General features: G+C 50.4%; 1 protein-coding gene and 1 long non-coding RNA gene across 9 annotated transcripts; one reads left to right on the forward strand and one right to left on the reverse strand.

Annotated features, from left to right (window-relative positions):
• Nucleotides 1-15529: 15529 nt before the first annotated feature.
• TEX2 (testis expressed 2) lies at nt 15530-68285 on the reverse strand. 2 transcript variants are annotated; one of them, XM_089666946.1, is made up of 12 exons: nt 68142-68285; nt 45554-47153; nt 41757-41957; nt 41015-41318; nt 40685-40932; nt 39250-39387; nt 33659-33758; nt 33353-33485; nt 25348-25461; nt 25022-25231; nt 23174-23294; nt 15530-19298 (listed from the first exon to the last, which is right to left on the reverse strand). In XM_089666946.1, the coding sequence occupies exons 2-12, from the start codon at nt 47126-47128 to the stop codon at nt 19182-19184; spliced, it is 3261 nt and encodes a 1086-aa protein (XP_089523072.1). In that variant the 5' UTR covers nt 47129-47153; nt 68142-68285; the 3' UTR covers nt 15530-19181. The 2 variants fall into 2 exon arrangements, with proteins under 2 accessions (XP_089523072.1, XP_089523071.1); XM_089666945.1 differs by having other exon boundaries at nt 25348-25467.
• A 6899-nt stretch (nt 68286-75184) lies between these two features.
• On the forward strand, nt 75185-81940 carry LOC149428917 (uncharacterized). Of its 7 annotated transcripts, none has more exons than XR_016310669.1 (4): nt 75185-76872; nt 77258-78972; nt 79288-80827; nt 81108-81940. It is a non-coding gene; the product is annotated as an uncharacterized LOC149428917 (long non-coding RNA). The 7 variants fall into 7 exon arrangements; XR_016310672.1 differs by having other exon boundaries at nt 77258-78832; nt 79463-80827; XR_016310670.1 differs by having other exon boundaries at nt 77258-78447; nt 78588-80827.
• The last annotated feature ends 28868 nt before the right edge of the window (nt 81941-110808 follow it).

Raw genomic sequence — 110808 nt, forward strand, 5'->3', positions numbered from 1 at the left:
CCCTATCGTTGCCATACTCCCCCAACTGATCCATACTGCGTCCATATCGTTTCCATACCTCCTCCATCTTATCCATACGTCTCCCATCGCTTCCATATCTTATCCATACTTCTTCTCTATCTTCTCCCCACACCCCTCCCCCCAACCCCACCATACCAACCAACACAACCCACACACCCCAACACCCACAACACCAACCCAACCCCACCCCAACCACCACCCAACCCCACCCCAACCACACCAAACACCACCCAACCCCACCAACAACTACCCAACCCCTCCCCATCCACCACCCTACCCCACCAAAATACCACCCAACCCCTCCCTATCCTCCACCCAACCCCACCAACTACCACCCAACCCCCCCCAACCCCCACCCATCCCCACCAACTACCACCCAACCCCACCAACAACCACCCAACCCCACCCTAACCACCACCCAATCCCCACCAACATCCTCCCAACCCCTCCCCAAATCTCCTCACATCTCCACCCCTACCTCCTCCCATGTCCTTACACCTACCATCCCGACAATCTTCCTACCATCCCCTCCCATCCTCCACCTACACCCCTTCCCCTCATTCCTCCACCCTATCTCCCCATCCCCACCAACCACCTCCTACACCCCTAACTCCTACCCACTCTTCATCTACCTCCACCCTTCCCCACCCCATCCTCCTACCATACTCCTCCATCATCCTCCATTCTCCTCCCCGTACCTCTACCCTTCCCCTCCCCATCCACATACCAATCGCCTCACATTCCTCCTACATTACCCTCACATTTAGCACATCCGCTCACATTCCCCTCATTCCTCCTACATTATTTTCACATTCCCTTCATTCTTAAATTCCCCTCACATTACCCTGACATTCCCCTCACATTCCTACATTCTTCTCACATTCCTCCTACATTCCCCTCATATTCTCTTCACATTCCCCTTACATTCTCCTCACATTCCCCTCATATTCTCTTCACATTCCGCTCACATTCCCTCATTCCTCCTATATTCCCCTCACATTCTTCCAACATCACCCTCACATTCCTCCAACATTTCCCTCATTCCTCCTACATTCTCCTTACATTTTCCTCACAGTCCCCTCCCATTCCTCCTACATTCTCCTCATATACTCCTCATATTCTCACATTCTTCTTACATTCTCCTCACATTCCTCCTACATTCTACTCACATTCCTCCAACAGTCTCGTCACATTCCTCCTACATTCTACTCATATTCTCACATTCCCCCTACATTTTCACATTCTTCCTACATGTCCACATTCTCGTCACATTCCTCCTACATTCTCACATTCCTCCTACATTCTACACATATTCTCCTCACATTCCTCCTACATTCCCTTCACATTCTTCTCACATTCCTCTTCCATTCACCTCACATTCCCCTCACATTTTCCTCCCCTCATTCTTCCTACATTCTCCTCACAATCACCTCACATTCCTCTTACATTCTCCTCACATTCCTCCTACATTCTTTTCATATATTCCTCACATTCCTCCTACATTCTCCTGATGTTCCTATTACATTCTCCGCACATTCCTCCTATATTCCCCTCACATTCCTCCTATATTCTCCACACATTCCTCCTACTTTCCCCTTACGTTCTCCTCACATTCCCTCACATTTCTCCTACATTCTTATTCCTCCTACATCTCCTCCATTCACTCATTCTTCCTACATTCCCCTTACATTTCTCCTACATTCCTCTCACATTCACCTCATTCTTCCTACATTCCCCTCACATTTCTCCTACATTCACCTCACATTCCTCCTACATTCTCCTCACATTCCTTCCACTTTCTCCTCACATTCACCTCATTCTTCCTACATTCCCCTCAAATTCCTTCTACATTCTCACATTCCTCCTACATTCCCCTCACATTCTCCTCATTCTTCCTACATTCCTCTTACATTCTCATTTCCTCCTCCATTCACCTCACATTCCTCCTACATTCTCTTTATATTCCTCCTACATTCCCCTCACATTCCGCTTACATTCTCCTCATTCTTCCTACATTCCCCTCACATTCCTCTTACATTCTCCTCACTTCCTCCTACATTCTCCTCACATTCACCTCATTCCTCCTACATTCCTCCTACATTCTCTTTATATTCCTCCTACATTCCCCTCACATTCTCCTCACTTCCTCCTACATTCTCCTCACATTCACCTCATTCCCCCTACATTCCCCTCACATTCCCCTTCCATTCTCCTCACATTCCTCCTACATTCCCCTTAGATTTTCCTCACATTCCCCTCATTCTTCCTAGATTCTCCTCACAATCACCTCACATTCCTCCTACATTCTCCTCACATCCTCATATATTCCTCACATTCCTCCTACATTCTCCTGATGTTCCTCTTACATTCTCCGCACATTCCTCCTACATTCCCCTCACATTCCTCCTATATTCTCCTCACATTCCCCTCACATTTCTCCTACACCTCATTCCTACATTCACCTCATTCTTCCTACATTCCCCTTACATTTCTCCTACATTCCTCTCACATTCACCTCATTCTTCCTACATTCCCCTCACTATTCTCTTTACATTCACCTCACATTCCTCCTACATTCTCCTCACATTCCTCCCACGTTCTCCTCACATTCACCTCATTCTTCCTACATTCCTCTCAAATTCCTTCTACATTCTCCTCACATTCCTCCTACATTCTCCTCACATTCACCTAATTCCTCCTACATTCCCCTCACATTCCTCCTACATTCTCTTTATATTCCTCCTACATTCCCCTCACATTCTCATTCTTCCTACATTCCCCTCACATTCCTCTTACATTCTCATTTCCTCCTACATTCTCCTCACATTTCTCCTACATGCCCCTCACATTCCGCTTACATTCTCCTCATTCCTCTTACATTCTCCTCACGTCCTCCTACATTCTCCTCACATTCACCTCTTTCCTCCTACATTCTATTTATATTCCTCCTACATTCCCCTCACATTCCTCTTACATTCTCCTCATTCTTCCTACATTCCTCTTACATTCTCCTCACTTCCTCCTACATTCTTCGCACATTCACCTCATTCCTCTTCCATTCTCATCACATTCCCCTCACATTCCTCTTACATTCTCCTCACATTCCTCTTACATTTTCCTCACATTCCCCTCGTTCTTCCTAGATTCTCCTCACAATCACCTCACATTCCTCCTACATTCTCCTCACATCCCTCCTATATTCTCACATTCCTCCTACATTCTCCTCATATACTCCTCACATTCCTCCTACATTCTCCTGATGTTCCTCTTACATTCTCTGCACATTCCTCTTACATTCCCCTCAAATTCCTCCTATATTCTCCTCACATTCCTCCTACTTTACCCTTACGTTCTCCTACATTCTCCTCATTCCTCCTACATTCACCTCATTCTTCCTACATTCCCCTTACATTTCTCCTGCATTCCTCCTACATTCTCACATTCACCTCATTCTCCCTACATTCCCCTCACTATTCTCCTTACATTCACCTCACATTCCTCCTACATTCTCCTCGCATTCCTCCCACATTCTCCTCATTCTTCCTACATTCCCCTCACATTCCTCTTACATTCTTCTCACATTCACCTCATTCCCCCTACATTCCCCTCACATTCCTACTACATTCCCCTCACATTCCTCCTACATTCCCCTCACATTCCTCTTACATTTTCCTCACATTCCCCTCATTCTTCCTAGATTCTCCTCACAATCACCTCACATTCCTCTTACATTCTCCTCACATTCCTCCTACATTCTCCTCACATCCCTCCTACATTCTCATATTCTTCTCACATTCCTCCTACATTATCCTCATATACTCCTCACATTCCTCCTACATTCTCCTGATGTTCCTTTTACATTCTCTGCACATTCCTCCTACATTCACCTCATTCTCCCTACATTCCCCTCACTATTCTCCTTACATTCACCTCATATTCCTCCCACATTCTCCTCACGTTCACCTCATTCTTCCTACATTCCCCTCAAATTCCTTCTACATTCTCCTCACATTCACCTAATTCCTCCTACATTCCCCTCACATTCCTCCTACATTCTCTTTATATTCCTCCTACATTCTCCTCACATTCCTCTTACATTCTCCTCATTCTTCCTACATTCCCCTCACATTCCTCTTAAATTCTCACTTCCTCCTACATTCACCTCATTCCTCCTACATTCTCACATTTCTCCTACATGCCCCTCACATTCCTCCTACATTCTCTTTATATTCCTCCTACATTCCCCTCACATTCCTCTTACACTCGTCTCATTCTTCCTACATTCCCCTCACATTCCTCTTACATTCACTTCCTTTATACATTCTCCTCACATTCACCTCATTCCTCCTACATTCCTCCTACATTCTCCTCATTCTTCCTACATTCCCCTCACATTCCTCTTACATTCTCCTCACTTCCTACATTCTCCTCACATTCACCGCATTCCCCCTACATTCCTACTACATTCCTCTTACATTCATCTTCCATTCTGCTCACATTCCTCCTACATTCTCCTCACATTCACCTAATTCCTCCTACATTCCCCTCACATTCCTCCTACATTTTCTTTATATTCCTCCTCACATTCTCCTCATTCTTCCTACATTCCCCTCACATTCCTCTTAAATTCTCACTTCCTCCTACATTCACCTCATTCCTCCTACATTCCCCTCACATTCCTCCTACATTCTCTTCATTTCCTCCTACATTCCTCTTACATTCCCCTCACATTCCTCTTACATTCCTCTTACATTCCTCTTATTCCTCTTACATTCTCCTCACTTCCTCCTACATTCTCCTCACATTCACCTCATTCCTCCTACATTCCCTTCACATTCCTCCTACATTCTCTTTATATTCCTCCTACATTCCCCTCACATTCTCCTCACTTCCTCCTACATTCTCACATTCACCTCATTCCCCCTACATTCCCCTTCCATTCTCCTCACATTCCTCCTACATTCCCCTTACATTTTCCTCACATTCCCCTCATTCTTCCTAGATTCTCCTCACAATCACCTCACATTCCTCCTACATTCTCACATCCTCATATATTCCTCACATTCCTCCTACATTCTCCTGATGTTCCTCTTACATTCTCCGCACATTCCTCCTACATTCCCCTCACATTCCTCCTATATTCTCCTCACATTCCCCTCAAATTTCTCCTACATTCTCCTCATTCCTCCTACATTCTCCTCACATTCCTCCTACATTCACCTCATTCTTCCTACATTCCCCTTACATTTCTCCTACATTCCTCTCACATTCACCTCATTCTTCCTACATTCCCCTCACTATTCTCCTTACATTCACCTCACATTCCTCCTACATTCTCCTCACATTCCTCCCACTTTCTCCTCACATTCACCTCATTCTTCCTACATTCCCCTTAAATTCCTTCTACATTCTCCTCACATTCACCTAATTCCTCCTACATTCCCCTCACATTCCTCCTACATTCTCCTCACATTCCTCCCACTTTCTCCTCACATTCACCTCATTCTTCCTACATTCCCCTCAAATTCCTTCTACATTCTCCTCACATTCACCTAATTCCTCCTACATTCCCCTCACATTCCTCCTACATTCTCTTTATATTCCTCCTACATTCTCCTCACATTCCTCTTACATTCTCCTCATTCTTCCTACATTCCCCTCACATTCCTCTTAAATTCTCACTTCCTCCTACATTCACCTCATTCCTCCTACATTCTCACATTTCTCCTACATGCCCCTCACATTCCTCCTACATTCTCTTTATATTCCTCCTACATTCCCCTCACATTCCTCTTACACTCGTCTCATTCTTCCTACATTCCCCTCACATTCCTCTTACATTCACTTCCTTCTATACATTCTCCTCACATTCACCTCATTCCTCCTACATTCCCCTCACATTCCTCCTACATTCTCCTCATTCTTCCTACATTCCCCTCACATTCCTCTTACATTCTCCTCACTTCCTACATTCTCCTCACATTCACCTCATTCCCCCTACATTCCTACTACATTCCTCTCACATTCATCTTCCATTCTGCTCACATTCCTCCTACATTCTCCTCACATTCACCTAATTCCTCCTACATTCCCCTCACATTCCTCCTACATTTTCTTTATATTCCTCCTCACATTCTCCTCATTCTTCCTACATTCCCCTCACATTCCTCTTAAATTCTCACTTCCTCCTACATTCACCTCATTCCTCCTACATTCCCCTCACATTCCTCCTACATTCTCTTCATTTCCTCCTACATTCTCCTCACATTCCTCTTACATTCCCCTCACATTCCTCTTATTCCTTTTACATTCTCCTCACTTCCTCCTACATTCTCCTCACATTCACCTCATTCCTCCTACATTCCCTTCACATTCCTCCTACATTCTCTTTATATTCCTACATTCCCCTCATATTCTCCTCACTTCCTCCTACATTCTCACATTCACCTCATTCCCCCTACATTCCCCTTCCATTCTCCTCACATTCCTCCTACATTCCCCTTACATTTTCCTCACATTCCCCTCATTCTCCTAGATTCTCCTCACAATCACCTCACATTCCTCCTACATTCTCCTCACATACTCATATATTCCTCACATTCCTCCTACATTCTCCTGATGTTCCTCTTACATTCTCCGCACATTCCTCCTACATTCCCCTCACATTCCTCCTATATTCTCCTCACATTCCCCTCACATTTCTCCTACATTCTCCTCATTCCTCCTACATTCTCCTCACATTCCTCCTACATTCACCTCATTCTTCCTACATTCCCCTTACATTTCTCCTACACTCCTCTCACATTCACCTCATTCTTCCTACATTCCCCTCACTATTCTCCTTACATTCACCTCACATTCCTCCTACATTCTCCTCACATTCACCTCATTCTTCCTACATTCCTCTCAAATTCCTTCTACATTCTCCTCACATTCCTCCTACATTCTCCTCACATTCACCTAATTCCTCCTACATTCCCCTCACATTCCTCCTACATTCTCTTTATATTCCTCCTACATTCCCCTCACATTCTCATTCTTCCTACATTCCCCTCACATTCCTCTTACATTCTCATTTCCTCCTACATTCACCTCATTCCTCCTACATTCTCACATTTCTCCTACATGCCCCTCACATTCCGCTTACATTCTCCTCACTCCTCTTACATTTTCCTCACGTCCTCCTACATTCTCCTCACATTCACCTCATTCCTCCTACATTCTATTTATATTCCTCCCATATTCCCCTCACATTCCTCTTACATTCTCCTCATTCTTCCTACATTCCTCTTACATTCTCCTCACTTCCTCCTACATTCTCCTCACATTCACCTCATTCCTCTTCCATTCTCATCACATTCCTCCTACATTCCCCTCACATTCTCCTCACATTCCTCTTACATTTTCCTCGCATTCCCCTCGTTCTTCCTAGATTCTCCTCACAATCACCTCACATTCCTCCTACATTCTCCTCACATCCCTCCTACATTCTCACATTCCTCTTACATTCTCCTCATATACTCCTCACATTCCTCCTACATTCTCCTGATGTTCCTCTTACATTCTCTGCACATTCCTCTTACATTCCCCTCAAATTCCTCCTATATTCTCCTCACATTCCTCCTACTTTACCCTTACGTTCTTCTCACATTTCTCCTACATTCTCCTCATTCCTCCTACATTCACCTCATTCTTCCTACATTCCCCTTACATTTCTCCTGCATTCCTCCTACATTCTCACATTCACCTCATTCTCCCTACATTCCCCTCACTATTCTCCTTACATTCCCCTCACATTCCTCTTACATTCTCCTCACATTCACCTCATTCCCCTAACATTCCCCTCACATTCCTCTTCCATTCTCCTCACATTCCCCTCACATTCCTCTTACATTTTCCTCACATTCCCCTCATTCTTCCTAGATTCTCCTCACAATCACCTCACATTCCTCTTACATTCTCATCACATCCCTCCTACATTCTCATATTCTTTTCACATTCCTCTTACATTCCTCCTACATTATCCTCATATACTCCTCACATTCCTCCTACATTCTCCTGATGTTCCTTTTACATTCTCTGCACATTCCTCCTACATTCACCTCATTCTCCCTACATTCCCCTCACTATTCTCCTTACATTCACCTCATATTCCTCCCACATTATCCTCATATACTCCTCACATTCCTCCTACATTCTCCTGATGTTCCTTTTACATTCTCTGCACATTCCTCCTACATTTTTCTCACATTCCTCCTACATTCACCTCATTCTTCCTACATTCCCCTCAAATTCCTTCTACATTCTCCTCACATTCACCTAATTCCTCCTACATTCCCCTCACATTCCTCCTACATTCTCTTTATATTCCTCCTACATTCCCCTCACATTCCTCTTACACTCGTCTCATTCTTCCTACATTCCCCTCACATTCCTCTTACATTCACTTCCTTCTATACATTCTCCTCACATTCACCTCATTCCTCCTACATTCTTCCTACATTCCCCTCACATTCCTCTTACATTCTCCTCACTTCCTCCTACATTCTCCTCACATTCACCTCATTCCCCCTACATTCCCCTCACATTCCTACTACTTTCCTCTCACATTCATCTTCCATTCTGCTCACATTCACCTAATTCTTCCTACATTCCCCTCACATTCCTCCTACATTTTCTTTATATTCCTCCTCACATTCTCCTCATTCTTCCTACATTCCCCTCACATTCCTCTTAAATTCTCACTTCCTCCTACATTCACCTCATTCCTCCTACATTCCCCTCACATTCCTCCTACATTCTCTTCATATTCCTCCTACATTCTCCTCACATTCCTCTTACATTCCCCTCACATTCCTCTTATTCCTCTTACATTCGCCTCACATTCCTCCTACATTCCCCTCACATTTAGCTCACATTCTCCCTACATTCCCCTCATATTCTCTTCACATTCCGCTCACATTCCCCTCATTCCTCCTACATTATTTTCACATTCCCCTCATTCTTCCTACATTCCCCTCACATTCCTCTTACATTCTCCTCACAGTCCTCTTACATTCCCCTCACATTCCTCTTACATTCTCCTCACATTCTCCTTACATTCTCCTCACATTCCTCCTACATTACCCCCACATTTAGCTCACATTCTCCTCACATTCCCCTCATATTCTCTTCACATTCCACTCACATTCCCCTCATTCCTCCTACATTATTTTCACATTCCCCTCACATTCCTCTTACATTCTCTTCACAGTCCTCTTACATTCCCCTCACATTCCTACAGTCTTCTCACATTCCTCCTACATTCCCCTCATATTCTCTTCACATTCTCCTCACATTCCTCCTACATTACCCTCACATTTAGCTCACATTCTCCCTACATTCCCCTCATATTCTCTTCACATTCCGCTCACATTCCCCTCATTCCTCCTACATTCCCCTCACATTCTTCCTACATCACCCTCACATTCCTCCTACATTCCCCTCCCATTCCTCCAACATTTCCCTCATTCCTCCTACATTCTCCTTACATTTTCCTCACAGTCCCCTCCCATTCGCCTTACATTCCTCCTACATTCTCCTCATATACTCTTCACATTCTCCTCATATTCCTCTTACATTCTCGTCACATTCCTCCTACATTCTCCTCATATTCTCCTCAAATTCTCGTCACATTCCTCCTACATTCTACTCATATTCTCACATTCCCCCTACATTCTCCTCACATTTCTCCTACATTCTACTCATTCTCACATTCCTACTCACATTAACCTCACATTCCTCCTACATACTCTTCACATTCTTCTCACATTCCCCTCACATTCCTCTTACATTTTTCTCACATTCCCCTCATTCTTCCTACATTCTCCTCACATTCCTCCTACATTCTCCTCACATCCCTCCTACATTCTTATATTCTTCTCACATTCCTCCTACATTCTCCTCATATTCTCCTCAAATTCTCGTCACATTCCTCCTACATTCTACTCATATTCTCACATTCCCCCTACATTCTTCTCACATTTCTCCTACATTCTACTCATTCTCACATTCCTACTCACATTAACCTCACATTCCTCCTACATACTCTTCACATTCTTCTCACATTCCCCTCACATTCCTCTTACATTTTTCTCACATTCCCCTCATTCTTCCTACATTCTCCTCACATTCCTCCTACATTCTCCTCACATTCCTCCTACATTCTTATATTCTTCTCACATTCCTCTTACATTCTCCTCACATTCCTCCTACATTCTCCTCATATACTCCTCACATTCCTCCTACATTCTCCTGATGTTCCTCTTATATTCTCACATTCCTCCTACTTTCCCCTCACATTCCTCCTACCTTCCCCTTATGTTCTCCTCACATTCCCCTCACATTTTCCTCACATTCCTCCTACATTCTCCTCACATTTTCCTCACATTCCTCCTACATTCTCCTCATATTCCTCCTATATTCTCACATTCTCCTCACATTCCTCCTACATTCTCTTCACATGCCCCTCACCTCACATCTCCTTCTGATGTGCTGTCTCCTGGAGCACTGTGCTGTGACTGGTGAAATCTCCTCCTGATGGGCTCTTCTCCTGAAGCACTGTGCTGTGACTGGTGAAATCTCCTCCTGATGGGCTCTTCTCCTGGAGCACTGTGCTGTGACTGGTGAAATCTCCTCCTGATGGGCTCTTCTCCTGGAGCACTGTGCTGTGACTGGTGAAATCTCTTCCTGATGGGCTGTCTCCTGAGGCACTGTGCTGTGACTGGTGAAATCTCCTCCTGATGGGCTGTCTCCTGGGATCAGGATGCCCCATGATGGTAAGACAATCACATTCCATTCATATAGTAGAACATAGAAAAGTGTGTCAGCATGGTCACATGTACTGGAAGGTGACAACCCTTCATCACAGTGGGGGATGGTTGTCACTCAGGAAGACATTCACAGTTGGGTCACCATCAGTTCTTGTAAAAGATGTAAAACAAATCTAACCCCAGGAGTAATGACGGGGTGTCCACACCCACCCAGTGATGGCATATGATTGGACAGTGTGTGTGCAGACCCCATCTTCATCAGTGATTGGTGTCAGTGCCGTCCTGTAGGGGGGTGTCCCCCGTGTCATGTGACATAATATCCTCTCATTGTGTGATCAGTGATATCAGTGATTGGTGTCAGTGCCATCCTGTAGGGGGTGTCCCCCGTGTCATGTGACATAATACACTCTCATTGCGTGATCAGTGATTGGTGTCAGTGCCGTCCTGTAGGGGGGTGTCCCCCATGTCATGTGACATAATACACTCTCATTGCGTGATCAGTGATATGTGTCAGTGCCGTCCTGTAGGGGGGTGTCCCCCGTGTCATGTGACATAATACACTCTCATTGCGTGATCAGTGATATGTGTCAGTGCCGTCCTGTAGGGGGGTGTCCCCCATGTCATGTGACATAATACACTCTCATTGCGTGATCAGTGATATGTGTCAGTGCCGTCCTGTAGGGGGGTGTCCCCCGTGTCATGTGACATAATACACTCTCATTGCGTGATCAGTGATATGTGTCAGTGCCGTCCTGTAGGGGGGTGTCCCCCGTGTCATGTGACATAATACACTCTCATTGCGTGATCAGTGATGTGTGTCAGTGCCGTCCTGTAGGGGGGTGTCCCCCATGTCATGTGACATAATACACTCTCATTGCGTGATCAGTGATATGTGTCAGTGCCGTCCTGTAGGGGGTGTCCCCCGTGTCATGTGACATAATACACTCTCATTGCGTGATCAGTGATATGTGTCAGTGCCGTCCTGTAGGGGGGTGTCCCCCGTGTCATGTGACATAATACACTCTCATTGCGTGATCAGTGATTGGTGTCAGTGTCGTCCTGTAGGGGGGTGTCCCCCGTGTCATGTGACATGATACACTCTCATTGCGTGATCAGTGATTGGCAGGGTGGATTTGATGTAAATCCCTAGTCAGTAAGGCTGGATGTAAATCCTAGTTTTCTACATAAAGACTAATTCTTCTGGTATAACTTTAATATATAAGTAGATGAAGATTTTTAGAATAACAACTTTTCATATTAGTTTTTTTATCCCCAGTTTAATAGGTTAATCATTCATATTTGGACAACTTTTCTGTTGTACTTCGGAAGGAGAAAAATAATCATTACCTTAATAATAACAATTTAAATAGATTTATTCACCTGAAACAATAAGATTACAGCATCTGTTATTTGCGTAAACATCCGTGTTTGGTAACTATTTTGGCTAAACAAAATATATATATTGTCAGAAACGTAGACTGTCAGCCCCTCCCTCCTCACACTGTCGGCTCCTCCCTCCTCACTGTCAGCCCCTCCCTCCTCACTGTCGGCCCCTCCCTCCTCACTGTCGGCCCCTCCCTTCTCACACTGTCGGCTCCTCCCTCCTCACTGTCGGCCCCTCCCTCCTCACTGTCGGCCCCTTCCTCCTCACACTTAGTTTCACTTTCTTCTTGTGCAGATCTATTCCACTCCAAACAATCAGAAAAATATTGTTTCTATTCTATTCACTGAACTTCTTGCACCTTAGCACTGACAGGGCTGATTCTGTATTCATAGGTTTGTAGAAGTTAGGATTGAGGTCTTTTTCTTAACTCTCTTCATGTTATAACATTTTTGCTGTGAAGAAGAGGCCTGTGATCTCCGCTGAGTCAAATTCAGTTTTGAGAACTGCAAAGTAAACCAAGCATCTGTGATAATATCTTGTAGGCCAGTGGTTCTCAACCTGTGGGTCGTGACCCCTTTGGGGGTCGAACGACCCTTTCACAGGGGTCACCTAAGACCATCGGGAAAACACATATTTCCCATGTGTAAAGAGCATCTACTGTGTGGAAAGCAGCTACTCTGTAGAAAGCAGCTACTGTGTGGAAAGCAGCTACTCTGTAGAAAGCAGCTACTCTGTAGAAAGCAGCAGTATTGGAGGTAAAATGACACTTCATGAATTATAATTACTGGGTAAATAATTTTATTGTTGGGGGTCACCACAACATGAGGAACTGTATTAAAGGGTCATGGAATTAGGAAGGTTGAGAACCGCTGTTGTAGGCAGAGAAACTGCCCAATAATCTTACAGAAACCTCTGGAGAGCGGGACATTGTGAATGGATTCATGGAATTTATTTACCAAAAAAATTAAACATATACAGCCTTATTCTACATAATTAAAAAACGAATCTTTATTTCATGATGGAATAACCTTTGGATGGTAATATATTTTCCTCAAAAAGCATTTTATTTAAAAAAATCCGATTTAAATAAAAAAAATCCGATTTTTTTAATTTTTTTTAAAAAAATCATTGATTTTTATCCACCCTGGACATGCTACACTCTCATTGCGTGATCAGTGATTGGTGTCAGTGCCATCCTGTAGGGGGGTGTCCCCCATGTTATGTGACATGATACACTCTCATTGCGTGATCAGTGATTGGTGTCAGTGCCGTCCTGTAGGGGGGTGTCCCCCGTGTCATGTGACATGATACACTCTCATTGCGTGATCAGTGATTGGTGTCAGTGCCGTCCTGTAAGGGGTGTCCCCCCGTGTCATGTGACATGATACACTCTCATTGCGTGATCAGTGATTGGTGTCAGTGCCATCCTGTCACTGATCTGTACAGCCGTTGTGTCTGTCGGCCTGTCACTGATCTGTACAGCTGTTATGTCTGTCAGCCTGTCACTGATCTGTACAGCTCTTGTGTCTGTCACTGATCTGTACAGCCATTGTATCTGTCAGCCTGTCACTGATCTGTACAGTCGTTGTGTCGGTTGGCCTGTCACTGATCTGTACAGTCGTTGTGTTGGTTGGCCTGTCACTGATCTGTACAGCCGTTGTGTCGGTTGGCCTGTCACTGATCTGTACAGCCATTGTATCTGTGAGCCTGTCACTGATCTGTACAGCCATTGTATCTGTGAGCCTGTCACTGATCTGTACAGCTGTTGTGTCTGTCACTGATCTGTACAGCCATTGTATGTCAGACTGTCACTGATCTGTACAGCCATTGTATGTCAGACTGTCACTGATCTGTACAGCCATTGTATCTGTGAGCCTGTCACTGATCTGTACAGCTGTTATGTCTGTCACTGATCTGTACAGCCATTGTATGTCAGCCTGTCACTGATCTGTACAGCCATTGTATCTGTCAGCCTGTCACTGATCTGTACAGCCATTGTATCTGTCAGCCTGTCACTGATCTGTACAGCTGTTATGTCGGTCAGCCTGTCACTGATCTGTACAGCCATTGCATGTCAGTCTGTCACTGATCTGTACAGCCATTGTATCTGTCAGCCTATCACTGATCTGTACAGCCGTTGTGTCGGTTGGCCTGTCACTGATCTGTACAGCCGTTGTGTCAGTCAGCCTGTCCCTGATCTGTACAGCCGTTGTGTCGGTTGGCCTATCACTGATCTGTACAGCCGTTGTGTCGGTTGGCCTATCACTGATCTGTACAGCCGTTGTGTCAGTTGGCCTGTCACTGATCTGTACAGCCGTTGTGTCGGTTGGCCTGTCACTGATCTGTACAGCCGTTGTGCCAGTTGGCCTGTCACTGATCTGTACAGCCATTGTATCTGTCAGCCTGTCACTGATCTGTATAGTTGTTGTGTCTGTCAGCCTGTCACTGATTTGTACAGCCGTACGCTAACACCTCTGACTGCTGTGCACAGAAGCGTGCAGTCCTTGCTGGCCATGTGAATGAGGCCTATAACCCCAGATAGGTGCACTGCCTGCATTGTACTACACTGTGCACCTGCGTCATTTATCACAGCATGTCCCCAAGCAGCACAGCGCTCTGTGATTGGGCGTTCACACTGCTCACAGCCCACCTCCGGATTGTCTGTTTCCAGCAATGCATGTCCCCTCATCTTACACAGATTTCCCTTCCCTCGTCGTACACCGACACTCCCCCCTCGTCTTACGCAGATTTCCCTTCCCTCGTCGTACACAGACACTCCCCCCTCGTCCTACGCAGATTTCCTTTCCCTCTTACGCAGACACTCCCCCCTCGTCGTAGGCAGATTTTCCTTCCCTCGTCGTACGCAGATTTCCTTTCCCTCGTATGCAGACACTCCCCCCTCGTCTTACGCAGATTTCCTTCCCTCGTACACAGATTTCCTTTCCCTCGTATGCAGACACTCCCCCCTCGTCTTACGCAGATTTCCCGCCCCTCGTAGTACGCAGACACTCGCCCCTTGTCGTGCGCAGACACTCGCCCCTCGTAGAACACAGACACTTGATCCTCATCGTGCGCACTCACCCCTCGTCGTGCGCAGACAATCGCCCCTCGTCATACACAGATTTCCCTTCCCTCGTAGTACGCAGACATTCGCCCCTCGTCTTGTGCACAGACACTCACCCCTCATTGTAGTTGTCCCCCCTCACTGTATGTAGATTCCTCCCCTCATTGTACGCAGATATACACAACCCAACCCCCCCCATTGTACACATACGTCCCCCCCATCATGAAATGAAGACCGGGAGACCCTGGGTGCAGAATGGAGATTTTTATTTAATAAAACAGCGAAGCAGATTGTGGTTACCACAACACTGTGATTAAGTGCAGTGTGAGAGCGGGCTGTGAATGGGGTGCAGAGACGGCGCACACTCAATGACATGCACAACAGAGTACACATGAACACTGACACAGACCCTACAGCAGCAGAGTGATCGAGAACTAAAGACAACGCATGGCCCCGGGAGGAAGGACAGCTTCCAGCCAGAGCTTCTTCATCATGTATTCATCTTGTGCCATCTCCTGGGTTTACTGTACACTCAGAGACCCCTGGGGGCTCCCACCCGTACCCCTCACCCCCCTTCACTGATATGTCACATTAAAAACATTTAAAATGTGCACCTCCCTGCAATACCAGAGATCTGCAGCCATTCATTCTCACCACTAGAAGGTGCTGCTGTCCAACTCCAGGAACTCAGCCACTTTGTACCCTGGACTGGGTTAGTAGGGGTTCAGTTGAATGAGGTGCATGTCACCTGTGGACCTGCATATTTACTGAGCAGCGGGAGGATAGCTATCACTGTAGTCCTGGCACTCTGATGCTGGACCTTCTGATCTCAGCTACGGCAGCTGCTGAGCCCACCTCTCCCCTCCTTCTACCCAATCACAGAGTGTCTTGTATTACCTCTGTGAACAGACATCAGAGGGGAGGGGTGGGCAGAGTGAGAAGAGTTTATGTTCTGAGTTTTGAAACCTCCATGAAGCTTTTTTTGGGTGACCCTCTGGTGATCCTATATTCTAGAGCTGTCCCCAGAACAGGAGGTGAGGAGACACCCGTCCCATAGGGGAATTCCCAGCACAGGGGGGATCAGGATACACAGAGGGCAAAAGAAACCATCAGGGGTCACCCCAAATTACATGCACTATAAAGAATGAGCAGTTCCCTCCACTCACCAGTCTCACTTTGTCCCCTCTTCTGATCCCTGCCGCGCCCCCTTCACATTGTCCATGGAGGAGTACACTCCTCTTACCCCTGGGTTGTCCCCAGCAAGGCAGAGGCAGATTGTTAGCTTTTCTGCCGAACAATGCAATAAATACAGGAAAATAGCTGTTGTAAATTAGTTTTCTTTTATCCCAGAATACATTGGGCTCAGGGTGAGCACAGACAGTCACATATTTCAGTACTCCAGCGGGGGAGCCCCTCAGAGATCTCTGCAGTGTACAGCCAACCCTGCAATAGGAGCCCCTCACAGGGGAGGGTGGCTCCATGTCAGCCCATCAGACACAGAAAAGACCAGAAATAATCGCACATAGAAAGTCACAAGATCCAGGCAAGACGCTTCAAATTAGAAAACACTAAAAAAGTGACAAAATAATGGATAAAATGATTCTCCCGCCTGACATGTAACCCAATGTCAGCCAATCAGCGCAAATCAACTTGGCAATTTCACCAGAACTCAAAGCTGTAAAAAAATAAGGTCTTCTATGGATGGGAGTCATGGTGGGGTGTGGGGGGCGTCTGTGATGGGCGGTACATGTGGCACCCAGTATGACCTCCGACCTCCCGCTCCTGTACCACACACTTTGAGACTGTGATTGTACGTCACTAGATAAAGCATTGGATGCTCTCTCTGTACACAGATACAATAAATAAAAAAGGTTCATTATTACAGAACATTCCTCTCTCATTAGTCCTATTTGTCCTTCATTGGATAAATAACAGTAAAATCTTCTCTACAATTGGGTTGTAGTACAGTCACATGACCTGCAGGGGGTGCTGTGAGCCATGGATTGGTCAGAAGAGACTCACCAGTGCATTTTGCTGGTGGGGAGACTGTACTGCAACTATTAAGACTGTAAAAGTGTGATCTAGAGTAGAAGGTCACAATAAACTCAACACTCTTCTAAGGCTCCTCCTCATGGAGAAGTCTATGGCTCCTGGTCATGGAGGAGTCTGCATTCTTCTAAGGCTACTGGTTATGGAGGAGTCTACACTCTTCTAAGGCTCCTGGTCATGGAGAAGTCTGCACTTTTCTAAGGCTCCTCTTAATGGAGAAGTCTGCACTCTTCCAAGGCTCCTCCTCATGGAAAAGTCTGTACTCTTCCAAGGCTCCTCCTCATGGAGAAGTCTACACTCTTCTAAGGCTCCTCCTCATGGAGAAGTCTATGGCTCCTGGTCATGGAGGAGTGTGCACTCTTCTAAGGCTCCTGGTCATGGAGGAGTCTGCATTCTTCTAAGGCTACTGGTCATGGAGTAGTCTACACTCTTCCAAGGCTCCTCCTTATGGAGAAGTCTACACTTTTCTAAGGCTCCTGGTCATGAAGGAGTCTGCACTCTTCTAAGGCTCCTGGTCATGGAGGAGTCTGCACTCTTCTAAGGCTCCTGGTCATGGAGGAGTCTGCACTCTTCTAAGGCTCCTGGTCATGGAGGAGTCTGCACTCTTCTAAGGCTCCTGGTCATGGAGGAGTCTGCACTCTTCTAAGGCTCCTGGTCATGGAGGAGTCTGCACTCTTCTAAGGCTCCTCCTCATGCAGAAGTCTGCACTCTTCCAAGGCTCCTCCTTATGGAGAAGTCTACACTTTTCTAAGGCTCCTGGTCATAGAGGAGTCTGCACTCTTCTAAGGCTCCTCCTCATGGAATAAGTCTGGGGTCATCCATCGTGGAGGACTTAGTGTGCCTGATCCCCTGGCTGTCACCAAGGCCACAGTTCTGGCTAGATCCCATAAGGTGAGTATGATGGCAGCCAGGGAACGGTAGCAGCGGGACATAATTTCTGTCATGACAGAATCATAAAGGATATCTAAACCGAGAACAACATACAATCAATATGACCTCTAGGGACTGGTGAGCTGCTATACATGACATGTTGTTGCTGGGTTATGCTTTATGTGTCACTAGTATGTAGAAAGTGCTTTTTATTCCTGTTAGTGTGGTGCCCTTCCATTGGTCCAGGCAGTGAGGAGGCAGGATTATCACTGCCTCATCTACTCTCCAGAGTAGGAGACCCTCCTAGTACTGTGTGTTTTATAGTCCCTCCTGATAGAGCAGGAACAGTGGTAGCGTATGGAAGGTATGGCGGTAAGACACAGACAGCCCACCTTCTGGATTGTATGGTTTGTGTCTGTATCTTCTCCAGGGTTAGGGTTACTTGCCAGGACTGAAGTGCAATAGGTGCATAGGCCTTTCTCACCAACCCCCCTGTATTCTGTATGTGAGCTCTGAGAAACCCCGGACAACACTGGCTGGGGAGTTGTGCCATCACCACATTCCTTTAGTGTTGGCATAAAACACATGGATACCCGGTCACATAGTCATCGGTGACTCCAGCAATGATGGTACCATCAATGTGTCGGCAGGAAGTTGGGAACAGGTGGGGTGGGGGGGGGGTCACTGAGAAGAGACATCACTTATCCCCTCCTCTAGCCTCAATCACAGATACAAACCATACTGTAGGCTCCAGTACCATCTTCCTAGAAAGATCCAGGAATTCTTTGACCACAGATAGTTTCTGCTGGGTGGCCTAGGATTGGCAATAAGGAATGTGTGATGTTTAGGAGGAACTCCGACACTCTGCAGTAATCCAGTATTGGGAACATCCCTGAGCGGGGGCACAGTGATGTACACAACACACTTTACAACAGAATAAAAAGGAAAAGTCTAATACTGTAAACAGCCACCACTTCACATTTCAAGGGGCCTCCACTGTTGTGGCTACTGCGTCTGAATCTCTGCTGGAACGCAAGTCCATAGCGGAGTGCATTATCGTCACATACACGTCGTCCATGTTTGGCATGACAAATATTTTCTGGGAAGAGAGAGAATATACATGAGGAATTATGGAAGGGGGGATGGGGGAGTGTGTGTAGATAGGAAGGAACTTTTTTCTTTTTTTTTGGAGGGGGAGGAGGGGGAGGAGGGGGAGGGGGGGGGAGGGGTAGAAAGAGAGGCAGACATGGAGAGTGTGAGGGATAGAGAGCAGGAGCAACAAGACAACAGAATGTTGCTGGTTGGTTGTTTTTTTACTCACTGTAAAATCCTTTTCATTTATTAAGGGACACAGGAACTTTTCACCTTCAGGTTATACTGCCGACTACAGGAGGATTGAACACTAGCATCCAGGAATGCCAGCCCAAGAGGAATGCAGGGTGTGACCCTAAAAATATGATTTTACTTTGAGTACAAACATCCAGTTTTCTTTCTTATCCATTGAGATGCGTGAGAAGTCTTTCGTGATTTCCAAAAGCATTCCAAGTGATTGGTGGTCAGCAGCTAGCAACTGTTAAGAGACTCAATGAAAAATATAAAAACTCGGGACTTTCAGGAGATCAAGAGCTGCCTGAAGGACTAAACTGCAGACAACAAGGAAAAGAAGCTCCTTCTGGAGAACTGTGGACAGACAGACTGCAAAATAGTGTCCTGGCTGAGGGAGGAATAAAGCTGTTTTAGGACAGAAGAAGCCTCTAGGCCTCAATTCACCAATCATAAACTCAAGGTGAACCAAGTTCTGTGCATGTAGGGGATGTCAGAGCAGATCCTCATGTCGCAGAGGTGTTAACTACCAAAGATGAACCCTTCAGGCTCAATTAGAGTAGAAGTACCTCCAAGGACTGTAAACAGTGATTCCTGAGAAACCATTGGTTCTGTCCCACAAAGACACAACCAACAGACAAGATGAAGGGCACGGGAACTCCCCATCGGGATGAAGTGCATGAGAACTCCCCATTGTGATGAAACACATGGAGACTTTCCATCGGGATGAAGCGCATGAGCATTCCCCATTGAGATGATGCCCACAGAAACTCTCCATCGGGATGATGCACACAGAAATTCTCCATCGGGATGATGCACACAGAAATTCTCCATCGGGATAAAGCACACGGGAACTCCCCATCGGGATAAAGCACACGGGAACTCCCCATCGGGATAAAGCACACGGGAACTCCCCATCGGGATAAAGCACACGGGAACTCCCCATCGGGATAAAGCACACGGGAACTCCCCATCGGGATAAAGCACACGGGAACTCCCCATCGGGATAAAGCACACGGGAACTCCCCATCGGGATAAAGCACACGGGAACTCCCCATCGGGATAAAGCACACGGGAACTCCCCATCGGGATAAAGCACACGGGAACTCCCCATCGGGATAAAGCACACGGGAACTCCCCATCGGGATGATGCACACTGAAATTCTCCATTGGGGATAAAGCACACGGGAACTCTCCATCGGGATGAACTGTGTGAGAACTCCCCATCGGGATGAAGTGCATGAGAACTCCCCATCGGGATGATGCAGACAGAAACTTTCCATCAGGATGATGCACATGAGCACTCCCCATTGTGATGAAGCACATGGAGACTTTCCATCGGGATGAAGCACATGAGCATTCCCCATTGGGATGAAGCACACAGAAACTCTCCATCGGGATAAAGCACACGGGAACTCCCCATCGGGATGAAGCACACAGAAACTCTCCATCGGGATAAAGCACACGGGAACTCTCCATCAGGAGGAAGCACATGGGAACTCCCCATCGGGTTGATGCACACAGAAATTCTCCATTGGGATAAAGCACACGGGAACTCTCCATGGGGATGAAGTGCATGAGAACTCCCCATCGGGATGATGCACACAGAAACTCTCCATCAGGATGAAGTGCATGACAACGCCCCATTGTGATGAAACACATGGGAACTTTCCATCGGGATGAAGCACACGGGAACTCCCCATTGGGTTGATGCACAGAGGAACTCTTTAGTGGGATGAAGTGCATGGGAACTCCCCATCGGGATGAAGCGCACAGAAACTCTCCATCAGGATGAAGCACATGCGCACTCCCCATTGGGATGAAGCACACAGAAACTCCCCGTTGGGATGAAGCGCATGAGCACTCCCCATTGGGATGAAGCACACAGAAACTCCCCGTTGGGATGAAGCACATGAGAACTCTCCAGCGGGATGAGAGCACAAGCACTCCTCATCGGGATGAAGCACACAGAAACTCCACATCAGGATAAAGCACATGGGAACTCCCCATCAGGATGAAGTGCAAAGGATCTCCCCATCGGGATGAAGCATATGAACACTCCCCATCGGGATGAAGCACACAGGAAATCCCCATCAGGATGAAGGGCATGGCAACTCCTCATACAAGGATTAGGAAGGGGAAGAAGGTGGATTTATCCACAAAAACTAGCAAGGAATACTGCAGACTTAGAATTTTGAAAACCAAGCTCAAGTCCCAACTAACCAATCTTAAAGCTTGCTGTGATATCCTCTCTAATATCCAGGGCACAGGTTTAGAGACATTTTTGACTCCCCAAACCCAACGATGTGTCACAGTCCATGAAGCATTGTCAGGAACCCTACCATGTCAGTGAAGAACATTGACCTAAGTCAATATTGGAGCACAATAAAATCACCAGAAAATCCTCCCTCAAGTCAGCAAAGCAGATGTGGAGGAAATGGTAGAGGAGGAAAGGCCTAGAACCAGGTGAAGAGAGTCACCAGAACATTTTCTGCTAGCCCCACAAGACTCCTGTACCTGGAGATTCTAAACCATCCAGCATCCTTCACCTGCAGTGCATCTGGTGTATGGGCTGCTCCTGTACATTCAGATGCAATCACAAAGCGTTTGGGAGGCTGTAACAGCAACCCCAGGTCAATAAGGCAGAGGACATGGCCCCACTTGGCAATGCCAGGGAGGACTCTGATGACGTGTTAGACTCTATAATCATCAGAGAACAGGATGCTAGATTACAGCTGTTTGCATCTTCAGTGGGTATGTAACAAATGTCCCCAAAACAATTTGCTAAGTGTGAACTGAGATCACCCAGTACAGCAGGACTTTCCCCTCTGGGTCCAGAAACAGGCATGCTGTGACCACACAGCGGTAAGGCAATTCAAGCTGAAGCAAGGCCTCAGGTACTCACAAAACCCAGACAGCTGGTGAGGGTCGATGCTCAGAGATGACCAAGGCCACTGTAGGTGGGCAACAGAAACAAACCAAGGATCATAGGTTCTCATGGCTCTCTAGCTGAATGGTGGGATAGAAAGCATTTGACACTCAATGCATGATTTTCAGGCTCATCCCCCAGTATTAATCCCTTCCGTGGTAGGAATCAGTGGGAAGTGGACATTTTAAAATGTTTCCAGTGTTCTGAACAAACGAGGTAGCTACAGTTGCTAGGCCAGAATGGCCGACTCACAGAGAGCGAATCTCAGAGACAGGACAAGTGCTGAGCCAGTGCCAGGACCTGGAAAGCATGACTAACTTGTTACCTGAATCGGGTAAGAAAAGTGCCTTATGCAGAAGAAGCCAGTGTCCAAAGGTGACTTCACTGCAATGTGCAGCTGAGTCTGGTGTGAGGATAGGCCACACCGGAAGCTGCCACAGCAGAGACCATCAGTAGCAGTGATATAGGGAAGAGTCTAAAAAGGTAGGATGGGCTCTTCGGGGCTGGCCTAATGTTTTTGCCAGTGTCCAATCCTGCAGGCGGCAGTAAAACCAAGAAGGTAAAAGAAAAAGAGAAAAAAAAATGAAATAAAAAGTAAATAAAGTGTGAACCCCAAATAGCAGTCAGGTAAGAATGCCGATCACCAAATGGAAGTGTGATTAGCTGTGCAGGAGAACGTCTCAGTCCACCTTGTCTATAACCAGCACATCATCCCCTCTAACCTGGAATTCCTGCTCCAGCTTCTTCTCAATCCACTCGGTCACATGACCCAATGTCACTTCTCGCTCCCCAAGTTTGGGTCGAGCTTTCAGTTCCAGGTGTGGTGGCTTCCGGAACCCATACCTGTGTGAAGACAAAAGATGGGATAAATCATGAAGTGGTCCAGCACTGTGTGCACCCAGAATACTAGTGTCCGGCACTGTGTGCACCCGGAATATCAGAGCCCAGCACTGTGTGCACCCGGAATAGCAGAGCCTAGCACTGTGTGCACCCGGAATAGCAGAGCCCAGCACTGTGTGCACCCGGAATAGCAGAGCCCAGCACTGTGTGCACCCGGAATAGCAGAGCCCAGCACTGTGTGCACCCGGAATAGCAGAGCCCAGCACTGTGTGCACCCGGAATACCAGAGCCCAGCACTGTGTGCACCCGGAATACCAGAGCCCAGCACTGTGTGCACCCGGAATACCAGAGCCCAGCACTGTGTGCACCCGGAATACCAGAGCCCAGCACTGTGTGCACCCGGAATAGCAGAGCCCAGCACTGTGTGCACCCGGAATAGCAGAGCCCAGCACTGTGTGCACCCGGAATAGCAGAGCCCAGCACTGTGTGCACCCGGAATACCAGAGCCCAGCACTGTGTGCACCCGGAATACCAGAGCCCAGCACTGTGTGCACCCGGAATACCAGAGCCCAGCACTGTGTGCACCCGGAATACCAGAGCCCAGCACTGTGTGCACCCGGAATCACAGAGTCCAGCACTGTGTGCACCCGGAATACCAGAGCCCAGCACTGTGTGCACCCGGAATCACAGAGTCCAGCACTGTGTGCACCCGGAATACCAGAGCCCAGCACTGTGTGCACCCGGAATCACAGAGTCCAGCACTGTGTGCACCCGGAATACCAGAGCCCAGCACTGTGTGCACCCGGAATCACAGAGCCCAGCACTGTGTGCACCCGGAATCACAGAGTCCAGCACTGTGTGCACCCGGAATAGCAGAGCCCAGCACTGTGTGCACCCGGAATAGCAGAGCCCAGCACTGTGTGCACCCGGAATCACAGAGTCCAGCACTGTGTGCACCCGGAATCACAGAGTCCAGCACTGTGTGCACCCGGAATACCAGAGCCCAGCACTGTGTGCACCCGGAATACCAGAGCCCAGCACTGTGTGCACCCGGAATCACAGAGTCCAGCACTGTGTGCACCCGGAATACCAGAGCCCAGCACTGTGTGCACCCGGAATCACAGAGTCCAGCACTGTGTGCACCCGGAATACCAGAGCCCAGCACTGTGTGCACCCGGAATCACAGAGCCCAGCACTGTGTGCACCCGGAAGCACAGAGTCCAGCACTGTGTGCACCCGGAATAGCAGAGCCCAGCACTGTGTGCACCCGGAATACCAGAGTCCAGCACTGTGTGCACCCGGAAGCACAGAGTCCAGCACTGTGTGCACCCGGAATAGCAGAGCCCAGCACTGTGTGCACCCGGAAGCACAGAGTCCAGCACTGTGTGCACCCGGAATAGCAGAGCCCAGCACTGTGTGCACCCGGAATACCACAGTACTATGTGTTGCTGCTATCCAGTTGGGCACATCAGTTTTCAGTCATAGAAAAATCTTCTAGATGAGAATGAGGTATAAGTAGGATGCATTTCCACACCCTGCCATGTCACACAGCTTTTGTATTCAATTTCATAAAAGGGAGATGCTTTCTGGAGGATGCCCACTCAAACTCAAGGAAAACCTACAACCTCTAAGCAGAGAGAACCATAGCAGTAGCTGGATCCTGACACTAACCACAAGGTATCAAAGAACCTCCACAATGTAGAACTGTCAGTGTCTCCAGAGGCACTTACCATATGCGGTCAGTAGGTGGGGGTGGAATGTTAATGGCGAGTGTCCCTCTGCACTCCTGGACTTCCACGGTGAGGAGCAGTGGAGTATTGGACACCTCTTCCATCTTCTTCTTGATAAACTCTGTCTCAGTGGCTTTCTGGAAATATTTGGACTTGGTGATCTTATCTACAAACCTCATGATCTTACTGGTGCGGTGAGGTCCCACATACCTGGCAGAAAATACAACAGATTATGCCAATAGCTGTACAAAGAGTTCTGAGGGGTCTGTGAGCTGAACAGGGCAGAAATGTGATGATTGGGAAGTGAGAGATGGGCAGGGTCTCACCCCTCTGCTCCAGGTTGTTGTTTGTCTCCTGATAAGTCGGGAGCATCCTCTTCATCTGAAGAACCAGCACTGGACGACTCCTCGTCACTGTCTGCCAGGTAGTACGCCCTAGGCCTGGCCCTGGTGGAGACAAGACAATCACTTTACTAAGCTGCATAACCTATTGTACAGACATGCCTGGTTGGATCTCACCAAAATGTAACATTCACAAACATCAATATAGCACTTTGATGGAATGAAATGAACATTTAACCACTTCAGCTCTGGGGAGGTTTTACCCCCTTCCTGAACCAGCCATGTTTTGCTATTCAGCACTGCACTATCATTTTTTCACACAAATAGAGCTTTCTTTTGGTGGTAAATCATTACTACTTTAGTTTTTATTTTTTATTATAGAAACCAAAAAAGACCAAACACTGGGGGAAAAAAAAAACATTTCTGCTATAAGACATATCCAATAAAAAAAAAAAAAACACACACAAATAAATAAAAAAATGTCTTCATAAATTCAGGACAAAATGTATTCTGCTCCATGTCTTTGGTTTAAAAAAAAAGTGTCTATTGATTGTTTAGTGTGAAAGATATAAACACCTACAAACTGGGATAAACACTGGCATTTGTACTTATTTATTCTTTTTATACTAGTAATGACAATGGTCAGTGACTTACAGTGGGACTGTGATAGTACGGCGGGCTGACACTAACGGACACTGGTGGGAACTGACTTGGACATCACCAGTGACACCAATACACTGATCAGTGATAATACTGTACACTGTCACTGTACTAAGGACACTGGCTGGGAAGGGGTTAACATCTCAGAGTAATCAAGGGGTTAAGTGTGTGCCTAACAATGTGTAATGTGTATATTGTGTGCTGTGTTTTAATAAAGATTGTTTTGTTTATTCTGCCTGCAAACAAAGAGACTGTTCCCTCTGTATAGAGCCCTGTGTTGTTTGTCACAGCTGATCAGCAGGTCCCAGTCACAAATCATTGGCTGGGACCCGCTATCAAAATCCTGCTGTGTCTAATCACTGCGGGAGTCAGCGGGGAGGACGTGCCTTGAACCTGGAAACAGACAGCGACATACAGGTATATCACTGCGCCTGTAGGAGCCGCCCATTAGCAGTACAATGCAGGATGGTGGTCCTAAAGAGGTTAATGACATTACAATGCAATTTATTTTTTTTATAATTTTTTTATTAGTTTTCATATTTCAACATAACGTCAAAACAAAAAAATATAACAATAAAAGTTACATTTTCCTTTAAACATACCCCCAAATAACCAGCCCCCCCATGTCCCACCCTCCCCCACCACCCACTACCCCCATCTCTTTACCCTTAGTTTCCTGTTCCTCCTCACTCCTGAATACCCTTCTCCTTCTTCCGATTTCACTTTCCCCTTTTTAGTTATACATATCCTCTCGTCTCCTCTTTCTATATTTCTCCCATTTTATTCAACATATTTATTTACTCTCTTAAACTTGTCCCATTTTTCCCACCTTTCTTGAAATCTCTCCATTTAGTCATCTTACATGTGGCAGAGTTCCTCCATTATTTTTATATATATATATATATATATATATATATATATATATATATATAAATATACAGTTGCAAGAAAAAGTATGTGAACCCCTTGGGATTACGTGGAGTTTTGCATGAATTGGGCATAAAATGTGCTCTGAACGTCATCTAAGTCACAACAATAGAAGAACACAGTCTGCTGAACATAATACTACACAAACATTAGATGTTGCCATGGTTTAATTGCACATAACATGTAAACATTCACAGCGCAGGGAGGAAAAAGTATGTGAGGCCCTAGCTTAATGACTTCTCCCAGAGCTAATTGGAGCCAGGAGTGAGCCAACCTTGACTCCAATCAGTGTGATGATATTGGATGTGTTGCTGACAGCTGTCCTGCCCTTAAAAAACACACACCTGTTTTGGGTTTACTGGTTTCAAGAAGCACTGTCTGAGGTGAACCATGCCTCGCAGAAAAGAGCTCTCAGAAGACCTACAATCAAGAATTGTTGACTTGCATGAAGCTGGAAAGGGTTACAAAAGTATCTCCAAAAGCCTTGATGTTCATGTGTCCACGGTAAGACAGACTGTCTACAAATGGAGAAAGTTTAGCACTGTTGCTACTCTCCCTAGGCGTCATCCTGTAAAAATGACTGCAAGAGCACAGCGCAGAATGCTGCATGAGGTAAAGAAGAATCCCAGAGTGTCAGCTAAAGACCTACAGAAATCTCCAGCACATGCTAACATTTTTGTTGACACATCTACAATAAGGAAAGCATTAAACAAGAATGGAGTACATGGGAGGACACCACGGAGGAAGCCATTGCTGTCCAAAAAGAAGATTGCAGCACGTTTGAAGTTTGCAAAAGAGCCCCTGGATGTGTCCACAGCACTACTGGCAGAATATACTGCGGACAGATGAAACCAAGATTGAGTTGTTTGGGAAGAACACACAACACTATGTGTGGAGAAAAAAAGGCACAGCACACCAACATCAAAACCTCATCCCTACTGTGAAACATGGCGGAGGGAGCATCGTGGTTTGGGGCTGCTTTGCTGCCTCAGGGCTGGACGGATTGTTGTCATTGATGGGAAAATGAATTCCAGAGTTTATCAAGACATTTTGCAGGAAAACGTACAACCATCTGTCCGCCAACTGAAGCTCCGCAGAGGATGGGTGATGCAACAGGACAATGATGACCCAAAGCATACAAGTCATTCAACAAAACAATGGCTGCAACAGCACAGAATACGCCTTCTGGAGTGGCCCAGTCAGAGTCCTGACCTCAACCCCATTGAAATGCTGTGGCATGACCTTAAGAGAGCGATTCACACCAGACATCCCAAGAATATTGCTACACTGAAACAGTTTTGTGAAGAGGAGTGGTCCAAAATGACTCCAGATCGTTGTGCAGGTCTGATCTGCAACTGCAGGAAACGTTTGGTTGAGGTTATTGCTGCCAAAAGGAGGGTCAACCAGTTATTAAGACCAGAGGTTCACATACTTTTTCCTCCCTGCACTGTGAATGTTTACATGTTATGTGCAATTAAACCATGGCAACATCTAATGTTTGTGTAGTATTATGTTCAGCAGACTGTGTTCTTCTATTGTTGTGACTTAGATGACGTTCAGAGCACATTTTATGCCCAATTCATGCAAAACGCCACGTAATCCCAAGGGGTTCACATACTTTTTCTTGCAACTGTATATATTTTTTTTTTCCCTACCTTACTTATCCAGTCTTTTAGTTTTGCTACCTCTTCTGCCTGTCAAAATGTGGGTATCAATCCTTTTGCTGCATTTATAAGGTGACATATCACAGAATTTGTATATTTTTCTATTGTAGTCTTGGTTTTATGGAATAGGAATACCCCTGGATCTTTCGGGATCTTAACCTCAGTTATCTCCTGGATTTGATAAATTACCCCCCAATATTTCTGGATTTTAGGACACTCCCACCATATATGTGCCATTGTGCCCTTGATTCCACATCCCCGCTAGCACATAGATGATTTATCTCCATATTGCTTATGTGCCTCACTCGGTATGATGTATCACCTAGCCAAACATTTGTAGTTCATTTCCACCACCTTCATATCTACAGTCCCATGTGCTAATCTAAACATTTTCTTTTTTTGTTGTTCTTCAAATGATATTATAAGGTCCATTTTCCATTCCTCTATATACATGAGGGGAGTGACTTCTGTTATTATAGTAAAAATTGTATACATTGGAGGGAGTACCATGCTTCCTTTCCCTGCATGTGCTAAACAATTGTTCAAATGAGTTCAAATCTGCTGTTGTCCTTAAGGGCTTAGGGAGCCTTGCCACAAAGTGTCTTAGTTGAAGATATCACCACTCATCTAACCAAGAAAACAGCTCTCTCTCATTTTTCAGCTCCTGAAGGGAGCAGCTTTCTACAACAATCATTATATATTTTAACTGTGCATCCCCTCTTCTTATCCAATTGCCTGAAATATTTTCTTTACCTAGTGGGAAACAAATCTGTAGCCACCAATGGCATCATCATGGAATTGAACTCCTGTCCCATTTGTTTGTGAATTACAGCCCAAATTCTTAATATATTTTGTGTACAAGTGCTTGTGCTTTCTGCCAACCTACGGTATTGATGTGGCAACCACACCATCCTATTTCAATTGTATCTCACTTAGTGTTTTTTCTATATTTATACCCAACTTTTCTCAAGTGTGTTATGTCCAATCAAAAGGTATGTGATAATAATACTGAGTGATAATATCTCTTAAAATCTGGCATGCCTAAACTCCCATTCCCCTTGTCAATACACAGCACTTCATAACTTATTCTCTGTTTTTTTTCCCCCACAAAATACCTCAATATCATTTTTTAAATTATTTTAAAGCACATTCCTGGAAGCTGTATAGGTAGCATATGAAATTTATATATGATTTTTGGGACAATTATCCTTTTTATCAAATTTATTCATCCTATCCAGAATGGAGGACCTTCCACTAATTTCCTCAATTCCTCCTTGATCTCAATTAATAATGAGATGTATTTTATTTTATATAAATTCTTTAAGGATGAGGTTCATTTTATTCCCAAATACTTTAAATTTCTTTTCTTCCATGGGAATGGAAATTCTCTTAGTAAAGATTTCTTCTCAGTTCTCGGGGCTTTAACATTTAGAATCTCAGATTTTGCCAGGTTCATTTTTAAATTTGTAGACTCTCCATAATATTTCATTATTTTCATTAAATTGTATAATGTCAGCCTAGGATTGACCACATAAAATAGCATGTCATCTGCATATGCTGCTACTTTACGTTCTGTCTCTCCTATCCAAATCCCTTGTATATCTCTGCTATTTCTTACAGCTGCCAAAAGAGGTTCTAAAGATAAAACAAACTACAAAGGCGAAAGCGGGCACCCCTGACTTGTCCCATTATACATCTTGAAGAATTCCGATTGACCTTTACTGCTGCAGAGGGTTGACTATATAGCTTCCTTTTCCAATCCCTCATTTTTGGGCCTATCCCCAGAACTTCCACTGTGTCTTAACATAAATCCCCAGTCCACCCTATCAAAAACCTCTGCATCTACTGATAAAATCAGTATGGGTGATTTTTCTCTCTTCTTTGTATAAGAAGCAGTGATCTCAGCCCATTGTCTCTTCCCTCATTACAATGCAATTTAATGAACACCCCAATAACTTTTTTCTGTTCTCCTCAACAAACCTGCCATAGAAGCAGCCAGACGGTGGTGGGATTTAAATGTAATAAAGACCATGTCACATTAGTGTCCTGTCAATGGTAGCCACCCACCAAAAACAGGACTGCAAATTAAAGCACTCACCTGCTTCTAAAACATTGTTACCTTGCTGCTCAAATTGCTACAGACTAAGCTGCAGAGCATCGGCACCTCGCCGAGCATCGGCACCCCGCCGGCTCGCCGAGCATCGGCACCCCGCTGGCTCACCTACATGAAGGAGATATGTAGCAGGAACAGCTGAGTGCACTCTTAGGGATCCTGTCATTGGTGAATTGCTGTCGGTGTCAGGACTGCTCATGTGACATTACCCATTATATCTGTGTAATGATCTATGTGAACCACCTTTTACACAGAATACGATCTGCATGTCTTATTGCTGTCAGTGATTTATTAAATGTGACCGTTGATGTTAGCATGTAATACACAGCAATGAGAAAACAACATGTGTAATGTCTTTTGTGATGTATGGAAAGAGTCGCCGTGACTGAGTGTTCCACATACTACATACAAAACATTAGGAGATGTCTCCTGTGCAGAGCATTGAGGGTAATGGCAGGTGTGATGGACCGTCTGGCACCAACCAGTGCCTCCTGCCTCCCAAACCCTTCCAGCACACTGATTGCTAATCCCAGCCCTTTACCCCAAGCATCGTACACAGACAAAATGTTGAGGTAAAACCAAAGGCATACCTAACTGTTTATTAAAACCCAGATACATACTTTATACCCCCAGGAGGACACTCCCCTCCAGGAGATATTAGCATAGATAAGACATACAACCAGTAACAACATGACAATGCAACCTTTAAACATGCATTTAATTACCAGCTAGGCACCTAGACAACTATCAGTCTGGCTAGTAGTCTCAGGAATCCCCCGCTAGCCCGCCTCCATTGTATGTGCTGGAAAACATGTCCACAACAACTCTTGATTAGCCAGAGGGTGCCCACTAGAATAGCCAGAAACAGTTCAAATGCCCTGAATACTTGAAGTACATGATATCGCTCATCTCTAAATGTTCCACCTTAGATCCAGCTTGGATCTAGGTTACCAAGCGGCAAATCTTCAGCTGAAAGAGGTCCAGCCAGGGCAAGATAATATGCCCAAGAAAAGTTCTGTATCGCCAGCTGGTGAAGCTGCATCTGCACAATCCATCCAACACAATGTTCCCACAGATGCACTACTCTTCAGGGGACTTCCAGCATAAACCTAGTAGATACTTCCAGCCAGTCAAACAGTGTCAAGCTCTCCTCCATGCTCTGACTGGGAGAAGCAGACAAAATCCACAATCTCATCCATGTGCCATAATTGGGGTAGAAGGCTAGTCCTTAGCCCCCTTCAAAAGCCCCTGTCCTGGTGGGATCTGTCACATTAAGCTATGGAACCATGTAATGCCTCAGTTTCAGCTTCTAATAGGCTGAGGGCCATGGAAGAGGGAGGAGTGGGGCACTGGCATCCCTATATGCAGCAGGCATATGTGTCTGATATCCATGACATAGTCACACAATGGTGGTGGATGGGTAAATCTGAGGGCGGAGACTCTGTGATAGGCAGGATGAGTAACACACCCAGGGGATGCTGATAAATATTTCATTGTGCACATTATTATGTTTCATTCATACGCAGGAAGTGAGGAATCTATTTATAGATCATCATTTACCGGATCCTCCACCACCCACAATGCTGATATTACCGTGTTCTACAGCAATATGAGAATCACGCAACATACACTTACCAGATCCAGATCCACACAGGAGAGCAGAGGAGGGAAATGTACAGACACGTTATATACAAATTATACACAGCATGGCCTCCTCTATACATTCCCTGCATTCCTGGGGTCCTCACTGCATGGCCTCCACTATACATTCCCTGCATTCCTGGGGTCCGCATGCATGGCCTCCACTATACATTCCCTGCATTCCTGGGGTCCCCACCGCATGGCCTCCATTATACATTCCCTGCATTCATGGGGTCCCCACCGCATGGCCTCCACTATATAGTCCCTGCATTCCTGGTGTCCCCACCGCATGGCCTCCACTATATAGTCCCTGCATTCCTGGGGTCCCCACCGCATGGCCTCCACTATACATTCCCTGCATTCCTGGGGTCCGCATGCATGGCCTCCACTATACATTCCCTGCATTCCTGGGGTCCCCACCGCATGGCCTCCACTATACATTCCCTGCATTCATGGGGTCCCCACCGCATGGCCTCCACTATACAGCCCCTGCATTCCTGGGGTCCCCACTGCATGGCCTCCACTATATAGTCCCTGCATTCCTGGTGTCCCTTATATACAAATCACACACAGCATAGCCTCCACTATACAGTCCTTGGATTCCTTGTGCCCCAATCAATAACCTGTAGTTACAGTAAGCTTCCCCCTGGCAATATCTTCTGCTGTACACATTCTGCTCCCACATATATCTTCTCCCCCCTGGCCATATCCTCCACTGTACACAACACCTTCTGCTTCTAACAATATCACCAACTGTGACCTGACTATTCTGCTATTATATTTGGACATACCCATCATCCTTTGCTGTAGGCATTCTCTTCAGCTCCAGTGTGTATACCCCATACCCCCCTAACATACTTTAACTAGCACCTTTGCTTCCACTTAGAATGATCTACTCTAATCAGAACAGTATGCTACAGCCAGTAACCACCTGCCTTAAAAGCTTCCCCTGCAGCAAAAGTAAGGCAAGTAGAATATTACTTACCCCTCTTTTCCAATATCACTGACTTTTAGGGCCTCCCCAAAAGACTCTTTTCCCAGTTTGATCAGGTTCATCTTTGTCTCCAAGGTCATGAGAAATGAGCCATTGTAAGAGATCTCCAGATCGGTCCACAGACCTGTGAGAGAGACATTGGACAAAATATGTATTTACATCTAGGATAGATTACCTGGCCAATGAAATCATCTATCACAGTGTGCTAGCAACTGGCTATTACTCGACGCTCCCAGACTCACACCAACTACCCATCACATAGATGCCACATACAGCAAGATTCCGTCCCTATGTTACCTCGATGGTCAGTGGTGGGTTTGTAGGCATGAAGGATTTTCGGCACAGAGAAACCCATATCCAGTTCTGTCAGTGTCAGCTCATTCATGAAGTATGGCAGCTGCAGAAACACAGAAGGATATGAATATAGTCGTCATTTAGTACAATCATATGTGGCTTTTCAGCGTTTCCCTTTTGTATGTACAGAGCCACAACCTGAGCTCAGACAGCCATGAATTCCCCCTGCATAGCATCCTTTAGGCTAGGTTCACACTAGCCCACATGCTGTGGGCTGGCTGCCGGTGCAGGTATTGATGCACATTCCACAGCCACATCACATTTCTCTTGCGAGATGTGGGGGGTGCCATTGATTCTGAATGGTTCCCACACACATCTCGTCCCACAGTGCGATCAAAGGTGTGGTAACCACATGGAAACCACATGGTCAAAAAGACCATGCAGCTTCTGTGTGGATGCATTTTGGAAAAGGTGCATGAACCTTTTCCCTAGGTGAAACACAGGCACAGCAGCCCATCCAAATGAATGGCCAAACATAGGCTCAACACCTCTCATTATTACAGGAAGTAACATACGCTTATCTACATAACCTATTATAGACATCCTTGTGTGCTTCACAATAGGACCTTTGACTTGCCAGCAAAATCCATTTCTTGGAGTACAGTATGGTCCCTGCCTTCTGTTCTGTAGGATCTTCCTCTGCAGGTAGCTGGGAGGGCTGATATAAAGGGATGTTGTCCTTTTTACCAGTGTCCAGTCACCTGAAGGTAGCTGCATATAATCAAATCATGGTAAGGACTTAAGATCTTGTTCTGTACTCCAAGAAATAAATTATACTGGTATTTCAGAAATCCTATTTTCTTTGTTGTACAGTTTGGAACACAAGATCTGTCTTATTAAGGGGCGGATAACACAGCCAACACACACCAAACAGGTCAGGAAAGGCTCACCAGACTCACAGTGCAGTTTGCATCACTTAAACCCCAAAAGTGACAATGGAAATTGGCCTGTAAACCAAAGCTTAGCTGGCAGCCTTGCCAGTCTGAGGAACAAATGTCTGATGCTGAAAAGTTCATAAAGCACTAACAGATCTGGTAGACGGTGCCTTAACAGGGAAGGGAGGAATCCTATCCTTCAAACCATAAATTTAAACAATAACTTCTCTGAGCGACTTAGCACTGGTTTGGCAAGCTGCAGGGAGGCCCCTGCGGGAACCCTCAGGAAGAGACAAGAAGGGAATCCAACCACCTAAAGAGGCAGTAGCTGATAGGTAGCCCCATAAAGACAGTGAAGAGAAGTTTCCTTGGGATGCTTCAAAGCAGGACATAATGAAGCAAGGACAATATCCCAGTTAAGGTGGAGGTTTCACGAACCGCCTGGCGGCGTCTCTAGCAGCCCACAGCATGGGGTTCCTCAGGGCACAGGGTCTAAGTCCCAATCTGCTTATTCACCAAGGCCCCTGATGGTGGGGATGGACTTGGAGCAGACTGAGACCAAGTCGCGACCCCTGAGTACATCCGGCAATGGTAGAGAGCACCGTCAGAGGTGTGCGGGGAAAGCAGTCTGACGTGAAGAGGCTGGCAGACCTAGGAACAGGGAACGATCCGTGCGGGATGGATGGATGGATCGTCTGGGTCACGTAAGGCGTAGTCAGGCAGGCCAGGTCAGCAACATGCGGGCAGCGAGGTACCGGAGGAGCAGGCAGAGAATGGTCAGGGTCACAAGCCGGGTTCAGTAACTAGCGAGCAGAGCGGTACAGAGGATCGGGCAGAAGGATGGTCAGGCAAGCCAGAGGTCAAGCAGGAGACAATCAGCAGGGTCAGGTACAATGCAGAGGTCGGCAACAGAAGATACACAGGATCAGATATCAGGAACAGAGCAAATAAGACCAAACGGCAATTTGACATACCTCCTGTCCTGTTTAAATAGCCCGCCCTGCGTTGTCATTGGTGCCAGGCACGTGTCCATGATCACGAGTGCGCATGCGCGGCCGTCGCAATCGCCCAGGTCCCGCTGCTCACTGGCTAGGGTGCATCGGTGTTCTGCGCATGCGCCGCCCGGCGTATCGCGGCAGAGACACCGATCCCTGACAGGAGGGAAGAGAGCACTTCAGGTTGGAAGGAGGCTTTAGGCCTCAAGACAGCCTTGTCCTTTTGCAAGAAGGGCTCTTTACAGGAAAAGGCCACTAACTCAGAAACACTATGTGCAGAAGTTATAACAACAATAAAGACCAACTTTTGAGTAAGGTCAGGCTAGGGAATGTCTCTAGCAAGTTCAAAAGACATACAGTGGTAGATATGTGTGTGACACTCAAAGACCTTAACAAGAGAGTGAGAGACAAAGGATCTCTGAAACAGAATGGCCAAGCCTGAGATTCATCCTTTGATGGCACTTAAAGCCCAATGCTGATCTAGACCAGACTAAAGAAAGAATAGAATATGTTCCACAAAGAACTTCATAAAATGAAAATTCTTCAACCCACACCAAGCAAAAATTGGCTTTCCACTGGCAATGGTAGACTTTGTGAGAAGTTGATTTTCTATCCTTTAAAGAGGGTAAAGATGACAAAGTCCAAAAGGCCACTTTCTGCCAATACTGTGGCTTTACCAACCATGTCATTAAAGCCAGCTATCACAAAGTAGGATGGTGCACTGGCGCTTGGGACAGAAGATTTAGGCGATCCAGTAGGGCCCACATGGGGTGTGCCAGGAGTCCGAGTATGTCTGAGTTTGATGGAAATCACCGGAATGCCCTCCATCTCAATCCTGTAGAGAAGATGAGGGAAAATCTGGAGGGGCAGTAAGGTGTATATCAGGTTGAACTATTCACGGGGTCACCAGGTCCACAGCAAAGGCTTGAAAGATCCTGGGCCATATGTCAAACTTGTCTGGTTTGCTGTTGAACGTGGATAACTGTATCCAATGTCCCCCACCTGTGGCAACAGGCTTGAAACACCTCCAGATGAACGGCCCAATCCCTTAGATCTGCCACTAATGACTGAGAAAATCTGGCAATTTTTAACACCTGGGTTGTGGACAGCGGGCAGGGCAGGAAAATGCAGTTCTACTCAAGAGAGGAACACATCTGCTTCCTTTTGAGCGGTGTGACTTCTGGTGCCTCTGTGATGGCTGATGTGGGTCACAAACACAACATTGTCCAACTGGATTCCCATTGAATGCCCTTATGCGTGAGGAGTCCAGCAATGAAGATACAACCAAATTGCTCCCAGCTTCAGAATGTTGATTGAAATGCAGGGTTCCTCAGATGACCAAGTCTCTTACTTTGAGAGGGCACCCAGGACTGTTCCACAGCCCGACTGGCTTGCATTTATCGAGAAAACTTTCCACTTCATTGGGGGAAATGGAGTCCCTGACACTAGCACTGGGTTGGAAATCCATCATGCTAGGGAGAGTCTGACGTGGAGGCATTCCAAGGACTGAGTCTGTTTGCCTCACACTGCCAGAATGTAGAGCTGCAATCATCCGAAATGAAACTGGGCACGTGGCACAGCCTCCAAGGAGGCAACCAAGTGAGGATTTATCCTTTGTTTTAAAAAGCTCAGGCATAAAAGCAGATGGACATAAGTTTGTCCCAAGGCAGGAAGATTCTGGACATAGCGGCGTCAAGCACAGGTACTCAAATCTGTGAGATGGCTCCACTGATGACTTTCTCAGATTGAGGATCCAAGCTAAACTCTGCAAAGTCTGCACTGTCTGCTGGATTTTGGCTAATGGGGCAAGGAGAACCGGCCCTTTAACAGTAGATCATCTAGCCAACCCACAACATGAATCACCTGAGCATGGAGCAGAGCTAAGACCAGGGCAAGCAGCTTGGTAAAAAAAAAACAGGGCCAAGGGTAGCACTGACGAGGCAAACAAGATGGGAATGGGCTAGCAACTCTATTGAGGCTAGAAAATCTTTGGGAGGTAATAACTGACCTGCCAGTTTCCATGCTGAATGTTTCAAACATTGGAACAAGTTGAGTCTTCAGATCCAGAATGGACCAGACTCCTCAGTTTGGTTTGGGAACCATAAAACAGGTTCACATAGAAACTCTGAAATAATTATTCTGTTGTTACAGGGGTAATAACCCCTTGAGGGAAGAACTGCTGGTCTGCAGTCAGAAGATCCATCCACTGTAACAGGTAGAGAAACAAGTCTGAGAAGGGGGGAGGCAGAGTGCAAAACTCCAACTTATACATCTTTGAAATGACAGCCTGGACCTTGAATCCAGGTGTCTAAGGTTTTCTAAGACCAGAAGCATAAATGTGGGCACTCCATTACTGGGAGAAGCCTTTGGATGAGCCTAGGCTGGTTTGCAGGGCCATGTCTCCTTACCAAAAGCACATTAATTTCTGCCTTAGATTTGGAACTGAAAGACTGAGAGGGACGAAAGGAACCTTTCCTAACCCCAGCAGTAAAAGACTTATTGGTAGAGATGCATGCCCTTGAGATGACATACCCTTACCCCTGTAATCTTCTTGATGTACTTTCTCAAGAAAATATCAAACAGGTGTTCACCTTCAAGTCAAGTCACTTATTGCTCATTGCAGGGGAGCTCAACTGACCAACATTTAAGCCAGAGGATCCTGTACACATGGATGGAAACAAGAATCCTCCTGAAGATCTGGTGAAGTGTCTCCACCAAGCCATTCATGCAGTAGCATAAGACTTTAGATAAAAGTTTTAACTGGCCATGGACTGAGGCATCCTTTAGGGTCTCGGATCATAAAATATAGTCCAAACAATGGTCTGGCAGACTGCCATTGATGCAAAGGTTGCATGGCAGGGCCTGCAAAGGGGAATACGGCTTTACAAAGGGTTCAAACCTCTTGTTACTGGGCCCTTGCACACAGGATTATACACTAGGATCTTGATAAGATAAGTCACCTGAAGGCATACAACCCAAATGACTAATAGTACTACATTGTGTACAGTATGAGGAAATCAGATTACAATTTCCTGGTTTAAAACAAAAAACACATTTCAGAAAACCATTTCCCTTCTTTGCGGATATGACCAGACTCCAATAATCAGGTGTGCCCAGTGTCAGGGGTTGATCTTTATATATAAACGGATATATTTGTCTTTGTTCTGCTGAATATGAGGGGTACCAGCGACACAAACATGTCTCCCCAAGACGGAGGGGCTCCCTAACACTTTGTCTTTCCTCTTCTGGATCAGCCTAGTAAAGTGGAGATTTTTCAGGCAGTTACAAAACCTATGTATGCAGCACTTCTAACGTCGGTCTGCTTAGAACAGAGAGTAGTGATTGTCAGTCACCGATCTCCGCTCTGCCCCTCCAGCACTTACTGGATCACCAAGCAGGAGAGGGAGCAGGAGCAGCTGGCTAACGTCGGGATCCTTCCACAGCCTGAAGTGGCTCTGACTATTCACTACCTATTGGAAGGACTGTAAGACAGAAAAGGTAAAGCGACAGTCCTTTAAATATAAATACACAACAATCCACTAAGAGAGTAAGGAGAATGTTCTGGTCAGACACAATCTGACAAGGACCTGTAGGTTGGGTTCCATGTAGTTCCAAAGCCATCTGGATCATCTTGATGCTCTTTGTATTTGTGCCTTACACCCACCTTTATCTTACTCAGCTTCATCTGAATCTTCTTAGATACCAGGTCTGACCAATATTTTTCCCCTAGAAAGTCCCAGAACATGCGTCCCAGCAGAGCATTCACCCAGGCCTGTGGTTCTCCATCCACCATCGTGTCAATCTGTGAAAAGACACAGATCACATCACAGCAAAGGTCACAATAAATTCCTTCTAACCAGACATGACTGCTATCACTAGATACATATGGGAATGTATACTTCAAGGACTAACCCCACACCAAAATCTCCATGTTCTGCAGGGTACAGACACCACACCCTGTACAGAGCCCATCTCACCTTCATGTAAATGGGAACCTCTACTACAAGGACTAACCCCACACCAAAATCTCCATGTTCTGCAGGGTACAGACACCACACCCTGTACAGAGCCCATCTCACCTTAATACAAATGGGAACCTCTACTACAAGGACTAACCCCATACCAAAATCTCCATGTTCTGCAGGGTACAGACACCACACCCTGTACAGAGCCCATCTCACCTTAATACAAATGGGAACCTCTACTACAAGGACTAACCCCATACCAAAATCTCCATGTTCTGCAGGGTACAGACACCACACCCTGTACAGAGCCCATCTCACCTTCATGTAAATGGGAACCTCTACTACAAGGACTAACCCCACACCAAAATCTCCATGTGCTGCAGGGTACAGACACCACACCCTGTACAGAGCCCATCTCACCTTCATACAAATGGGAACCTCTACTACAAGGACTAACCCCACACCAAAATCTCCATGTTCTGCAGGGTACAGACACCACACCCTGTACAGAGCCCATCTCACCTCCATACAAATGGGAACCTCTACTACAAGGACTAACCACACACCAAAATCTCCATGTTCTGCAGGGTACAGACACCACACCCTGTACAGAGCCCATCTCACCTTCATACAAATGGGAACCTCTACTACAAGGACTAACCCCGCACCAAAATCTCCATGTTCTGCAGAGTACAGACACCACACCCTGTACAGAGCCCATCTCACCTCCATACAAATGGGAACCTCTACTACAAGGACTAACCACACACCAAAATCTCCATGTTCTGCAGGGTACAGACACCACACCCTGTACAGAGCCCATCTCACCTTCATGTAAATGGGAACCTCTACTACAAGGACTAACCCCACACCAAAATCTCCATGTTCTGCAGGGTACAGACACCACACCCTGTACAGAGCCCATCTCACCTACATACAAATGGGAACCTCTACTACAAGGACTAACCCCACACCAAAATCTCCATGTTCTGCAGGGTACAGATACCACACCCTGTACAGAGCCCATCTCACCTCCATACAAATGGGAACCTCTACTACAAGGACTAACCCCACACCAAAATCTCCATGTTCTGCAGGGTACAGATACCACACCCTGTACAGAGCTCATCTCACCTTCTTGGCAGCAGTAGGACTGCTGTTAGCACTTTGTATTGGGCTTTCCTCTGGGCTTTTCTCCTCCTGTGGGATACATTGTGCCATGTAAACATTGTAATCCAGAGGCATTTTCTGCTTCATGCTCCCTGGAAGCTCCTTACTCCTTGGCTGGGATATCACCTCATCCATACTACCTTTACTGCTACTTCGGCTGTGTGTTAGGACCCCCGACTGGCTGTTCTGTCGGCTGTGTGTTAGCAGGAGACCTAAGGAGACAAAACAAGAGCTGACAGGACTGGGAGGGGGTGTATAATATTTAGGAGCAATTCATCCTACAGAGTATATTACCTGATTTTATTGCCAAAGTCCCACCACCTTTTTTTGGTTCAGTTTTCATTTTGGAGGCAAGAAGAAACCTGTGGAACCATTCTTCCTTTTCTCGGCCAGTCCTTCCAAACAGGTACAAAACTTGTTCCCTGTTGCAAAGCAGCTTACCAGCATCTTGTGAGGAACTGTCACCTTTCTCCTCAATGCTGTTTTTTTCTACCTGAGCTTTGGACATGAAATCTTCCTGGTGGGCAAGTTCCAGAGAGATGGGGTACTTCTTGTTCCACAGCCGCTTACGTGCCAGGCTCCTGGGAACCAGAGTCACCTACCCAAGAAAGAGATGGAATAAGTGGAGTCACAGGTCTAAAAATGGCCAGTATACTGGATTTGTATTACTCTGAAACCTTTTGGGGGTCAGGACTGTGTGACAGAATGTGTACAACTATGGCATGAGGTTATAGAGCCACATAGCCCTTCTATCTTAGAGACATCCTAGGAATTATGGTTATCTCCACTCTCATGTCTTCCTAACTGGTACTATCTTCATGTCCACTGGACATCAACGTACACAACAGTACCAGGAAAGATAAAACAGTAGCTGACTTTTGGGCTCTATCACAGAGATATTGAATATTGCAGCCACTGTGCTGATAGATTTGGATTGATGGACCAATACCAGGATGGCTGCCAGCAGACAGAAATAATTACTCGCTCATATGTCAGCATCTGGTCTTGATTCTGCCTGTACAAACCGTGGACCCACCTTGCAGTCTACTAAGTCATAGATCTTCTGGCTTACAAAGACCTCATCAGGTTTGGACTCGTTGTAGATGGCTCTCCGCGAGATGTTTTTGTTGGGTTTGGAGAGACGCAATGTGGAGCCTTCCAAACGAACGAACACTGAAGAGGTCAGGGTGGCATGATATGTTTCTGGATCATAATTCTGGATCTCATTCATCCATCCCTGAAGAGGACACAGACAAAAACTAAGCGATTTAGCATCATGGAAACTACTATCACAAACCATAAGAATGATGCACTAAGGCAGTAATAGATATGTGAGGACTATCCGTCATCAGAACTACTACCACCAACCATAAGAATGGTGTACTAAGTCAGTAATAGATATGTGAGGACTATCCGTCATCAGAACTACTACCACCAACCATAAGAATGGTGTACTAAGTCAGTAATAGATATGTGAGGACTATCCATCATGGCAACTACTACCACCAACCATAAGAATGGTGTACTAAGTCAGTAATAGATATGTGAGGACTATCCATCATCGGAACTACCACCACCAACCATAAGAATGGTGTACTAAGGCAGTAATAGATATGTGAGGACTATCCATCATCGGAACTACCACCACCAACCATAAGAATGGTGTACTAAGGCAGTAATAGATATGTGAGGACTATCCATCATCGGAACTACCACCACCAACCATAAGAATGGTGTACTAAGGCAGTAATAGATATGTGAGGACTATCCATCATCGGAACTACCACCACCAACCATAAGAATGGTGTACTAAGGCAGTAATAGATATGTGAGGACTATCCATCATGGCAACTACTACCACCAACCATAAGAATGGTGTACTAAGGCAGTAATAGATATGTGAGGACTATCCATCATCGGAACTACCACCACCAACCATAAGAATGGTGTACTGAGGCAGTAATAGATATGTGAGGACTATCCATCATGGCAACTACTACCACCAACCATAAGAATGGTGTACTAAGGCAGTAATAGATTTGTGAGGACTATCTATCGTGAGAACTACTACCACCAACCATAAGAATGGTGTACTAAATCAGTAATAGATATGTTAGGACTATCCATCATCAGAACTACTACCACCAACCATAAGAATGGTGTACTAAGGCAGTAATAGATATGTGAGGACTATCCATCATCAGAACTACTACCACCAACCATAAGAATGGTGTACTAAGGCAGTAATAGATATGTTAGGACTATCCATCATCAGAACTACTACCACCAACCATAAGAATGGTGTACTAAGGCAGTAATAGATATGTGAGGACTATCCATCATGGCAACTACTACCACCAACCATAAGAATGGTGTACTAAGGCAGTAATAGATATGTGAGGACTATCCATCATGGCAACTACTACCACCAACCATAAGAATGGTGTACTAAGGCAGTAATAGATATGTGAGGACTATCCATCATCGGAACTACCACCACCAACCATAAGAATGGTGTACTGAGGCAGTAATAGATATGTGAGGACTATCCATCATGGCAACTACTACCACCAACCATAAGAATGGTGTACTAAGGCAGTAATAGATTTGTGAGGACTATCTATCGTGAGAACTACTACCACCAACCATAAGAATGGTGTACTAAATCAGTAATAGATATGTTAGGACTATCCATCATCAGAACTACTACCACCAACCATAAGAATGGTGTACTAAGGCAGTAATAGATATGTGAGGACTATCCATCATCAGAACTACTACCACCAACCATAAGAATGGTGTACTAAGGCAGTAATAGATATGTTAGGACTATCCATCATCAGAACTACTACCACCAACCATAAGAATGGTGTACTAAGGCAGTAATAGATATGTGAGGACTATCCATCATGGCAACTACTACCACCAACCATAAGAATGGTGTACTAAGGCAGTAATAGATATGTTAGGACTATCCATCATCAGAACTACTACCACCAACCATAAGAATGGTGTACTAAGGCAGTAATAGATTTGTGAGGACTATCCATCATCAGAACTACTACCACCAACCATAAGAATGGTGTACTAAATCAGTAATAGATATGTTAGGACTATCCATCATCAGAACTACTACCACCAACCATAAGAATGGTGTACTAAGGCAGTAATAGATTTGTGAGGACTATCCATCATCAGAACTACTACCACCAACCATAAGAATGGTGTACTAAGGCAGTAATAGATATGTTAGGACTATCCATCATCAGAACTACTACCACCAACCATAAGAATGGTGTACTAAGGCAGTAATAGATTTGTGAGGACTATCCATCGTGAGAACTACTACCACCAACCATAAGAATGGTGTACTAAGGCAGTAATAGATATGTGAGGACTATCCATCATGCAGGTACCACCTGACCACCTTAAGAATAGTCTGTCAGGTCTCACTCCTTCAGTGTATGCAGAATGAAGTGAGCAGATGGGTGAGATGGTGGACACATGCCGGCATTGGTTTATCTCAATGGTGACTATTATAAATTGAAAGATGTTTCCAGACCCATAAAATCAATATTTCTATTGACAAGAGTAGATGGCCATGCCCTGCCTTCTTCTATAGATGTGATGTCATGGTATAATCAGGCTATGAATGTTAGCATGAGTTCACTTTTGGACTTTAATGCAGCTATATTGGATGGAAATATTAGTTCACTTGCTGCTTGCTGGCAGCTGTGCTATTCCAGAATTTCCCATTGTCTGCCCATTTCTCTCTGTGACAATACTTCTTTTGCCTTGTATAGTGGCGATATTTTGTGTTTGACCTTCTGAGTGTCAGCAATCTTCCCAGCTCCACATGGCACCTGTATGTGTGGAGAGGAGCAGGAGTTTGAGAGTTAGTGGTGGAGTTACAGTGGAGGGCCCTATAATAGTAGATGTCATTAGCAGCAATTTGCGTTATCCTAAGAACGTATAGGGGTATAGAGGCAGTGCAATCTGCTACTAGTGGTTATTGGGCGTGGGGGTAGATAACATTTATCAAAGGGTTGTGATGAGGGCATACTACTCAATACAGGTGGGCTGGGGATATACACGTCTAACCCTAATTCTCCAGTAACCAAGGCAGCCAATCAGAAATCAACACTTGTTACACCATCTACATTTTATGCTCTGGAGGTTTCTAATTTGATGCTATAGATCGTGGATCTGCTGAAGTTGTTGGGTTTTATTTTGCTCCAGTGCCATACAATTCTATGGATGTTATTGATTAATATCATGAATGAGGAAGAATACGTTGGATGGGACACATAGTGATCACCAATCTCCATAATAATTCTGTAGGTACACAGCAGGACCAGGTGATGGCTGATAGTGTCAGTGGGTGGATATACAGCTCCTCTCAGGAAGGAAGCAGGCTGTGGTATATCATTCAGGTAGAGAACAGTCAAAAGATGATAAACAAATAACTGATAAGATCAACATGGTATCAATAGAACTGGAAACTGATCCCTCCCCCAGCTCACAAGTATCTCAAAAGACCACGCACACAAATCCACAATGGCTGCTGTGCAACTGCAGAAAACTAAAAACCAAGGCAGCAAAGGCACCAGCACAACATGCAATTTGTTATCTAAACACACATTCTGAGGAGAGCTAGGAAGAATATCTTCATCCAAGGAGCCAGCAATGGAGCACAATACAGCTCTTGTGTGTTCTTTGATTCCAGTCACTGGTAAGACCCTGCATAGATGTTATCACAGTGAAGTCACATGGGTGGCTTGTATCTGACATACGGCAGAATTTTCGGAAAGAGGACAGTACAAATCAACTTACTTTCAGTATTTCCGGTTCTCTGATTCTAAGTGATTCTAAAGTTGACTGGCAAATAAAGAGACGCTGGTTAAAACGGCAAGAGCGTGGAGATGCGAAAAGCCAAATGATACCAATAGCAGCCATGAATCCAAAGGCAATTCCCAGACAGAGTCCAGAGATGTAGCTGGGAAGGGGTAGTATAAAATAGCCATACACTAACACAACAAGGACATAGAGTGTCTTTACTGGAATGTCGTAGCGTTCCACATATGCTTTCAATTCCTCTTCAGAAGGTGAACCAACTCTGACCTGGTCATCAGAGTCCTCCACCTCTTGATACTCCTCAGTTTCTTCTTCAAAATCAAAGTCTTCAGAGTAGAGCTCAGTGAACTCCTCATCCTCTTTACTGGCCAGCACAGACAAAGAACATTTCTCCAGATCTAAAGCTGACGATATGAATCCAGTATCCTTGTTGGTCAATGTTGCACCAAGCTCCTTTATGTCGTCCACTGAATTTCTGGTTTTCTCATCCTTCAGCTGGCTGGATTCACCGATGGAGTGATCTGCCTCTGTGTCTCCCTCCTCCTCCTTGATGCTGTAGTTGTTGTTGTTCTCCAGGTGGCCATTAAGACTGGAGAGGTTGGAGAGCTCAGACGCACTTGAGGATAAGGCTTTGGGCCTGTAGCTTGAAGGCTCCTCTCCCATAATTTTACTGAGAAGCTGGAAAGGTTCGTAGATGACCTCAGAGAAGCGTCTTTTAGTGTCTTCAATTTTAGCCTCAACTTCAGGGACCTTAAAGAATGAGCGGCCATCGGAAGGGGAGGTAATAGGAGAAGAAGGGGCAGTTTTAGAGTCACCTCCAGTCACTCGTGGTTGGGTAAATTGTTTAAACAAATGTAAATTGAGCTTGGAGTCCAGTGGTCTGTGAGAAATGGAGTCTGGATCCTGTTTAGAGGTGTCGGAGGACAATGATTTTACTAGTGTTTTCATTAAATGCCTGTGCCGTGTAGGCGGCGTAGACTCCTTTGGCTCTACCTCAGTAGAGAGGGATTTAACTAAGCTCAGAAATGGCTTTGGGCCCGAGATGGATGAAGATGATGACAAAGTCAGGGCTTTGGATGGAGAAGAGACTTTTACTGGTCTCTGTTCCAGGCTGCATGAAATGTTGGCAGACATGGCATCTAGACTCTGCTGGGAAGTTGATGTTGACAAGGATGATGGCACATCACTGGACACTGTGGATGAAGAAGCTTCAGCAGCTATGACAGTGTTCCCAATTGGCGGAGTGGTAGACAATGATGGTGGCATTGATGTCTCTATTACGGCCATGCTGGGAGAGGTAGCAGAATCCGATATCAAGTCTGTGGGGGTGTCAAAGTACAGGTCCTCTTTGGCTTCCACTGCTGTGACAATGTTCTGGTCATCCAGGTCTTCACTGAGTGTTTCTTCTTCTTCTTCCTCTTCCTTCCCAATAGCCGAGAAGCGAATAGTGATGGTCTCTTGGGAAATGGACCGCTGGACCTCCACTTTTGGAGCAGTGGCTTTGGCAGAGGACTGTCGTGATTTCTCTCCATGGCTGCCGTCCAGACTGGTCATTGCAGTCTCACCCGTTTTTCAGCACCTGTGGAGGAGCACAACACACACCATTATGTCCAAATCAACTGGAAAAACACAATCAATAGGACTCTACAAACGTGAATAGATAGAGAGAAAAACCGAGAAGGGATCGCATATGGCTGCCCTAGAGGGCCACATACACGCCAGGACATAAAACTAGAATTAATAACCATAATTCTGAGCTGAACTAAATGACAACACATACCGCAGAACAACCGCCGCCAGGCATACCTGTATTCCATATCACAACACTGGCCTCTGCAGAGGGACAATCCATACCCCAATCATATTTTACTGATTGGTAGAGTCATCCGTGAGATGATTATAGGATTTGGAGACTCTTGCTGTGCAATCTGTACACTGTATTACCAGACTCTGTCCTCATCTGTCTTGAAGTCTTACTCCTCCAGCTGTAACAGAGCTGCTTTGTGTGTCCATGCTCCTTATCCATCTATTGTGCCATAATATAGAGTCTATCAGGGATGGTGGGGACCCCTTGTAATGGCTGTGACTGGTGCTCAGACCTGAAAACTCAGTGCTGAGAAATAAACAACCCCTGATCAGGTGACTGAACTCTTCAGTCTCCAACAAAGAAGATATCAGCATAGAAGGTGTAATCCTTTAAATGTCTCTGGGATCGTACTGTGTGAGTTCAGGGACAGAGTCGGTGTTCAGCAGGGAGGCCATGTGAACACACGGCACCAAGCCATGTCAGGTCAGGGGGTGTGGCGGCCATCCTGTCACATGGTCTGTAGGGGAAACCTGTTTTTCTGGATTGGTGGGATATTTCTTTCATACTGGTAACATAAACCTGGTGAAAAACATCTGGAAGTATGATGAACAGGTGGAACGCCAACACTCATCCTGCTTCCGGGTGTTGTCTCGAATGTACCAAGTGACAATGAAAGTGTGTGTGTGTGTGTGTGTGTGTACAATTATCTCAGAAAACCTATCAATCTACCATTCTTTGTCATCTGGAAGCGTTGTGACTGTGGACAGATGAGTCATTAGCAGAGATTACACAGAGAAAGCCTGATGCACTTATACTATACCTAGGTGATATGTGCGACAGGTTGTATGTATAAAGGTTGCTGATAGATGGGGGAGGGGCTGCAGGAGCAATGAGTGGTGAAGACAGTGGTTGTAGATACAGTGAAGGAAATGTGTATTTGCTCCCCCCTGATGGTGAATGTTCGCCCCTCACACAGAAATGATCGGTCTAACAATGGAATGTTCGGTGTAACACTGAGAGACAGAATACAACAACAAATTCAGCAGAAATGCGTCTAACAAATGATGACGGATCTGCATGTTCATGAGGGAAAGAAGGATTTGATCCCCTTCACAAAACATGACTTAGTACTTGGTGGCAAATCCTTGTTGGCAATCACAGAGGTCAGGCGTTTCCTGGAATTGGCCCCCAGGTTCGCACACATCTCAGGAGGGATTTTGGCCCACTCCTCTTGGCAGATCCTCTCCAAGTCATTAAGGTTTGGTGGCTGACGTTTGGCAACTCAAACTTTCAGTTCCCTCCACAGACTTTCAATGGGATGAAGGTCTGGAGACTAGCTAGGCCACTCCAGGACCTTAATGTGCTTCTTCTTGAGCCGCTCCTTTGTTGCCTTGGCCGTGTGTTTTGGGTCATTGTCATGAAAACAAAACCCAAAGCAGAATGTTTCCACCACCATGTTTCACAGTTGGGATTGTGTTCTTGGGGTCATAGGCAGCATTCCTCCTCCTCCAAACACGGCGAGTTGAGTTGATGCCAAAGAGCTGGATTTTGGTCTCCTCTGACCACAACACTTCCCACCAGTCCTCCTCGGCATCATTCAGATGTTCAGTGGCAGACTTCAGACGGGCCTGGACATGGGCTTTCTTGAGCAGAGGGACCGTGCGGGGGCACTGCAGGATTTCAGTCCTTGTCGGCGTAGTGTGTTACCAATTGTTTTCTTGGTGACTGTGGTCCCAGCTGCCTAGAGATCATTGACAAGATCCTCACGTGTAGTTCTGGGATGATTCCTCACTGTTCTCATGATCATTGACACTCCACGAGGTGAGATCTTGCATGGTGCACCAGACCTAGGGAGACTGACACTTGTTTTGTGTTTCTTCCATTTGTGAATGATTGCACCAACTGTTGTCACCTTCTCACCAAGCTGCTTGGCCATAGTTTGGTAGCCCAGTCCAGCCTTGTGTAGGTCTACCATCTTGTCCCTGACATCCTTGGACAGCTCTTTGGTCTTTGCCATGGTGGAGAGTTTGGAATCTGGTGGTTTGATGGCTCCTGTGGACAGGTGTCTGTTATACAGGTAACACAATGAGATTAGCAGCACTCCCTTTAAGAGACTGCTTCTAATCTCAGCTTGTTACCTGTATGAGAGACACCTGGGAGCCAGAAATCCTGCTGAATGATAGGGGATCCAATCCTTCTTTCCCTCATGAACATGCAGATCCGTCATCATTTGTTAGACGCATTTCTGCTGAATTTGTTGTTGTATTCTGTCTCTCAGTGTTACACCGAACATTCCATTGTTAGACCGATCATTTCTGTGTGAGGGGCGAACATTCCATTGTTAGACCGATCATTTCTGTGTGAGGGGCGAACATTCCATTGTTAGACCGATCATTTCTGTGTGAGGGGCGAACATTCCATTGTTAGACCGATCATTTCTGTGTGAGGGGGGAACATTCCATTGTTAGACCGATCATTTCTGTGTGAGGGGCGAACATTCCATTGTTAGACCGATCATTTCTGTGTGAGGGGCGAACATTCCATTGTTAGACCGATCGTTTCTGTGTGAGGGGCGAACATTCCATTGTTAGACCGATCGTTTCTGTGTGAGGGGCGAACATTCCATTGTTAGACCGATCGTTTCTGTGTGAGGGGAGAACATTCCATTGTTAGACCGATCATTTCTGTGTGAGGGGCGAACATTCCATTGTTAGACCGATCGTTTCTGTGTGAGGGGAGAACATTCCATTGTTAGACCGATCATTTGTGTGAGGGGCGAACATTCCATTGTTAGATCGATCATTTCTGTGTGAGGGGCGAACATTCCATTGTTAGACCGATCATTTCTGTGTGAGGGGGAACATTCCATTGTTAGACCGATCATTTCTGTGTGAGGGGTGAACATTCCATTGTTAGACCGATCATTTCTGTGTGAGGGGCGAACATTCCATTGTTAGACCGATCGTTTCTGTGTGAGGGGCGAACATTCCATTGTTAGACCGATCGTTTCTGTGTGAGGGGCGAACATTCCATTGTTAGACCGATCGTTTCTGTGTGAGGGGAGAACATTCCATTGTTAGACCGATCATTTCTGTGTGAGGGGCGAACATTCCATTGTTAGACCGATCGTTTCTGTGTGAGGGGAGAACATTCCATTGTTAGACCGATCATTTGTGTGAGGGGCGAACATTCCATTGTTAGATCGATCATTTCTGTGTGAGGGGCGAACATTCCATTGTTAGACCGATCATTTCTGTGTGAGGGGGAACATTCCATTGTTAGACCGATCATTTCTGTGTGAGGGGTGAACATTCCATTGTTAGACCGATCATTTCTGTGTGAGGGGCGAATATATATATATATATATATATATATATATATATATATACACACACACATATACAGATACACACATACATACATATACATATATACATACACACACCTACACATATAATACAGGGGAGGGTGACACACACACACACATATAATACAGGGGGAGAGTGACACACACATATAATACGGGGGGGGGGGGGGGTGACACACACACACATATAATACAGGGGAGAGTGACACACACACATATAATACGGGGGGGGGGGGGTGACACACACATATAATACGGGGGGGGGAGTGACACACACATATAATACGGGGGGGGGGGAGTGACACACACATATAATACGGGGGGGGGGGGGGGTGACACACACATATAATACGGGGGGGGGGAGTGACACACACATATAATACGGGGGGGGGGGGGGTGACACACACATATAATACGGGGGGGGGAGTGACACACACATATAATACGGGGGGGGGGGAGTGACACACACACATAATACGGGGGGGGGGGTGACACACACATATAATACGGGGGGGGGAGTGACACACACATATAATACGGGGGGGGGAGTGACACACACATATAATACGGGGGGGGGGGAGTGACACACACATATAATACGGGGGGGGGAGTGACACACACACATATAATACGGGGGGGGGGTTGACACACACATATAATACGGGGGGGGGGGGGGGTGACACACACACATATAATACAGGGGAGAGTGACACACACACATATAATACGGGGGGGGGAGTGACACACACACATATAATACGGGGGGGGGGTTGACACACACATATAATACGGGGGGGGGGGGGTGACACACACACATATAATACAGGGGAGAGTGACACACACACATATAATACGGGGGGGGGGTGACACACACACATATAATACAGGGGAGAGTGACACACACACATATAATACAGGAGGGGGGGGTGACACACACACATATAATACGGGGGGGGGGGGGGTGACACACACATATAATACGGGGGAGAGTGACACACACACATATAATACGGGGGGGGGGGGGGGGGTGACACACACATATAATACAGGGGAGAGTGACACACACACATATAATACAGGAGGGGGGGGGGTCACATACATATAATACAGGGGAGAGTGACACACACACATATAATACAGGAGGGGGGGGTGACACACACACATATAATACGGGGGGGGGGGGGGTCACATACATATAATACAGGGGAGAGTGACACACACACATATAATACAGGAGGGGGGGGGTGACACACACACATATAATACAGGAGGGGGGGGTGACACACACACATATAATACGGGGGAGAGTGACACACACATATAATGCAGGGGGGGGGGGTGACACACACAACATAGGAAAGAGTGACACACACACACACACAACATAGGGAAGAGTGACACACACACACAACATAGGGGAGAATGACACACACACAACATAGGGAAGAGTGACACACACACAACATAGGGAAGAGTGACACACACATACACACACACACACACACACACACACACACACACAACATAGGGAAGAGTGACACACACACACACACAACATAGGAAAGAGTGACACACACACAACATAGGGGAGAGTGACACACACACAACATAGGGAAGAGTGACACACACACAACATAGGGGAGAGTGACACACACACAACATAGGGAAGAGTGACACACACACAACATAGGGAAGAGTGACACACACACACACACACAACATAGGGAAGAGTGACACACACACACAACATAGGGAAGAGTGACACACACACACAACATAGGGAAGAGTGACACACACACAACATAGGGAAGAGTGACACACACACAACATAGGGAAGAGTGACACACACACAACATAGGGAAGAGTGACACACACACAACATAGGGGAGAATGACACACACACAACATAGGGAAGAGTGACACACACACAACATAGGGAAGAGTGACACACACACAACATAGGGAAGAGTGACACACACACAACATAGGGGAGAATGACACACACACAACATAGGGAAGAGTGACACACACACAACATAGGGAAGAGTGACACACACACACACACACACACCATAGGGGAGAGTGACACACACACAACATAGGGAAGAGTGACACACACACACACACACACACCATAGGGGAGAGTGACACACACACACACACACACAACATAGGGAAGAGTGACACACACACACACACACAACATAGGGGAGAATGACACACACACAACATAGGGGAGAGTGACACACACACAACATAGGGGAGAGTGACACACACACAACATAGGGAAGAGTGACACACACACACAACATAGGGAAGAGTGACACACACACAACATAGGGGAGAGTGACACACACACAACATAGGGAAGAGTGACACACACACACCATAGGGAAGAGTGACACACACACAACATAGGGAAGAGTGACACACACACAACATAGGGAAGAGTGACACACACATACACACACACACACACACAACATAGGGGAGAATGACACACACACAACATAGGGAAGAGTGACACACACACAACATAGGGAAGAGTGACACACACACAACATAGGGAAGAGTGACACACACACAACATAGGGGAGAATGACACACACACAACATAGGGAAGAGTGACACACACACAACATAGGGAAGAGTGACACACACACACACACACACACACACACAACATAGGGGAGAGTGACACACACACAACATAGGGAAGAGTGACACACACACACACACACACACACACACACAACATAGGGGAGAGTGACACACACACACACACAACATAGGGAAGAGTGACACACACACACACAACATAGGGGAGAGTGACACACACACAACATAGGGGAGAATGACACACACACAACATAGGGAAGAGTGACACACACACACACACAACATAGGGAAGAGTGACACACACACAACATAGGGAAGAGTGACACACACACAACATAGGGGAGAGTGACACACACACACACAACATAGGGAAGAGTGACACACACACAACATAGGGAAGAGTGACACACACACAACATAGGGGAGAATGACACACACACAACATAGGGAAGAGTGACACACACACAACATAGGGAAGAGTGACACACACACACACACACACACCATAGGGGAGAGTGACACACACACAACATAGGGAAGAGTGACACACACACACACACACACACCATAGGGGAGAGTGACACACACACAACATAGGGAAGAGTGACACACACACACACACACAACATAGGGGAGAATGACACACACACAACATAGGGAAGAGTGACACACACACAACATAGGGAAGAGTGACACACACACAACATAGGGGAGAGTGACACACACACAACATAGGGAAGAGTGACACACACACACAACATAGGGAAGAGTGACACACACACACAACATAGGGAAGAGTGACACACACACAACATAGGGGAGAGTGACACACACACAACATAGGGAAGAGTGACACACACACACACACAACATAGGGAAGAGTGACACACACACAACATAGGGAAGAGTGACACACACACAACATAGGGAAGAGTGACACACACACACACACACACACAACATAGGGGAGAATGACACACACACAACATAGGGAAGAGTGACACACACACAACATAGGGAAGAGTGACACACACACAACATAGGGAAGAGTGACACACACACAACATAGGGGAGAATGACACACACACAACATAGGGAAGAGTGACACACACACACACACACACAACATAGGGGAGAGTGACACACACACACACACACAACATAGGGAAGAGTGACACACACACACACAATATAGGGGAGAGTGACACACACACAACATAGGGAAGAGTGACACACACACACACACACAACATAGGGAAGAGTGACACACACACACACAACATAGGGGAGAGTGACACACACACAACATAGGGGAGAATGACACACACACAACATAGGGAAGAGTGACACACACACACACACAACATAGGGAAGAGTGACACACACACAACATAGGGGAGAGTGACACACACACACACAACATAGGGAAGAGTGACACACACACAACATAGGGGAGAGTGACACACACACACACAACATAGGGAAGAGTGACACACACACAACATAGGGGAGAGTGACACACACACACCATAGGGGAGAGTGGGCCTGGAGAAGGTTATTTCACACCCGTGTTCAGTGACCCGTGTAAGTGTTTATCTGGTTCATCATTATTTCATGGTGTAAGGTGAGACACAATGGTGTGCGCAGTAACCAGAGCCGGCTTTTCCAGCACACTGCCTGGTAATTACAGGTGAATGCCATGTAACCGATGAAAATAAACTCCAGGCCTTAAACACATAACAAATGACTGGAAACTGATACATAGGAGATGGGTGTCACTTCCCACATACAGAATACATGGAATTATAGAAGAGAAGGAAATCACACACAGAACATATGGGATTTCTCTGTGGGGTATATGACCTGGTGGAATGACCTCCCCAAAAAAATAAATAGGCAGACTCGATGGACCACTCGGTCTTTTTTCAGATGTCACTTTTCTAAGTTTCTATACGGAGGATTTTTTGGAATAAATGTGTACATGAGATGGATGGAGAGACGTGTAGAAGAATAGATAGGGTACATTACAGTAGGCGGGGTTTGGAAGTTCATGATATTTGACACATTATCATCTATACATTGTACCACCATGAAAAGAAAAACAAGGATATCAAAGAACTAGGGTGGCATTGTATGTTGGCCTCCTCTCTCATCCTCCCTGCTATAGCAGTTCTGGATGAGGATGGACACAGGATGGACAATGGCCACATAAAACACCAGACACAACTCCTTACCATAAACCCGAGAGGATGAGCGCATGAAGGAATAGTCTGTGTTATCCATAGCAAACACATGACCCTTTCCAATTCCAGACCCGCAGGGGAAAACAACAGCTGGTTTGTGCCTGGTAATCTGATGATGTCCACAGACATATAGAAGTTTCTACTGGGGGAACCACGTCTTCCTACAAAACTCTGATGGAAGGAGTCTGTGTAATCAGGAGGGAGATTACTGTGAGGAGGATGGGGGGGGGGGGATTAATCTTCTAATCTGTTTGTTCAGATACTTCAATTTAGGTCATCTGAACTTCCGCCACCATGACACTGATCTCTGAGAGTCTAGGACTAGTGCCAGTATTCAGACTGCTCTGTCATCCTCATCCTTGGTACTGCCCTCCCAAGGGGACATACCCATTCATCGAAATGTCTGAAAGAAGCTCTGTGTCTCCTACAGCAACCCAATCCTCCAGACACTACAGACACACCAGGATGTCCTGACATCATCACCACCAATAATGGACACATTGCAGTCAACCAGTCCTTACCATAAGATCATTTCTGGCTTCTCACTGTCCTCCAGCTTCCTTAGTGAGAAGACCAAGAGTTGTAGTGTATTTCAGAAATATCTGCTCACTAGTGGCACTACTCATACAGGCAGCTTAGTGGGGATCGAAATCAGAGGAAACTACATGGACTGCGAGGAAGTTACTACAGATCACAGGAAAGCAAAGCACTCTGCTGGGTGCCTACAGATCTGAAGAGCAGGATCCACTACACACCAATACTATACAACAGAGGAGGATCCACTACACACCGATACTATACAACAGAGGAGGATCCACTACACCCCGATACTATACAACAGAGGAGGATCTGCTACACCCCGATACTATACAACAGAGGAGGATCCGCTACACACCGATACTATACAACAGAGGAGGATCCACTACACACCAATACTATACAACAGAGGAGGATCTACTACACACCAATACTATACAACAGAGGAGGATCCGCTACACACCAATACTATACAACAGAGGAGGATCCACTACACACCGATACTATACAACAGAGGAGGATCCACTACACACCAATACTATACAACAGAGGAGGATCCGCTACACCCCGATACTATACAACAGAGGAGGATCTGCTACACCCCGATACTATACAACAGAGGAGGATCCCCTACACCCCGATACTATACAACAGAGGAGGATCCCCTACACACCAATACTATACAACAGAGGAGGATCCACTACACACCGATACTATACAACAGAGGAGGATCCACTACACACCAATACTATACAACAGAGGAGGATCCGCTACACCCCGATACTATACAACAGAGGAGGATCTGCTACACCCCGATACTATACAACAGAGGAGGATCCCCTACACACCAATACTATACAACAGAGGAGGATCCACTACACACCAATACTATACAACAGAGGAGGATCCACTACACACCAATACTATACAACAGAGGAGGATCCACTACACACCAATACTATACAACAGAGGAGGATCCACTACACACCAATACTATACAACAGAGGAGGATCCACTACACACCGATACTATACAACAGAGGAGGATCCCCTACACCCCGATACTATACAACAGAGGAAGATCCCCTACACCCCGATACTATACAACAGAGGAGGATCCCCTACACCCCGATACTATACAACAGAGGAGGATCCGCTACACCCCGATACTATACAACAGAGGAGGATCCACTACACACCGATACTATACAACAGAGGAGGATCCACTACACACCAATACTATACAACAGAGGAGGATCCCCTACACCCCGATACTATACAACAGAGGAGGATCCACTACACACCGATACTATACAACAGAGGAGGATCCACTACACACCAATACTATACAACAGAGGAGGATCCACTACACACCGATACTATACAACAGAGGAGGATCCACTACACACCAATACTATACAACAGAGGAGGATCCACTACACACCGATACTATACAACAGAGGAGGATCCACTACACACCAATACTATACAACAGAGGAGGATCCACTACACACCGATACTATACAACAGAGGAGGATCCACTACACACCAATACTATACAACAGAGGAGGATCCACTACACACCGATACTATACAACAGAGGAGGATCCACTACACACCAATACTATACAACAGAGGAGGATCCACTACACACCGATACTATACAACAGAGGAGGATCCACTACACACCGATACTATACAACAGAGGAGGATCCACTACACACCGATACTATACAACAGAGGAGGATCCACTACACACCGATACTATACAACAGAGGAGGATCCACTACACACCGATACTATACAACAGAGGAGGATCCACTACACACCAATACTATACAACAGAGGAGGATCCACTACACACCAATACTATACAACAGAGGAGGATCCACTACACACCAATACTATACAACAGAGGAGGATCCACTACACACCAATACTATACAACAGAGGAGGATCCACTACACATCGATACTATACAACAGAGGAGGATCCACTACACACCGATACTATACAACAGAGGAGGATCCGCTACACACCGAAACTATACAACAGAGGAGGATCCCCTACACACCGATACTATACAACAGAGGAGGATCCGCTACACACCGATAATATACAACAGAGGAGGATCCCCTACACCCCGATACTATACAACAGAGGAGGATCCACTACACACCAATACTATACAACAGAGGAGGATCCGCTACACACCCATAATATACAACAGAGGAGGATCCCCTACACACCGATACTATACAACAGAGGAGGATCCGCTACACACCCATAATATACAACAGAGGAGGATCCGCTACACCCCGATACTATACAACAGAGGAGGATCCCCTACACACCAATACTATACAACAGAGGAGGATCCCCTACACCCCGATACTATACAACAGAGGAGGATCCCCTACACACCCATAATATACAACAGAGGAGGATCCGCTACACACCCATAATATACAACAGAGGAGGATCCACTACACACCGATACTATACAACAGAGGAGGATCCACTACACACCCATAATATACAACAGAGGAGGATCCGCTACACACCGATACTATACAACAGAGGAGGATCCGCTACACACCGATACTATACAACAGAGGAGGATCCGCTACACACCGATACTATACAACAGAGGAGGATCCCCTACACACTGATAATATACAACAGAGGAGGATCCGATCTCTATACAACATAGGCCAGGATCACAGAGGTGTAACCATCTCCTAAATGCCATTAACACTGCTCACATTTTTCACTAGAGGGACAAAAACAGACACACCGGACAACTCTACAATGTAGGAGGCACACCGGACAACCCTACAATGTAGGAGGCACATCGGATAACCCTACAATGTAGGAGGCACACCGGATAACCCTACAATGTAGGAGGCACACCGGATAACCCTACAATGTAGGAGGCACACCGGACAACCCTACAATGTAGGAGGCACACCGGACAACCCTACAATGTAGGAGGCACACCGGATAACTCTACAATGTAGGAGGCACACCGGACAACCCTACAATGTAGGAGGCACACCGGACAACCCTACAATGTAGGAGGCACACCGGACAACCCTACAATGTAGGAGGCACACCGGACAACCCTACAATGTAGGAGGCACACCGGATAACCCTACAATGTAGGAGGCACACCGGATAACCCTACAATGTAGGAGGCACACCGGATAACCCTACAATGTAGGAGGCACACCGGATAACTCTACAATGTAGGAGGCACACCGGATAACCCTACAATGTAGGAGGCACACCGGATAACTCTACAATGTAGGAGGCACACCGGATAACCCTACAATGTAGGAGGCACACCGGACAACCCTACAATGTAGGAGGCACACCGGACAACCCTACAATGTAGGAGGCACACCGGACAACCCTACAATGTAGGAGGCACACCGGATAACTCTACAATGTAGGAGGCACACCGGACAACCCTACAATGTAGGAGGCACACCGGACAACCCTACAATGTAGGAGGCACACCGGACAACCCTACAATGTAGGAGGCACACCGGACAACTCTACAATGTAGGAGGCACACCGGACAACCCTACAATGTAGGAGGCACACCGGACAACCCTACAATGTAGGAGGCACACCGGACAACCCTACAATGTAGGAGGCACACCGGACAACCCTACAATGTAGGAGGCACACCGGATAACCCTACAATGTAGGAGGCACACCGGATAACCCTACAATGTAGGAGGCACACCGGATAACCCTACAATGTAGGAGGCACACCGGATAACTCTACAATGTAGGAGGCACACCGGATAACCCTACAATGTAGGAGGCACACCGGACAACCCTACAATGTAGGAGGCACACCGGATAACCCTACAATGTAGGAGGCACACCGGATAACTCTACAATGTAGGAGGCACACCGGATAACCCTACAATGTAGGAGGCACACCGGATAACTCTACAATGTAGGAGGCACACCGGATAACCCTACAATGTAGGAGGCACACCGGATAACCCTACAATGTAGGAGGCACACCGGATAACCCTACAATGTAGGAGGCACACCGGATAACTCTACAATGTAGGAGGCACACCGGATAACTCTACAATGTAGGAGGCACACTGGATAACCATACAATGTAGAAGGCATACCGGGCAACCCTACATTATAGGAGGCAATGTAGGAGGCAAACTGGGTGACCTTACAATATTTGAGGCACACCAGGGGACCCCCAAATACACAGTGCACTCAGATGATCCTACAACACATGGCACACAGCAGGCACCTCACAGGGTCCAGCACAGGAGGTTATGACAGATGCCATGTTTGTCAGATCTCGGTGACAATGAGGCACATTGCTCAGTCACACATGCAGCCTCTATGTCTTCTGTATTTACAGTGGGAAGTCTGAGTCATATTCCCAGAGGGAGGCCAAGGATGGCATCAGCTGTCTCTGCGGGTAGTGTCCCCCAAGCAGCAGATAACGTCTGGGTGGAGGCAGATCTTGCCGAGCATCCTTCTGTACAGAATTTATAATACTTTCCACACAGATGTCTGGTGTACATAGAGGCCGTCACTGTGTGTGGAAATGGAAAAAACGGTACACATGTCAGTGACCCCACCTGTGTCAGATTATGTGGATGTCATTATGTCACCATCACCTACATGGGGACAGGGTGGAAGCAGGCCATGAGCTGAAATAGAATTATAAAATATGGCTGCTTGGTGGTCACTTGTATTCACAGTTGGGGTGTAGGACCTGCTTGCTGGTCACTTGTATTCACAGTTGGGGGTGTAGGACCTTCTTGCTGGTCACTTGTATTCACAGTTGGGGTGTAGGACCTTCTTGCTGGTCACTTATATTCGCAGTTGAGGTGTAGGACCTTATTGCTGGTCACTTGTATTCACAGTTGGGGTGTAGGACCTTCTTGCTGATCACTTATATTCACAGTTAGGGTGTAGGACCTTCTTGCTAGTCACTTATATTCACAGTTGGGGTGTAGGACCTGCTTGATGGTCACTTGTATTTAGAGTTGGGGTGTAGGACCTTCTTGCTGGTCACTTGTATTCACAGTTGGGGTGTAGGACCTTCTTGCTGGTCACTTATATTCGCAGTTGAGGTGTAGGACCTTATTGCTGGTCACTTGTATTCACAGTTGGGGTGTAGGACCTTCTTGCTGATCACTTATATTCACAGTTAGGGTGTAGGACCTTCTTGCTGGTCACTTGTATTCACAGTTGGGGTGTAGAAACTTCTTGCTGGTCACTTGTATTCACAGTTGGGGCGTAGGACCTTCTCGCTGATCACTTATATTCACAGTTAGGGTGTAGGACCTTCTTGCTGGTCACTTGTATTCACAGTTGGGGCGTAGAACCTTCTTGCTGATCACTTATATTCACAGTTGGGGCGTAGGACCTAATTGCTGGTCACTTGTATTCACAGTTGGGGCATAGGACCTGCTTCATGATCGGAGATTATGATACAGAGATGATCAGTGACATTTGAGGCCGTCAGGAGAAATGTCAGGGAAATGCGTACCACCACTCCCAAACATCTGAAATCATATCACATCACCTACTTCCCACTTCAGTATACACAGGCAATGAAATTAAGTCAGCCTCCTCCATTCACCAATTGGAGTGTAGAAATGGCTGGTTGTCAGGAGTGATGGTGGAATATGATCAGGACAGAAGTCTGGAGTGCCTGGTCCTGACATTCACGGACAATGAAAGCAGCTAGGATGGTTGATGGGTGTTACAGCACCCACCAGTGGCTGAATTATCAGGAAATAGCAGACAATTCACTACAAAAAGATTTGACCTCATTGACCAATAGAATATATATACAAAATCCACTGAACGTACCTTCCCAGGTGTCGGGCCCTATTATCTCCCCTGCTGCTCTCCCAGAAAGACCATGTGACTATTCTCATTCCAGACTGATTCAATCCCCAGTGCACCGTGGGTAAGCTAGTCTGGTGGCACACATAAATAAGGTCCTGAATGACATCACAGGTGCTGGACTTTGTTCCCATTAGATAAGGCACCATGGTGACCAATGAGTGGGTGCTTAGCACAGTGTGACACAGAGTATGTCTTATCTGGGATCACCTGGTGTCAACAATACAAGCATGATAGGCCTTGCCCTAGAACTACTGACATTCGGGAGCAACTGAAAGGTACCGAGCACAGCACCTCATCCAGGGAGGGCAGCAAGCACAGCACCTCATCCAGGGAGGGCAGCAAGCACAGAGCCTCATCCAGGGAGGGCAGCAAGCACAGAGCCTCATCCAGGGAGGGCAGTAAGCACAGAGCCTCATCAAGGGAGGGCAGTAAGCACAGAACCTCATCCAGGGAGGGCAGCAAGCACAGAGCCTCATCCAGGGAGGGCAGCAAGCACAGAGCCTCATCCAGGGAGGGCAGTAAGCACAGAGCCTCATCAAGGGAGGGCAGCAAGCACAAAACCTCATCCAGGGAGGGCAGCAAGCACAGAGCCTCATCCAGGGAGGGCAGTAAGCACAGAACCTCATCCAGGGAAGACAACGAGCACATAACCTCATCCAGGGAAGACAACGAGCACATAACCTCATCCAGGGAAGACAACGAGCACAGAACCTCATCCAGGGAAGACAACGAGCAGAGAACCTCATCCAGGGAAGACAACGAGCAGAGAACCTCATCCAGGGAAGACAACGAGCACAGAACCTCATCCAGGGAAGACAACGAGCACAGAACCTCATCCAGGGAAGACAACGAGCGCAGAACCTCATCCAGGGAAGACAACGAGCGCAGAGCCTCATCCATGGAAGACAACGAGCGCAGAGCCTCATCCATGGAAGACAACGAGCGCAGAGCCTCATCCATGGAAGACAACGAGCGCAGAGCCTCATCCAGGGAAGACAACGAGCGCAGAGCCTCATCCAGGGAAGACAACGAGCGCAGAGCCTCATCCATGGAAGACAACCAGCGCAGAACCTCATCCAGGGAAGACAACGAGCAGAGAACCTCATCCATGGAAGACAACGAGCGCAGAGCCTCATCCAGGGAAGACAACGAGCGCAGAGCCTCATCCATGGAAGACAACGAGCGCAGAGCCTCATCCATGGAAGACAGCCAGTGCAGAACCTCATCCATGGAAGACAACGAGCGCAGAACCTCATCCAGGGAAGACAACGAGCGCAGAACCTCATCCAGGGAAGACAACGAGCGCAGAACCTCATCCAGGGAAGACAACGAGCGCAGAACCTCATCCAGGGAAGACAACGAGCGCAGAACCTCATCCAGGGAAGACAACGAGCGCAAAACCTCATCCATGGAAGACAACGAGCGCAGAACCTCATCCAGGGAAGACAACGAGCGCAAAACCTCATCCATGGAAGACAACGAGCGCAGAACCTCATCCAGGGAAGACAACGAGCGCAGAACCTCATCCAGGGAAGACAACGAGCTCAGAACCTCATCCAGGGAAGACAACGAGCACAGAACCTCATCCAGGGAAGACAACGAGCGCAGAACCTCATCCAGGGAAGACAACCAGTGCAGAACCTCATCCATGGAAGACAACGAGCGCAGAACCTCATCCAGGGAAGACAACCAGTGCAGAACCTCATCCAGGGAAGACAACGAGCGCAGAACCTCATCCAGGGAAGACAACCAGTGCAGAACCTCATCCAGGGAAGACAACCAGTGCAGAACCTCATCCAGGGAAGACAACGAGCGCAGAACCTCATCCAGGGAAGACAACGAGCGCAGAACCTCATCCAGGGAAGACAACCAGTGCAGAACCTCATCCAGGGAAGACAACCAGTGCAGAACCTCATCCATGGAAGACAACGAGCGCAGAACCTCATCCAGGGAAGACAACCAGTGCAGAACCTCATCCAGGGAAGACAACCAGTGCAGAACCTCATCCAGGGAAGACAACCAGTGCAGAACCTCATCCATGGAAGACAACGAGCGCAGAACCTCATCCAGGGAAGACAACGAGCGCAGAACCTCATCCAGGGAAGACAACGAGCGCAGAACCTCATCCAGGGAAGACAACGAGCGCAAAACCTCATCCATGGAAGACAACGAGCGCAGAACCTCATCCAGGGAAGACAACGAGCGCAAAACCTCATCCATGGAAGACAACGAGCGCAGAACCTCATCCAGGGAAGACAACGAGCGCAGAACCTCATCCAGGGAAGACAACGAGCGCAGAACCTCATCCAGGGAAGACAACGAGCACAGAACCTCATCCAGGGAAGACAACGAGCGCAGAACCTCATCCAGGGAAGACAACGAGCACAGAACCTCATCCAGGGAAGACAACGAGCGCAGAACCTCATCCAGGGAAGACAACGAGCACAGAACCTCATCCAGGGAAGACAACGAGCGCAGAACCTCATCCAGGGAAGACAACCAGTGCAGAACCTCATCCATGGAAGACAACGAGCGCAGAACCTCATCCAGGGAAGACAACCAGTGCAGAACCTCATCCAGGGAAGACAACGAGCACAGAACCTCATCCAGGGAAGACAACGAGCGCAGAACCTCATCCAGGGAAGACAACCAGTGCAGAACCTCATCCATGGAAGACAACGAGCGCAGAGCCTCATCCAGGGAAGACAAGGACAGATTGATAGGAGCTGGGAATGCAATGTTATCCCAATGGTACAAACATTAAGAAATGCTCACACCTCAGGCACACAGGCCTCCTACCATGGGAACTCCAAAATCAATCTATCCTTACAAATGGGTGCTAAACTGTAAGATAAAAGTGTTGTAATATCAGATAATTCCAATTCAGAGGGAGGAATCAACAGACACCCCTGTAGAGCGGGGTCTACAACAACCAGTCAGAGCTCATTACTGCACTACGTACCACATCAGCAAAGAGACACTAAACTCTGTTCTAATAAAACATTCTCTTCTGGTCTGTATCCTAATCAGACAAATCCCTTCTATGGCTGTCAGCCTCTGAATCTACCATTTCCTTCATGTTGTTGCTGTGATGTGACTTCCAGTTAGAGGGTGGCTACGTTTATTCTCTATGATCCCCTTTGTGTATAAATGTTGTCACCCTCTCCTGCTTGCTCCTGAGGTGGACTATGAGATGTGTACTGTGCATTGAGCAGTTTACAATTCCAGCTAATGTGCACTGCTTGCTTCAAACAAGAGGGGGGAAAGGAGAGGTTCAGGAGCTCACAGAGGGCAATACAAGAACGCAGAAACAATTTACTGAACTAATAAACAGTGGATTTGTATTGATCATTTTTGGAGAATAAGAACATTGTTTTGTGTCACTTTAAAGGGCCCCTATGTATTCAGTTGAGTGTAAAAGTTATGTGTGGGGTGAGGGAGGTGCAGGAACCGAGGTCCTGTCTTTGCCAATAATGCTGGCCAGGTATGCCAAGAGATGGCATTCATCATCCCCTCCACACCGCTCCTCACATTGTGCAGGACGCCAATGTCCTCACACTGCCACCCAGCTCAATCAGTGCCAGATGGAGCAATTCAAATCCATCTTCAGGGGTATTACTTGATGTCACTGAGCTGTGATGGGGTGTCCTCACAGGTATCACTGGGCATCACTGAGCTGCAATGGGGTGTCTTCACAAGTATTGATGGGTGTCCTCACAGGTATTGATGGGTGTCACTGAGCTGTGATGGGGTGTCCTCACAGGTATTGATGGGTGTCACTGAGCTGTGATGGGGTGTCCTCACAGGTATCACTGGGCATCACTGAGCTGCAATGGGGTGTCTTCACATGTATTGATGGGTGTCCTCACAGGTATTGATGGGTGTCACTGAGCTGTGATGGGGTGTCCTCACAGGTATTGATGGGTGTCACTGAGCTGTGATGGGGTGTCCTCACAGGTATCACTGGGCATCACTGAGCTGTGATGGGGTGTCCTCACAAGTATTGATGAGTGTCCTCACAGGTATTGATGGGTGTCACTGAGCTGTGATGGGGTGTCCTCACAGGTATTGATGGGTGTCACTGAGCTGTGATGGGGTGTCCTCACAAGTATTGATGGGTGTCCTCACAGGTATTGATGGGTGTCCTCACAAGTATTGATGGGTGTCCTCACAGGTATTGATGGGTGTCACTGAGCTGTGATGGGGTGTCCTCACATGTATTGATGGGTGTCCTCACATGTATTGATGGGTGTCACTGAGCTGTGATGGGGTGTCCTCACAGGTATTGATGGGTGTCCTCACATGTATTGATGGGTGTCCTCACAGGTATTGATGGGTGTCACTGAGCTGTAATGGGGTGTCCTCACAGGTATTGATGGGTGTCCTCACAGGTATTGATGGGTGTCACTGAGCTGTAATGGGGTGTCCTCACATGTATTGATGGGTGTCCTCACAGGTATTGATGGGTGTCACTGAGCTGTAATGGGGTGTCCTCACAGGTATCACTGGGCATCACTGAGCTGTAATGGGGTGTCCTCACAGGTATTGATGGGTGTCACTGAGCTGTAATGGGGTGTCCTCACATGTATTGATGGGTGTCCTCACAGGTATTGATGGGTGTCACTGAGCTGTAATGGGGTGTCCTCACAGGTATTGATGGGTGTCACTGAGCTGTGATGGGGTGTCCTCACAGGTATTGATGGGTGTCACTGAGCTAAACATACACATAACTGTGGGGTAGCTGAGGAATCCTATGTGTGGTGTTAGGGTTATGTGTGGTGTCAGGGGTAGTTATCAGGTTGTCAGGGTGGTTATAGGGTGTCAGGGGGTAGGTGTGGGGTGTCAGGGTGGTCATAGGGTGTCAGGGGGTAGGTGTGAGGTGTCAGGGTGGTCATAGGGTGTCAGGGGGTAGGTGTGAGGTGTCAGGGTTGTTATAGGGTGTTAGGGGGTAAGTGTGGGGTGTCAGGGTGGTTATGAGGTGTCAGGGGGTAAGTGTGGGGTGTCAGGGGGTAGGTGTGGGGTGTCAGGGGGGTTATGAGGTGTCAGGGGGTAGGTGTGGGGTGTCAAGGGGGTAGGTGTGGGGTGTCAGGGTGGTTATGAGGTGTCAGGGGGTAAGTGTGGGGTGTCAGGGGGTAGATGTGGGGTGTCAGGGGGGTTATGAGGTGTCAGGGGGTAGGTGTGGGGTGTCAAGGGGGTAGGTGTGGGGTGTCAGGGTGGTTATGAGCTGTCAGGGGGTAGGTGTGGGGTGTCAGGGGGTAGGTGTGGGGTGTCAGGGTGGTTATGAGGTGTCAGGGGGTAGGTGTGGGGTGTCAGGGTGGTTATAGGGTGTTGTGGGGTGTCAGGGGGTAGGTGTGGGGTGTCAGGGGGTAGGTGTGGGGTGTCAGGGTGGTTATAGGGTGTTGTGGGGTGTCAGGGGGTAGGTGTGGGGTGTCAGGGGGTAGGTGTGGGGTGTCAGGGTGGTTATAGGGTGTTGTGGGGTGTCAGGGGGTAGGTGTGGGGTGTCAGGGTGGTTATAGGGTGTTGTGGGGTGTCAGGGGGTAGGTGTGGGGTGTCAGGGTGGTTATAGGGTGTTGTGGGGTGTCAGGGGGTAGGTGTGGGGTGGCAGGGGGTAGGTGTGGGGTGGCAGGGTGGTTATAGGGTGTTGTGGGGTGTCAGGGGGTAGGTGTGGAGTGGCAGGGGGTAGGTGTGGGGTGGCAGGGTGGTTATAGGGTGTTGTGGGGTGTCAGGGGGTAGGTGTGGGGTGGCAGGGGGTAGGTGTGGGGTGGCAGGGGGTAGGTGTGGGGTGGCAGGGGGTAGGTGTGGGGTGTCAAGGTGGTTATAGGGTGTTGTGGGGTGTCAGGGGGTAGGTGTGGGGTGTCAGGGGGTAGGTGTGGGGTGGCAGGGGGTAGGTGTGGGGTGTCAAGGTGGTTATAGGGTGTTGTGGGGTGTCAGGGGGTAGGTGTGGTGTATTATGGGAGGTAGTGGGGTGATGATAGGTCTGATAGGATGATGACATGTTGCGGTGGAATGTGGGGTAGGTGATTATTTGGAGAGGTAGGCAGAGGGTGAGGGGTGTGAACACGCCCACATTGGGGTGACTCACCCGCTCGGTAGCTCATGTCCCCGGGCCTCCGCCTGACAGGCTCCTTCAGGCGCGGCTAATCGCTCCCCGATCCCTGAGATTCCTCGGATCGGTGCTCCATTCCTCCGCCTGGACTGCCTGTTTGCGGTACACGCCTCGCTCTGAAGGTGCAAGCGCTGATTGGACGAGGGTGGCGAATGTCACTATTGGGTGATAAAGAGAGTGTTGCTGATTGGCTGGTGAAATTTGAGACGGGAAATCTGTAAGTGTCAGCGTGTCAGGAAGGATGAGCTTCGCTCACTGCGCAGCCTGCTCCGCCGGGGGGAGAGAGGGGGGCCACTGATGGGGGGAGGTGAGGACATTTCCCATATCGCCGACACGCAGCACCCTACACACTGCCGACACCGCATCCCGCTCATCATATGACCCCTCCCCCAATCACCACGCCCCCTAAATCACATGACACCCCTACCTCCCAAATCATCACATATGGTCTGGATCACTCCGCAAGTTACAGTCCCAGGAAGGTCTGGATAACTCCGCAAGTTACAGTCCCAGGAAGGTCTGGATCACTCTAGAAGTTACAGTCCCAGGAAGGTCTGGATCACTCTAGAAGTTACAGTCCCAGGAAGGTCTGGATCACTCCGCAAGTTACAGTCCCAGGAAGGTCTGGATCACTCCGCAAGTTACAGTCCCAGGAAGGTCTGGATCACTCTAGAAGTTACAGTCCCAGGAAGGTCTGGATCACTCTAGAAGTTACAGTCCCAGGAAGGTCTGGATCACTCTAGAAGTTACAGTCCCAGGAAGGTCTGGATCACTCCGCAAGTTACAGTCCCAGGAAGGTCTGGATAACTCCGCAAGTTACAGTCCCAGGAAGGTCTGGATCACTCCAGAAGTAACAGTCCCAGGAAGGTCTGGATCACTCTAGAAGTTACAGTCCCAGGAAGGTCTGGATCACTCCGCAAGTTACAGTCCCAGGAAGGTCTGGATCACTCTAGAAGTTACAGTCCCAGGAAGGTCTGGATCACTCTAGAAGCTACAGTCCCAGGAAGGTCTGGATCACTCCAGAAGTTACAGTCCCAGGAAGGTCTGGATCACTCTGCAAGTTACAGTCCCACGCAGGTCTGGATAACTCCGCAAGTTACAGTCCCAGGAAGGTCTGGATAACTCCGCAAGTTACAGTCCCAGGAAGGTCTGGATAACTCCGCAAGTTACAGTCCCAGGAAGGTCTGGATCACTCTAGAGGTTACAGTCCCAGGAAGGTCTGGATCACTCTAGAGGTTACAGTCCCAGGAAGGTCTGGATCACTCTAGAAGTTACAGTCCCACGCAGGTCTGGATCACTCCGCAAGTTACAGTCCCAGGAAGGTCTGGATCACTCCAGAAGTTACAGTCCCAGGAAGGTCTGGATCACTCTAGAAGTTACAGTCCCAGGAAGGTCTGGATCACTCTAGAAGTTACAGTCCCAGGAAGGTCTGGATCACTCTAGAAGTTACAGTCCCAGGAAGGTCTGGATCACTCTAGAAGTTACAGTCCCAGGAAGGTCTGGATCACTCTAGAAGTTACAGTTCCAGGAAGGTCTGGATCACTCTAGAAGTTACAGTCCCAGGAAGGTCTGGATCACTCCGCAAGTTACAGTCCCAGGAAGGTCTGGATCACTCCGCAAGTTACATTCCCAGGAAGGTCTGGATAACTCCGCAAGTTACAGTCCCAGGAAGGTCTGGATCACTCTAGAAGTTACAGTCCCAGGAAGGTCTGGATCACTCTAGAAGTTACAGTCCCAGGAAGGTCTGGATCACTCTAGAAGTTACAGTCCCGGGAAGGTCTGGATCACTCTAGAAGTTACAGTCCCAGGAAGGTCTGGATCACTCTAGAAGTTACAGTCCCACGCAGGTCTGGATCACTCCGCAAGTTACAGTCCCAGGAAGGTCTGGATCACTCCGCAAGTTACAGTCCCAGGAAGGTCTGGATCACTCCGCAAGTTACAGTCCCAGGAAGGTCTGGATCACTCCGCAAGTTACAGTCCCAGGAAGGTCTGGATCACTCCGCAAGTTACAGTCCCAGGAAGGTCTGGATCACTCTAGAAGTTACAGTCCCAGGAAGGTCTGGATCACTCTAGAAGTTACAGTCCCAGGAAGGTCTGGGTCACTCTAGAAGTTACAGTCCCAGGAAGGTCTGGGTCACTCTAGAAGTTACAGTCCCAGGAAGGTCTGGGTCACTCTAGAAGTTACAGTCCCAGGAAGGTCTGGATCACTCTAGAAGTTACAGTCCCAGGAAGGTCTGGGTCACTCTAGAAGTTACAGTCCCACGCAGGTCTGGATCACTCCGCAAGTTACAGTCCCAGGAAGGTCTGGATCACTCTAGAAGTTACAGTCCCAGGAAGGTCTGGATCACTCTAGAAGTTACAGTCCCAGGAAGGTTTGGATCACTCTAGAAGTTACAGTCCCAGGAAGGTCTGGATCACTCTAGAAGTTACAGTCCCAGGAAGGTCTGGATCACTCCAGAAGTTACAGTCCCAGGAAGGTCTGGATCACTCCAGAAGTTACAGTCCCAGGAAGGTCTGGATCACTCCAGAAGTTACAGTCCCAGGAAGGTCTGGATCACTCTAGAAGTTACAGTCCCAGGAAGGTCTGGATCACTCCAGAAGTTACAGTCCCAGGAAGGTCTGGATCACTCCGCTAGTTACAGTCCCAGGAAGGTCTGGATCACTCCGCAAGTTACAGTCCCAGGAAGGTTTGGATCACTCCGCAAGTTACAGTCCCAGGAAGGTCTGGATCACTCTAGAAGTTACAGTCCCAGGAAGGTCTGGATCACTCTAGAAGTTACAGTCCCACGCAGGTCTGGATCACTCCGCAAGTTACAGTCCCAGGAAGGTCTGGATCACTCCGCAAGTTACAGTCTCAGGAAGGTCTGGATCACTCCGCAAGTTACAGTCCCAGGAAGGTCTGGATCACTCCGCAAGTTACAGTCCCAGGAAGGTCTGGATCACTCCGCAAGTTACAGTCCCAGGAAGGTCTGGATCACTCTAGAAGTTACAGTCCCAGGAAGGTCTGGATCACTCTAGAAGTTACAGTCCCAGGAAGGTCTGGATCACTCTAGAAGTTACAGTCCCACGCAGGTCTGGATCACTCCTCAAGTTACAGTCCCAGGAAGGTCTGGATCACTCTAGAAGTTACAGTCCCAGGAAGGTCTGGATCACTCCGCAAGTTACAGTCCCAGGAAGGTCTGGATCACTCCGCAAGTTACAGTCCCAGGAAGGTCTGGATCACTCTAGAAGTTACAGTCCCAGGAAGGTCTGGATCACTCTAGAAGTTACAGTCCCAGGAAGGTCTGGATCACTCTAGAAGCTACAGTCCCAGGAAGGTCTGGATCACTCCAGAAGTTACAGTCCCAGGAAGGTCTGGATCACTCTGCAAGTTACAGTCCCACGCAGGTCTGGATAACTCCGCAAGTTACAGTCCCAGGAAGGTCTGGATAACTCCGCAAGTTACAGTCCCAGGAAGGTCTGGATAACTCCGCAAGTTACAGTCCCAGGAAGGTCTGGATCACTCTAGAGGTTACAGTCCCAGGAAGGTCTGGATCACTCTAGAAGTTACAGTCCCACGCAGGTCTGGATCACTCCGCAAGTTACAGTCCCAGGAAGGTCTGGATCACTCCAGAAGTTACAGTCCCAGGAAGGTCTGGATCACTCTAGAAGTTACAGTCCCAGGAAGGTCTGGATCACTCTAGAAGTTACAGTCCCAGGAAGGTCTGGATCACTCTAGAAGTTACAGTCCCAGGAAGGTCTGGATCACTCTAGAAGTTACAGTCCCAGGAAGGTCTGGATCACTCTAGAAGTTACAGTCCCAGGAAGGTCTGGATCACTCTAGAAGTTACAGTCCCAGGAAGGTCTGGATCACTCTAGAAGTTACAGTCCCAGGAAGGTCTGGATCACTCTAGAAGTTACAGTCCCAGGAAGGTCTGGATCACTCTAGAAGTTACAGTCCCAGGAAGGTCTGGGTCACTCTAGAAGTTACAGTTCCAGGAAGGTCTGGATCACTCTAGAAGTTACAGTCCCAGGAAGGTCTGGATCACTCCGCAAGTTACATTCCCAGGAAGGTCTGGATAACTCCGCAAGTTACAGTCCCAGGAAGGTCTGGATCACTCTAGAAGTTACAGTCCCAGGAAGGTCTGGATCACTCTAGAAGTTACAGTCCCAGGAAGGTCTGGATCACTCTAGAAGTTACAGTCCCGGGAAGGTCTGGATCACTCTAGAAGTTACAGTCCCGGGAAGGTCTGGATCACTCTAGAAGTTACAGTCCCACGCAGGTCTGGATCACTCCGCAAGTTACAGTCCCAGGAAGGTCTGGATCACTCCGCAAGTTACAGTCCCAGGAAGGTCTGGATCACTCCGCAAGTTACAGTCCCAGGAAGGTCTGGATCACTCCGCAAGTTACAGTCCCAGGAAGGTCTGGATCACTCCGCAAGTTACAGTCCCAGGAAGGTCTGGATCACTCTAGAAGTTACAGTCCCAGGAAGGTCTGGATCACTCTAGAAGTTACAGTCCCAGGAAGGTCTGGATCACTCTAGAAGTTACAGTCCCAGGAAGGTCTGGATCACTCTAGAAGTTACAGTCCCAGGAAGGTCTGGGTCACTCTAGAAGTTACAGTCCCAGGAAGGTCTGGATCACTCTAGAAGTTACAGTCCCAGGAAGGTCTGGGTCACTCTAGAAGTTACAGTCCCACGCAGGTCTGGATCACTCCGCAAGTTACAGTCCCAGGAAGGTCTGGATCACTCTAGAAGTTACAGTCCCAGGAAGGTCTGGATCACTCTAGAAGTTACAGTCCCAGGAAGGTTTGGATCACTCTAGAAGTTACAGTCCCAGGAAGGTCTGGATCACTCTAGAAGTTACAGTCCCAGGAAGGTCTGGATCACTCTAGAAGTTACAGTCCCAGGAAGGTCTGGATCACTCCAGAAGTTACAGTCCCAGGAAGGTCTGGATCACTCCGCAAGTTACAGTCCCAGGAAGGTCTGGATCACTCCGCAAGTTACAGTCCCAGGAAGGTTTGGATCACTCCGCAAGTTACAGTCCCAGGAAGGTCTGGATCACTCTAGAAGTTACAGTCCCAGGAAGGTCTGGATCACTCTAGAAGTTACAGTCCCACGCAGGTCTGGATCACTCCGCAAGTTACAGTCCCAGGAAGGTCTGGATCACTCCGCAAGTTACAGTCTCAGGAAGGTCTGGATCACTCCGCAAGTTACAGTCCCAGGAAGGTCTGGATCACTCCGCAAGTTACAGTCCCAGGAAGGTCTGGATCACTCCGCAAGTTACAGTCCCAGGAAGGTCTGGATCACTCTAGAAGTTACAGTCCCAGGAAGGTCTGGATCACTCTAGAAGTTACAGTCCCAGGAAGGTCTGGATCACTCTAGAAGTTACAGTCCCAGGAAGGTCTGGATCACTCTAGAAGTTACAGTCCCACGCAGGTCTGGATCACTCCTCAAGTTACAGTCCCAAGAAGGTCTGGATCACTCCGCAAGTTACAGTCCCAGGAAGGTCTGGATCACTCTAGAAGTTACAGTCCCACTCAGGTCTGGATCACTCCGCAAGTTACAGTCCCAGGAAGGTCTGGATCACTCCGCAAGTTACAGTCCCAGGAAGGTCTGGATCACTCTAGAAGTTACAGTCCCAGGAAGGTCTGGATCACTCTAGAAGTTACAGTCCCAGGAAGGTTTGGATCACTCTAGAAGTTACAGTCCCAGGAAGGTCTGGATCACTCTAGAAGTTACAGTCCCAGGAAGGTCTGGATCACTCCAGAAGTTACAGTCCCAGGAAGGTCTGGATCACTCCAGAAGTTACAGTCCCAGGAAGGTCTGGATCACTCTAGAAGTTACAGTCCCAGGAAGGTCTGGATCACTCTAGAAGTTACAGTCCCAGGAAGGTCTGGATCACTCCAGAAGTTACAGTCCCAGGAAGGTCTGGATCACTCCGCAAGTTACAGTCCCAGGAAGGTCTGGATCACTCCGCAAGTTACAGTCCCAGGAAGGTTTGGATCACTCCGCAAGTTACAGTCCCAGGAAGGTCTGGATCACTCTAGAAGTTACAGTCCCAGGAAGGTCTGAATCACTCTAGAAGTTACAGTCCCACGCAGGTCTGGATCACTCCGCAAGTTACAGTCCCAGGAAGGTCTGGATCACTCCGCAAGTTACAGTCTCAGGAAGGTCTGGATCACTCCACAAGTTACAGTCCCAGGAAGGTCTGGATCACTCCGCAAGTTACAGTCCCAGGAAGGTCTGGATCACTCCGCAAGTTACAGTCCCAGGAAGGTCTGGATCACTCTAGAAGTTACAGTCCCAGGAAGGTCTGGATCACTCTAGAAGTTACAGTCCCAGGAAGGTCTGGATCACTCTAGAAGTTACAGTCCCAGGAAGGTCTGGATCACTCTAGAAGTTACAGTCCCACGCAGGTCTGGATCACTCCTCAAGTTACAGTCCCAAGAAGGTCTGGATCACTCCGCAAGTTACAGTCCCAGGAAGGTCTGGATCACTCTAGAAGTTACAGTCCCACTCAGGTCTGGATCACTCCGCAAGTTACAGTCCCAGGAAGGTCTGGATCACTCCGCAAGTTACAGTCCCAGGAAGGTCTGGATCACTCCGCAAGTTACAGTCCCAGGAAGGTTTGGATCACTCCGCAAGTTACAGTCCCAGGAAGGTCTGGATCACTCTAGAAGTTACAGTCCCAGGAAGGTCTGGATCACTCTAGAAGTTACAGTCCCAGGAAGGTCTGGGTCACTCTAGAAGTTACAGTCCCACGCAGGTCTGGATCACTCCGCAAGTTACAGTCCCAGGAAGGTCTGGATCACTCTAGAAGTTACAGTCCCAGGAAGGTCTGGATCACTCTAGAAGTTACAGTCCCAGGAAGGTCTGGATCACTCTAGAAGTTACAGTCCCAGGAAGGTCTGGATCACTCCAGAAGTTACAGTCCCAGGAAGGTCTGGATCACTCCAGAAGTTACAGTCCCAGGAAGGTCTGGATCACTCCAGAAGTTACAGTCCCAGGAAGGTCTGGATCACTCCAGAAGTTACAGTCCCAGGAAGGTCTGGATCACTCTAGAAGTTACAGTCCCAGGAAGGTCTGGATCACTCTAGAAGTTACAGTCCCAGGAAGGTCTGGATCACTCCGCAAGTTACAGTCCCAGGAAGGTTTGGATCACTCCGCAAGTTACAGTCCCAGGAAGGTCTGGATCACTCTAGAAGTTACAGTCCCAGGAAGGTCTGGATCACTCTAGAAGTTACAGTCCCACGCAGGTCTGGATCACTCCGCAAGTTACAGTCCCAGGAAGGTCTGGATCACTCCGCAAGTTACAGTCTCAGGAAGGTCTGGATCACTCCGCAAGTTACAGTCCCAGGAAGGTCTGGATCACTCCGCAAGTTACAGTCCCAGGAAGGTCTGGATCACTCTAGAAGTTACAGTCCCAGGAAGGTCTGGATCACTCTAGAAGTTACAGTCCCAGGAAGGTCTGGATCACTCTAGAAGTTACAGTCCCACGCAGGTCTGGATCACTCCTCAAGTTACAGTCCCAAGAAGGTCTGGATCACTCCGCAAGTTACAGTCCCAGGAAGGTCTGGATCACTCTAGAAGTTACAGTCCCACTCAGGTCTGGATCACTCCGCAAGTTACAGTCCCAGGAAGGTCTGGATCACTCCGCAAGTTACAGTCCCAGGAAGGTCTGGATCACTCTAGAAGTTACAGTCCCAGGAAGGTCTGGATCACTCTAGAAGTTACAGTCCCAGGAAGGTTTGGATCACTCTAGAAGTTACAGTCCCAGGAAGGTCTGGATCACTCTAGAAGTTACAGTCCCAGGAAGGTCTGGATCACTCCAGAAGTTACAGTCCCAGGAAGGTCTGGATCACTCCAGAAGTTACAGTCCCAGGAAGGTCTGGATCACTCTAGAAGTTACAGTCCCACGCAGGTCTGGATCACTCCTCAAGTTACAGTCCCAAGAAGGTCTGGATCACTCCGCAAGTTACAGTCCCAGGAAGGTCTGGATCACTCTAGAAGTTACAGTCCCACTCAGGTCTGGATCACTCCGCAAGTTACAGTCCCAGGAAGGTCTGGATCACTCCGCAAGTTACAGTCCCAGGAAGGTCTGGATCACTCCGCAAGTTACAGTCCCAGGAAGGTTTGGATCACTCCGCAAGTTACAGTCCCAGGAAGGTCTGGATCACTCTAGAAGTTACAGTCCCAGGAAGGTCTGGATCACTCTAGAAGTTACAGTCCCACGCAGGTCTGGATCACTCCGCAAGTTACAGTCCCAGGAAGGTCTGGATCACTCCGCAAGTTACAGTCTCAGGAAGGTCTGGATCACTCCGCAAGTTACAGTCCCAGGAAGGTCTGGATCACTCCGCAAGTTACAGTCCCAGGAAGGTCTGGATCACTCCGCAAGTTACAGTCCCAGGAAGGTCTGGATCACTCTAGAAGTTACAGTCCCAGGAAGGTCTGGATCACTCTAGAAGTTACAGTCCCAGGAAGGTCTGGATCACTCTAGAAGTTACAGTCCCAGGAAGGTCTGGATCACTCTAGAAGTTACAGTCCCACGCAGGTCTGGATCACTCCTCAAGTTACAGTCCCAAGAAGGTCTGGATCACTCCGCAAGTTACAGTCCCAGGAAGGTCTGGATCACTCTAGAAGTTACAGTCCCACTCAGGTCTGGATCACTCCGCAAGTTACAGTCCCAGGAAGGTCTGGATCACTCCGCAAGTTACAGTCCCAGGAAGGTCTGGATCACTCTAGAAGTTACAGTCCCAGGAAGGTCTGGATCACTCTAGAAGTTACAGTCCCAGGAAGGTTTGGATCACTCTAGAAGTTACAGTCCCAGGAAGGTCTGGATCACTCTAGAAGTTACAGTCCCAGGAAGGTCTGGATCACTCTAGAAGTTACAGTCCCAGGAAGGTCTGGATCACTCCAGAAGTTACAGTCCCAGGAAGGTCTGGATCACTCCAGAAGTTACAGTCCCAGGAAGGTCTGGATCACTCTAGAAGTTACAGTCCCAGGAAGGTCTGGATCACTCCAGAAGTTACAGTCCCAGGAAGGTCTGGATCACTCCAGAAGTTACAGTCCCAGGAAGGTCTGGATCACTCCGCAAGTTACAGTCCCACTCAGGTCTGGATCACTCCGCAAGTTACAGTCCCAGGAAGGTTTGGATCACTCCGCAAGTTACAGTCCCAGGAAGGTCTGGATCACTCTAGAAGTTACAGTCCCAGGAAGGTCTGAATCACTCTAGAAGTTACAGTCCCACGCAGGTCTGGATCACTCCGCAAGTTACAGTCCCAGGAAGGTCTGGATCACTCCGCAAGTTACAGTCTCAGGAAGGTCTGGATCACTCCGCAAGTTACAGTCCCAGGAAGGTCTGGATCACTCCGCAAGTTACAGTCCCAGGAAGGTCTGGATCACTCCGCAAGTTACAGTCCCAGGAAGGTCTGGATCACTCTAGAAGTTACAGTCCCAGGAAGGTCTGGATCACTCTAGAAGTTACAGTCCCAGGAAGGTCTGGATCACTCTAGAAGTTACAGTCCCAGGAAGGTCTTGATCACTCTAGAAGTTACAGTCCCAGGAAGGTCTGGATCACTCTAGAAGTTACAGTCCCACGCAGGTCTGGATCACTCCTCAAGTTACAGTCCCAAGAAGGTCTGGATCACTCCGCAAGTTACAGTCCCAGGAAGGTCTGGATCACTCTAGAAGTTACAGTCCCACTCAGGTCTGGATCACTCCGCAAGTTACAGTCCCAGGAAGGTCTGGATCACTCCGCAAGTTACAGTCCCAGGAAGGTCTGGATCACTCCGCAAGTTACAGTCCCAGGAAGGTTTGGATCACTCCGCAAGTTACAGTCCCAGGAAGGTCTGGATCACTCTAGAAGTTACAGTCCCAGGAAGGTCTGGATCACTCTAGAAGTTACAGTCCCAGGAAGGTCTGGGTCACTCTAGAAGTTACAGTCCCAGGAAGGTCTGGATCACTCTAGAAGTTACAGTCCCAGGAAGGTCTGGGTCACTCTAGAAGTTACAGTCCCACGCAGGTCTGGATCACTCCGCAAGTTACAGTCCCAGGAAGGTCTGGATCACTCTAGAAGTTACAGTCCCAGGAAGGTCTGGATCACTCTAGAAGTTACAGTCCCAGGAAGGTCTGGATCACTCTAGAAGTTACAGTCCCAGGAAGGTCTGGATCACTCCAGAAGTTACAGTCCCAGGAAGGTCTGGATCACTCCAGAAGTTACAGTCCCAGGAAGGTCTGGATCACTCTAGAAGTTACAGTCCCAGGAAGGTCTGGATCACTCTAGAAGTTACAGTCCCAGGAAGGTCTGGATCACTCCGCAAGTTACAGTCCCAGGAAGGTTTGGATCACTCCGCAAGTTACAGTCCCAGGAAGGTCTGGATCACTCTAGAAGTTACAGTCCCAGGAAGGTCTGGATCACTCTAGAAGTTACAGTCCCACGCAGGTCTGGATCACTCCGCAAGTTACAGTCCCAGGAAGGTCTGGATCACTCCGCAAGTTACAGTCTCAGGAAGGTCTGGATCACTCCGCAAGTTACAGTCCCAGGAAGGTCTGGATCACTCCGCAAGTTACAGTCCCAGGAAGGTCTGGATCACTCTAGAAGTTACAGTCCCAGGAAGGTCTGGATCACTCTAGAAGTTACAGTCCCAGGAAGGTCTGGATCACTCTAGAAGTTACAGTCCCACGCAGGTCTGGATCACTCCTCAAGTTACAGTCCCAAGAAGGTCTGGATCACTCCGCAAGTTACAGTCCCAGGAAGGTCTGGATCACTCTAGAAGTTACAGTCCCACTCAGGTCTGGATCACTCCGCAAGTTACAGTCCCAGGAAGGTCTGGATCACTCCGCAAGTTACAGTCCCAGGAAGGTCTGGATCACTCTAGAAGTTACAGTCCCAGGAAGGTTTGGATCACTCTAGAAGTTACAGTCCCAGGAAGGTCTGGATCACTCTAGAAGTTACAGTCCCAGGAAGGTCTGGATCACTCCAGAAGTTACAGTCCCAGGAAGGTCTGGATCACTCCAGAAGTTACAGTCCCAGGAAGGTCTGGATCACTCTAGAAGTTACAGTCCCAGGAAGGTCTGGATCACTCTAGAAGTTACAGTCCCAGGAAGGTCTGGATCACTCCAGAAGTTACAGTCCCAGGAAGGTCTGGATCACTCCGCAAGTTACAGTCCCAGGAAGGTCTGGATCACTCCGCAAGTTACAGTCCCAGGAAGGTTTGGATCACTCCGCAAGTTACAGTCCCAGGAAGGTTTGGATCACTCCGCAAGTTACAGTCCCAGGAAGGTCTGAATCACTCTAGAAGTTACAGTCCCACGCAGGTCTGGATCACTCCGCAAGTTACAGTCCCAGGAAGGTCTGGATCACTCCGCAAGTTACAGTCTCAGGAAGGTCTGGATCACTCCGCAAGTTACAGTCCCAGGAAGGTCTGGATCACTCCGCAAGTTACAGTCCCAGGAAGGTCTGGATCACTCCGCAAGTTACAGTCCCAGGAAGGTCTGGATCACTCTAGAAGTTACAGTCCCAGGAAGGTCTGGATCACTCTAGAAGTTACAGTCCCAGGAAGGTCTGGATCACTCTAGAAGTTACAGTCCCAGGAAGGTCTGGATCACTCTAGAAGTTACAGTCCCACGCAGGTCTGGATCACTCCTCAAGTTACAGTCCCAAGAAGGTCTGGATCACTCCGCAAGTTACAGTCCCAGGAAGGTCTGGATCACTCTAGAAGTTACAGTCCCACTCAGGTCTGGATCACTCCGCAAGTTACAGTCCCACTCAGGTCTGGATCACTCCGCAAGTTACAGTCCCAGGAAGGTCTGGATCACTCCGCAAGTTACAGTCCCAGGAAGGTTTGGATCACTCCGCAAGTTACAGTCCCAGGAAGGTCTGGATCACTCTAGAAGTTACAGTCCCAAGAAGGTCTGGATCACTCCGCAAGTTACAGTCCCAGGAAGGTCTGGATCACTCTAGAAGTTACAGTCCCACTCAGGTCTGGATCACTCCGCAAGTTACAGTCCCAGGAAGGTCTGGATCACTCCGCAAGTTACAGTCCCAGGAAGGTCTGGATCACTCCGCAAGTTACAGTCCCAGGAAGGTTTGGATCACTCCGCAAGTTACAGTCCCAGGAAGGTCTGGATCACTCTAGAAGTTACAGTCCCAGGAAGGTCTGGATCACTCTAGAAGTTACAGTCCCACGCAGGTCTGGATCACTCCGCAAGTTACAGTCCCAGGAAGGTCTGGATCACTCCGCAAGTTACAGTCTCAGGAAGGTCTGGATCACTCCGCAAGTTACAGTCCCAGGAAGGTCTGGATCACTCCGCAAGTTACAGTCCCAGGAAGGTCTGGATCACTCCGCAAGTTACAGTCCCAGGAAGGTCTGGATCACTCTAGAAGTTACAGTCCCAGGAAGGTCTGGATCACTCTAGAAGTTACAGTCCCAGGAAGGTCTTGATCACTCCGCAAGTTACAGTCTCAGGAAGGTCTGGATCACTCTAGAAGTTACAGTCCCAGGAAGGTCTGGATCACTCTAGAAGTTACAGTCCCAGGAAGGTATTGATCACTCCGCAAGTTACAGTCTCAGGAAGGTCTGGATCACTCTAGAAGTTACAGTCCCAGGAAGGTCTGGATCATTCTAGAAGTTACAGTCCCAGGAAGGTCTGGATCACTCCGCAAGTTACAGTCTCAGGAAGGTCTGGATCACTCCGCAAGTTACAGTCCCAGGAAGGTCTGGATCACTCTAGAAGTTACAGTCCCAGGAAGGTCTGGATCACTCTAGAAGTTACAGTCCCACGCAGGTCTGGATCACTCCGCAAGTTACAGTCCCAGGAATGTCTGGATCACTCCGCAAGTTACAGTCCCAGGAAGGTCTGGATCACTCCGCAAGTTACAGTCCCAGGAAGGTCTGGATAACTCCGCAAGTTACAGTCCCAGGAAGGTCTGGATCACTCTAGAAGTTACAGTCCCAGGAAGGTCTGGATCACTCCGCAAGTTACAGTCCCAGGAAGGTCTGGATCACTCCGCAAGTTACAGTCCCAGGAAGGTCTGGATCACTCCGCAAGTTACAGTCCCAGGAAGGTCTGGATCACTCCGCAAGTTACAGTCCCAGGAAGGTCTGGATCACTCCGCAAGTTACAGTCCCAGGAAGGTCTGGATCACTCTAGAAGTTACAGTCCCAGGAAGGTCTGGATCACTCCGCAAGTTACAGTCCCAGGAAGGTCTGGATCACTCCGCAAGTTACATTCCCAGGAAGGTCTGGATAACTCCGCAAGTTACAGTCCCAGGAAGGTCTGGATCACTCTAGAAGTTACAGTCCCAGGAAGGTCTGGATCACTCCGCAAGTTACAGTCCCAGGAAGGTCTGGATAACTCCGCAAGTTACAGTCCCAGGAAGGTCTGGATAACTCCGCAAGTTACAGTCCCAGGAAGGTCTGGATAACTCCGCAAGTTACAGTCCCAGGAAACTCTGGATCACTCTAGAAGTTACAGTCCCAGGAAGGTCTGGATCACTCCGCAAGTTACAGTCCCAGGAAGGTCTGGATCACTCCGCAAGTTACAGTCTCAGGAAGGTCTGGATCACTCCGCAAGTTACAGTCCCAGGAAGGTCTGGATCACTCCGCAAGTTACAGTCCCAGGAAGGTCTGGATCACTCCGCAAGTTACAGTCCCAGGAAGGTCTGGATCACTCCGCAAGTTACAGTCCCAGGAAGGTCTGGATCACTCTAGAAGTTACAATTCAGTGATGGTCTGGATCATTCAGGAGTGACAGATGCAACATAGATTTTACTAATAAATCAGGAAAAAGGAATGCTGGCTTTGGCTGCTTTTTTATAAATAGTAGAAATAACTTTGCTGCCACCTATTGGGTACATTTTGTACTGCATTACAGAAGCCGGGCCAGAGAACTGACTTGTGCTGGGAACCATGTGATAGAAGAACATGAAACCTCTAATGACTTCCCATGTACATCATCTGGCTGCAAGAGTCACACAGCAGCCTTCACACTTCTCTCTCTTGTATACACATACTCTATATTGCCAAAAGTATTGGGGCCCCTGCCTTCTCAGTCCTCTAAACACAGAACCTCCTGACTCTAGCATGGAGTACTGTCTCCAGAGCAGAACACACATGGCTATGTGAGCTACACTATATTGCCCCAAGTATTGACCACCGCCTTTTCCACACACATGACCTTTAATGGCCTTCCAGTCTTAGTCTGTAGGGTTCAATATTGAGTTGGCCCCGCCCTTTCCACGCACATGACCTTTAATGGCCCCCCAGTCTTAGTCCGTAGGGTTCAATATTGAGTTGGCCCCGCCCTTTCCACGCACATGACCTTTAATGGCCTCCCAGTCTTAGTCCGTAGGGTTCAATATTGAGTTTGCCCCGCCCTTTCCACGCACATGACCTTTAATGGCCCCCCAGTCTTAGTCCGCAGGGTTCAATATTGAGTTGGCCCCGCCTTTTCCACGCACATGACCTTTAATGGCCTCCCAGTCTTAGTCCGTAGGGTTCAATATTAAGTTGGCCCCGCCCTTTCCACGCACATGACCTTTAATGGCCTCCCAGTCCTAGTCCGTAGGGTTCAATATTGAGTTGGCCCCGCCCTTTCCACGCACATGACCTTTAATGGCCTCCCAGTCCTAGTCCGCAGGGTTCAATATTGAGTTGGCCCCGCCCTTTCCACGCACAACCTTTAATTGCCCCCAGTCTTAGTCCGTAGGATTCAATATTGAGTTGGCCCCGCCCTTTCCACACACATGACCTTTAATGGCCCCCCAGTCTTAGTCTGTGTAGGGTTCAATATTGAGTTGGCCCCGCCCTTTCCACATGACATTTAATGGCCCCCCAGTCTTGGTCCGTAGGGTTCAATATTGAGTTGGCCCCGCCCTTTGCAGCTATAACAGCTTCAACTCTTCTGGGAAGGCCGTCCACAAGGTTTAGGAGGGTGTCTATGGGAAGGTTGGACCATTCTTCCAGAAGCACATTTGTCAGGTCAGGCACTGATGTCGGGGGAGAGGCACTGATGTCGGGGGAGGAGGCCTGGCTCGCAGTCTCTGCTCTAATTCATCCCAAAGGTGTTCTATGGTTTTGAGGTCAGGACTCTGTGCAGGACAGTCAAGTTCCTCCACCCCAAACTGGCTCCTCCATGTCTTTATGGACCTTGCTTTGTGAACTGGTGGGCAGTCATGTTGGAACAGGAAGGAGCCATCCCCAAACTCCTCCCACAAAGTTGGGGGCATGAAATGGTCCAAAATGTCGCCTTAAGAGTTCCCTTCACTGGAACTAGGGGGCCAAGCCCAACCCCTGAAAAACAACCCCACACCATAATCCCCCCTCCACCAAACTTTACACTTGGCACAATGCAGTCAGGCATGTACTGTTCTCCTGGCCACCGCCAAACCAAGACACGTCCATCGGATTGCCAGACAGAGAAGTGTGATTGGTCACTCCAGAGAACATGTCTCCTCTGCTCTAGAGTCCAGTGGCGGCGTGCTTTACACCCCGGCATCTGACGCTTTGCATTGCACTTGGTGATGGAAGGCTTGGATGCAGCTGCTCGGCCATGGAAACCCATTCCATGAAGCTCTCTACGCACTGTTGTTGGGCTCATCTGAAGGCCACACCAAGTTTGGAGGACTTTAGCTATTGACTCTGCAGACAGTTGGCGACTTCTGCGCACTGTGCGCTTCAGCATGCGCTGACCCCGCCCTGTCATGTGACGTGGCCTACCACTTGGTGGCTGAGTGGCTGTTGTTCCCAGTGGCTTCCACTTTGTTATAATCCCACTAACAGTTGAGCGTGGAATATTTAGTAGCCATCTTCGATGTCAGCGAGTGTGTGTCCCCGCAGACCTGGGAGCACACAGGGCCCAGTGTGTGGGGTACTTTCTCGAGGGGGGGGGAGGGACTTCAGTGCACAGTTGCTGCCTCCTCCCTTTATCCCCACACACATATAATTGCTCAGGCCCTGGGGCTGATGAAGGTGGTCATTAACTGCCTCCTGTCCGCCATATTGTACAATTAGGGGCACAAGGCAGTTCTCTCATTCTGGGAGGATGTCATATGACATCCTCCCATTCTCACCATGCATGCGCGGCTCCTGGAGCGTACGGGGATCGGCAGTGCACTGTGTACCTCAGACACAGCGGATCACCGATCCATGGAAAGAGCCGAAGATGGCGGCTCAGTCATGTGATCAGCTGTGTCCAATCACAGCTGATCACATGTAAATAGGGAAATGCCGGTTATATGCATTTCTCTCCCCACAAGCTGTCACATTGACAGAGGAGAGGAGAGCCGGTAATCGGCATTCCTCGGAGGGGACATGTACACAGAGCACTGATGATCAGTGTGTTCTGATGATCAGTGTAGCCCCAGCAGCGCCACCTGTCAGTGTCCATCAGTGCCAGCTCTCAGTGCTCATCCATGCCACCTGCCAGTGCCCATAAGTGCCACATTTCAGTGCCACATCAGTGCCCATCTGAGCTGCCTTTCAGTGCCACCTTTCAGTGCAAGTCAGTGCTGCCTGTCAGTGCGATATGAGTGCTGCCTTTCAGTGCCCATCAGTAATGCCCATCAGTGCCACCTATCAGTGCAGCCTCATTAGTGCACATCAGTGAAGGAGAAAAATCATTTATTTACAACATTTTAAAACAAAAACTAGTTTTTGGTTTGTTTAAGAAAAAATAAGAAACCCCGAGGTGATGAAATACCACCAAAAGAAAGCTCTATCTGTCACAAAGAAATTATTAAAATTTTATATGTGTACAGTGTTGCATGACCGTGCAATTGTCATTCAAAGTGTGACAGCACTGAAAGCTGGAAATTGGCCTGGGCAGGAAGGGGGTGACAGTGCCCGGTAGGCAGGAAGGGGGTAGAAGTGCCCAGTAGGCAGGAAGGGGGTAGAAGTGTCCGGTAGGCAGGAAGGGGGTAGAAGTGCCCAGTAGGCAGGAAGGGGGTAGAAGTGTCCTGTAGGCAGGGAGGGGGTAGAAGTGTCCTGTAGGCAGGAAGGGGTTAGAAGTGCCCGGTAGGCAGGAAGGGGGTAGAAGTGCTCTGTAGGCAGGAAGGGGGTAGAAGTGCCCGGTAGGCAGGGAGGAGGTGACAGTGCCCTGTAGGCAGGAAGGGGGTAGAAGTGCCCGGTAGGCAGGGAGGGGGTAGAAGTGTCCTGTAGGCAGGAAGGGGTTAGAAGTGCCCGGTAGGCAGGAAGGGGGTAGAAGTGCCCTGTAGGCAGGAAGGGGGTAGAAGTGTCCGGTAGGCAGGAAGGGGGTAGAAGTGTCCTGTAGGCAGGAAGGGGGTGACAGTGCCCGGTAGGCAGGAAGGGGGTAGAAGTGCCCGGTAGGCAGGGAGGAGGTGACAGTGCCCGGTAGGCAGGAAGGGGGTAGAAGTGCCCTGTAGGCAGGAAGGGGGTAGAAGTGTCCGGTAGGCAGGAAGGGGGTAGAAGTGTCCTGTAGGCAGGAAGGGGGTGACAGTGCCCGGTAGGCAGGAAGGGGGTAGAAGTGCCCTGTAGGCAGGAAGGGTGTGACAGTGCCCTGTAGGCAGGAAGGGGGTAGAAGTGCCCTGTAGGCAGGAAGGGGGTAGAAGTGCCCTGTAGGCAGGAAGGGGGTAGAAGTGCCCGGTAGGCAGGAAGGGGGCAGAAGTGTCCTGTAGGCACGAAGGGGGCAGAAGTGCCCGGTAGGCAGGAAGGGGGCAGAAGTGCCCTGTAGGCAGGAAGGGGGTAGAAGTGCCCTGTAGGCAGGAAGGGGGTGACAGTGCCCGGTAGGCAGGAAGGGGGTAGAAGTGCCCGGTAGGCAGGAAGGGGGTGACGGTGTCCTGTAGGCAGGAAGGGGGTGACGGTGTCCTGTAGGCAGGAAGGGGGTGACGGTGCCCTGTTGGCAGGAAGGGGGTGACGGTGCGCTGTAGGCAGGAAGAGGGTGACGGTGTCCTGTAGGCAGGAAGGGGGTGACGGTGCCCTGTTGGCAGGAAGGGGGTGACGGTGCCCTGTAGGCAGGAAGGGGGTGACGGTGCCCTGTAGGCAGGAAGGGGGTGACAGTGCCCAGTAGGCTTGTGGTTAAACTCCATGCCTTCTGTGCATTGCATCATCCTCAGGACCTGTGTCAGTGCTTATTAGGGCCACGTTCCACCAATTCACAAAATAGGAATCCAATCCAGAGGTGTTGCCTGGTAATCCAATGCCAGCAATGATCATGTCAGCACCACACCACAAGTCCCAGCAATCTCATTGCCCAGATAGCAGGACACAGCCAGTTTCCGGTATAGCCCCAGTCTTCCCAGTGTCCAGTATAGTCCCAGTCTCCGATATAGTCCCAGCCTTCCCAGTGTCTAGTATAGTCCCAGTGTCCGGTATAGTCCCAGCCTTCCCAGTGTCCAGTATAGTCCCAGTGTCCAATATACTCCCAGCCTTCCCAGTGTCCAGTATAGTCCCAGTGTCCGGTATAGTCCCAGCCTTCCCAGTGTCCAGTATAGTCCCAGTGTCCGGTATAGTCCCAGCCTTCCCAGTGTCCAGTATAGTCCCAGTGTCCGGTATAGTCCCAGCCTTCCCAGTGTCCAGTATAGTCCCAGTGTCCGGTATAGTCCCAGCCTTCCCAGTGTCCAGTATAGTCCCAGTGTCCAATATACTCCCAGCCTTCCCAGTGTCCATTATAGTCCCAGCCTTACCAGTGTCCAGTATTGTCCCAGCCTTCCCATTGTCCAGTATAGTCCCAGCCTTCCCAGTGTCCAGTATTGTCCCAGTCGTCCCAGTGTCCAGTATAGTCCCAGTGTTCAGTATAGTCCCAGTGTCCGTTATAGTCCTAGCCGTCCAAGTGTCCGGTATAGTTCCAGTGTCTGGCATAGTCCCAGTCATTCCAGTGTCTGGTATAGTCACAGTCTTCCCAGTGTCCGGTATAGCCCCAGTCATCCCAGTGTCCAGTATAGCCCCAGTCATCCCAGTGTCCGGTATAGCCCCAGTCATCCCAGTGTCCGGTATAGCCCCAGTCATCCCAGTGTCCGGTATAGCCCCAGTCACCCCAGTGTCCGCTTTAGCCCCAGTCTTCCCAGTGTCCGGTATAGCCCCAGTCTTCCCAGTGTCCGGTATAGCCCCAGACTTCCCAGTGTCCGGTATAGCCCCAGACTTCCCAGTGTCCGGTATAGCCCCAGACTTCCCAGTGTCCGGTATAGCCCCAGACTTCCCAGTGTCCGGTATAGCCCCAGACTTCCCAGTGTCCGGTATAGCCCCAGACTTCCCAGTGTCCGGTATAGCCCCAGACTTCCCAGTGTCCAGTATAGCCCCAGACTTCCCAGTGTCCGGTATAGCCCCAGTCTTTCCAGTTTCCGATATAGCCCCAGTCATTCCAGTGTCCATTATAGCACCAGTCTTCCCAGTGTCCGGCATAGTCCCAGTGTCCGGTATAGCCCCAGTCATTCCAGTGTCCATTATAGCATCAGTCTTCCCAGTGTCCGGCATAGTCCCAGTGTCCGGTATAGCCCCAGTCATTCCAGTGTCCATTATAGCACCCGTCATCCCAGTGTCCGGTATAATCCCAGTGTCCGGTATAGCCCCAGACTTCCCAGTGTCCATTATAGCCCCAGTCTTCCCAGTGTCCGGTATAGCCCCAGTCTTCCCAGTGTCCGGTATAGCCCCAGTCTTCCCAGTTTCCTATATAGCCCCAGTCATTCCAGTGTCTATTATAGCACCAGTTTTCCCAGTGTCCGGTATAGTCCCAGTGTCCGGTATAGCCCCAGTCTTCCCAGTGTCCGGTATAGCCCCAGTCTTCCCAGTTTCCGATATAGCCCCAGTCATTCCAGTGTCTATTATAGCACCAGTTTTCCCAGTGTCCGGTATAGTCCCAGTGTCCGGTATAGCCCCAGTCATTCCAGTGTCCATTATAGCACCAGTCTTCCCAGTATCCGGCATAGTCCCAGTGTCCGGTATAGCACCAGTCTTCCCAGTGTCCGGCATAGTCCCAGTGTCCGGTATAGCCCCAGTCATTCCAGTGTCCATTATAGCACCAGTCTTCCCAGTGTCCGGCATAGTCCCAGTGTCCGGTATAGCCCCAGTCATTCCAGTGTCCATTATAGCACCCGTCATCCCAGTGTCCGGTATAATCCCAGTGTCCGGTATAGTCCCAGTGTCCGGTATAGCCCCAGACTTCCCAGTGTCCAGTATAGCCCCAGTCTTCCCAGTTTCCTATATAGCCCCAGTCTTTCCAGTGTCTATTATAGCACCAGTTTTCCCAGTGTCCGGTATAGCCCCAGACTTCCCAGTGTCCAGTATAGCCCCAGTCTTCCCAGTGTCCGGTATAGCCCCAGTCTTCCCAGTGTCCGGTATAGCCCCAGTCTTCCCAGTTTCCTATATAGCCCCAGTCTTCCCAGTGTCCGGTATAGCCCCAGTCTTCCCAGTGTCCGGTATAGCCCCAGTCTTCCCAGTTTCCGATATAGCCCCAGTCATTCCAGTGTCTATTATAGCACCAGTTTTCCCAGTGTCCGGTATAGTCCCAGTGTCCGGTATAGCCCCAGTCATCCCACTGTCCGGTGTCACGATCGCGGCATCAGAACCAAGCCCTTCTCACCAAACTCGCGACCGAAGGACCAGCCGATCTAAAACCACGATGTCACGTGCGTAACAATGCCACACCCAGCTGCACCCTGCACAACGATTTTCCAGCTAATTCAACCACAATCGATGTACCGGCAGCCTGACCGATTGTTACTGGGTCAGGTTAATTATGCAATTAACCCTTCACACTGTCACCACCTCCTTTTTGTACAGAGAAAGAGGAAACTCTGCGATATCAGTTATAACACTATAATGGTTGAGGTAATCGTCTGTATAACACAGTCACCGCAGGCCGGTTATACAGAGGTTCAAACAAAGACAGTAGCGTTCTCCTTAGAGGCAGAAATTTGTATGGGCCACCATCTCCAACCTAGGAGGCTCAGGACGAGCCAGCCTTCACTACCCCATGTGGCTTGCCTGAATTCACGGGAAAGCTAGTTGGCTTGAGAACGCCCCAACCACCTTCCCAGGGGTCAGGGATGACCTGCAATGCGGAGTGGAACTGGGTGCAGTTGCCCAATTTAGGGTCCTTGCGGTGGCCACCCGGCCACCCCCCGCCTGTACTTTCTGCTTTCCTCCACCACCCCGCCTGTGCCACAGGAGAAGGTCCTGAGTACCGCCATTCCTCAGGAGAAGGTCCTGAGTACCGCCATTCCTCAGGAGAAGGTCCTGAGTACCGCCATTCCTCAGGAGAAGGTCCTGAGTACCGCCATTCCTCAGGAGAAGGTCCTGAGTATCGCCATTCCTCAGGAGAAGGTCCTGAGTACCGCCATTGCTCAGGAGAAGGTCCTGAGTACCGCCATTCCTCAGGAGAAGGTCCTGAGTACCGCCATTATTTAGGAGAAGGTCCTGAGTATCGCCATTCCTCAGGAGAAGGTCCTGAGTACCGCCATTGCTCAGGAGAAGGTCCTGAGTATCGCCATTCCTCAGGAGAAGGTCCTGAGTACCGCCATTGCTCAGGAGAAGGTCCTGAGTACCGCCATTCCTCAGGAGAAGGTCCTGAGTACCGCCATTCCTCAGGAGAAGGTCCTGAGTATCGCCATTCCTCAGGAGAAGGTCCTGAGTATCGCCATTCCTCAGGAGAAGGTCCTGAGTACCGCCATTGCTCAGGAGAAGGTCCTGAGTACCGCCATTGCTCAGGAGAAGGTCCTGAGTACCGCCATTCCTCAGGAGAAGGTCCTGAGTATCGCCATTCCTCAGGAGAAGGTCCTGAGTACCGCCATTCCTCAGGAGAAGGTCCTGAGTATCGCCATTCCTCAGGAGAAGGTCCTGAGTACCGCCATTGCTCAGGAGAAGGTCCTGAGTATCGCCATTCCTCAGGAGAAGGTCCTGAGTACCGCCATTGCTCAGGAGAAGGTCCTGAGTACCGCCATTCCTCAGGAGAAGGTCCTGAGTACCGCCATGCCGCCTTATGCCATATTATAAGACAAATATATTCTGTTTTCCAGATCACCTGTCAGCAGACAGTGTCTTCCTGATCACTTATTACATCACTATTATATGAAACAATTACAGCAACTGTACCCCAAAAATTGTCTGTGTCTATCAATGTGTCATTGTCTGTATGTTTGAATGTGTATGCATGTGTCCTCCCTCTTATATACATCTACAAGTTCTCTGTCTCTACATAGACTCTTTTACGGTACGATGAAGGTGGGATCGTGGGGGCTCCGTACATGGTACTACAATCTACATGGATCATGTCCAGGATCGTGCGGAGTGTACGATGAGGGTGGGATCGGGGGCTACGTACATGGTACTACAATCTACATGGATCATGTCCAGGATCGTGCGGAGTGTACGATGAGGATGGGATCGGGAGGGCTCCGTACATGGTACTACAATCTACATGGATCATGTCCAGGATCGTGCGGAGTGTACGATGAGGGTGGGATCGGGGGCTCCGTACATGGTACTACAATCTACATGGATCATGTCCAGGACTGTGAGGGGTGTACGATGAGGATGGGATCGGGGGCTCCGTACATGGTACTACAATCTACATGGATCATGTCCAGGATCGTGCGGAGTGTACGATGAGGATGGGATCGGGGGCTCCATACATGGTACTACAATCTACATGGATCATGTCCAGGACTGTGAGGGGTGTACGATGAGGATGGGATCGGGGGCTCCGTACATGGTACTACAATCTACATGGATCATGTCCAGGATCGTGCGGAGTGTACGATGAGGATGGGATCGGGGGCTCCATACATGGTACTACAATCTACATGGATCATGTCCAGGACTGTGAGGGGTGTACGATGAGGGTGGGATCGGGGGCTCCGTACATGGTACTACAATCTACATGGATCATGTCCAGGACTGTGAGGGGTGTACGATGAGGGTGGGATCGGGGGCTCCGTACATGGTACTACAATCTACATGGATCATGTCCAGGACTGTGAGGGGTGTACGATGAGGGTGGGATCGGGAGGGCTCCATACATGGTACTACAATCTACATAGATCCTGTCCAGGACTGTGAGGGGTGTACGATGAGGATGGGATCGGGGGCTCCGTACATGGTACTACAATCTACATGGATCATGTCCAGGACTGTGAGGGGTGTACGATGAGGGTGGGATCGGGGGCTCCGTACATGGTACTACAATCTACATAGATCATGTCCAGGACTGTGAGGGGTGTACGATGAGGGTGGGATCGGGGGCTCCGTACATGGTACTACAATCTACATGGATCATGTCCAGGACTGTGAGGGGTGTACGATGAGGGTGGGATCGGGGGCTCCGTACATGGTACTACAATCTACATAGATCATGTCCAGGACTGTGAGGGGTGTACGATGAGGGTGGGATCGGGGGCTCCGTACATGGTACTACAATCTACATGGATCATGTCCAGGACTGTGAGGGGTGTACGATGAGGGTGGGATCAGGAGGGCTCCGTACATGGTACTACAATCTACATGGATCATGTCCAGGACTGTGAGGGGTGTACGATGAGGGTGGGATCGGGGGCTCCGTACATGGTACTACAATCTACATGGATCATGTCCAGGATCGTGCGGAGTGTACGATGAGGATGGGATCGGGGGCTCCATACATGGTACTACAATCTACATGGATCATGTCCAGGACTGTGAGGGGTGTACGATGAGGGTGGGATCGGGGGCTCCGTACATGGTACTACAATCTACATGGATCATGTCCAGGACTGTGAGGGGTGTTCGATGAGAGTGGGATCGGGGGCTCCGTACATGGTACTACAATCTACATGGATCATGTCCAGGACTGTGAGGGGTGTACGATGAGGGTGGGATCGGGGGCTCCGTACATGGTACTACAACATACATGGATCATGTCCAGGACTGTGTGGGGTGTACGATGAGGGTGGGATCGGGAGGGCTCCGTACATGGTACTACAATCTACATGGATCATGTCCAGGACTGTGAGGGGTGTACGATGAGGGTGGGATCGGGGGCTACGTACATGGTACTACAATCTACATGGATCATGTCCAGGACTGTGTGGGGTGTACGATGAGGGTGGGATCGGGGGCTCCGTACATGGTACTACAATCTACATGGATCATGTCCAGGACTGTGAGGGGTGTACGATGAGGATGGGATCGGGGGCTCCGTACATGGTACTACAATCTACATAGATCATGTCCAGGACTGTGAGGGGTGTACGATGAGGGTGGGATCGGGAGGGCTCCGTACATGGTACTACAATCTACATGGATCATGTCCAGGACTGTGAGGGGTGTACGATGAGGGTGGGATCGGGGGCTACGTACATGGTACTACAATCTACATGGATCATGTCCAGGACTGTGTGGGGTGTACGATGAGGGTGGGATCGGGGGCTCCGTACATGGTACTACAATCTACATAGATCATGTCCAGGACTGTGAGGGGTGTACGATGAGGGTGGGATCGGGAGGGCTCCGTACATGGTACTACAATCTACATGGATCATGTCCAGGACTGTGAGGGGTGTACGATGAGGGTGGGATCGGGAGGGCTCCGTACATGGTACTACAATCTACATGGATCATGTCCAGGACTGTGAGGGGTGTACGATGAGGGTGGGATCGGGGGCTCCGTACATGGTACTACAATCTACATGGATCATGTCCAGGACTGTGAGGGGTGTACGATGAGGGTGGGATCGGGGGCTCCGTACATGGTACTACAACATACATGGATCATGTCCAGGACTGTGTGGGGTGTACGATGAGGGTGGGATCGGGGGCTCCATACATGGTACTACAACATACATGGATCATGTCCTGGACTGTGAGGGGTGTACGATGAGGGTGGGATCGGGGGCTCCGTACATGGTACTACAATCTACATGGATCATGTCCTGGACTGTGAGGGGTGTACGATGAGGGTGGGATCGGGGGCTCCATACATGGTACTACAATCTACATGGATCATGTCCAGGACTGTGAGGGGTGTACGATGAGGGTGGGATCGGGAGGGCTCCGTACATGGTACTACAATCTACATGGATCATGTCCAGGACTGTGAGGGGTGTACGATGAGGGTGGGATCGGGAGGGCTCCATACATGGTACTACAATCTACATAGATCCTGTCCAGGACTGTGAGGGGTGTACGATGAGGGCGGGATCGGGGGGGTGTTGGGCTGTTTTTGGGGGGTGTACAGGGTCATTTGTGTGTAGGTGTGTTTGGCTGGTTTTGGGGTGTGTACAGGGTCATTTGTGTGTAGGGGGTGTGTTGGACTGTTTTTGTGGGTGTACAGGGTCATTTGTGTGTAGGGGGGGTGTTGGGCTGTTTTTGGGGGGTGTACAGGGTCATTTGTGTGTAGGTGTGTTTGGCTGGTTTTGGGGTGTGTACAGGGTCATTTGTGTGTAGGGGGTGGTGGGCTGTTTTTGGGGGTGTACAGGGTCATTTGTGTGTAGGGGGTGGTGGGCTGTTTTTGGGGGTGTACAGGGTCATTTGTGTGTAGGGGGTGGTGGGCTGTTTTTGGTGGTGTACAGGGTCATTTGTGTGTAGGGGGTGGTGGGCTGTTTTTGGGGGTGTACAGGGTCATTTGTGTGTAGGGGGTGTGTTGGACTGTTTTTGTGGGTGTACAGAGTCATTTGTGTGTAGGGGGTGGTGGGCTGTTTTTGGGGGTGTACAGGGTCATTTGTGTGTATGGGTGTGTTGGGCTGGTTTTGGGGGTGTACAGGGTCATTTGTGTGAAGGGTGTGTGTTGGGCATTTTTTGGGGGTGTACAGAGTCATTTGTGTGTAGGGGGTGTGTTGGACTGGTTTTGGGGGTGTACAGGGTCATTTGTGTGTAGGGGGTGTGTTGGGCCTTTTTGGGGGTGTACAGGGTCATTTGTGTGTAGGGGGTGGTGGGCTGTTTTTGGGGGTGTACAGGGTCATTTGTGTGTAGGGGGTGTGTTGGGCCTTTTTGGGGGTGTACAGGGTCATTTGTGTGTATGGGGTGTGTTGGGCTGGTTTTGGGGGTGTACAGGGTCATTTGTGTGAAGGGTGTGTGTTGGGCATTTTTTGGGGGTGTGCAGAGTCATTTGTGTGTAGGGGGTGTGTTGACTGTTTTTGTGGGTGTACAGAGTCATTTGTGGTAGGGGGTGGTGGGCTGTTTTTGGGGTGTACAGGGTCATTTGTGTGTATGGGGTGTGTTGGGCTGGTTTTGGGGGTGTACAGGGTCATTTGTGTGAAGGGTGTGTGTTGGGCATTTTTTGGGGGTGTACAGAGTCATTTGTGTGTAGGGGGTGTGTTTGGACTGGTTTTGGGGGTGTACAGGGTCATTTGTGTGTAGGGGGTGGTGGGCTGTTTTTGGGGTGTACAGGGTCATTTGTGTGTAGGGGGTGTGTTGGGCCTTTTTGGGGGTGTACAGGGTCATTTGTGTGTAGGTGTGTTTGGCTGGTTTTGGGGGTGTACAGGGTCATTTGTGTGTAGGGGATGTGTTGGCTGGTTTTGGGGGGTGTACAGGGTCATTTGTGTGTAGGGGGTGTGTTGGTCCTTTTTTGGGGGTGTACAGGGTCATTTGTGTGTAGGGGGTGTGTTGTCCTTTTTTGGGGGTGTACAGGATCATTGTGTGTAGGGTGTGTTGGTCCTTTTTTGGGGGTGTACAGGGTCATTTGTGTGAAGGGTGTGTTGGGCTGTTTTTGGGGGTGTACAGGGTCATTTGTGTGAAGGGTGTGTTGGGCTGTTTTTGGGGGTGTACAGGATCATTTGTGTGTAGGGGTGTGTTGGGCCTTTTTTGGGGGTGTACAGGGTCATTTGTGTGTAGGGGTGTTGGGCTGTTTCGGGGTACACAGGATGGGGTGTTGGTGGACATATAGGCAGTGTCGGTTATTGTACATTTTTCGGTTGGCTCGGTCATGCATTTTTTTTATTGATTTCAGATATTTATTTTTTGTGCCCTCCATGTACTCAGCGCTGTGCCACACCTTGTAGTCCCCTCAGTGTATGGCTTCTCCCGGATTACAGCTCTTCCCATACACTTCTGCTGCACATTTCCCTCCAAATATCTTGTATATTTGCAGCCCACCACTCAGTTCCCCTCCCCCATTCACACCTGATTCCAATTTCCCTCCAATTCTGCTTCCTAATTAATTGGCTGTGTGTACCTGGATCACCCCTGATCACCCTCTGATTAGTTTGGGTTCAGTGCCTCATGGTTGTTAAATGTCATGCTGTGCACTCCGGGAAGCTCCCATCCGCTTGAACTGCGCCATGCTGTGCTCTCCGGGAAGCCTCCCATCCGCATGAACTGCGCCATGCTGTGCTCTCCTGGAAGCCTCCCATCCGCTTGAACTGCGCCATGCTGTGCGCTCCGCGAAGCCTCCCATCCGCATGAACTGTGCCATGCTGTGCTCTCCGGGAAGCCTCCCATCCGCTTGAACTGCGCCATGCTGTGCTCTTCGGGAAGCCTCCCATCCGCATGAACTGCGCCATGCTGTGCTCTCCGGGAAGCCTCCCATCTGAATGAACTGTGCCATGCTGTGTGCTCTGTGCCATGCTGTGCTCTCCGGGAAGCTCCCATCTGAATGAACTGCGCCATGCTGTGTGCTCTGTGCCATGCTGTGCTCTCTGGGAAGTCTCCCATCTGAATGAACTGCGCCATGCTGTGTGCTCTGTGCCATGCTGTGCTCTCTGGGAAGCCTCCCATCTGAATGAACTGCACCATGCTGTGTGCTCTGCGCCATGCTGTGCTCTCCGGGAAGCCTCCCATCTGATCCGCACTGCTGTTTGCTTGCTGCGCTCAGGTCAGGTCTCCCATTCATTGTGTGTGATGTTCTGCTGTGACGGGAGGGGGTTGGGTTCCCTCTGCAGGGAATTGTTCCATTATTGTGGGTTAGATATCACGTAACAACCCATATCCAATCATGTGCTTTGGGGGGATACACTGAACAACCTGCGTACAATCACCTCCAGGTCTCACATCACTACAGTACAAAGTGAAGGTAGCCATACACTGAACCAGGGCAGACTGACCACTAATGGGGCCCCTGGGCATTAGGGGATCATGGGGCCCCTGTGTCTTTGCCCACACTCAAAAAAAGCCTATAAAAGGTACCAGGGGCATCTCATGGGGCCCCCTACTGCCCCAGGCAGTGCTCGAGTTCTGAAATGGTCAGTCTGCCCCCGGCGCTGGACAAGCTGTGTACAATCACCTCCACGTCTCCCATCCACTACAAAGCTGCAATTGTTCACATGCCTCCTTGGGCTGGCCATACATTCTCCAATCTGATTGTACAATCTGCATTCGATTACTCACAGGGCTGTGATCCTTGAGCAGGATCTGCATGGGCTGAGCATTGGGTGGTTGAGCAGGGACTGGCCTCCTCATACTGTGTATTGTCTGTTCAACAGAAGTGGGTGTGATGACTGTACGGTGTCTGCCCCTGCGTCCAATGCCTGCTGTGCTGATCTTTCTTCTGATGGGGGGAGGGGGTTCTTGCTGTCAGGACACAATCGTGGGTGGGGGATCTTACAGACAGTGGGGTGTCAAACCCGTATGACGGCCGGTTCACACTATAGAGACAGTCTGGATGTGTTTCCACATGCCTTTTCTGCATGTGCGCTTTTTTTCATTCCAGTACAGTTGTGTAGGAGAAATGTCGCCTGTTTTACTTTTCCTGCATCCGGAACGCACTGAAACTGCACACACTCATATCAACTGACTGACAACCAAATCACCGACTTTCTGTGCATTTTAGAAGTAGAAAAAAAGCAACAAATGCATGGAGTGTGAACAGGCCCTGAATGAAGGGGTATGTCCAGCTTTGTTTCTGCTTGCCTCCCCGGGTGTCACCTCATCTATTACACTGTCTGTGCTGAGAGAGGAGGTTCTGCTGAGATAAAACCACTCTGTGGCTGAGTGATGCACACAGAGGGGCATGGCGGCAGATTCTCCTTCTTCTGTTCTTCAGTGTGCAGAATGAATGGGAGTGCCTGTCGTTCCTGGCCCCTTCACCTCCTGCGTTCCCATACACATCTGTCGTGTCCCGGGTGTTGGCTGTGCCATCTGTCGTGTCCCGGGTGTTGGCTGTGCCATCTGTCGTGTCCCGGGTGTTGGCTGTGCCATCTGTCGTGTCCCGGGTGTTGGCTGTGCCATCTGTCGTGTCCCGGGTGTTGGCTGTGCCATCTGTCGTGTCCGGGTGTTGGCTGTGCCATCTGTCGTGTTCCGGGTGTTGGCTGTGCCATCTGTCGTGTTCCGGGTGTTGGCTGTGCCATCTGTCGTGTTCCGGGTGTTGGCTGTGCCATCTGTCGTGTTCCGGGTGTTGGCTGTGCCATCTGTCGTGTTCCGGGTGTTGGCTGTGCCATCTGTCGTGTTCCGGGTGTTGGCTGTGCCATCTGTCGTGTCCGGGTGTTGGCTGTGCCATCTGTCGTGTCCCGGGTGTTGGCTGTGCCATCTGTCGTGTCCCGGGTGTTGGCTGTGCCATCTGTCGTGTCCCGGGTGTTGGCTGTGCCATCTGTCGTGTCCCGGGTGTTGGCTGTGCCATCTGTCGTGTTCCGGGTGTTGGCTGTGCCATCTGTCGTGTTCCGGGTGTTGGCTGTGCCATCTGTCGTGTTCCGGGTGTTGGCTGTGCCATCTGTCGTGTTCCGGGTGTTGGCTGTGCCATCTGTCGTGTCCCGGGTGTTGGCTGTGCCATCTGTCGTGTCCGGGTGTTGGCTGTGTTATCTGAACGCCCACCAATACTCCTGGAAGAAGCTTTCACTTCTAATGAAGAATGTTGCAGGGTCTGCATCCCTAGCCATGTTCAACCCATTAGATTATCTCCCCATAAATGACCTTTGTAGTACCACCAATCTGCCCGGGTGTCTTGGTTACCTAATTCTAAAGGGTTTATCATTTCCAATATGCCGATCGCATCCCAGCAACTTTCCTCATTGATCTCTGCCAGAGGCTCCGCGAAAGGATAACCAGGAGCTCCCATCTGCCTGCAGGTGCTGTGTACAGGAGGCCCTGGGCGGCCAGATTGCATTGTACAGGGTGTGGTGTGTTTTGTTTTGGGGGGGGGGTTGTGGATGTACAGTTAGTGTTGGTTATCAGGGCGTGCACAGAGTGGTGTGTTTTGTTTGGGGGGGGGGGGGGGGTTATGTGGATGTACAGTTAGTGTTGGTTATCAGGGTGTGCACAGAGTGGTGTGTTTTTGTTTGGGGGGGGGGTTATGTGGATGTACAGTCAGTGTTGGTTATCAGGGTGTGCACAGAGTGGTGTGTTTTGTTTGGGGGGGTTGTGTGATGTACAGTTAGTGTTGGTTATCAGGGTGTGCACAGAGTGGTGTGTTTTGTTGGGGGGGGGGGGGGGGTTATGTGGATGTACAGTTAGTGTTGGTTATCAGGGTGTGCACAGAGTGGTGTGTTTTGTTTGGGGGGGGGGGGGTTATGTGATGTACAGTCAGTGTTGGTTATCAGGGTGTGCACAGAGTGGTGTGTTTTGTTTGGGGGGGGGGGGGTTATGTGGATGTACAGTTAGTGTTGGTTATCAGGGTGTGCACAGAGTGGTGTGTTTGTTTGGGGGGGTTGTGTGGATGTACAGTTAGTGTTGGTTATCAGGGTGTGCACAGAGTGGTGTGTTTTGTTTGGGGGGGGGGGGGGGTTATGTGGATGTACAGTTAGTGTTGGTTTATCAGGGTTTGCAGAGTGGTGTGTTTTGTTTGGGGGGGGGGGGGTTATGTGGATGTACAGTTAGTGTTGGTTATCGGGGTGTGCACAGAGTGGTGTGTTTTGTTTGGGGGGGGGGGTTATGTGGATGTACAGTTAGTGTTGGTTATCAGGGTGTGCACAGAGTGGTGTGTTTTGTTTGGGGGGGGGGGTTATGTGGATGTACAGTTAGTGTTGGTTATCGGGGTGTGCACAGAGTGGTGTTTGTTTGGGGGGGGGGGGGTTTTGTGGATGTACAGTCAGTGTTGGTTATCAGGGTGTGCACAGAGTGGTGTGTTTTGTTTGGGGGGGGGGGGTTATGTGGATGTACAGTTAGTGTTGGTTATCGGGGTGTGCACAGAGTGGTGTTTTGTTTGGGGGGGGGGGGGGGGTTTTGTGGATGTACAGTTAGTGTTGGTTATCGGGGTGTGCACAGAGTGGTGTGTTTTGTTTGGGGGGGGTTGTGTGGATGTACAGTTAGTGTTGTTATCAGGGGTGTGCACAGAGTGGTGTGTTTTGTTTGGGGGGGGGGGGGGGGTTATGTGGATGTACAGTTAGTGTTGGTTATCAGGGTTTGCAGAGTGGTGTGTTTTGTTTGGGGGGGGGGGGGTTATGTGGATGTACAGTTAGTGTTGGTTATCGGGGTGTGCACAGAGTGGTGTGTTTTGTTTGGGGGGGGGGGGTTATGTGGATGTACAGTTAGTGTTGGTTATCAGGGTGTGCACAGAGTGGTGTGTTTTGTTTGGGGGGGGGGGGGGGTTATGTGGATGTACAGTTAGTGTTGGTTATCGGGGTGTGCACAGAGTGGTGTGTTTTGTTTGGGGGGGTTATGTGGATGTACAGTTAGTGTTGGTTATCAGGGTGTGCACAGAGTGGTGTGTTTTGTTTGGGGGGGGGGGTTATGTGGATGTACAGTTAGTGTTGGTTATCGGGGTGTGCACAGAGTGGTGTTTGTTTGGGGGGGGGGGGGGGTTTTGTGGATGTACAGTTAGTGTTGGTTATCGGGGTGTGCACAGAGTGGTGTGTTTTGTTTGGGGGGGTTTTGTGGATGTACAGTTATTGTTGGTTATCAGGGAGTGCACAGAGTGGTGTGTTTTGTTTGGGGGGGGGGGGTTATGTGGATGTACAGTTAGTGTTGGTTATCGGGGTGTGCACAGAGTGGTGTGTTTTGTTTGGGGGGGGGGGGGTTATGTGGATGTACAGTTAATGTTGGTTATCAGGGTGTGCACAGAGTGGTGTGTTTTGTTTGGGGGGGGGGGGGTTATGTGGATGTACAGTTAGTGTTGGTTATCGGGGTGTGCACAGAGTGGTGTGTTTTGTTTGGGGGGGGGGGGGTTATGTGGATGTACAGTTAGTGTTGGTTATCGGGGTGTGCACAGAGTGGTGTGTTTTGTTTGGGGGGGGGGGTTATGTGGATGTACAGTTAGTGTTGGTTATCAGGGTGTGCACAGAGTGGTGTGTTTTGTTTGGGGGGGGGGGGGGTTATGTGGATGTACAGTTAGTGTTGGTTATCGGGGTGTGCACAGAGTGGTGGTGTTTTGTTTGGGGGGGGGGGGTATGTGGATGTACAGTTAGTGTTGGTTATCAGGGTGTGCACAGAGTGGTGTGTTTGGTTTTTGTTTTATTTTGGGGGGGGGGATCGCGGAGGGATAGACTTGTGCCTAGTCTTTTGTACTCACCCAACACTTGGTGCCCTCCCAAAAACTTTCACACACAAGTGAGTGGTGGGTGTGTCTTCTCTGGCTGCATGCCAAGTGTTGGGGAGGGGGGGGGTTCTTTGGCTGCATGCCAGTGTTGGGGGGGGGGGGGGGGGGGATGTTTGTGTGTGAAGGACTTGGCAGAGGGGTAGATGTGTCCTGGGTGTACGCCAAGACTTTTGCACTCAGAAATCCCCCCCCCCCCCAAACGCACACCCAGAGACTTGCACACACATCAGTGAGTTTTGGGGGTTGAGTGTACAAGGAGGGGGCTGGCAGAGTGTCGGTGGATTGGGGGGGGGGGGTGATTCTGGATTTATAGTGAGTTGGAGGGGTTGTCTGTAGGTGTACGAGGGTCTGGCACAGTGTCTGTGTGTATAGTGGATGTTGGGGGGTGTTCTCTGGCTGTGTATGGGGGGGAGGGCTGGTCGCTGGCTGTGTATGGGGGGGCTGGTCGCTGGCTGTGTATGGGGGGGGCTGTTCTCTGGCTGCGTGCCGAGTGTTGGGGGGGGGGGAGGAGTGGTCTCTGGCTGCGCGCCGTGTGTTGGGGGGGGGGGGGGTGGTCTCTGGCTGTGTTGGGGGGGATTTCTGTGTGTGAAGGACTTGGCGGAGGGGTAGATGTGTCCTTGGTGGGCGCCAAGACTTTTGCACTCAAATCCTCCCCCCAACACTGAGCTTACACCCAGGCAGGGGATTCCACAGTGAGTCTTTGGGGGGGGGGTGTGTTTCTCTTGCTGTGTGCCGAGTGTTTGGGGGGGGGGGGTGGTCTCTGGCTGCGCGCCAAGTGTTGGGGGGGGTGGTCTCTGGCTGCGCGCCGTGTGTTGGGGGAGGGGGGTGGTCTCTGGCTGCGCGCCGTGTGTTTGGGGGAGGGGGGTGGTCTCTGGCTGCGCGCCGTGTGTTTGGGGGAGGGGGGTGGTCTCTGGCTGCGCGCCGTGTGTTTGGGGGAGGGGGGTGGTCTCTGGCTGCGCGCCGTGTGTTTGGGGGAGGGGGGTGGTCTCTGGCTGCGCGCCGTGTGTTTGGGGAGGGGGTGGTCTCTGGCTGCGCGCCGTGTGTTTGGGGGGGGGGGGTCTCTGGCTGCGCGCCGTGTGTTTGGGGGGGGGGTGGTCTCTGGCTGCGCGCCGTGTGTTTGGGGGGGGTGGTCTCTGGCTGCGCGCCGTGTGTTTTGGGGGGGGGGGGGGTGGTCTCTGGCTGCGCGCCGTGTGTTTGGGGAGGGGGGTGGTCTCTGGCTGCGCGCCGTGTGTTTGGGGGGGGGGTGGTCTCTGGTTGCGCGCCGTGTGTTTGGGGGGGGGGTGGTCTCTGGTTGCGCGCCGTGTGTTTGGGGGGGGGTGGTCTCTGGTTGCGCGCCGTGTGTTTGGGGGGGGGGTGGTCTCTGGTTGCGCGCCGTGTGTTTGGGGGGGGGGTGGTCTCTGGTTGCGCGCCGTGTGTTTGGGGGGGGGGGTGGTCTCTGGTTGCGTGCCGTGTGTTGGGGGGGGTGGTCTCTGGCTGCGGCCGTGTGTTTGGGGGAGGGGGGTGGTCTCTGGCTGCGCGCCGTGTGTTGGGGGGGGTGGTCTCTGGCTGCGCGCCGTGTGTTTGGGGGGGGGGGGTGGTCTCTGGTTGCGCGCCGGGTGTTTGGGGGGGGGGGGTGGTCCTCTGGTTGCGCGTCGTGTGTTTGGGGGGGGGTGGTCTCTGGTTGCGCGCCGTGTGTTTTGGGGGGGTGGTCTCTGGTTGCGTGCCGTGTGTTGGGGGGGGGTGGTCTCTGGCTGCGCGCCGTGTGTTTGGGGGGGGGTGGTCTCTGGTTGCGCGCCGTGTGTTTGGGGGGGGGGTGGTCTCTGGCTGCGCGCCGTGTGTTTGGGGGGGGGGTGGTCTCTGGTTGCGCGCCGTGTGTTTGGGGGGGTGGTCTCTGGCTGCACGCCGTGTGTTGGGGGGGGGGGGGGGGGGGGTGGTGGTGGTGGTCTCTGGCTGCGCGCCGTGTGTTTGGGGGGTGGTCTTTGGCTGCGTGGCGAGTTTTGGGGATGGTCTTTGGCTTTGTGCTCAGTGTCGGGGGGGGGGTGGTGTGTTCTCTGGCTTCGCGCCGTGTGTTGGGGGGGTCTCTGGCTTCGCGCCGTGTGTTGGGGGGGGTCTCTGGCTTCGCGCCGTGTGTTGGGGGGGGTTCTCTGGCTTCGCGCCGTGTGTTGGGGGGGGTCTCTGGCTTCGCGCCGTGTGTTGGGGGGGGGTCTCTGGCTTCGCGCCGTGTGTTGGGGGGGGGTCTCTGGCTTCGCGCCGTGTGTTGGGGGGGGGGTCCTGGCTTCGCGCCGTGTGTTGGGGGGGGGGGGGTCTCTGGCTTCGCGCCGTGTGTTGGGGGGGGTCTCTGGCTTCGCGCCGTGTGTTTGGGGGGGGTGGTCTCTGGCTGCGCGCCGTGTGTTTGGGGGGGGGGGGGGGTGGTCTCTGGCTGCGCGCCGTGTGTTTGGGGAGGGGGGTGGTCTCTGGCTGCGCGCCGTGTGTTTGGGGGGGGGGTGGTCTCTGGTTGCGCGCCGTGTGTTTGGGGGGGGGGTGGTCTCTTGGTTGCGCGCCGTGTGTTTGGGGGGGGGTGGTCTCTGGTTGCGCGTCGTGTGTTTGGGGGGGGGGGTGGTCTCTGGTTGCGCGCCGTGTGTTTTGGGGGGGGGGTGGTCTCTGGTTGCGTGCCGTGTGTTGGGGGGGGTGGTCTCTGGCTGCGGCCGTGTGGTTTGGGGGAGGGGGGTGGTCTCTGGCTGCGCGCCGTGTGTTGGGGGGGGGTGGTCTCTGGCTGCGCGCCGTGTGTTTGGGGGGGGGGGGTGGTCTCTGGTTGCGCGCCGGGTGTTTGGGGGGGGGGGGTGGTCTCTGGTTGCGCGTCGTGTGTTTGGGGGGGGGTGGTCTCTGGTTGCGCGCCGTGTGTTTGGGGGGGTGGTCTCTGTTTGCGTGCCGTGTGTTTGGGGGGGTGGTCTCTGTTTGCGTGCCGTGTGTTGGGGGGGGGTGGTCTCTGGCTGCGCGCCGTGTGTTTGGGGGGGGGGTGGTCTCTGGTTGCGCGCCGTGTGTTTGGGGGGGGGGGGGTGGTCTCTGGCTGCGCGCCGTGTGTTTGGGGGGGGGGTGGTCTCTGGTTGCGCGCCGTGTGTTTGGGGGGGTGGTCTCTGCTGCACGCCGTGTGTTGGGGGGGGGGGGGGGGTGGTGGTGGTGGTCTCTGGCTGCGCGCCGTGTGTTTGGGGGGGTGGTCTTTGGCTGCGTGGCGAGTTTTGGGGGATGGTCTTTGGCTTTGTGCTCAGTGTCGGGGGGGGGTGGTGTGTTCTCTGGCTTCGCGCCGTGTGTTGGGGGGGTCTCTGGCTTCGCGCCGTGTGTTGGGGGGGGTCTCTGGCTTCGCGCCGTGTGTTGGGGGGGGTCTCTGGCTTCGCGCCGTGTGTTGGGGGGGTCTCTGGCTTCGCGCCGTGTGTTGGGGGGGGTCTCTGGCTTCGCGCCGTGTGTTGGGGGGGGTCTCTGGCTTCGCGCCGTGTGTTGGGGGGGGGGGGGGTCTCTGGCTTCGCGCCGTGTGTTGGGGGGGGGGGGGGGTCTCTGGCTTCGCGCCGTGTGTTGGGGGGGGTCTCTGGCTTCGCGCCGTGTGTTGGGGGGGGGTCTCTGGCTTCGCGCCGTGTGTTGGGGGGGGGGTCTCTGGCTTCGCGCCGTGTGTTGGGGGGGGTCTCTGGCTTCGCGCCGTGTGTTTGGGGGGGTCTCTGGCTTCGCGCCGTGTGTTTGGGGGGGGTCTCTGGCTTCGCGCCGTGTGTTGGGGGGTGGTCTTTGGCTTTGTGCTCAGTGTTGGGGGGGGGGGGGGGAAGGTGTTCTCTGGCTGTGTGCCGTGGGGGGTGTTTCCTGGCTGTGTCGAGTGTTGGGGGGGGGGGGGGGGGGGGGGGTTTCTGGCTGCGCGCCATGTGTTGGGGGGGTGGTCTCTCGCTGCATGCCTAGTTTGGTGGGGTGGTCTCTTGGCTGCGCGCCGTGTGTTGGGGGGGTGGTCTCTGGCTGCGCGCCGTGTGTTGAGGGGGTGGTCTCTGGCTTCGCGCCGTGTGTTGGGGGGTGGGGGTGGTCTCTGGCTTCGCGCCGTGTGTTGGGGGGGGGTGGTCTCTGGCTTCGCGCCGTGTGTTGGGGGGGTGGTCTCTGGCTTCGCGCCGTGTGTTGGGGGGGTGGTCTCTGGCTTCGCGCCGTGTGTTGGGGGGGTGGTCTCTGGCTTCGCGCCGTGTGTTGGGGGGGTGGTCTCTGGCTTCGCGCCGTGTGTTGGGGGGGGTGTTCTCTGGCTGTGTGCCGAGTGTTGGGGGGGTGTTCTCTGGCTGTGTGCCGAGTGTTGGGGGGGTGTTCTCTGGCTGTGTGCCGAGTGTTGGGGGGGTGTCTGGCTGTGTGCCGAGTGTTGGGAAGGGGGGGGGTGTTCTCTGGCTGTGTGCCGAGTGTTGGGGGGGTGTTCTCTGGCTGTGTGCCGAGTGTTGGGGGGGTGTCTGGCTGTGTGCCGAGTGTTGGGAAGGGGGGGGGTGTCTGGCTGTGTGCCGAGTGTTGGGGGTGGGGGGTTGTCTCTAGCTGCACGCCGTGTGTTGGGGGGGGGGTGGTTTCTGGCTGCGTGCCGAGTGTTGGGGGGGGGGGGGGGGGGTTTCTGGCTGCGTGCCGAGTGTTGGGGGTGGGTTCTCTGGCTGTGTTGGGGGGGGGGGGGGGGATTGTCTGTGTGTGAAGGACTTGGCGGAGGGGTAGATGTGTCCTGGGTGGGCGCCAAGACTTTTGCACTCAAATCCTCCCCCAACACTAAGCTTACACCCAGGCAGGGGATTCCACACACAACAGTGAGACTTTGGGGGGGGGGAGGTTTCTCTTGCTGTGTGCCAAGTGTTTGGGGGGGGGGGGGGGGGGGGGGGAGGTTTCTCTTGCTTGTGTGCCAAGTGTTGGGGGGGGGGGTGGTCTCTGGCTGCGTGCGAAGTGTTGGGGGGGGTGTCGTCTCTGGCTGCGCGCCGTGTGTTGGGGGGGGTGGTCTCTTGGCTGCGCGCCGTGTTTTGGGGGGGGGGGGTGTGTGTGTGTTCTCTGGCTGTGTGCCGAGTGTTGGGGGGTGGTCGTCTCTGGCTGCGTGCCGAGTGTTGGGGGGGTGGTCTCTGGCTGTGTGCCGAGTGTTGGGGGGGGGGGGTGGTCTCTGCTGCGTGTCGAGTGTTGGGGGGGTTTCCGGCTGCGTGTCGAGTGTTGGGGGGGGGTGTTCTCTGGCTGCGCGCCGAGTTTTTGGGGGTGTCTCTGCTGCGCGCTGAGTTTTGGGGGTGTCTCTGGCTGCGCGCCGTGTTTTGGGGGTGTCTCTGGCTGTGCTCCGTGGGGGGGGGGGTGGTGTTCTCTGGCTGTGTGTCGAGTGTTGGGGGGGTTTCTGGCTGTGTGTCGAGTGTTGGGGGGGTATTCTCTTGATGTGCGCCGAGTGTTGGGGGGATGGTCTCTGGCTGTGCGCCGAGTGTTGGGGGGTGGTCTCTGGCTGTGCGCCGAGTGTTAGGGGGTGGTCTTTGGCTTTGTGCTCAGTGTGTGTGTGTGTGGGGGGGTGTTCTCTGGCTGTGTGCCGTGGGGGGGTGTTCCCTGGCTGTGTTGGGGGGGGGGGGGGTGTTCTCTGGCTGTGTGCCGAGTGTTGGGGGGGGGGGTGGGTGGGGGGTTGTCTCTAGCTGCACGCCGTGTGTTGGGGGGGGGGGTGGTTTCTGGCTGCGTGCCGAGTGTTTGGGGGGGGGGGGGGGTTTTCTGGCTGCGTGCCGAGTGTTGGGGGTGGGTTCTCTGGCTGTGTTGGGGGGGGATGTCTTTGTGTGAAGGACTTGGCGGAGGGGTAGATGTGTCCTTGGTGGGTGCCAAGACTTTTGCACTCAAATCCTCCCCCAACACTAAGCTTACAACCCAGGCAGGGGATTCCACACACAACAGTGAGGACTTTGGGGGGGGGGGGGGGGTGTTTCTCTTGCTGTGTGCCAAGTGTTGGGGGGGGGGGGGTGTCGTCTCTGCTACGCGCCGTGTGTTGGGGGGGTGGTCTCTGGCTACGCGCCGTGTGTTGGGGGGGTGGTCTCTGGCTGCGCGCCGTGTGTTGGGGGGGTGGTCTCTGGCTGCGCGCCGTGTGTTGGGGGGGTGGTCTCTGGCTGCGCGCCGTGTGTTGGGGGGGTGGTCTCTGGCTGCGCGCCGTGTGTTGGGGGGGGTGGTCTCTTGGCTGCGCGCCGTGTGTTGGGGGGGTGGTCTCTTGGCTGCGCGCCGTGTGTTGGGGGGGTGGTCTCTTGATATGCGCCGAGTGTTGGGGGGGGGGGGGGGTGTGTGTGTTCTCTGGCTGTGTGCCGAGTGTTGGGGGGGGTGGTCTCTGGCTGCGTGCCGAGTGTTGGGGGGGGGGGTGGTCTCTGGCTGCGTGCCGAGTGTTGGGGGGGGTGGTCTCTGGCTGCGTGCCGAGTGTTGGGGGGGTGGTCTCTGGCTGCGTGCCGAGTGTTGGGGGGGTGGTCTCTGGCTGCGTGCCGAGTGTTGGGGGGGGGGTGGTCTCTGGCTGCGTGCCGAGTGTTGGGGGGGGGGGTGGTCTCTGGCTGCGTGCCGAGTGTTGGGGGGGGGGGGGTGTCTCTGGCTGCGTGCCGAGTGTTGGGGGGGTGGTCTCTGGCTGCGCGCCGAGTGTTGGGGGGGTGGTCTCTGGCTGCGTGCCGAGTGTTGGGGGGGGTGGTCTCTGGCTGCGTGCCGAGTGTTGGGGGGGTGGTCTCTGGCTGCGCGCCGAGTGTTGGGGGGGGTTTCCGGCTGCGCGTCGAGTTTTGGGGGGGGTGTTCTCTGGCTGCGCGCCGAGTTTTGGGGGGGTCTCTGGCTGCGCGCCGAGTTTTGGGGGGTCTCTGGCTGCGCGCCAAGTTTTTTGGGGGGTCTCTGGCTGCGTGCCGTGTTTTGGGGGGTGGTCACTGGCTGTGCTCCGTGGGGGGGGGGGGATGTTCCCTTGCTGTGTTGGGGGGGGGGTTTCTCTGGCTGTGTGCCGAGTGTTGGGGGGGGGGGGTTTCTCTGGCTGTGTGCCGAGTGTTGGGGGGGGGGGGTTTCTCTGGCTGCGTGCCGAGTGTTGGGGGGGGGGGGGGGTTTCTCTGGCTGCGTGCCGAGTGTTGGGGGGGGTGTTTCTCTGGCTGCGTGCCGAGTGTTGGGGGGGGGGGGGGTGTTCTCTGGCTGCGTGCCGAGTGTTGGGGGGGTTGTCTCTGGCTGCGCGCCGAGTGTTGGGGGGGTGGTCTCTGGCTGCGCGCCGGGGGGGGGTTCTCTGGCTGTGTTGGGGAGGGTCTCCTCTGGCTGAGTGGTGGGGGGGATGTCTTTGTGTGAGGGACTTGGCGGAGGGGTAGATGTGTCCTTGGTGGGCGCCAAGACTTTTGCACTCAAATCCTCCCCCAACACTGAGCTTACACCCAGGCAGGGGATTCCACACACAAACAGTGAGTCTTTTTGGGGGGGGTGGCCTCTGGCTGTGTGCCGAGTGTTGGGGGGGGGGGGGGGTGTGTTCCCTTGATGTGTGCCGAGTGTTGGAGGGGATGGTCTCTGGCTGTGTGCCGAGTGTTGGGAGGGACGTGTGGTGGGGGGGGGGGGGGTGGTTGGTCTCTGGCTGTGTGTTGGGGGGGGGGGGGGGGTTGGTCTCTGGCTGCGTGCCGGGGGGGGGGGGTATTCTCTTGATGTGCGCTGAGTGTTGGGGGGGGGGATGGTCTCTGGCTGTGCGGCCGAGTGTTGGGGGGGGCGGGCCTCTGGCTGCGCATCGTGTGTTGGGGGGTGGTCTCTGGCTGCGCGCCGAGTGTTAGGGGGTGGTCTTTGGCTTTGTGCTCAGTGTGTGTGGGGGGGTGTTCCCTGGCTGCGTTGGGGGGGGGGTGTTCTCTGGCTGTGTGCCGAGTGTTGGGGGGGTGTTCTCTGGCTGTGTGCCGAGTGTTTGGGGGGGGGGGGGTGTTCTCCTGGCTGTGTGCCGAGTGTTGGGAAGGGGGGGGGTGTCTGGCTGTGTGCCGAGTGTTGGGGGGGGGGGGTTGTCTCTAGCTGCACGCCGTGTGTTGGGGGGTGGTTTCTGGCTGCGTGCCGAGTGTTGGGGGGGGGGGGTTCTCTGGCTGTGTTGGGGGGGATGTCTGTGTGTGAAGGACTTGGCGGAGGGGTAGATGTGTCCTGGGTGGGCGCCAAGACTTTTGCACTCAAATCCTTCCCCAACACTAAGCTTACACCCAGGCAGGGGATTCCACACACAACAGTGAGACTTTGGGGGGGGGGGGGGGGGTGTTTCTCTTGCTGTGTGCCAAGTGTTGGGGGGGTGTCGTCTCTGGCTGCGCGCCGTGTGTTGGGGGGGTGGTCTCTTGGCTGCGCGCCGTGTGTTGGGGGGTGGTCTCTTGGCTGCGCGCCGTGTGTTGGGGGGGTGGTCTCTTGGCTGCGCGCCGTGTGTTGGGGGGTGGTCTCTTGGCTGCGTGCCGTGTTTTGGGGGGGTGTGTGTGTGTGTTCTCTGGCTGTGTGCCGAGTGTTGGGGGGGTGGTCTCTGGCTGCGTGCCGAGTGTTGGGGGGGTTTCCGGCTGCGCGCGAGTTTTGGGGGGGGGTGTTCTCTGGCTGCGCGCCGAGTTTTGGGGGGGTCTCTGGCTGCGCGCCGAGTTTTGGGGGGGTCTCTGGCTGCGCGCCGAGTTTTGGGGGGTCTCTGGCTGCGCGCTAAGTTTTTTTGGGGGTCTCTGGCTGTGCGCCGTGTTTTGGGGGTGTCTCTGCGCGCCAGTTTTGGGGGGTGGTCTCTGGCTGCGCGCCGTGTTTTGGGGGGTGGTCTCTGGCTGCCTCCGTTGGGGGGGGTTTCTCTGGCTGTGTGCCGAGTGTTGGGGGGGGGGGGGGGGGAATGGTCTCTGGCTGCGCGCCGGGGGGGGGGGGGGCGTTTCTCGGCTGTGTGCCGTGTGTTGGGGGGGGGGGGGGTGTTTGGTTTCTGGCTGCGCGCCGTGTGTTAGGGGGGTTTTCTCGATGTGTGCCGAGTGTTGGGGGGGGGGGTGTTCTCTGGCTGTGTGCCGGGGGGGGGGGGGTGTTTTCTTGTTGTGTGCCGTGTGTTGGGGGGGTGGTCTCTGGCTGCGCGCTTAGTATTGGGGGTGGTCTTTGGCTATGTGCTCAGTGTTGGGGGTGTGTGTGTGTTCTCTGGCTGTGTTGGGGGGGGGGGGGGTGTGTGTTCTCTGGCTGTGTTGGGGGGGGTGTTCTCTGGCTGTGTGCCGAGTGTTGGGGGGGGAGTGGTTTCTGGGCTGCGTGCCGAGTTTTTTTGGGGGTGGTCTCTGGCTGTGTACTCAGTGTTGGGGGGGTATTCTCTGGCTGTGTTGGGGGGGGTCTCCTCTGGCTGTGTTGGGGGGGATGTCTGCGTGTGAAGGACTTGGCGGAGGGGTAGATGTGTCCTTGGTGGGTGCCAAGACTTTTGCACTCAAATCCTCTCCCAACACTGAGCTTACACCCAGGCAGGGGATTCCACACACAACAGTGAGTCTTTGGGGGGTGGCCTCTGGCTGCGTGCCGAGTGTTGGGGGGTGGTCTCTGGCTGCGCGCCGTGTGTTGGGGGGGGGGGGGGGGGGTGTTCTCTGGCTGTGTGCCGAGTGTTGGGTGGGGGTGTTCTCTTGATGTGTACCGAGTGTTGGGAGGGACGTGGTGTTCTCTGGCTGTGTGCCATGTGTTGGGGGGGGTGTTTGGTCTCTGGCTGCGCGCCGGGGGGGGGGGGGTGTTCTCTGGCTGTGTGCCGAGTGTTGGGCGGGGGGGTGGTCTCTGGCTGTGTGCCGAGTGTTGGGGGGCGGGGGTGTGTTCTCTGATGTGCGCCGAATGTTGTGGGGTGGTGGTCTCTTGCTGCGTGCCGAGTGTTGGGGGAGGGGGTGGCCTCTGGCTGCGCGCCGTGTGTTGGGGGGTGGCCTCTGGCTGCGCGCCGTGTGTTGGGGGGTGGCCTCTGGCTGCGTGCCGTGTGTTGGGGGGGTGGCCTCTGGCTGCGCGCCGTGTGTTGGGGGGGGGGTGGCCTCTGGCTGCGCGCCGTGTGTTGGGGGGGGGGGGTGGCGGCCTCTGGCTGCGCGCCGTGTGTTGGGGGGGGGGGTGGCGGCCTCTGGCTGCGCGCCGTGTGTTGGGGGGGGGGTGGCCTCTGGCTGCGCGCCGTGTGTTGGGGGGGGGGGTCCTCTGGCTGCGCTCCGTGTGTTGGGGGGGGGGGGTGTTTCTGGCTGCGCGCCGTGTGTTGGGGGGTTTTCTCGATGTGTGCCGAGTGTTGGGGGGGGTGTTCTCTGGCTGTGTGCCGGGGGGGGGTGTTCTCTTGTTGTGTGCCGTGTGTTGGGGGGGGTGGTCTTTGGCTGCGCGCTTAGTATTGGGGGGTGGTCTTTGGCTATGTGCTCAGTGTTGGGGGGGGGGGGGGGTGTGTGTTCTCTGGCTGTGTTGGGGGGGTGTTCTCTTGATGTGTGCCGAGTGTTGGGGGGGTC

Source organism: Staurois parvus, unplaced genomic scaffold, assembly GCF_062004578.1.
Source record: "Staurois parvus isolate SC_StPar_1 unplaced genomic scaffold, SC_StPar_1.0 ptg002924l, whole genome shotgun sequence".
Lineage (NCBI taxonomy): Eukaryota > Metazoa > Chordata > Amphibia > Anura > Ranidae > Staurois > Staurois parvus.

Excerpts from the sequence above, each read along its gene's own strand:
- TEX2 (XM_089666945.1), bottom strand. The coding sequence starts at position 47,128 with ATGACCAGTCTGGACGGCAGCCATGGAGAGAAATCACGACAGTCCTCT. Across the intron at positions 40,933-41,014 it reads GACTTTGGCAATAAAATCAG|GTCTCCTGCTAACACACAGC; the intron begins GTAATATACTCT and ends TTGTCTCCTTAG. Across the intron at positions 23,295-25,021 it reads CCACCTACTGACCGCATATG|GTATGGGTTCCGGAAGCCAC; the intron begins GTAAGTGCCTCT and ends GTCTTCACACAG.